Source organism: Xenopus laevis, chromosome 6L (genome assembly GCF_017654675.1).
Source record: "Xenopus laevis strain J_2021 chromosome 6L, Xenopus_laevis_v10.1, whole genome shotgun sequence".
In the NCBI taxonomy this organism is placed as follows: domain Eukaryota; kingdom Metazoa; phylum Chordata; class Amphibia; order Anura; family Pipidae; genus Xenopus; species Xenopus laevis.
Genome location: NC_054381.1, coordinates 11,323,349 through 11,461,116, shown reverse-complemented (window position 1 = coordinate 11,461,116; position 137,768 = coordinate 11,323,349). Strand labels below are relative to the sequence as shown.

At 39.3% G+C, this 137,768-nt stretch overlaps 7 protein-coding genes and 1 pseudogene across 12 annotated transcripts; 3 read left to right on the top strand and 5 right to left on the bottom strand.

Annotated features, from left to right (window-relative positions):
- Window positions 1-22,859: 22,859 nt before the first annotated feature.
- Window positions 22,860-37,786, bottom strand: LOC108718718 (ficolin-2). 5 transcript variants are annotated; one of them, XM_041565774.1, is made up of 10 exons: window positions 37,629-37,776; window positions 34,696-34,780; window positions 33,515-34,514; window positions 33,344-33,388; window positions 30,912-30,947; window positions 29,174-29,197; window positions 27,500-27,627; window positions 27,151-27,280; window positions 25,418-25,552; window positions 22,860-24,363 (listed from the first exon to the last, which is right to left on the bottom strand). In XM_041565774.1, the coding sequence occupies exons 5-10, from the start codon at window positions 30,931-30,933 to the stop codon at window positions 24,116-24,118; spliced, it is 687 nt and encodes a 228-aa protein (XP_041421708.1). In that variant the 5' UTR covers window positions 30,934-30,947; window positions 33,344-33,388; window positions 33,515-34,514; window positions 34,696-34,780; window positions 37,629-37,776; the 3' UTR covers window positions 22,860-24,115. The 5 variants fall into 5 exon arrangements, with proteins under 5 accessions (XP_041421708.1, XP_041421710.1, XP_018122586.1 ...); XM_041565776.1 differs by having other exon boundaries at window positions 33,515-33,592; XM_018267097.2 differs by lacking the exon at window positions 34,696-34,780 and having other exon boundaries at window positions 33,515-33,592; window positions 37,629-37,786.
- A 3,899-nt stretch (window positions 37,787-41,685) lies between these two features.
- LOC108718717 lies at window positions 41,686-54,990 on the top strand. 2 transcript variants are annotated; one of them, XM_041565772.1, is made up of 10 exons: window positions 41,686-41,789; window positions 42,181-42,285; window positions 44,432-44,501; window positions 46,073-46,176; window positions 47,510-47,613; window positions 52,683-52,800; window positions 52,932-53,312; window positions 53,541-53,877; window positions 54,202-54,288; window positions 54,664-54,990. In XM_041565772.1, the coding sequence occupies exons 4-10, from the start codon at window positions 46,155-46,157 to the stop codon at window positions 54,854-54,856; spliced, it is 1,242 nt and encodes a 413-aa protein (XP_041421706.1). In that variant the 5' UTR covers window positions 41,686-41,789; window positions 42,181-42,285; window positions 44,432-44,501; window positions 46,073-46,154; the 3' UTR covers window positions 54,857-54,990. The 2 variants fall into 2 exon arrangements, with proteins under 2 accessions (XP_041421706.1, XP_041421705.1); XM_041565771.1 differs by having other exon boundaries at window positions 41,751-42,285.
- A 3,604-nt stretch (window positions 54,991-58,594) lies between these two features.
- LOC121394527 (microtubule-associated protein RP/EB family member 1-like) lies at window positions 58,595-61,364 on the top strand. The gene is made up of 5 exons (XM_041565770.1): window positions 58,595-58,839; window positions 58,971-59,351; window positions 59,582-59,918; window positions 60,244-60,330; window positions 60,706-61,364. The coding sequence occupies exons 1-5, from the start codon at window positions 58,767-58,769 to the stop codon at window positions 60,896-60,898; spliced, it is 1,071 nt and encodes a 356-aa protein (XP_041421704.1). The 5' UTR covers window positions 58,595-58,766; the 3' UTR covers window positions 60,899-61,364.
- A 3,407-nt stretch (window positions 61,365-64,771) lies between these two features.
- On the top strand, window positions 64,772-66,589 carry LOC121394526. The gene is made up of 4 exons (XM_041565769.1): window positions 64,772-65,015; window positions 65,147-65,527; window positions 65,758-66,094; window positions 66,420-66,589. Exons 1-4 carry the CDS (start codon window positions 64,943-64,945, stop codon window positions 66,547-66,549), a joined length of 921 nt encoding a protein of 306 aa, XP_041421703.1. The 5' UTR covers window positions 64,772-64,942; the 3' UTR covers window positions 66,550-66,589.
- A 5,308-nt stretch (window positions 66,590-71,897) lies between these two features.
- On the bottom strand, window positions 71,898-80,847 carry LOC108718716 (ryncolin-1; the record flags this gene model as incomplete). Its single annotated transcript, XM_018267095.2, has 7 exons — window positions 71,898-72,915; window positions 75,262-75,396; window positions 76,070-76,199; window positions 76,442-76,569; window positions 78,494-78,529; window positions 79,487-79,531; window positions 80,736-80,847. Coding segments are annotated over 7 exons (828 nt in total), but the record flags the coding sequence as incomplete, so codon positions are not given.
- A 7,177-nt stretch (window positions 80,848-88,024) lies between these two features.
- On the bottom strand, window positions 88,025-96,753 carry LOC121394783 (annotated as a pseudogene).
- A 1,214-nt stretch (window positions 96,754-97,967) lies between these two features.
- Window positions 97,968-114,506, bottom strand: MGC84752 (protein). Its single transcript, NM_001092839.2, is given in 9 exon segments — window positions 97,968-98,420; window positions 100,917-101,051; window positions 101,754-101,883; window positions 102,938-103,065; window positions 105,333-105,368; window positions 106,327-106,362; window positions 107,289-107,333; window positions 108,118-108,219; window positions 114,403-114,506. Coding segments are annotated over 9 exon segments (921 nt in total). The 5' UTR covers window positions 114,467-114,506; the 3' UTR covers window positions 97,968-98,175.
- Window positions 114,507-118,315: 3,809 nt separating this feature from the next.
- On the bottom strand, window positions 118,316-130,193 carry LOC108718465 (ficolin-1). Its single transcript, XM_041565768.1, has 9 exons — window positions 129,927-130,193; window positions 129,134-129,205; window positions 128,680-128,724; window positions 127,525-127,560; window positions 127,120-127,155; window positions 124,545-124,672; window positions 123,318-123,447; window positions 121,148-121,282; window positions 118,316-119,084 (listed from the first exon to the last, which is right to left on the bottom strand). The coding sequence occupies exons 1-9, from the start codon at window positions 129,988-129,990 to the stop codon at window positions 118,840-118,842; spliced, it is 891 nt and encodes a 296-aa protein (XP_041421702.1). The 5' UTR covers window positions 129,991-130,193; the 3' UTR covers window positions 118,316-118,839.
- Window positions 130,194-137,768: the final 7,575 nt, after the last annotated feature.

Here is a 137,768-nt window from a genome sequence, read left to right as displayed (position 1 = left end):
TCTCCGTTTCACTTATGTCCTCTCTTTCCTTTCCATTTGATTTGCTTTTACTTTATGCCTCATCACATATTGACCTTATATTTTCAAATATTGACCTTATATTTGTCATTTCTCTCCTTATTCTCTTCTGTTCTCCCCACCTTCAGGTTTGGTATCTCCCATAGCTTTTTATCCCAATACCATCCCCATCAGCACCCCCTGTGACCTTCCATCCCACAAGCTCTGCCCTTCTCTTTGGGCTGTTGTCTTGTCCACTGGTCAATTCTACCATTTAATTCAACAACAGCTATTTCTTTTATCCCAGACATTAGCTGCTGGATTTGCCTCTCTTGGCCCAGTTTACAGCTGATCCATCTGTGTGTGGCATCAAGTGCTGATCATGGCTCAATCTGACCATCAAGTTCTGGCCAAGGATGTGATCTACATCCAACTCCTATGTATTGGGCTGTCACTTGGACTGATCATTGGCCTGACAGCTAGATGCTTGGCTCAGCTACATTTAGTCCAGCACTTGGAAGACAAAAGAACCATTTGATTGGTGACCTGGTCACACGATTGGGTCTTGATGGGTACGGCCAGCTTTCAAAAAGACAGGTCCATAAAACAATTACCTATTTATTAATGTAAATGCCAAACAGCAATGCTTTTCAACATACTGATAGTTCTATACTGTCATCAGATCAGGAAAAATCATAAACCCATAATGTATGATTTCTAAAATTAGCTTTTGTATTTTTTATGGTTTTGCTTATAAATGCATCCCCTTCCTGGTATTTAATATGTGGCCAAAACAGATAAATATACAATAAGATGTTTTTCTCTGTGTTTAACTAAAGGAATTTTCTACTGGCGCTTGATCAAAGGCAGAACTAGTTTCACCTCATTTCCCCATCAATCTACTGAGGAGAACCCTTTGTAATTCCCAAAATAACATGTTTTTGCTTTTCTACTGCATATTTTATTGCTACTTTTTGATCACAGTAGTGGATCTCTATTTCCCTCTATAATTATCATTCAATATGGAACTTCACCTAAATTTCATTTTTTTAAACACCAAATACAGACAGAATCACTTTTACAATTTAAATTCCTTGGGAGTCGAAAATGAATGCGTTTAGTACTGTAAGAATGAAAGGTTAACGGGAAAGGACACCTCTTCCCCAAAAAGCTCTAGTTGTTGTATAAGGAAAGAAACCGTTATTCTCAGCAACTTTCCAATACAGTATACATTTTTGAGACTGAAAATATGTAATTAAAGGAAATGTAAAAATTTAAAAAAATAAATGTATAACTGTTCTGGGTTCTCTTCTGAGCACCTTTGCAATGAATATAATTTATATATATATTACTTCTCGTCATTAGCGTTTATAGGTGGTAAATCCACCGATAATTATATATGGGGATTGCCCAGAGTTGCATTACAGAAGAAACTCTAATCTTATATTTCTAATTGGGGACCTCTGCACCTTAATATACAGGTATGGGACCTTTTATCCAGAATGCTCAGGACCTGGTGTTTTCTGGATAAGGGATATTTCTGTAATTTGGATCTCCTTTAAATTCACTTTTAGTATGATGTAGAGAGTGAAATTCATTTTTTATTATTTGTGGTTTTTTGAGTTATTTAGCTTTTTATTCAACAACTCTCCAATTAGCAAATTCAGCAATCTGGTTGCTAGGGCCCAAATTCCCCTAGCAACCATGCACTGATTTAAATAAGAGACTGGACTATGAATAGGGGTGGGGATGAATAGAAAGATGAGTAATAAAAAGTAGCAATAACAAACATTTGTAGCCTTACAGAGCATTTGTTTTTAGATGGGGCCGTGACCCCCCCATTTGAAAGCTGGAAAGAGTTAGAAGAAGATGGCATATCGAGCAAAACCCGAGCAAAACCCAAATAGTCCGATTTTTTCAGACTTTTTTTCCCAGAATCGCTAGATTTTTTGGGCGCTTTTGCCTGAAAACCCCGAATTTTTAGGATTATCGGGTTAATCCCAGCACAAACCACTATATCTTCAAATTAGGATAGTGGCCTCTCCCATTGATTTATATACCTCGACACAGGTCTGAGATGCAGGATTTTCGTATTTTTGCAGCATTGGGGTATAATAAATTTCAAAAGATTAGTTTTTTTTCCACAAAAATTCGAGCTTTTGTCCAAAAAGCCTGACCAGATAAATTTGAGGTTTAGTAAATAACCCCCTTGCTGTTGTCTGTTCCTGGTATCAACTGCCCAATAACACTTTCTTATTGGACGCTCCTGTCACTCATGTTGTTCTGCTGATACACAAGGATAACAACACACGCACCCACTGAGCTGCACCAATAAATACATTGAGCTTACGTGGGATGTACATTAAAGTTTAATGCAAAGCCAGACCCTTAATGCAAGACCCTTTATCCCAGATCCGTAGCACAGGCCACACAATAAAGAACACACGTATGTGCAGTTATCAACCCAGGGGCGATCCTGGCCCCTCCGCCGCCTGAGGCAGCAGCAGTTGCTGCTGCCCCCCTCCCCCAGAAATTCGCTCTTAAAGTACCAGGAGCAGCATTTTTGCCGCCCCTGGTACCTAGTGGGGCGCTGCCGCCTGAGGCGACAGCCTCAACTCGCCTCATTGGTCGAAGCACCCCTGTATCAACCTCTCGGCAAACATGCAGTACGTGAGCGGGAAAATCACATTGCACAACTATCCAGAGAACAGTGATTCATTCCACTGATTTATGGGATTAGTCATACCTCCCACCTGTCCTGTCTTTCGCAGGACAGTCCTGTTTTTGACAGCTCAGCCTAGCGGGTCCGGGTTGCGGATAAGGTACTTGCGTGTCGGTCACGGGTCCAAACGGGTAAGAATGCGGGTTGCAGGTCTGGATTGCAGGTTGCGGGTACGGGTTCCAAAAAATGGACCAATGCAGGACTCTAGCTCAGCCCACAGTCCCAGAAATGTAACTGAAATGTCCTGAGTCGCTGGCACCAGAAAAAGATAAAATGTTTCTGAAACTTAATAAAGCAAGAGGCAAAAGAGTCCAGAATACTCGGCACCTGCACTTAGATACATTTGTAATGTTTTAAGATAAGCAGGTCTCTTTGGAGAACAGAGACTTACAACCTGAAGGGCAATTCACCTCCATTAGCAAAACCTGTCCCTAAAGCCCCCCAGAAATGTGTTCAAACTTCCATAACCTGCCAAATTTTATAAAATGGACATTGTATTTAGGGGGTGTGGTCAAAAAAATTGCTGCGCGCAGAATTTTTGTCCCTCATTCTGCTTTTCAAATGTTGGGAGGTATGATTATTTGTGGCTTTCATAGAATTTCTCTGTTATGTGGCCCCGTGGCACAGTTGGTGGGACAGGCTGATTGTGCCGCAGTTATGGGGGTAACTCACTGCTTGCGGCAGGAATTCTCTTACTTCCTGACTCTTTACCTGGGTACATGGTATTTAGGACAGGGGAGAGAGTCTTAGGCTCCCCAACATGAACAGGTCCCACAGATAATCTGAACCATCCAAGGAACAAATGAAGATTACGCACAATTTGCACTGAAATGAAATGCAGTAAATTCAAACCTGCTAATTGCATTTTATACAAGGATAACCCTAAGGATAGGGGGGACCCACATAAATCCTGCAGTTACAGAGCCTGTCCCCCGATACCCTCTTGCCTTACTATTCACATTTCCCACACTTAAAGGGGCAGATTTATCAAGGTGGGAAATTAGAGCTCCCCCACTTTCTGTTCATTCTTATGGGATTATTAGAATCTTATTTGTTAAATGGTAAATGTCATCCATTGATAAATAGGCTTTTTAAACCCCCATAGGAATAAATAGAAAGCGAGTGAGTTTTTCTGTAGTGAGCTCAAACCTTCCCATTACAGCCACCTTTCCCTTTATACTATTTTGCATTATTATAAACAATATCCCCAATATTCCTATGACAGCGCTTTGCCTTAGCCCTGGGCCCCCCAGCAACACAGGGTCCTTTGGGCAGGAGATAACACAGAAAGGAGATTTGTTAAAGGGGAACTCCACAAAAATATAACTTGAGCTTTTTGAAAAGTAAACATAATTTCAAGCAACGTTGCAATATACATCAATTAAAAAATATTCTGATTTTTCATGATTTTCAATGGTTTGGAACAGTTCCCTAAGCCTAGCCCCCTGCTCTCCTGCTGATCTGTCTGACTACTTTGCTGAGCTGTCTGACTACTGTTACTTTGTATCAACAGCCATCTGTCCTCAGCCTGCATCCTCCAAACCCCACAATTCCCTGCACATGTGATTTCAATAAGGAAAGGAACATCCCAGTGCAATGCATTGTGGGTTATGTAGTTCCTGCATGCTGTCTGTAAGCTGTGGAGAAGTTGTGACAATTTGTAACATCAGTGTTTAGTCCCTCCTTCCCTGCCAGGATTTCAAATGATGCAGAAAGAGAAGAACTGTTAAACAGCTGGATTTCAGCATAGAAAATGGCATTTATTCATACTTTTTGAAGAAACAGGTAACTGTGATGACTATGAAGATTTGCATTCATCCAGGTCATGGTATATCTAGTATAGGTCAATCTAAGGTAACTGTGATGGGTATATTAGGGGTTTCTTTGTTATGTGGCCTCTTTATCAAATTTTGGTTTGGAAACCCAAGTATATACATCAAGGGTTACATGTGTTAAACTACAACTCCCAGCATTCCTATACCCCCACCTAGTGGCCAGATTGTAATGTAACATGGGATAATCCTTCCTTGGTTTTCCAGGCAGCAGCCCCAGACTAAAGCAGCTTTTATTTATTTCCAGATATCTATATAGTGCCAGCACATCTCTGCAGTGAATTACAGAGATTCATATCAGTCCCTGTCCCTGCGGAGCTGACAATCTAAGGTCCCTGTCACATTCACACACACTAGGGTTTTATTAGTAGCCAATTAACCTGCCTGTATGTGTTTGGAGTGTTGGAGGAAATGGGGGTACCTGGAGGAAAAATGTTACTCCTCACCCCAGCTGGGCCCTAGCATAATTATTGGGGCAAGGGTCTTCTTGCTGAACTGTAACTCTCACCACATTCACTCTCACAATAACAACTATAAATATTTAATCTGATTTCACAATGGGTATCACTCACACCATAGGTGCCTGCTCCTACCGTGTCTATACTAAGACATCCCTGAGTCTTACCCACTTGATTATTTCAACTTAATGAGTGTGGACCCCCCCACGCACACACACTAAGCTATTTTAGGGTCAGGTTTTATGTTTTATAACAGTTTTGCTAAACAAGGTGAATTGCACTTTAAGCTGAAAGTCTCAGTTCCCATAAGACACCTGCTTATCTTACATAGCTACAATTGTATCAAAATGCAGATGCTGAGTGTTCTGGGTAGTGATGGGCGAATTAGTCCCGTTTCGATTCGCCGGAAAATGTGCGAATGTCAATTCGCCAGCGTCAAAATTAACGGCAGCAACAATTCTGACACTGCGACAATCTGGCGTGCGCCTATTTTATCCAATTGCATTAAAGTCAATGGGTATGCAGTAATTGCAAACAATTTGCCGGGAATTTGCGTCTGTCGAATAAATTCGCCCATAACTAGTTCTGAGCTCTCTGCCAAGAGCCAATTATTTAATTAAATTTCAGAAAGTTTATTTTTCTGAGATCAAGAGATCAAGGAGAAACTTATTTAACTTTAATGAAAATCCGGGACTGCGGACTGAGCTGTCAATATCGGGACTGTCCTGTGAGAAACGGGACATTTTGGAGATATATCATAGCAATCAAAAGTTTCCCGGAGTTTTGGTCTAGATGAGGTCTTATGTTACCTGGCCCATTCCAGCATTATGATGAAAAACTAAGACAGAGAACGTGGAGGCACCAGTAGGGGGAATCATCAGACTGGATTTTAAAGGTTTTTAGTATGTTATAGAATGGATAATTCTAAGCAGCTTTTTAATTGGCCTTCATTTAGTTTTTGCATTATTGCCTTCTTCTTCTGACTTTTTTCAGCTTTCAAATGGGGTCACTGACCCCCATCTAAAAAAAAAAAAACAAATGCTCTATAAAAATACAACTTTATTTTTACTGTCTACTTTTTATCACTCTCCTATTCAGAATTTAAAGGTGAACAACCCCCTTTAAGTCATTATAAGGCAAAGGCATGCCTTTCAATGTTCCCAGGAAAACAGGATATTGGGAACCCTTTCAATCCATAAATCTTCTCTAAATAAGAACAACTGGGAGGCAAGTTCCACAAGGATCACAGGCGCCTTACACAGTCTTGACTAGGGCCAAACTTTATGGCTTTTTGTTGGACGACCTCCTCCTCTAAACTTCAACCCATTTTTCTGACTGCTTAGCTCTGCCATATACTATTCAAACAATACCAGAACATCTGCTTTACTGCTATGAGTGTGTCCTGTGTGCAGCTTCCCTTATTTCTCAAGTTATTAAGGCATTTGCCTGAAAGTGCTTTTCCCAGCCATTAACTGTCACTCTGACACTGCATTAAAGCGTTAGGTTAATAGTCACTGACAGTTAAGACAGCTGCTTAATGGCTGGAGTGATCTGAGATGCATACTGGAGAATGTAAGCCATTAATGAAAAAGAGTCTTTTAGAAGATAATACTGATTTTACAGCCCCCTAAGTTTGCTCATAGTCTGTACAGAGAGATCCCATAAAACTATGGCAGCATAGGTATTCCTCTGTACTAAGCACAATTCAGCCGGAACAGTCCCTAAGTTTGCTCATAGTCTGTACAGAGAGATCCCATAAAACTATGGCAGCATAGGTATTCCCTGTACTAAGCACAATTCAGCAGGAACAGTCCCCTAAGTTTGCTCATAGTCTGTACAGAGAGATCCCATAAAACTATGGCAGCATAGGTATTCCCCTGTACTAAGCACAATTCAGCAGGAACAGTCCCCTAAGTTTGCTCATAGTCTGTACAGAGACATACCATACAACAATGGCAGCATAGATATTCCCCTGTACTAAGCACAATTCAGCGGGAACAGTCCCTAAAGGTGGCCATACACGGGCCGATAAAAGCTGCCGACAGACCGAGTCGGCAGCTTATTGGCCCGTGTATGGGGGCCCCCGACGGGCTTCCCCGATCGAGATCTGGCCGAAAGTCGGGCAGATCTCGATCGGATGGGGTTAAAAATCCCGTTGGATCGCGGCCGCATCTGTTCGTTGATGCGGTCCCGCGATCCGACCGCCCGTTTGCGAACGTGAAGGATCCGATCGTTGGGCCCTAGGGCCCACGATCGGATCAGCCCGATATTGCCCACCTCAAGGTGGGCATATCGGAGGGAGATCCGCTCGTTTGGCGACATCGCCAAACGAGCGGATCTATCCGTGTATGGCCACCTTAAGTTTGCTCATAGTCTGTACAGAGAGATCCCATAAAACTATGCAGCATAGGTATTCCCCTGTACTAAGCACAATTCAGCAGGAACTGCCCCTTAAGTTTGCTCATAGTCTGTACAGAGAGATCCCATAAAACTATGGCAGCATAGGTATTCCTCTGTACTAAGCACAATTCAGCAGGAACAGCCCTCTTAATTTTGCTCATAGTCTGTACAGAGAGATCCCATACAACTATGGCAGCATAGGTATTCCCCTGTACTAAGCACAATTCAGCAGGAACAGTCCCTAAGTTTGCTCATAGTCTGTACAGAGAGATCCCATAAAACTATGGCAGCATAGGTATTCCCCTGTACTAAGCACAATTCAGCAAGAACAGCCCTCTTAATTTTGCTCATAGTCTGTACAGAGAGATACGATAAAACTATGGCAGCATAGGTATTCCTCTGTACTAAGCACAATTCAGCAGGAACAGCCCTCTTAATTTTGCTCATAGTCTGTACAGAGAGATCCCATAAAACTATGGCAGCATAAGTATTCCTCTGTACTAAGCACAATTCAGCAGGAACAGTCCCCTGAGGTTGCACAGTTGAGTGTTTTTATGATTTAGTCTTTTCCTATGCAACTGTTTACAGAAGAATAAACCTGCGGCCGGACATATCCACCTCTGTATGTTGGGTGACAAATGATGTACTGGCAAACAGCCGCCGGTCCCTACTCATGGAACACAATGTTGGGTCCCTATGAATAAATGATAAGTGCATTATATCACAGGAGAACACTTTGAAGCCATCAGTAAGGCACAGAAAGCAATGAGTTGTGACCCATATTAAATATTAAACTGAATAAGGAAACGTGACACTACACCGTGTTTTAGTAAAAAGGTAATAAAATGACGGCGTGCAATTAATCACACATTAAAGCTGTATACGAGGCTGCCGGCTGTTGTGACATTCAAAGGGTTAATATTTCAATTTCAGGCTTGGCGCATAAACAGAACAACAGAATAGAATATAGGATGTGTGTGTGGCGCTAATGGAGGTACAATTTCAGGGAGATGATAAATGCGCTGCTCGGGGTGAAGTGACGGATGAACCAACAGCCGAAATCTTTTATGTATGAGCTCTGGAAAATAGAGGTGAGTGTCGATAATTGGCTCATCTGCTTCTCTGCGCTGTTAAGGTGATATCTCCCCATCAGCACAAAATCCCAGTCCCAGCAACATTATTCCAGGAGGGACGTTTAACCCCCAGGCTTCCCATGTAAGTGAGCAGCCTTGTGCCTTTATATGGTCACAGAACAACCCCTCAGTGACTTCTAATATCCTTATAATTTACAGTAGGGGGTACATTATCCCGTATAATACATGAGTGATACTCAGAGTTCCCTGTATAACTCAGCCTGCAGCCTTGTGTCTTTATATGGTCACAGAACAACCCCTCACTGACTTCTAATATCCTTATCATTGGGTATATAGGGGGTACATTATCCCTTATAATACACGAGTGATACTCAGAGTTCCCTGTATAACTCAGCCTGCAGCCTTGTGTCTTTATATGGTCACAGAACCCCTCAGTGACTTCTAATATCCTTATCATTTACAGTAGGGGGTACATTATCCCTTATAATACACGAGTGATACTCAGAGTTCCCTGTATAACTCAGCCTGCAGCCTTGTGCCTTTATGTGGCCACAGAACCCCTCAGTGACTTCTAATATCCTTATCATTTACAGTAGGGGGTACATTATCCCTTTTAATACATGAGTGATACTCAGAGTTCCCTGTATAACTCAGCCTGCAGCCTTGTGCCTTTATATGGTCACAGAACCCCTCAGTGACTTCTAATATCCTTATCATTGACAACAGAGTGTAAATGATTCCCTATAAATTGTAATCCTTTATTTATATAGCAAGATATAATGATGTTAGTTATGGGACCTGTTATCCAGAATGCTCAGGACCTGGGAATTTCCAGATAAGGGATCTTTCTGTAATTTAGAATTCCATACATTAAAGGAACATTTCAGTGTAAAAATATAGACTGTGCAAAATAAAAAATGTTTCTAATATAGTTAGTTAGCCAAAAATGTAATATATAAAGACTGGAGTGACTCTCTCTCTCTCTCTCTCTCTCTCTCTCTCTCTCTCTCTCTCTCTCTCTCTCTCTCTCTCTCTCTCTCTCTCTCTCTATATACCCCTATTAGCTCTTCCATGTTTTTTTCTATTGTATATGAACTATTTGTACATATTACATATTTATTTATTTTTCTGATTTCATTGCTTCCCTTTTCCCCAGTAATCATGATAATTGTACTGAAATTATTAACATCCACTACTTGAGTCTTACACCATATGCCCCACTAGAGGTCAGTCTCAGGCCTGCAATGCACTTAGTAAGGAGTGTTGGACTGGAGAGGAGGCATGATGAGCTCCATTACCTGCCTACTTATTGCCCGTCTTCCTCATTGATCTTAGTACAGGTATGTGATCTGTTATCTGGAAACCCATTATCCAGAATTACGGAAAGGTAATCTCCAATAGACTCCAAATATTGAACATTTTTAAAAGTGATTTCCTTTTTCACAGTAATAATAAAACAGTAGCTTGTACTTGATCCCCAGCATTCTGGATAACAGGTCCCATACCTGTATTTTCTTTTTATTTTGTAATAATAAATCAATAGCTTGTACCTGATCCCAACTAAGATATAATTAATCCTTATTGGTGGTCTTATTGGGTTTAATTAATTTTAAATGATTTTGAGCAAACTAAGGTATGAAGATACAAATTATGGAAAGATCCATTTTTGGGAAACCCCCAAGTCTGGAGTTTTCTGGATAACAGGTCCCAGACCTGTAGTATGTTAATAGTGATAAGGGAGTACATAAGGCACTGGTCTGCATACACTAAAAAAAAGTTGGTGGGTCTCCGAGTGAGGAGCTGAAGAGATGTCAGAGAGTGAAGGTAAAATCATAGAAAGGAAGGGTGAGAGTACAATGAGACTTCACCTGTGTCAGAGGCAACAGGTGGCCACCCTAGTCCTGGTTTCTGCTACAGCCAATGGGGGCAGGGGGACTTGTTTACCCAGGGGTGTAATAATAGCGATAGCAGACCCAGGAGATGCTGAAGTTGGAAGGTAGAGGTGTCCTACAAAGTTTGCTATGGGTCCCAACGAGGCTGGATTTACATAGCAGGTGCCCCTAGGCCCAAATGCTGTTCGTCTCCCCTGTCCCCTCCCCTTTATTTGTCCAAATTTTCATCATCGGGGTAGGAACAATGGTGATTGGCACACAGAAAATTTTAAAAATTATTGTATCTCCTGCACATCCCCAGTGTTTCTGAACCAATGTAGGTGTGGTTGGGCCGTATGCCGCCCCCTAAGATCCTGCCGCCCTAGCCCAGGGCCTTGGTGGCCTTTCCACAAATCCAGGTCTGGGTCCCAATAACTTTTTATTACAGGTATGGGACCCGTTATGTGGAAACCCATTTTCCACAAAGCTCCTGAATTATGTAAAGTCTGTCTTCCATAGACTCCATTATAATCAAATAATCCAAATTATTAAAAATGATTTCCCTTTTCTCTGTAATAATATACGTGTATTTAATCCCAACTAAGATATAAATAAACCTTATTGGAGGCAAAACCAGTCTATTGGGTTTATTTAATGTTTACATGATTTTCTAGTAGAATTAAGGTATGAAGATCCAAATTAAGGAAAGATCCGTTATCTGGAAATCCCCAGGTCCTGAACATTCTGTACAACAGGTCCCATACCTGTACAATTTCAAAACCATGAAATATAAATAATGAAGACAAATCGAAACGTTGCTTAGAATTAGCCAATCTATAACATACTAGAAGTTAACTTAAAGGTGAATGACCCCTTTAACAATAGGGCAAATGGGGCACCTGGCCAGGGCACACTTATTTTGGGGCATACTGACTGTGCAATGTTTAATTTTTTTAATTGTCTGAAATTGAGGAAAGTCACCGGAAAACGTAAGAATGATTAAGAAAGCGCATACCTCCCAACATTTTGAAAATAAAAAGAGGGACAAAAAAAGTTGGCGAAGATTTTTTTGACCATGCCCATTTTTGTGGCCACAACCTCTAATTACCATGTTCATTTTACAAAATTTGGCAGGTTATGAAAGTCTGGTAACTCCTGACTTCTACGCAAGTTGGTTCCATTGCATGCTGGGTATTGTAGTCTTACATTAAACGTGGCAGTTGGCAAATTGTTAAAGAAAAACTACATTACCCAACATGCATTGAGAGACACAGGCTTGGCACTAGTGATGATCAGGTCCGGTGTTTCCTGACCCGCAACCGCCTGAGCCCGAATTCCTATTATAGACCCCCGCCGATGATGTCACAAAAGGGGCGGGGCAAGCAGGTGCACAGCTATAAAGCCAGAAGCTGGCAGTTGAAGAGTTGAAGGGAGAGCTCGACCCAGATCCGCCCGCAGAAGGGGGTGGGGTGTCGGCCCTGAACTGACTGACCCGTGGGTCCCATGGGTATCAGCCTGCACATCTAGGGTTGCCACCTTTATGTCTGGCTGAGACCGGGGGGGGGTCCGTGCCGTCAGTGGGCGTGTCTGTGTTGTCAGTGGTCGGGATATGACATCAGTGGGCAGACCCTTGACGATAGTGGGCGGGGCTATGACATGGCAATCAGCGATTGGTCGATCACAGTGTCAATCAAGGGAATCCCGCCCGGTTTTCCTTATTTGGAAAACCGGGCAGGAAGTATATACCAAGGCAGCCCCTCAAAATACCGGGCTGTCCGGGTCAAAACCGGACAAGTGGCAACCCTACGCACATCACTACTTGGCACATTAGGGCAAGAAAAAAACTTTTACAAACCAGCCAAAGGCCCAAAAAGTAGCCTAAATCTGTACCTTGATTAGTTTGTACTTTCAAAACCCGCCTGGGCTTTAAATTAGTAGCCCAATTTGGCTGGAAACGCGCCAACCCTGCAGCTGTCAGGTAGAATCAATCTTCAAATCACATGTCAGATTGCTGCCTGTAACTTAGAAGGCAGCCAATTACAGTGCAGAAAAAGGGCACAAGATTTTCTGTTCATGCCTCCAGATTGTGCTCTTTATTTGGCAGATAAGACATCCCTCCTCAGTCTATCAGTGCAGAGAATGCCCCTCCCACTCTCAGTCAATCAGTACAGAATGCCCCTCCCACTCTCAGGTTGTCAGTGCAGAGAATGCCCCTCCCACTCTCAGTCTAACAGTTCAGAGAATGCCCCTCTCACTCTCAGTCAATCAGTACAGAATGCCCCTCCCACTCTCAGGTTGTCAGTGCAGAGAATGCCCCTCCCACTCTCAGTCTAACAGTGCAGAATGCCCCTCCCACTCTCAGTCTAACAGTGCAGAATGCCCCTCCCACTCTCAGTCTGTCAGTGCAGAGAATGTCCCCCCCACTCTCAGTCTATCAGTACAGAATGCCCCCCCCACTCTCAGTCTATCAGTACAGAATGCCCCCCCACTCTCAGTCTATAAATGCAGTGAATGCCCCTCCCACCCTCAGTCTATCAGTGCAGAGAATGCCCCTCCCACCCTCAGTCTATCAGTGCAGAATGCCACCCCCCACTCTCAGTCTATCAGTACAGAATGCCCCTCCCACCCTCAGTCTATCAGTGCAGAATGCCCCTCCCACTCTCAGTCTATCAGTACAGAATGCCACCCCCCACTCTCAGTCTATCAGTACAGAATGCCACCCCCCACTCTCAGTCTATCAGTGCAGAATGCAGGCCAGCAGGTAAGAATGCCACAAATCTCCTTTTTGACCTGTTCTACCTGATGTTTATCTAAACTATCTGTTCACCTAATCCCTGTTCCCTTATCACAAGACTCTGGTTCTCTCCTCCTTTCTCCACTGTGTCCATTAACCCTTTCCTTGCCTTAGCAAAACATCTCCACTGTGAGTAAATGAGAATTTAGAAGTGAATTAACCCCACACTTCGTTTCAAAAACGCTTGATGTTAAAGTGCTGTGCAAAACTAGTGATTCTAAATGAATCGTAGTTCATTAATATTACACCTACTTTAAGCTTGATTACTCTTGATTTTCATCTAATAAAGTGTCCGTGCTCAAATCAGATCCATGCATCAGTGCGTACAATTCATTTGAATTAAAACGTCAGGAAAATCAATTAATAGAAGGTGGAGCTGTTCCCAACATCTGATTTCTATCTGTGTCCTGGGACCCCACAAAGAGGACAATGGCAGGACCCCTGGGAATGTGGTCACATTAATTACCTTCCCTCTCTGTATGTGAAATTGTCCCTAATAGAGGACAAATGTAAGGTGCCTTGGAATGAAGAAAAGGTCTAGGTAGAAGGTAGAATGAAGCACTGTCCACATTAATTATTTCAGCCACCTGTACATAAATTAGTAAAATAAGTATAACGCCTTTAGTTTAAAAAATATATAAATAAAAAAGATCTTGCCGGCCCGCGTTTCACATAACTCTTTCTCAAGGCAAATAAATTCATCGGAATGTCACATCAATATTTCTTACATACATAATATTTAATGCGCCCCTATAATTTAGGACAATGTCACTCAAAATCTCTCCATCCTGTCATTACAAAATCCCTCATGAGATCTATTTGGCTTGGGACCATATACAACAAATATCATAATAAGGATTAATTATATCTTAGTTGGGATCAAGTACAAGCTACTAGTACTATTATTACAGAGAAAAATTTGGATTATTTGTATAAAATAGAGTCTATTAGAGATGAGCATTCAGTAATTCTGAGCTTTCTGGATAACGGGTTTCCAAATAGTGGATCCCATACCTGTACATTCTCATTTATACCATTCTCATTTATACCATATACCGTATTTAATTTAAAAATCCAGTGACTTTCTCGTTTTAATTACTCTTGTTCCAAGTACCGTTTTCTTATTGCCGAATTGATTTTTTTAATTGCCCAAAATCTGATATCGGAGGGGTCCATTTTGTGAAATGATATGCCACTGCGGATAACGTTTTATCTGTTTTATTCACATTTATAATGGCTCTGCAATGCTGTTGTAGTTTCACTTTAAGCATTTGTGTGTCGTGCCCACATATCTTTTAAGACAAGAACATTCTAAACAATAAATGACCCCTTGGGTTTTACAAATAATGTAGTATTGTATGTAATTCGATTGTTTCCGCCCAAATCTGTCCTCAAACGTTGTGATATGTAAAATCTCATTACATATATTACATTCACCACAAGGAAAACATCCATGATTCCAGGTTATTAGTCGATGGGTTTGAAAATGGCTTTTTTATAGCATATCTCTTACATTTGGGTTTCTTTTATAGCATATAATGACTTTCACTTGTAGTACTGAGCATAAAGTCTCATCCTCAAGCAATAGTGACCAGTGTGTAATCAAAATATCTTGTAGTAGTATACAGGAGTTGCAATAGAGGGGTGTATATAACAGTATACAGGAGTTGCAATAGAGTGGTGTATATAGCAGTATACAGATATACAGTATATATAACAGTATACAGATGAGCAGAATTACAGAATTAAGCGGTATAAAGGAGTTACAATTGAGTGGTGTATATAGCAGTATACAGATGAATAGAATTACAGAATTAAGCGGTATACAAGAGTTGCAATAGAGTGGTGTATATAACAGTATACAAATAAATAGAATTACCAGGATTTAAGATATATACAGGAGTTGCAATAAAGTGGTGTGTATATAGCAGTATCCAGATGAATAGAATTACAGATTTAGGCAGGATACAAGAGTTGCAACAGAGTGGTGTATATAGCAGTATACAGATAAATAGAATTACAGAATTAAGTGGTATACAGGAGTTACAATAGAGTGGTGTATATAGCAGTATACAGATGAGCAGAATTACAGATTTAAGCAGGATGCAGGAGTTACAATAGAGTGGTGTATATAGCAGTATACAGATAAATAGAATAAGCAGGATTAAAGCTGTATACAGGAGTTACAATAGAGTGGTGTATATAGCAGTATACAGATGAATAGAATTACAGAGTTAAGCAGTATACAGGAGTTGCAATAAAGTGGTGTATATAGCAGTATACAGATGAATAAAATTAGCAGGATTTAAGCGGTATATAGGAGTTACGATAGAGTGGTGTATATAGCAGTATACAGATAAATAGAATTACCAGGATTTAAGCTGTATACAGGAGTTACAATAGAGTGGTGTATGTAGCAGTATACAAATTAATAGAATTACCAGGATTTAAGCAGTATACAGGAGTTGCAATAGAGTGGTGTATAATAGTATACAGGAGTTGCAATAGAGTGGTGTATATAGCAGTATACAGATGAGCAGAATTACAGAATTAAGCGGTATACAGGAGTTACAATAGAGGGGTGTATATAGCAGTATACAGATGAGCAGAATTACAGAATTAAGCGGTATACAGGAGTTACAATAGAGGGGTGTATATAGCAGTATACAGATAAATAGAATTACCAGGATTTAAGCTGTATACAGGAGTTGCAATAGAGTGGTGTATATAGCAGTATACAGATTAAGCGGTATATAGGAGTTACAATAGAGTGGTGTATATAGCAGTACACAGATGAGCAGAATTACAGAATTAAGCGGTATACAGGAGTTACAATAGAGGGGTGTATATAGCAGTATACATGTAACATGCTGTACCATTGATACTAAAATATTTTTTAGTACATATGACTAAATTAACCCTTAGGGAACACATCACTGATACAGAGAATAGGAGATGTGTAGTTGTACACTTAGGGGCCCATTCACTAAGTTCGAGTGAAGGAATAGAAGAAAAAATACTTCGAATTTCGAAGTGTTTTTTTGGCTACTTCGACCATCTAATGGGCTACTTCGACCTTCGACTACGACTTTGACTTCAAATCGAATGATTCGAACTAAAAATCGTTCTACTATTCGACCATTCGATAGTCGAAGTACTGTCCCTTTAAGAAAAAACTTCGACCCCCTAGTTCGCCACCTAAAAGCTACCAAAGTCAATGTTAGCCTATGGGGAAGGTCCCCATAGGCTTGGCTATCTTTTTTTGGTCGAAGGATAATCCTTCGATCGTTGGATTAAAATCCTTCGAATCGTTCGATTCAAAGGATTTAATCGTTCGATCGAACGATTATTCCTTTGATCGTTCGATCGAACTATTTGCGCAAAATCCTTCGACTTCGATATTCGAAGTCGAAGGATTTTAATTCGGCAGTCGAATATCGAGGGTTAATTAACCCTCGATATTCGACCCTTGGTACATCTGCCCCTTAGAGCAGAATAAACTAACTGATGTGCCACTATCTCTCACCTCCTCCGTATACCTCCACAGAGAAAATGTCCCACTGTTCTCGCCCATATATAATCTTCCTGGCGAAATAATTAACCTTTAAAAAAGAATGTAAAATTGTTCCGGGGGCTTTTTTAAGCAATTTTGCATTGCCTTATCTCATTCCTCTGCAACTGATTAAACTGCTCACTGGCACCCAGGCTATCTAGCACCCTGGCATGCTCATCTCTTTAACCCACAACATGGCTCTGGCAGCAGAGAATTGCAAGGAAAGTTGTAGGGGACGACAGATAGTTCTAGGGGGATGTTGTAGGGGGCAAGGGATGTCGGTTGCAAATTTTACCCCTGTCCTCTTTGGTGTTTAATTCTGAAGCTGATATTGCACCCTTTAAGATAAAAGGGGTGGTTCACCTTTGAGTTAATTTTTAGTATTATATAGAATGGCCAATTCAAACTTTTCAATTGGTCTTCATTATTTATTTTGTGTAGTGTTTTAATTTTGCCTTTTTCTTCTGACCCCATCTAAAAAAACAAATGCTCTGTAAGGCGACACATGTATTGTTATTGCTACTTTTTACCAGGGTCGATTGGGGGGCCCACTGGGACCGCTGTCCAGGGCCCCCTCCAGCCTCCCAGCCTGGCTACTGTGAAGCATGCCGGCGCGCACGCATTCAGGCACGCTTGGCGCTAGCGCACGCTGCCGCACTTTTTTTTTTTAAGATTTCAGAATCGAGAGAGGGGGTCTGGCCCGGCGGGGGCCCATGAGGGTCGGGGCCCACCAGGTTTTTTCCCGGTATACCGCCAGGCCAGTCCGACACTGCTTTTTACTACTCGTCTTTCTATTCAGACTTCTCCTATCCATATTCCAGTCTCTTATTCAAATCAAATGTGTGGTTGCTAGGGTAATTTGGACCCTAGCAACCAGATTACAGAGATTGCAAACTGGAGAGCTGCTGAATAAAAAGCTAAATAACTGAAAAACCACAAATAATAAAAAATGAAAACCAATTGCAAATTGTCTCAGAATATCACTCTCTACATCATATTAAAATTAACTCAAATGTTAACAACCCCTTTAAGTCTGTAGAGACAAATTGCCACAAGATGTTGCAATTTAATTAAATGAGTGATAGGGACACTGTGAGGGGTTATAATTTTTCGTGCCAGCAATTCCCCTTTCTAAGCATTTTAGCAGTGAGTTTACTCTGAGAATGCGGAAGCTTTTTGATGGATACTGATCACTATCAGTTTTGTACTGGAGATTAGAGATTATATACAGTAGATAAAGAAGTGAATACTAAATAGCATGAATAAAATTAACCACTGACATTTGTGAAGTGATAGTGTCCCTATCAGAGAATCTGTCACCAGAGCGGCCACACTGGCTTGCACTTGCCTGTGGTGAGCGGGTTTTAGATTTCTAGATCTTCTAGATCTAGATCTATTCACAAACTTTAGGGTCCGTTTACTAAAGTGCGTTAAAAATATTCGCACAATATATAGACAGAATTTTCGCCAAATATGTTATCGCCAGTTTACTAACCTGCGGTAAATATAAATTTGCGAATTTTCTTGCGCAAGAATAATTGTTCGCCAGTTATCGCATTCGCTGAAAATAACGCTACATACACATTAACGCATGGTTTACTAAACAGCGAAATGTGCTAAAGACAAAATTAACGCCAGAATATTCGCAAACCTTTACCGCCACCTATGTAGTGGCGTAAAAGTATATATTTTGCCAGAAAATTCTCAAGGTGCAGGAAATATCCCATAATACTGTTTTTTTTACCCATCATTCTTTGCTGACAGGAGACAGATCTGTAGCTATTGCTGACGGGATGTTTGGCTTCTGTTTCTATCTGGTGCAACAGCAGCAGTTTCAGCTCAGAGTCGTATTATTGGCAGCGGCATCACAGTCCAAGGTTTCGTCAGCCTCTACGCTTTTTTGGTTTCATTGTGATTGGCGACATTAAACTGTGCATTTCTATGAAACAAAGAGATTGACTGGTATGATTTCTTGTTCCTATGATTCTATTGGCAGAATGGTTTATATGATGCAGACTTGTTTGATTGGTGTCACTCTGGTGATGTTGTTGGATGGTATAATCATCAGTCAATAAAGTTTATGAGTTTTGAAGATGCATTTCTGGCCATAAATGTCAGAGTAAAAATTGCCATAATAACCGCCATAAAACAAGACTATTTTATAGCATAAATATTCGCAAAAACGTAATTTTTCGCCAGAAAATTCGCAACTCGCTAAAATTACCGCTAACGTAAGCTGGTTCCTTAACGTAGTTACCGCAAGTGATCGCAATGACTTCTGAGCGCATCGCTGTTTAGTAGACTTAGTCGCTGCGAATATTCTGGCGTAAAAATATTCTCAGCGATAACATGCGGAAATTTAAAGTCAGATTTACCGCACTTTAGTAAATGGACCCCACATAGTGTCTAATTTCCTGTTCAAACCAAAATTTTCACCTGAAAGTAACAAATAATTTTTCACTGTGAGGGCAGAGAGGCTGGGAATGTCTTTAATGCCTTTAATAGGGGATATCTTAGTTGTGCATATGTTTATGTACTATAAATATTATATATAGATATGTGTATACATTAAATATACACATGCCAAAATTCAGATGTTTATTTCATATATTCACTAATTAGCTCTTACAATACATGTGTATGTTCACTTCTTTATTGTTTGGCTGTTTCCCCAGTTATCATTATAATGACATCCAGCCCTGCTCAGCAGTATGTAAATAGCAGTAAGGAGCGAGCGACACAGTGGTGGGCCACACCGCAAAATCTTTTAGGGCCCCTAAAATTTGGCAAAGTAACCGCTTATCATTCAGTACCCCAAAGAGCCCCTTATACATCCAGCATTCTCAGGGTCTCCTTTATAGTTATGTTGCAAGGTTTAACAGGCATGTGCACCATGGACCTAGGGGCAAATTCACTAACATCCGAAAATTCGCCAGGGACGGCTTCGCTCACATCGCAACACTTTGCCAGGACAACACTAATTCACTAAAATCCAAATTTGCGTCCAGGGTGCCGAACGCTGGTGAAGTAGCGCTAGCGTTACTGCGGCAAGCAAAGCGAAGTTGCGCTAGCTTTGCCTAATTTGCATATGGCGGGAAGTTAACGTTGAATGGACGTATATGTTGCAGCAAATACATTACATTACACAAGTCCAGGATAACTTAATAAAAACCTTAATAAAATAAAATAGAGTTGTTATATTGCCCTACACATGAGCCCAGTGTATAGTTTAGGTGCTAAATGTTAGGAAATGTAGGGGGGAAGCTGAGTACCCCAGAAATAATTTACGCCTTTTTGCAGCCTATCACCCTGAAAAATTAAAAGTCGCCAGCGTTTTTTTATGAAAAATTTTTTGAGGAACTCATATCTACTCTATTGCACTTCGCCTGGTCTGAGGTGGCAAATAGTGATGGGCGAATTTATTCGCCAGGTGCGAATTCGCGCGATTCGCGCCGAGCAAATAAATTCGCGAAACGCCCGCGAAAATTCGCAGTAAAAATTCGGCGGCGTCAAAAAAATTTTTTTTTGAAAAACGGACGCCGGCGCCAAAAACGGGCGCCGGCATCGGAAAAACGGGTGCCGGCGTCAAAAACAAGACGCCGGCGCCGTTTCGTGAATTTTTCGCCATTTCGCGAAATTCGCGAATTTTTCGGCGAAGCGAAACTGCGCAAATTCGCCCATCACTAGTGGCAAAGGCAAGTCTGGCGCAACGTTCAGTAAATTTCGCTTTTTAGTGAATTGGCACAGTTACATCCATTCGCCAGAGCGCAACTTCGTCAGGCGTAAGGGAACGAAGTACCGCTAGAGTCTATCTCCTTCGCTAGTGAAGTTACGCCCGCGAAGTAACTAAATGACGTCACGCTGGCGAATCTTCGCTAGTGTTAGTCACTTCGCCCTTTAGTAAATCTGCCCCCTAGTCTCAGTAGGAGAGCAAGTGAAACGCGTGGGGGGAAGAAGAGGAAAGAAATTAGCAAATAAAACAGCAATAGGGGGAGAACAGAAATCAGAACAGGAGACTGAAGGAGTCACCATTAGAGAAAGAGAAAAAACTGAGAGAAATGGGTAAAAAGGGTGCAAGCACAATGGAATTGTGGGGGATCTTAGCCATGCATTTCATGCCCCTGTCCTGTCCTCTGCTATCCTGCTCTGTTGGTTCAGACGATATTGGAAGACATTGAGTGAAGTGTAACATAGGTTCTACAAGCTGCTCTTCTAGACTTGTTCCCTCACCCCCTAGCGGGGGATCAAGTGGAGCCGGGGCGCCGACCCCCGCGTGCTTCCTTCTGGATCAAGAAGGAAGCTGTATCTTCCCTTCTTGGACTCCTGGCATTCATATTTTGAATGTTTTCTCTTGGTACCTAATGCTATGTGGGAGATAAGATACTAGAAAGTGGAAGCTTTGAGCCAATTTTTAGGGATTTCATCAAAACCGTCCTTTTTCAGAAAGCATTGCGACTCAGTAGTTTGTAGTAAAAAAGACATGGTTAACCATTTTGGATTCCTCTGAATGCAAGAAATGCAGTAAATGTAATGATTATTCAGCATCTGAAGTGACTTCCAGGACAAGTTGTATGCACTAAACTTCATTTTGGGGTCTCTAAACGCTAAATACTTTGGTAATAATTGTTTTTTTTAGGAATGTCCCGAATCCACTGTTTGGGATTCGGGCGAATCCCTTAATCCTTGGTGAAAGATTTGGCCAAATACCGAACCGAATCCTAATTTGCATATGTAAATTGGGGCAGGAAAGGAAAAAGTGGAAAAAAATCTTCTTTTGCGATAAAAAGTCATGTGATTTCTCTAACCACCCCTAATTTACATATGCAAAATAGCATTCGTATTCGGTTCGGCCAGGCACAAGGATTCGGCTTAATCCGAATCCTGCTTAAAAAGGCTGAATCCCGAACCGAATCCTGGATTCGGTGCATCCCTAGTTTTTTTAAGAAGGGGTCAGTGATCCCCATTTGAAAGTTAGAAGGAGTCAGAAGAAGAAGGCAAATAATGTAAAAACTATTAAAATAAAATAATAATGAAGACCAGTTGAAAAGATGCTTAGAATTAGCCATTCTATTACATACAAAAAGTTAAGGTGAACCACCCCTTTAAGTAGGTAGTATTTCTCTTTCCATTGTTTCCAAAGGGCCATGGACTGTGTGCTGTGTTTGCTAGCTTGGTTTGGTCCAGTAGACATTTGTTCACATGTAAGGTTTGAGTCTATCAATACTACTAGTTCTGCTTTAATGGGAACTTCTGTAGATTTCCAATATTTTGGCATTAAAAGTCTGGTGGCAGTTATCAAATGTTTAGGTTTAATATGTTTAATAGCGCTAATGGTGGTGTTAGTACTACTTGTAGGTACGTAGTCTGTTCCAAGATTAATTTTGGATTTTTGGTCAAAACTCACAAATTTGAGTTGGGAATAATCCAAACTCGAATTCGAGATTTACGTAATTTGGATCTTCATACCTTAAGTCAACTAGAAAATTATGTAAACATGAAATAAACCCAATAGGCTGGTTTTGCTTTCAGTAAGGATTAATTACTGTATATGTTAGTTGGGATCAAGTACAGGTATAGAACCTGTTATCCAGAATGCTCTGGACCTGGGGTTTTCCGGATAACGGATAGTTCTGTAATTTACCTTACGTATGAAAATCATGTAAACATTAAATAAACCCAATAGGCTGGTTTTGCTTCCAATAAGGATTAATTATATCTTAGTTGGGATCAAGTACAAGCTACTGTTTTATTATTACAGAGAAAAAGGAAATCTTTTTTAAAAGTTTGAATTATTTGGATAAAATATGGGAGACGGCCTTTCCGTAATTCGGAGCTTTCTGGATAATGGGTTTCTGGATAACGGATACCATACCTGTACAAGGTACTGTTTTATTTTTACAGAGAAAAAGGAAACCATTTTTACTGGAGATGGCCTCTCCATAATTCGGAGCTTTCTCGAAAATGGGTTTCCGGATAAAGGATCCCATACCTGTATAATTAAACCAAACTAACATAGAGCTAGATTTATTATACCTTTGTCATAAGTTAAAATAATAAGATCACCAATTCATTTATTCTTTTAGAGGCAAGGCAAATAAACACATTCATCCCAATCTTCCCCCAACTTGCACAGAGATACCTGGTCAATTTATTTATTTTTTGAGGAGATGGAATACATTTTGTACAGCAGAGAGAAGCCAGGAGTACAGTACAATGGATCAGTTACAGTGTATAGATTAATAAGACAGCAGTGCTTTAGTGCTACGGGGTAAAGGTGAACCCTCAATGCAGTGGCAGAAGCTAATGATGCTCATTCAGACTCAATACCCAAAATACCGCTGGGGTTTTCCCATGGATTTGGCTGAAGCCTGGTCATTTGGCTCAGGTCGGGTTTTGGCTATTTCTTACCTGCTGCAATGCAAAGGTGAGGCAAATTGGCACCTGGACAGAAACCAAAGGTTCCAATCAGTGATTAGCTTTTTTCTGGTGCCAGAAGTATAATAAAAGCAGGAATGTTATAGCTTTCCTTGGGGTACTGTCCAGGTGCAAACGAGCCCAGTGTTAATGAATAAGCCCCACTTCATTTTCTTTTAAAGGGGTTGTTCACCTTTGAGTTACCTTTTAGTCTGATGTAGAGAGTGATATTCTGAGACAATTTGCAATTGGTTTTCATTTTTTATTATTTGTGGTTTTTGAGTTATTTAGCTTTTTATTCAGCAGCTCTTCAGTTTGCAATTTCAGCCATCTGGTTGCTAGGGTCCAAATTCCCCTAGCAACCATGCACTGATTTGTACGAGATAGAAATGAAATATGAATAGGAGAGGCCTGTATAGAAAGACAAGTATTAAAAAGTAGCAATAACAATAAATGTGTGGCCTTACAAAGCATTTGGTTTTTAGAGAGGGTCACTGACCCCCATTTGAAAGCTGGAAAAAACTTTGAAAAAGAAACAATGAAGATCAATTAAAATTTGCTTAGAACTGGTCATTAGTGATGAGCAAATTTATTTACCAGCCATGGATCCGCAGCGAAATTCAGAATTTCGCCATTTGAGAATTTTGTGAGAAAAATTGCAGCAAAAAAAACGCTCATAAGAAAAAACACCCATTGACTTTAACGCATTTGGAGAAAAAATTCACCATAAGAAAAATCGCCCATTGACTTTAATGCAATAGGAAAAAAAATCGCCATAAGAAAAAATGCCTATTGACGTTAAAGCATTAGGACAAAAAAAGTCGCCATAAGAAAAAATGGCCATTGTCGTTAATGCATAGGACAAAAAAAGTCGCCATAAGAAAAAACGTCCATTAACTTTAATGCATTTGGAGCAAGAAAAATAATCCCATGCCTCATTCATAAGCACAGAGTCTGATTCCTCTTCTTCTCCCATGTCCTTACACAGGCCTGATCTTCATTTCTGACCTCTTGAAGGAATAATAACTATAATCATTGGCAGATTGCCACGTGATACCAAAGGAATTGCCGCTCTGCTGCAGCTGATAGACGCCATTGAGATCTGACAAGAAACAGTCATTGAACCACCAGGCCCCAAACCCTTCAACGGCACAGTTAGTTAAGCTGCGATCATTGTCCCTGTCCTTGGTAGAAAAACTTGTTTGATTGTGGTAACTCAAGGAATCCCCTGAAAAAAAGAAATGTGTAAAATATTAATTATCCATTCAGTTAGAGATGCTGTAAGATATCACTCAGGTTACATTAAGGCCTTGTAATATGTTAAACTGGGGTTGCAGGAGACCTGAAGACATACCTTAAAGGAGAAGGAAACCCAGTGGGCAGAAAAACCCTTCCCCCCTCCCCTGTGTTGCTTCCCCTCCCTCCTCCCCCCCTGGCCTACCTGTCCCGCTGGGCAAATGCCCCTAACTTGTTACTTACCCTTCTGCTCAGGTCCAGTCTACAGAGTTCACAGACGCCATCTTCTTCCAAACGATCTTCTTCCTGCTTTGACTGGCGCATGCGCAGTAGGAGCATTTCGCCGGTACGGATCTACTGCGCATGCGCAAAAGTCACGAAGTGAAATCAGAAAACTTCATGACTTTTGGCGCATGCGCAGTAGATCCGTACCGGCGAAATGCTCCTACTGCGCATGCGCCAAAACGCCAGTCAAAGCAGGAAGAAGATCATGTGGAAGAAGATGGCGTCTGTGAACTCCGTGGACTGGACCTGCGCAGAACGGTAAGTAACAAGTTAGGGGCATTTGCCCAGCGGGAAAGGTAGGTCAGGGGGGAGGAGGGAGGGTGTTCAACACGGGGGAGGGGTTTTGCCCAGGGGGGTTTCCTTCTCCTTTAAAGGGGCAGTATATCCCGTTTTTTCGGCTTGAAATAATTAAGGCTTGTGCTAAACATATCTTTTGCCTTTTGATTTAATTAAAAATATCTAATGATTGTTGTTATTTATTGCACTAAACCTGAAGCTGAAATCACTAAGAAGCTCCTGTATAAACAAACCCCTTCCTTCCCCCCCAGCTGCAGCCTTTGTTAGGCTTTGGGATAAGGAACAGGTATTTATATAGCACCAGCATATTCTGAATTTCTTTATAGAGATTATAAATCATTCACGCCAGTCCCTATAACATGTATGCAAGCTTAAGTTAATTTTATCAGGAGCCAATAAACCTCTATGTATTTGGACTTAAGTACCTTTAATGAATGTTGTCAATTAGCACAATGACTACTTACCTGCATTACCACCAAGGAAGGCACCAAATGTTAACGTGTAATTGTCAGAGGCAGGTGAAATCTGGAAGGATGAGTACTTGGCATAATAGGCTGAATTGTTAAAGTCTCTCAAATCTACACGCAGATCCCATGTACCTATGATGGGAGAAAGGGGAAGGGTTCAGCTTCATTCCATCTTCCATGGGAGGCTACTGTAATCCAGTGCAGGGATTATACATTTGTTTTATGGCTACAAATTCTGAATTTTAGATATTAAACTTACAGTACCAGCCCAGAAGTTTAGTTGCCCTATACCAGTAATGATCCATATTTTCAAAGTTGTCTACAGCACTAACCCATTTTCTCTGTTAGGCCATAATCTAAGATTAGAAACTGCCTTATTTTTAATTCGTTATTATTTAGAATGCACTGGTTTCTGTGTTTCCTTGTTATATGAAAACAAATGAACCCCAATTAAATGTAGATTTACTATGTGGAATGGGGTGTCCGGGTGCACATACCCCAGACCTTCAGCTAAGCGTAGAAGTCACAAGACCTTGTAGAAAAAAGGCTGGCACAAACCGGACCTCAGTCATGAGTAAGTACCTGGTGTGGCACGAAATGCGTTAGGTTTGTATGTATAAAATGTAAAAAATGTGTTTGTCCGGTTTATGCCAACCTTTTGTGAAGTGACCGCAGCCCAGAGCATGTGTTGTGAATCAGCAGGGGTAGTGAATGAATCACTGATACCATATCTTGGGTTTTGGTTTCAGTGGGACAAGTTTAGGAAACTGATTCTAAAAACTGACAACGAGGGGATACAATGCCCAGAACATTATGTGAGGTATCCCAAAATGGGTAAAAATTTGATTTGCACCTAACTCTTGGGCAGAATACAGTAAAGCGTGGGAGGAATGGAATCCCGGGGATTGGGGGCATTGACTGGCGGCACACATACCAATGCTGATAGGCTGGATTTACTTCTGTGGAGTAAACTTAGAATTTTGAGGTGATCCTCCTTGATACAAAAATGTCAGTGCTACCTTTTTCTATTCCAACCATAGGTTGAAGGGACATCACAAAGGCGTTTGAGGCAAGCAAGATGCGAAGGGTTTAGATGCATTTCATGAGGTATGTAGGTTGATGTAATTGAGGAGAAGTTGTAAAGTAGATTGGCCTTTTGTTGGGCATTTTGGGGTATCTTCAGGACCTCAGTAGCAAGCACAATCGAGGGGGCTGCATGAGAATGATGTGGGGCTCATAACAGACATGCACATTTGTGTCCAAACCTCTTAAAGGAGGGGTCAGGGTTAAAGGGGTTTCTGCTTGGGATCATAGGTTGCAACAGTGCTTGAAGGAAAGTAGTCCTCCAAACTGATTCCAAAGGATGGAATGAACTCATATTTTAGGACTCTGCTGTTGTACTCTATACTTGTAAGCACATCAATAGATTTTGGGCAGTTGAGACTCCAAGATTAGCTAGTCTCATACACTGCACTCCCAAGTGCAATGGAAGGCAAAAACTAGAGAATGGTCACTATTACTACATTAATACTTGAACAACAGCTCTGTTGTATTGTATTTTCATAGGATCCATTTATTTATATAGCACCAAAAATGTATGCAGCACTTTACTGTAGGTTCAGCACCGATCAGAAATGTAAACAATCCATCAAAGGATTAAAATGATCCAAAGAATGATAGGACTAAGGGGCACAAGTACAGAATTACAGTAAAGTCAGTATAAGAATTACCTGCCGATGTTAAATTGCTGAGATTATCGTTCCCCAACCAGAAATCAGTCAGGCGGCTGCCAAACCCCTTCTTGTAGGAATCCCAGCCAAGGTAGAAGTCTACTGAGCCATCGTAGCGTCTTTGAAAAACCTACGCAAGATAAAGAAAGGTGCAAGTGATAAAGTCTCCAGCTGTCTAATAGGCCAATACCCTTCCCAAGTCTGTATATTTTTGGTCTTTATCCACAATAGTTATGAATGTGGGAATTTATTATTTTTGAATCCTAACATCATAACATTTTGGAGACCATGGGCGAAAATGGAAGCAAATTCCAGTGGAATGAGGATTTGGCAGATTGTTGGTACTTACTATCCAACCTCCCCCATCAGTGTCCATATCACACAGCACCTGCAGGGGCGCCATTCCATCCGGGTATATCGTGTACCAACCGCTCATTATCACCCCCTGATCCAGCAGCTCCTTGCAGTTCCTTCCAACTAAAACAATATAACAAAAGAATGTCAGATGAAACACCTAGCTGATAAAATGCAAGTAACAATATAAACCTTATATTAGAGCAAATGATAGAATACAAAGATAAAGGACAAATCCCTGTGACCCAGGCTCATTCATCCATGTTGTCCCATAACTTAAAGGGATTCTGTCATGATTATTATGATGTAGTTTTTATTTCTAAATTACACTGTTTACACTGCAAATAATTCACTCTACAATGTAAAATGTCATTCCTGAACCAGCCAGCGTATTTTTTAGTTGTAATATTGGTGTGTAGGTGCATCTCAGGTCATTTTGCCTGGTCATGTGCTTTCAGAAAGAGCCAGCACCTTAGGAAGCCAACTGCTTTCTGTCAGGCTGTTGTTTCTCCTACTCAACGTAAGTGAATGTGTCACAGTGGGACCTGGATTTTACTATTGAGTGCTGTTCTTAAATCTACCAGGCAGCTGTTATCTTGTGTTAGGGCAGAGACAGACTAGAAGATTCAGGAGATTAGTCGCCTGGCGACGAATCGCCTCTTCTTCGGGCGACTTATCTCCCTGAAGTGCCTCCCCGCCTGCTAGAATCTAAATGGCCGGCGGGATTTCACTCAGAGCGCTCCAAGTGCCATCCCGTCGGCAGTTTGGGGAGATTAGTTGCTCGAAAAAGAGGCGATTTGTTGCTGGGCGACTAAATCTCCCCGAGTCTTCTCGTCTGTCTCTGCCCTTAGGGAGCTGCTATGTCGTTAGCCAGTGCTGCACTATGGAACTGCCTTCTGACAGGCTGTTGTTTCTTCTACTCAATGTAACTAAAGTTGTCACAGAGGGACATGGATTTTTACTATTGAGTGCTGTTCTTATATCTATCAGGGAGCTGTTTTCTGTTTACCTTCCCATTGTTCTGCTAATGGGCTGCTGGGGAAGAAGGGAGGGCGGTGACATCACTCCAACTTGCAGTGCAGCAGTAAAAAGTCACTGAAGTTTATCAGAGCACAAGTCACGTGACTGGGGCAGCTGGGAAACTGACAATATTTCTAGCCCCATGTCAGATTTCAAAACTAAATATAAAAAAAATCTCTTTGTTTTTTTGAGAAATGGATTTCAGTGCAGAATTCTGCTGCAGCAGCACTTTAACTGATGCGTTTTTTTTTTCTTAAAAATGTTCCCATGACAGTATCCCTTTAACTTTTTCCCATTTAAATGCAGCTACCTAACTAATGTGATATGCTTGAGTACTTCCACTTTGCTCAGCGCATCCCAGTAATAACTGGTGCCCAAATGAAATGTACAGGTAGAACCAAGTATTTTCTGGAGCTGAGGGCAATGGGACATACTGTAGAAAACTGACCTAAAGGCACTTTATAATCTACCGATGGGAAATTGAAATATTATAATTTTTAAGTATTATATTTCTCATCTGTAACTATGGCCCTGGATTAATTTTTTTGAACAGCTAGTTAGAACATTCTTGACAATTTTACTTTTTTATTACTAATATTTTTGGTAAAAAAGGTTTCCCATTATTTCTAGCTGTAAAATTGTTACTCACCGTACAATACGTCACCAACTTCACCTGTTGACAAAAGAACATGATAAAGAATATTAGGGACAGCAGGACACCCAGAGGAAGATTGTCTCAATATTTTGTGGTAGCAAGACGGAAACTGAGTGTGTCATGGAAACCAATAATATGTAAAATACAGGTATAGGATCCGTTATCTGGAAACCTGTTATCCAAAAAGCTTTGAATTATGGAAAGGTCATCTCCCATAGACTCTATTTTATCAAAATAATCCAATTTTTTAAAAATGATTTCCTTTTTCTCTGTAATAATAAAACAGTAGCTTGTACTTGATCCCAAGTAAGATATAATTAATCCTTTTTGGAAGCAAAACCAGTCTATTGGGTTTATTTCATGTTTATATGATTTTCTAGTAGACACAGGGGCAGATTCACTAAGGGTCGAATTTCGAAGTAAAAAATACTTCGAAATTCGACCCTCGAATTGAAATCCTTCGACTTCGAATATCGAAGTCGAAGGATTTAGCGCTAAACGTTCGTTCGATCGATCGAAGGATTTTTCGTTCGATCGAACGATTAAATCCTTCGAATCGAATGATTCGAAGGATTTTAATCCAACGATCGAAGGAAAATCCTTCGATCAAAAAAAGTTTAGCAAGCCTATGGGGACCTTCCTAACATTGACTTCGGTAGGTTTTATCTGCCGAAGTAGGGGGTCGAAGTTTTTTTTAAAGGGAAAGTACTTTGACTATCGAATGGTCGAATAGTCGAACGATTTTTCGTTCGAATCGAAGTCGAAGGTCGTAGTCGAAGGTCGAAGTAGCCCATTCGATGGTCGAAGTACCCAAAAAATACTTCGAAATTCGAAGTATTTTTCATTCGAATCCTTCACTCGAGCTTAGTGAATCGGCCCCTTAATGTATGAAGATCCAAATTACAGAAAGATCAATTATCCAGAAAACCTTGGGTCCCAAGCATTCTGGATAACAGGTCCCATACCTGTATAAGGAGAGGGTGGTGTTGGTTCTTTTAGAAAATTCTACATTTCATCATATGAAACAAGCAACTGAACAAAATGGCATGTTAAAACTGGAAAGATGATACAGGTATGGGACCTGTTATCCAGGTTAGCTTTGAACCGAAGGATTTCCGGATAACGGATCTTTCCAAATTTGAATCTTCATACCTTAAGTCTACTAAAAAATCATTTAAACCCAATAGGCTGGTTTTGCTTCTAATAAGGATTACTTATATCTTAGTTGGGATTAAGTATAAACTACTGTTTTATTATTACAGAGAAAAGGGAAATTATTTTTAAAAAATGTGGAATATTTGGATAAAATGGAGTCTATGAGAGACATAATATGGAGATTTCTGCATAATGGGTTTCCGGATAACGGATCCCATACCAAAAAAAATCAGCAAGGTTAGTAAGGTTAATATCTAGCATTCACATCATTACAGGGTTTAATGTGTGTCACATTTGGGGTGCAGCTCTGGCCTGGCTAGGGAGGAGAGCTTTGAAGCTTTGCGAACGGAGCAGGTCGAGCGCAGGGGGGGGAGGAGAGGGTCTGGTGCGAGGGGTGCTGGGGGTTCAGCGTGGCCTACGGGTGCACAGTTTATAAATCTGGCCCTGCCTCCTCCTAAACTCTGGGCTTTACTCCAGCCATAATATCTCAGAGTATAAGGATTATGGAGAACCCCCAAAAAGCCACTAAAAAAGAATCAAGGTTTTTTATTGTAATAAGACCTCAAAAAAATATTACCTTTTGGACCTTGTGCTCCCATTTGCCCAGGATCACCTGTTTGAACAAATTTTGAAAAATGGATTAAAGAGGAAGTTTTAGTTTAAATCCACAAATATAATTTAAGCAACTCTGAAACTGTTTCTTGGCTTTGAATCAAATTCATTTTTTTATGACGGGTATCACCGTCTTACCTTTGCAGCCACTGGATAAATCTGTACTGAACTAACAACTAGGGTTATTGATGTCTACATGCGTCAATGATATTTTGCACAGACCCCAAGGATTCATTTACACTGATGATTTTGAAAGTAGTTTTTGGACGTCCTATTTTCTATGTAAATGACTGAAACACACATAAGATTATTTGGAGCTGTCATTGTCTCTTTTTGATATGCCTTTTTTATTTCCCATATCTGAATTAATTTCTTCCTTGTCCCCTTCAAATATTTTCATTCCTTTTATAATTTTTCTGCTCACATTTTTTACAATTCTATCTGCTTTCTCTCTATTTCTCCACTGCATTTTTCTTCTTCCCCATCTGTATTTTCTACTCTACTCTTGTTTGTTTCCTCTTTGTTTCTTCATTATCCTCTCCTATTCTGTAACTATCTTATTCTCTTATTTATTATGTTGTGTAAAAAACAGTGGTATAATACACCACACATTGCCAGGCTTTGTCGTGTAAAAAACAGCGTAAAATTTTTACACATTCAGCCAGAAGCAATGCAAATTCACCATTTATTTTACACTGTTTTGTCAGTGAATTTTGTTTGACTCAGCATAATAAATATGACCCACAGTCTATTCTTCTCCTCTGTTCTTCTGCCGTCTCAGTTCTTTCCTCTTTTCTCTTAAATTCTTTCTTTACAAAAGATTGAAAAAAAAAAAAGATTGCATATACTTTTTTTAAATTCTAGACTTGATTATGGGCCATATTTATAAAGCATCATACTAGCAAAATTTAAGTTTCCATGTGTTATAAAAAATTTTTTAATACAAACTAACTTCAACAGAAAAGTTTTCTTATCAAATGCCACTGTAAATATGCTGGTTATTTAAACTGAAAACTAGGGATGCACCGAATCCAGGATTCAGTGCATCCCTAGTTTCCATGCAAATTCGGATTCGGTTCGGCCAGGCAGAAGGATTAGGCCGAATTCAAATCCTGAAAAAAGGCCGAATCCCTCTGCCTGCCCGAACCAAATCCGAATTTGCATGGAAACTAGGGATGTACCCAATCCAGGATTCCGTTCGGGATTCTGCCTTTTTCAGGATTTGTATTCGGCCGAATCCTTCTGCCTGGAAATCACATGACTTTTTGTTACAAAACAAGGAAGTAAAACATGTTTTCCCCTTCCCATCCCTAATTTGCATATGCAAATTCAGATTCGGTTAGGTATTCGGCTGAATCGTTCGGGAAGGATTTGGGGGATCAGCCGAATCCAAAATAGTGGATTCGGTGCATCCCTACTGGAAACAGAGTTAGAATTAGAGACATTTAGGGAATTCAAACTCCTTGCTCTAATCCCTATAAGGGCAGAAGAACAGAGCCTGTGTCTGTGTTCTGTAAGCTGTTACCTAGCAACCAGCTGTTCAGGTGCAACAGGAAGTGACCCAGCTAGTGAGTGGCTGGCAGGAAAAGGAAGTCACAGATACTGGCAAAAGAAGAGAGCCTGGCATAGAGAGCCGCATGGTGGACAGAGGAAGAGGCCAGAGAGCTGCTGGTGGGCCCAGAGAGCTGAGAGGCTGCACCACAAGTATTCATTTGGATCAGACTGGCACAGGGAAGCCACATACTGTGCCTGGAGAGACACAGAGTGTTAAAGGAATCCAGACTGGAGGAGCAACCAGCAGGAGATTCCTATCTGAGCATCCAAAGGGGCTGGTAGTCGCATTGTATGTCTGACTGTGCTGGACAGAGTATCCTGTTTAAAGGGACAGTACCCTAAAGAGCGCTGAAGATAAACAGACTGTTTATTAAAGGACATTAAAGGACTTTGCCTTTTTAATTAGAGACAGATTGTGCTAGCAAGTTAATTAGTGAGGCCCTATTGCCACCGGTTAGGAGTGCTGTATGTACTAGTTGGCCATTTATTTTAGATAAACCATTATTCAGTTTAACCAATACTGTGTGTGTGTTATTACTGTATTCCTAGTAGGGCCACCCTTAGGTGGATTCCCGGATCCCACTAAGTGGAGGCACTGCGCTAGTAAGAACCAGGTAACCAGTCTCTCCCCATACCACTGCGAAGTGGCTCAGGTTTGTCCCGTGCCATCAGGTAATCGCTAAACGTAATCGTAACACCGACAAAGGGGTGTCGAAAGGGTTACAGACACTTTTACAAAAGCTAGGGAAAATTAAGCAAGAAGAGTTACTTATACGCGCCCACTACACATATACAAAGGGCAAATAAAACACTTTAAGATCAAATTTAATCCCTTGTACAAACCTTTTTCTCCATTTGTCCCATTGATACCAGGATCTCCTTTCAGTCCTGAAAGAAACACAATATAGTGTCAGTATAGGGAGAATGTTCTGATTCTGTACTTCCGGGGTGGGAATCCTGAAAAAAAGAGAGGTTTAAAGACAGAACATGGACTGGTTAAGGAGAGTCACTCACCTTGCAACCCGGGGATTCCAGTGTCTCCCTTTAGAAGCTGAGTACATGGAAGAATCTTGGGAATTGGCAGGGGGGAATCTGTGTACAAATTTATGGAACAGTAAGGTGAAAATTAGAATCATTGAATGATCAAGAGGAAATAATATTTGAGGTCAGGGACTAGTGGGCATAAAGTGCACTGTTTGGCCAAGTAACATGCCCAGAAATGACAAATGAAGGGGCTATGATTTGGGCAGGGGGGTTGTATATTACTTTGTTAAAGCATGCTGCCCCTTTTGTATTATAGATAACAGAAGAGAAAATATATATAGAGAGAGACAAAAAGTGTCTTGAAGTTCATTACAATATTAGGCAGGCTGGGTCCGGCAAGGCGCTGTGGGGAGGCGGGTAGGGACAGGGGGTTGAGGGGGGTAAATACATATACACACACACACATACTAGGGTTGCCACCTTTCATACTGGCAAGAAATGGGGCGGGACAATGAAAGATGCAGTTATGAGGCAAAAAGGGGAGGGTTATGATGCAAAGGGTGTAGTTATGATGCAAAGGGGTGAAGTTATGATGCAAAGGGGTGTAGTTATGATGTAGAAGGGACAAAGCTGGACTGGTGAGGTCAATCCAACAGGTGAGTTGGATGGGGGAGGAAGAAGAATAGATGGTTGACCTTGGAGCAGGAATTGGGGAGGGATTGCAACCCTAACACACACACAGACAAACCCTGCAAGTTAGGTAGGTTAGATACCATATACCATATAACATATTCATTGTTCTTCAAAATGCAAACACTCTGATATAAATAAACAAAATTCAGGATTTTTTTCTGCATTTTTTTATTATTTTTTATGAAACAAAGATACAAACATTTACAAAGGGGAATTTTACACACGAGAAAGTCTCTAGAAATTTTAAATGCATTCAATTAAACGCGTTGTCCTCGCGTTCTCACACGCAGTGTTCCATACAAAGTTCTTCAAAGATGTCCACAAATTTGCAGACATCCTAAGAAATGGGGGAAAATAGATATAAGGTTAGAATTCTGACCAAACTCTCACTGCTTTTGTAAAATTGGGAATACTAGACAGAGACGTATGTGTGTTTATGATTATTAATTAAAGCACGGTATATATAAATTAACAACTTCAAAAGTGAACCTGTGAAATACATATATAGATATAAGTACATCTTCAGCTAATTAGATGTGTCCTTGTGTTCCTACATGCATGGACATGGATTTTCTGAGATGTCTACCAATTTTTGTAGACAGCCTACAAAAAAAACACAAATTCAAGTTTAGACGTCCCCCCCAAACTTCCTATAAAAAGTAACAAAAACAAGTGAAATCTGTATCTGCAAAAGAAGAAGAGTGCCATTAAAACAAAGCAAACAATTTCCCCAAAACTACATGAGAGCTGAAGGTTTGAGGGCTGTATTCTAGGGGCACACCTTGTAGTTTTAAATTTGTAACACCCCTAAATAGGGACAAGATTTTGGAATGCATGCACATTTTTGGATATTTTTCAAGAGAAAAGAATAAGAAAAAATGTTTGATTTATTTCACCAAAAAACACTCAATTAGTAACGATAAGATATAACTGTCTGTGTGTGTGTGTGTGTGTGTGTGTGTGTGTGTGTGTGTGTGTGTGTGTGTGTGTGTGTGTATATATATATATATATATATATATATATATATATATATATATATATATATATAAATTCAAAGTCCTAACGCACACCATCCATTAGTAATTTCAAAAATAAATCAAGTACCTGGGTGCTACCTTAAAAAAGCTGCATTATCCATACTCCACAAAGAAAGGTGCACACCAGGATTTTTCATTTAAAACTTCATGTTTATTAAATAGATGAAAAAAAAGGAACCGGCCAACGTTTCGGTCTATCCCAAGGTCTTGATAAAGGTCTTAGAGATAGACCGAAACGTTGGCCGGTTCCTTTTTTGATCTTGAAGTTTTAACTGAAAAATCCTGGTGTGCACCTCTCTTTGTGGGGTGTATATATATATATATATATTTATATATAGATATATATATATATATATATATATATATATATATACTTACTGGTATTTTAAGTTATCATATGCAGAAATAAAAAGTACAGTTATGGGACCTGTTATCCAGAATGCTTGGGATCTGGGGTTTTCCAGATAAGCGATCTTTCTGTAATTTCAATCACGAAATCATGGGAGATGGCTTTCTTGTAATTCCTAGCTTTTTAGATAATGGGTTTCCAGATAACGAATGCCATACCTATACGTAAATGACAAAGTCCTGGGGGGAAAAATGTCCAAATAGTCGAAGGAATAGGTACAAATGATTCAAAAGCTCAGATAAATGTTCGTGGGGTGCAGTCGCCTTATTCTGTTGGTCCTAAGCAGGCAAAGATCTACAAATAATCTTACAGCACTCCCATCCTGTATAATTGTACCTGCACCTTTATTCAATATATTGCACTTACATTATAGCAGTGAATAAATCAGAAGTCGATGTATTCCCTGGAATCATTTTACATAATGGGAGAGACCCCTCTTTTTATATTTATTAATAAACAAATAATGATTAGCCAATCTCATAAGATTCGCTTTGCCTATGAGTTTGTCATTAGCTTCTGCCTTCTTAAACACCGCAACATTTTAATACAGGTATGGGATTCGTTATCAGGAGACCCGTTATCCAGAAATCTCGTACTTACGGAACAGCTGTCTCCCATAGACTCCAATAAAAGCAAATAATTCTAATTCTTGTACTTCATCCCAGCTAAGATATAATTAATCCTTATTGGAGGCAAAACAATCCTATTGGGGTTAATGTTTAAATTATATATTAGTAGACTTAAATTATGGAGATCCAAATGACAGAAAGACCCCTTATCCGGAAAACCCCAGGTCTGGATAACAGGTCCCATACCTGTACAAGCAGATTGTTGATGAGTTTATTTATGTTTTTTTCAACTATAGCTAGCCTTTAGAGCAGCAGTAGAGGAACACTAACCCACTGGTAAACTGAATATCCACATCCCACTTACCAAAGTTGGTCACACAGCCTCAATAAAATTCAACAAAATTACTCAAAACAATTAACATTGACAGCAGGATTCAGATTCGGCCATTAACAGCAGGATTCAGATTCAGCCATTAACAGCAGGGTTCAGATTCAGCCATTAACAGCAGGATTCAGATTCGACCATTAACAGCAGGATTCAGATTCGGCCATTAATAGCAGGATTCTGCCATTAAAAGCAGGATTCGGATTCTGCCATTAAAAGCAGGATTCGGATTCTGCCATTAACAGCAGGATTCAGCCATTAACAGCAGGATTCATATTGCCCATTATTACAGCAGGATTCGTCTATTAACAGCAGGATTCGGATTCTGCCATTAACAGCAGGATTTGGCCATTAACAGCAGGATTTGGATTCGGCCATTAACAGCAGGATTCGGCCATTAACAGCAGGATTTGGATTCGGCCATTAACAGCAGGATTCGGCCATTAACAGCAGGATTCGGATTGGGCCATTAGCAGCAGGATTCAAATTCTGCCATTAACAGCAGCATTGGGATTTGGCCATTAATAGCAGGATTCAGAGTCGGCCATTAACAGCAGTATTCAGATTCGGCCATTAACAGCAGGATTCAGATTCTGCCCTTTAACAGCAGGATTGCTGTAAAGTGAAAAAAATCACTTTACTTTTCATCACACAAACAAGGAAGTCAATTTTTTTCCATCTTTTTCTCTTTCCCTCTCATTTTCCTAATATGTAAATTAGGAAAATGAGGGAGAAGGAGAATAAAAAGGTGAAAACTATTTTGACTTCCTTGTTAGTGATGAAAAGTTCAGAATTCAGTTGAACCTTTCACACATAATTCAGGATTCAGCTGAATCCTAAAATAGTGGATTTGGTGCAATCCTGCTGACAATACAGTAAAATGACTAAATTTGCAACACTCGTATATTACTCGTATATTTTTAAGAAAAGTAACCACGCAGTGCTCACTCTGTTAGGCATATTGGCATTCAGATCCCAGCAACAGAGAATATAGATATTCTATCGGCAAAGTCAATGTATTATAGTACAACAAAGGTGCATACACCTTACCCGAGACCAAGGAAATGTACGGTATAAGGAAATCAGTAGCCAGAGAGCAGATCAAAGAAGTCCATGATGATACTGTATGTTCCTTCCACCCCAACAGACGTGTTGTGCGAAACTTCACCAGTAAAATGCAGGTTTATCTGCAATGCAAGGAATGTGACTTTACCTGTAAGTCCACTTTGGCTTTGGCATATCTACTTCGCTGCACCAATCACTTTGCTTCCCTGTTTAACTTGTATTATTATGTTAAATTTCCTGGTTTTATTAAGCAAATATGGGGCTCTTGTACATGCCCTGAGGAACAGCAGCCCCATGAGATTAACGATGCCCTGCTATTTTTACATCAAAATGCCTGTACAGGTATGGGCTCTGTTATCTGGAAACCTGTTATCCAGAAAGCTCAGAGTTATGCCAATTCCTGTAGACTTCATTTTATCCAAATAATCCAGATTTAAAAATTACACTTTTTCTGTGTAATCATAAAAAAAGTAGCTTGTACTTGATCCCAACTAAGATATAATTAATCCTTTTTGGAAGCAAAACCAGCATATTGGGTTTATTTAATGTTTACATGATTTTTAAGTAGACAGAGGGCAAATTTTTAAAGTTCAAGTTGTGTTTTCCATGGAAATTCGAGTTGTTGGTCAAAACTCGCATTTTTGGGTTAAAAATAAAAATGTAAGTATTTGAGGTGTTTTCAAAACTTGAATGTTTGACATATTTTTATACCCTGAACCTGGAAATAACTTGAATTCGAAAATACACCATCTAATACCTGTCAAGGTCATGTAGGAGTCAATGGCAGAAGTCTCTGGAACCATTTAATTCAAAGTTTCGGGACTTAAACTTGCAGAATCGAGTGTTTGCCATTTGAGTTTTTTTCTTAAATAAGATATTATTCGAGTTTCGAGTGCATTCGAGGTAAAAAAAACTTCTTAACACTAGACTTTGATAAATAACCCTCAAGGTTTTGAGATCCAAATTACAGAAGGATCCATTATCTGGAAAATCCAAGGTCCCAGGTCCTATACCTGTATATGCAAGATGTTGCTGCTTATCTAACAAGGGGGTGTTGTACCAGAGCAGGAGTGCACTGGCATTGTAAGGGTTAACAAATGGAAATGTTTGGGGGGTATATTTATCAAAAAGTAAAGTTAGAGATCACCAGAGTCCACTAAAGTGAAATTCCACCACTCTCCATTCATTTTTATGGGATTTTTAAAAGAGTATTTATCAATGGGTAAAAGTAAATGTTCATCATTTGATAAATACGCCTTTCAAAATCCCATAGAAATGAATGGAGAGTGGTGGAATTTCACTCTAGCAGACTGTGGCGATCTCACTTCACTCTTTGATAAATATAACCCTTTGTCTACGTTATTGATGTGCGGGTCGGGTTTTACACGCACTCGGCCCCAACCCACCCTCCGTGAACCGCGTGGCCGCGATTTCCGGGTTCCCTTCATAGACCCGTCCCGCGGATGACATCACAAAAATGGGAGGGGCAATAAGTCTCTAGTCTATAAAAAAAGGAAGTCGGAAGCTGGCAGACCAGCAGCGCAATGTGGCAGGCGGGGAGAGCATGAAGAAGAGCTCAACCCAGACCCGCCCACCACCCGCAACTGGAGGTGCGAGGTCAGCCCGAAATTGCCCGACTCGTGGGTTTCGGGCCGGCCCGCACATCACTAGTCTCAGTCCAACAGAGACCCTTAGTTAGACTTCCAGCAGGGGGCTAGCCATGAACCTAGAGCTACAGGGGGCAGTTATTAAAACAATATGGATTATCAGAATGGATCATTATTAGTTCACCCCCTTATAAACCACATATGGGTTATAAGGATATCACATGCTTCCTAATAATACCAAATAGCCTAGTCAGCCTACACCTACCAGTTAAGAGGGAAGGTTTATTTTGGAACTAGAACACAAGATACCCCTTGTGCTTGGTATCATTCTGATCGCCCATATATGGAGCTCGGCATGCTCTTATTTTCATTATTATATTGATTCAATTCATGCAGAACATGGGGGTATACTGCCCCTTTAACTGTGATGTGTTGAAATTAAAAGTATCTGTTCATTTGTTAAATGGTATGCACTTGTTTCATTTCTACAGTGGAGTTATGATCATATCACAGCCAGTTACTGTACCTACTTCTTCATTCAAAGAAGAACCATGGGAAGCCTGTTCGTTTAAAGCGCCCACTAGCTGCTGTAGATGAACTGGTAACCAGCTTCAAAGAACTCAGGGTATGTTTGTATTGAGGGGATGGATGTCTCATGTTAAAGAGGTGGTTCACCTTTTAAGTTAACTTTTAGTGTGTTATAGAATGGCCTAGTCTAAGAAACTTTTCAATTGGTCTTCTTTATTTTTTATTTTTATAGTATTTGAATTATTTGCCTTTTTCTACTTACACTTTCCAGCATTCAGATGGGGGTCACTGACCCCATTTAAAGAAACAAATGTCTGTAAGGCTGCACATTTAGGGGCAGATTTATTAAAATGTGAGTTTAGAGCTGAATACATAAAAACCTCACCCAAGTTTTCCAGGAAATTGTAGCATCTATGGCCACTTCTACGGCACACAATCGTACTGCCCGCTTCTCTCTACCTAATGAATATCAATGAAGCAGAGAGAAGCGTAAGCAACATAAAAGCACCATTATGGAACGCATATTAGGACATTGTCAGGGGAAATCCATCTCCTGTATGCGATCTCCTATGCTAGAGGAATGCAACGTCGCCTGCTTTATTCACTCACCCCTCCTCAAAGCAAATGTCACTCCTTGCTCCTCCCTTCTCAGCTGTCAGGTCCTGCTTCTCACTCCTCCCTCCTCAGCCATCCGACCTGGGTCCTCGCTCCTCACTTCTCCCTCAGCCATCCGACCTGGGTCCTAGCTTCTCCCTCCTCAGCCGTCAGCTGTAGCTCGAATTTGACTGCTGCAATTAGAAAATATAAAATGCCTATTGGCTAAAACAAATGGCAAGAACAAGTAAATATAATCAGGGCGCAGGGCTGAATATGCGCACCCTGAGGAGTGAGGAGCAAGAGAGAGAAGCTAGGGCCCAGGACAGATGGCTGAGGAGTGAGGAACGAGGACCCAGGACGCATGGCTGACGAGTGAGGAGCAAGAGCTGACGGCTGAGGACGGAGGAGCGAGGTGTGACATCAGCCTCAGAGGAAGGCTGAGTAAAAAAGCATGCCATGTCACATAGGACAGCGCATGCAGGACTACGATTTCCCCTGACGACGTCCTAAAATGCGTTCCGTACACCATAACACTTTATTGATGGAACAACCTGCTCTATTCCTTTCACTGCTGCCCTGGTTAGCGCTAAAGTTAACGCTGTGCTTAGCCTAAATGTGTCATATGAGCATCTGTAATTCTTGTGCAAACTGTTTTAATAAAAGACACTTGAATGAGCAGTTGCATGTATGTCCAGTTTAGCTTGCAGTTTATCCAGTTGTTTGCAAATTTGCAAACAATTTGCAAATTTTTAGGGACCCAAAGGGTTAAAGGGGTGATTCACCTGTAAGTTAACTTTTAGTATGTTATAGAATGGCCTATTCTAAAAAACTATTCAATTGGTCTTCATTATTTATTTTTTTACAGTTTATAGTCAGCTTTCAGATAGGGGTCACTAGCCCCATCTAATAAACACATGCTCTGTAAGGCTACACATTTATTGTTACTGCTACTTTTTAGTACGTATCGTGCTATTCAGGCCTCTCGTAGTCATATTTCAGTCTCTTATTCAACGCAATGCATGGTTGCTAGGGTAATTTGAACCCTAGCAACCAGATTGCTGAAACTGCAAACTGGAGAGCTGCTGAATAAAAAGCTAAATAACTCAAAAACCACAAGTAATAAAAAATGGAAACAAGTTGCAATTTATCATGGAATATCATTCTCTACATCATATTAAAAGTTAATTGAAAGGCGAAGCAACACCTTTAATAGCACCTAGAGGTTCAGTTCCCTTAGTTGCTGGGCAGAAGGGAATTTATTTAAATAAGTGCATTTGCAAATGGATGCTATTGGCTAGCAGGTTGGATGACCACTTCCTGCCTCACTTTGGTGTAGTGCTGGGAAAGCAGTGGCACTTCCTCTTTGCCTTCCACCTTAGGGAGAGGGTGGAAGTCTGCTTTGAGCTTGGGTCCAGTTAAGTCGGAGTACAGGGCCCTGTGTATGAGGCATTAGATAGTGTAAACTCTAGTAGTGTAAGTCAGTAAGGGCTGAGACAAAAAGAGCAGTTCTGAGCTCCGACATAGAAGTGTCCATTTTCCTGATACAGTATCTCTCCCAGACCACATTGCCTGTAGTGTAGGGATCCCAGTGGAGAGGGAATCAGGATTTCCCTGAGGTGATTCAGGCCACTATGGGGAATATGTCTCAGAGCAGAATTGAGATTCCCGCCAAGTCTTTCCGCAAGGGAGTATCAGCCGTTTAACGCTCTGCATGTGATGTTCCCTCAACCACTTGCCTCCAAGCAACTGTGCTGTGACTAAACCTTGTGGATGTTGAATAAACCCTTTTATTGTGTCTTTTGCAGGAACCTCTGGCGCCCCCTGGCCTTATTTTTCTGCATAGCGGCAAGTGAGCTGTAGTTGCACAACACCATTACTTTCCTCCTCCACTTTGCAAAGGCCCCCTCTGGGTAAGAGAGTTCAGTGGAACCCTTGTTCTGCTGCTACTAGTCTGGCAAGGCAGTTATTGAGCCAAAATAAGGATTAAACTTGATTCTGTGGTTTTATACTTTTTGATCAATTTATTTTTGTTTTATGTCTTGTTCCCTCCCCCAAAGAAAAATCAGTCTGTTAAAGGTAGGGATGTACCAAATCCAGGATTCTGTAAAGAATTCGGCAAATATTCTGCCTTATTTCAGCAGGATTCAGATTCAACAGTTTCCTTATGCCTGGCTGAACCGAATCCTAATCTGCATATGTAAATTAGGGGGAAATTGAAATGCTGTGACTTTTTGTCACAAAACACGTAAATAAAAAAAAATTCCCCATCCCTAGTTTGCATATGCAAATTCAGATTTGGTTCAGTATTCTGCCGAATCTTTCACGAAGGATTTGGGGATTCGGCCGAATCCCAAATAGTGGATTCTGTGCATCCCTAGTTAAAGGGGAAGTTCCCCTTTATGTTAACTTTTAGTATGTTATAGAATGGCCAATTCTAAGCAACATTTCAATTGGTCTTCATTATTTATTTCTTAGTTTTCGAACTGTCTTCTGAATCTTTCCAGCTTTCAAATAGGCTATATATTTTTTTTGTTTTGCTTCTTTTTGCTAATCATCTAATCCAGCCCTCATCTATAAATCAGTGCATGGTTGCTAGGGTAAGATGGACCCTAGCAACCAGATTGCTTTAACTGCAAACTGGAGAGCTGCTTAATAAAAAGCTAAATAAGTCAAAAACCACATATAATAAAAAATGAAAACCAATTGCAAATTGTCTCAGAATATCACCCTCTACGTCATACTAAAAGTTATCTCAAAGGTGAACAACCCCCTTTAAAGATACACAAACTAAAAATCCTGTGAGTACAGGAGAAGAGTCTGCAAATGTTATAAGTCCTGAAAGAAGATTAATCATGTTATTTTCTCTAAATATAATCGCAAGCATCATTGCAGTTGTATCTACTATAGCTTTTGCTGCTAGCAAGTTTTTGCTTAAAGGGGTGGTTCACCTTTAACTTAACTTTTAGTATGTTATAGAATTGCCAGTTCTAAGCATCTTTACAATTGGTCTTCTTTATTTATTTTGAATAGTTTTTAAATTATTTCCCTTCTTCTGGCCCTTTCCAGCTTTTAAATATGGGTCACTGACCCCATCTAAAAAACAAATACTCTGTAAGGCTACACATGTATTGTTGTTGCTATTTTCTTTCTATTCAGGCCTCTCCTATTCATATTCCGGTCTCTTATTCAAATCGGTGCATGGTTGCTAGGGGAATTTGGACCCTAGCAACCAGACTGCTGAAATTGCAAACTGGAGAGCTGCTGGATAAAAAGCTAAATAACTCAAAAACCACAAATAATAAAAAATGAAAACCAATTGCAAATTGTCTCAGAATATCCCTCTCTACATCACACTAAACGTTAATTCAAAGGTGAACAACCCCTTTAAGGCTGACAGTTGGTGGCTGATTGAAGAGTATGGTTGCTAAATTGCACCAGTGCAGTTATACATAGCATATACCGTACATGTTAATGTATTTTTTGCCATTTAAACATTAAGTTTCAGGGTGGTGTTTCAATGTTAAAATAATTCATTGTGTCCGGCTACTGGGTGCCATAAACTCAATGACAGATATAAATTTCTTTATACATAGCTGTCTTTCTTCATTAGAAAGGACAGGTATAGGATCTGTTATCCAGAAACCCGTTATCCAGAAAGCTCCAAATTACGGAAAGCCATAGACTCCATTTTATCCATATAATCAAAATGTTTAAAACTGATTTCCTTTTTCTGTGTAATAATAAAACAGGAGCTTGTACTTGATCCCAACTAAGATATAATTAATCCTTATTGGAAGCAAAACCAGACTATTGGGTTTATTTAATGTTCATATGATTTTCTAGTAGACTTAAGGTATGGAGATCCAAATTATGGAAAGATCTGTTATCCAGGTCCCCAGCATTCTGGATAACAGGTCCCATACCTGTATAAAAGTTCTAAATGTTTGAAAAAGTCTTTCCACTAGATGGTGCTACTATATAACAATACTTGAGCACCACTTCAGTTTCTAATGTATGTTTTCCCCCCACCCTTCTGTGTTTGTCTGATCTGACCAGGTGCCGCTCTGCGGAGATGGATTTAAACCAAGAACATATTGATAGTGCTCAGAAGACAAAAAGAGCAAAGGTTTGTGGAGGCCTTGAAAGAGGCCTTGATAAAATGATCACAATGTTTACACCTCACATAAGGAAAGGCTATACTTGAAAGGACCAAGAAAATTGAGAGTATTCTTTTTGCTTAAAGTGGTGGTTCACCTTTAAGCTAAATTTTAATATGGTATAGAATGGCCAGTCCTAAGCAACGTTTCGATTGGTCTTCATCATTTATTTTCCATATTTTTTTTTTTAAATTTATTTGCCATCTTCTAACTCTTTATGGCTCTCAAATAGGGGTCACTGACCCCATCTAAAACAAATACTCTGTAAGGCTACAAATGTATTGTTATTGCTACTTTTACTCATCTTTGTATTCAGTCCCTCTCTTATTTATATTCCAGTCTCTTATTTAAATGGTTTAATTTAAATGAGTGCATGGTTGCTAGGATAATTTGGACCCTAGTAACCAGATGGCTGAAATTGCAAACTGTAGAGCTGCTGAATAAAAAGCTAAATAACTCAACAACCACAAATAATAAAAAATTAAAACCAAGTATCTCAGAATATTACTCTCTACATCATACTAAAAGTTAACTCAAAAGGTGAACAACCACTTTAACATGATTTACAACTTGGCCAGGGATAACGTGAAGTAGAAATATTCACAGGGAGATATATAAAATATTTATGGTTACTACGCTGCTGTACCTACACACAAGGTTGTCCAAGCACCTGACCCAATCAGATAACTTTGCTAAAATACTGTCAACAAGAGTTTTTGTCCATGTTTGTGTCCAGCTTAATTTGTTGCTTGTAGATGCCATCTTGGTACAGGAGCATCCAACCTCTATATCCCCCATCTCTCACATCACTTGTTCCTCCCTAGTCATCGGCATCATCACTGAAGCACAATTGCATAGTGAACATGGTCAAGCCCTTCATGCTAAATAAAAAAGCTTTCCTAATCTATTAGGGATGGAATAATTTCAGTGTAATAAAATTACCTCCTATGTCCATCCATTATATATCAAATAGAGGCAAAACCTATACAGTTATGGGACCTGTTATCCAGAATGCTCGGGACCTGGGATTTTCCAGATAACAGATCTTTCTGTAATTTGAATCTTCATAAGTCTACTAGAAAATTATATAAACATTAAATAAACCCAATAGGCTGGTTTTGCCTCCAATAAGGATTAATTATATCTTAGTTGGGATCAAGTACAATCTACTGTTTTATTATTACACAGAAAAAAAGGAAATTATTTTTAAAAACCTGGATTATTTGGATAAAATTGAGTCTATAGGAGACAGCCTTTCCGTAATTCGGAGCTTTCTGGATAATGGGTTTCCGGATAATGGATCCCATACCTACAGTGTGTTGGTGTGTAAATCCAGATTTCTGCTTATTCATGTGGCAGTCATATCTGGCATCTGCGTGAGCTAAGTATCCATGCATACATAAAGGCTGATCATGCATAAGAATCTTTTTAGATTTATATGAAAGTGCTATTTTTTCGTTGCAAGCAGTCTGCTGTTATGGGAATGTTTTTGATTTGCTGCGGTGTGTAAATGATCTAATATTCCGTGTTTGCTTTTCAGGCCCATTACAATGTGACCGCCACAAATAATATGAATCCCGAGCAGTTGCCCAACCAGATTGTAAGGATGCTTCCATCCAAGAATGTGGACTATGTACAAAAAGGGTAAGTCAGGCGGGTGTTGTTATTATAAAATACAGTTTTCAGTGTTTCATCTCACATTTTAAAGCTTTTTTTTTTTAGAGCACACGTACCATATCTTGTACACGTCCTAGAATAAAATTCAACTATTATGGGTAGATTTCTTTCATGTTTATTTTGACATTAATATGCAAACTTCTAATAGGAAGCAAGGTTAATGTCTGCATGAGGTAGAGCAGCAAATCAGAAGCTGTAGGGGGTTATTTATCAAAATCCAAATTTATCTCATTATTTTGTAAAATATAATCCGACCAAATCCGCACGAAAAATCGTGAAAAAATTTTGATTTTTGCCTGAAAACCACAAAATCTTTGGATTTTTGCACAAAACCCATCGCAGAACAAGATATCTTAGGGACTTTTCCATTGACTTATTTACAACCTCGTTAGGTCTGAGATGCCGGATTTTCGGGTTTGGAACCTTAATTTGCATATGCAAATTAGGGGTGGGAAGGTGGAAAACATTTTTACTTCCTTGTTTTGTGACAAAAAGTTGCTGCGCGATTTCCCTCCCCATCCCTAATTTGCATATGCCGAATCCTGCTGAAAAAGGCCGAATACCGAACTAAATCCTGGATTCTGTGCATATAGACAGATAACTGATATAGCTGTATTAGAGAAGTTGTGAATACAAAATCAAGTGACAAATATGGAGCATTTGTCTCTATCCTCACACTTCTGCGTTACATTTTTTTTAAAAATTGTTTTACCAAGTTATGAATGTGTAAACCTCAACTCAGCAGGGAGGGGGGACTGTATAAATTAGAAGATAGGGGGTTGAGTTCTCCTTTAAGCATTTCTCTAATATATATTCATTAGCAAAAACAAGCAGTTTCAGGGTTAACTAACCACAAAAACGTGGCTCGGATGCATTAAAATCTCCTCAGTCTCTTTCACTAGGGATTGGCAACAGCACTCTACAGTCCTCCATTACGTCATGCACATTGTGGGCTAAGACTGCTTCAAGCACTTAAAGCACACACTCCAGTGTCGCATAACAGAATTTAATATATATATATATATATATATATATATATATATATATATATATATATATATATTTATATAATTTATGAACAGTTAACTTTCCTCACATGTTATGCTATTCAGACCTAAGGATGTCATTGTCTGCTGAGATGCTGACATGTGGTGGGAGTGAGTGAGGGAGAAGTAAGTGTGAGTAGTTTTTGTGCTATTGGTGAGTCTATGATTAAGGGAGTTCCTCCCAAAACGCGTCAGGTGATGTTTGTCTGTGACCTGTTGCAATAAACCACCCTATATTTTTTTTTTAAATGGAGTGCCACCTGCTTTATGCTTGGAGTGGGTGAATTTACAATCAGAATGCTGGTGGCTGAGCACCCGGGATGGAAGTGGAGCTACACGGAGGAATACAGCACGATGGGTGAGTTTGGAGCCGTTAACTTTATTGATTGCAGTTCTAATTAGAACCGCACTTACTTCATTTATCCCCTTCACTTTGAGTGCACATCTTGGAGCCTGTTCACAGCAGCTTCCCCATGAGAAGCAAATAAATATCCATTGACAGCACTTCGAAATTCTTTAAAACCGCCTTTAATAGTTTGCAGTTATTTGCACAGCAACACGATGCACCGATATTTATTTACTTTATTGACTGTGCAGTTTTCGTGCATTGACTTGGGTACAAAGGAATCTATGCAGGGTATTTTCTTGTAAATGCCGGGGGAGATCGCACAGCTAAATGATTTGTATCTGTGCACTAGGACAGGGGTCCCCAACCACCCGGCCGTGGACTGTGCCAAACTGGGCCGCCTCTGCTCCCAGCTGGAGCCTATAATTGCTGCAAAAACTATTAAAAAGGCCCTAATTACCTGCAATCGCAGCACTCTGACACACAATTGATATGAGAACAGCTATATGAATCCCAGCAAGCTTTCTACTGGTCACGATGAGGAACAAAGTACTGTTTGGGCACTTTCTTTGGTAAGCCTGAAATGCACCCATGCAGCTACATCCCTCAACCCCTCTCCCTATTCTAAAATAGAATAAGGCTAGAAATGCTGTCTTTTGTATACTAAACATAAACATGAAATTACTGCACCACAACACTAATCAAGCAAATGATTTATGCTTCAAAGTTTGCCACAGGGGGTCACCATCTTGTCACTTTGTTAAAAAATCTTTGCAAGACCAAGACTGTGCACATGCTCAGTGGGGTCTGGGCTGCTTAGGGATCGTCATAAATTATCAAAACAGCACAAGTCAAATAATATCTGCCAGAAGCTGATACAACAAGACTGATTAATAATCAGAATATACAGACTGCACTGGGTCCTGTGTTGTCATGTCATCTAATGTGGATTTTAACCAATCATTGAGTAGCAACTGCAGAGGATTCAAGTGTGTGTTTAGGAAGACAAGTTTCCAGGTCCTTCTCATAAATAGAGAGATATAAGTTAACGGTAGAATAAATTTGTGGTTTATTTTCATTACTTTGTAAATCTGAAACCCATGCTCAAACATACATATAATTTAATGAAAGGGGTAGTTCACCTTTAATTAACCTTTTAACTGCCAAGCACGTAGGTACTAAGTGCTGGCAGGTAAATGCTCTGACTGCCAAGTACCTACGTGTTCAGTAGTAAAGGGCTTCCTTTTCTCGCTAGTGTTTGCCGCTGTGCAGCGAGTTCTATGTGCCCCCAACCCCCTAGGCAACTAGCCAAGGGGGCTGCCACACAAGTCCTGCAATGTGATCCAACTTTGTCCCTCCTCGCACTGTACCTACTCGTTGCTCAGGACCTAATCTAATGTGATCTAGCGCTGCCCAATCACGTTCTGCTGCACAGGCTCTGCGATCCTGGACCCTCCAGCACTGCTAAGGACCCCTTCCCTTAGAAATGGTAAGTTTCTGTTGGATCACTTATTTTGTTATTTCATTGATTTGCCTAATTGTATTTAATTTTTGTGGTTTTGTTGCAGTTTTATGCTTGCATTGTTGTTCCTTACAGGGGTTTTTTTTTGTCGTTTCCACTTTGATCATTTAGAGAAGAAACACATTTTTAGCAATTTTGTATTTGTTAGAACGTACACTAAATATGTGGGTTTGAGGGGTCTTCTGTTAGGGGGGTCTTGCAACACGTAATACGCAGTCAGGGGCCTTTGTTCGCAGAAGGCGAGTCGGCAGCTGAGAAAATTTGTATGCACTATTTTTTGGGGGATTTAAGGATTAATTATATATTTGTTGGGATCAAGTACAAAATACTGTTTTATTACAGAGAAAAAGGAAATCGTTTTTAAAAGTTTGGATTATTTGGAAAAAATGGAGTCTATGGGAGACAGCCTTTACATAATCTGGAGCCTTCTAGATACGTTTCCAGATAACGGATCTCCTGTACTATGAAATAACATTGTAGGAGTAGGAAAGTATGATTCCAGTACGGAGAGTTTACAGCAGCAATGGTCAGCCTTTGGCCCTGGGCCCAACATCTCAGTGTCGGAAATGCAAATGTTGGCATGGAGCACACTATATATTTATTGTGCTTAAAGGGACAGTGTAATTCAAAGGGCGTAGACTGAGAATACTTTTTACCTATTCTTTTAATTAGGAAATACCTATGGTTTTTGTTACTTCTTGCATTAAACAGAACAAAATGTAAAAATGAACTAAATCCACTTTCTACAACATGGTTGTAGCTGTGGGTTGGGAGTAATTCCTTTTATAGAGAGGCTTCTCAAAAAGCAGAATGTGGCTTTAATTCCACAGTTATCAAACTGCATCAAAATTATACACTTCATAGATTAATAAATGTTATATATATCTGAAAGAGAGGACGTCACTTTCCTTGGGAATTTGGAGGGCAAACCACCCTTTCTCTCGAATTTTCAGGAAAAAGCACCCCTTCCTCGTAGATTTGTAGCACAAGCCGCCCTCCCCTAGGATGTTCGGGGGTAAGCCATCCTTTCTCAGCAACTTTGTAGGAATTTATGGGCTAACCCACTTCTCGCCTAATATAGGCGAGGACACACCTTTAATCAAAGTGTTTGAGGACAAACAATAAAAAGCAAAAATTCAAGAGACAATATATTGCTCCTAAGGGATTTGGGAAACAAGTCAATTCACATGTGGTTTTGTTTTTATCCATTTGTATTTGTTGTTTATTTGTTCCCCACTTATACACCAATGCAACAATATCCCACTTGCAGCCCAAAAAGTAAATTGGGCAACAGCTCCCAGCCCCCGTATTTAGCTCCAACAGAAATTTATAAGAGTAGCAGGAGCACATGTTTAACATATTGATGAACTATGATTTTGTTCAGGTAGGCGTTTTGATGGTGTTATCTAACAAATTATAGAAATAAATAAATAACAAATTAAGATTGTGCTCCATTATATCGTTGCTGGGCTAAACACTGGAAGAAAAGAGATAAAACAATTGCAAAATTGATATGTGGAAAAAGGCACCCTTAAGGGTGAAAATATAGATATTAGTCTGTGAAGAGTTCCATGGCCATGTAATGAAAGAAACTTCAGGCTGAGTTATACAGGGAACTCTGAGTATCACTCATGTATTATAAGGGATAATGTACCCCCTACTGTAAATGATAAGGATATTAGACGTCACTGAGGGGTTCTGTGTCCATATAAAGACACAAGGCTGCAGGCTGAGTTATACAGGGAACTCTGAGTATTACTCATTTATTACAAGGGATAATGTACCCCCTACTGTAAATGATAAGGATATTAGAAGTCACTGAGGGGTTGTTCTGTGACCATATAAAGACACAAGGCTGCAGGCTGAGTTATACAGGGAACTCTGAGTATCACTTATGTATTATAAGGGATAATGTACCCCCTACTGTAAATGATAAGGATATTAGAAGTCACTGAGGGGTTCTGTGACCATATAAAGGCACAAGGCTGCAGGCTGAGTTATACAGGGAACTCTGAGTATCACTTGTGTATTATAAGGGATAATGTACCCCCTACTGTAAATGATAAGGATATTAGAAGTCACTGAGGGGTTCTGTGACCATATAAAGGCACAAGGCTACAGGCTGAGTTATACAGGGAACTCTTAGTATCACTCATTTATTATACGTGATAATGTACCCCTACAATAAAATAAGTTTCTCAATAAAATAAAAGATTGTACCATGTGTAGTAACCTATAGCAACCAATCACAAACCAATGATTTATTGGTCACCTGCTTGAATATGAACATCTGTTTCCTTGCCATAGATACTACATAGATTACTAGACTTGGCTCCTACTTAATAAAGAGTGAGAATAGAGCTTACAGCAAATTATCAGAGGGAGATTTCACAACATTCAGTTGAGTTGTGTAGTGTTTTTATTGGAATTATAAGGGGCATATTAATTAAAGGTCAAGCTCTTATTTTACCCCTTAAAAACATGCCCCTAATTTAGCAAGCAGTGGGTGTGTGAATGGAGGGACCTTATATTGTAAATTCCACTGAAACAGGGACTGTAAAGATGTCTAATGTCAATGATGTGTAATGTCTGTAAAGTGTTGTGTAACATCAGCACTGTAAAAATAAAGGATAATAATTAAGTGTCAACTGAAATTGAAACTTATTCTGTTTTTTTTTTAACTCTAGCTTTAACCTAGCTTGTTTCTATAGTAACCAATATGGCCATTATGACATCATCAACACACCAGGTGTGGCTTTCATGCTCAAAATTATGTCACAAAGCGGTTGCTACAGTAACTGACAATGGCATTATGACATCATCAACAGAGTTTATATGTAGAGTGAGTTTCACATTCACAGCTCAGTTTGCTTTTAGAAGCTTACCATGTTACATCTGATTATCTTATTCTATCTATCTATTTTAAAAAGACTTATATTCTTTAATAATATTCTTGATATCGCTGAAAATATGAAAAACCACGTAGAGAAAAGAACTGTGAGTATAGAAAAAATGCAATTATCTACGGGGCAGGGGATACGGGATGCTATAGATTAAGGGGGTGATTTATCAACATTCAAAATCAAATTTCTTTGCCCCAAAATTCTAATTATTTTTTCAAAACCTCAAATGTTTCATATTTATTAAGTATTTATTAAGTACAAAAAAACTTGAAAAACTATCATGTAAAACGTTGGCATCTAAAAGCTTGTGATGTCATTGAGAAGTTAAAAGGAGTTGTTCTAGGCAAAATTCAAGCCATTTTTTAAATCGATATTCAAGCATGAACACAAGTTCAATAAAAATATGATAACCATTTAAATAAATACGTTTGTTAATGATGTTACAAGGTTACAATATTGTGTTGTTAGAGAAGCTGTTTGAGCAACTCTCCTATAAGGTATTATGTCGATTATATCGCCTTGTGGGATTAGTAAATGGGGTGGGTTATGATAAAATAATTGACATCGTTACATTGCAGCAAATGATTAACATATATGAAAAATATAATAATATTTGAAAGGTTCAATCATTAATTCTTTTTTGTATCTTTGTGCAGCAGAAGAACCATAAGAGTTTTGTGAGACCTTCCTGTGTATCAGTGATGTGTCCCAAGCCTTTTGTATTCATGATGCTGATGGTTATTGCACTACTACCTTCTTGCCAGCCTGCATCAGGTAATTATACAATTCTATTATTTTGCTCTGTCAGTATAAATGAATTCCCCTCTTTTCTTACCTCTCTATATCTAATTACCCTGTGACCATATTGTCTGTACTTTAAGAGTTTTTCGTTTTATTTCTTTCAGCTGTGAAACGGATCACATTATTCCGACACAAAATGACCCTTAAGGCGGACAGTCGGAATCTGATCCCATGTATGTTCTACCCAGACCATGCCATCGATCCAGCTGTTCTTCAGTTAGAATGGGGTAAAATTCCCGTAGGTGGGGGGGAGTACACCCCTTTAATCCACCTTTCCAACGGCAGAGTACAAACCTTCCATGACAACAGTAGGAAGTACCAGCTTTTTGTTTCTCTGGTGCCGAGTGGGAACTGTACATTGGTCATCGATGACACTGATACGTCGGACGGTGGAACTTATGAATTGTGGATGTCGGTGAATAAGGTTGTGTATAAGCCCGCTTCCAAGATCAAAATCGACATTTTGGATGACAAGAAACCTTCTTGTGAGTCTTTCAAACGTCATATTTTAAAATGAAGAAATGGGGAAATTGCTGCTGTTTTTAATGTGGGGCTTAAAGTGATCTCATTTAAATGTGCAATTTTAGTGTTGAATGTGTGGGACCTTCTCTTGCACGGGCATTAAAATGACTGGCACATACTACTTGCTGGTTATATCTGTCATTTCATGCCATTTCCACTCCTCACTCACCCATCTTTGTTTTTTTTTACAGCTCGGGCACTTTGGTCCGACATAATTAAAACACTGAAAGATAATTTGAAGGGAGAAGCAGAAACGACTACGAATACTCCAATTACTACAGATACTCCAATTACTACAACTACTACAAAAACCACTTCACAAACTCCAACTACTCCAACTTCTAGAACTACTCCAACACCTACTAGAGCTACTATAAAAGCGCCGACTACTACTACTACAACCAGTATAATGACTAGTACAGAGCCGGCAGTTGCAAACAGTGATGCTGTCGAGAGGGCGTTAGTTATATCGGTGATGGTGATTGGACCGATTCTTGTGATAACCTCAATCATATCAGGAGTTGGAATGTAAGTCAGCCACACAATTACCTGTAGATATTTTTAAAATTTAAATGAATCAATGATTCACTTTTCCAAAGAATTATAGATTCTTTAAAGGACATAGATACAAAAATATTATACTAATAATAACACCCCATTAAAGGAACAGTAACACCAAAAATATAAAAGTGTGAATTATATAAACTATAATAGCGTTATTGAAGCAAACACACCAGTTGTTCTAGTGCACAGTACATTATATTTTAATTACTTTGATACATTTTTTTTTTTTTGGCATCACCTATAAGAAGGCCTCCATGAGCTGTACACTTTTTTTTTGTCTTTTTACAGTTATATGTATGTGACACTGAGGAAGAAACGTTCATCTAGAGATGTAGAGAACCCAGAAGTGAGCACACTAGCAGCACAGCCCTCCAGGTATGTAAGCCAGAAATTTCCTCTTAGTTTCCTAAATCCATGACTTTGTGTAGACTTCTGTTTAACTTGGATACAAACAAAGGGTATTTAGTGCATCAGCTTAATCCAAAATGGCCAGTAAAGTTTAATGATAAACATAAGTGATAAGAGATTGTTGACAACAGATTCTTATTTTCAATAATATGTATATGGAATCATGGCATCTAATGTTTAACACTGCACCAATAAGACACATAAGAGATGAATAAAACACAGAGCCTATAAATGATTATATAGCCAAAGGCAGGGCTGGACACATTTATTATGCTTTTATATCTTTCATAAATAGAAAATTAGAATAGATAATAAAACGATGTTGTTATTTTGTTTATGTAGTACATGCACTGTTCAAATTGAGAATGAAACTCAATCTGATGGTGAAGAGGAGTGTGAAGAAGAAGAAGAAACTAATGATGAGGAGTGTGAAGAAGAAGAAACTAATGATGAGGAGTGTGAAGAAGAAGAAGAAACTAATGATGAGGAGGGTGATGAAGAAGAGACAGAGGAAGAAGAAACAGAAAATATCTGATAAACCTCCGTGATCTATTAAAGGAGACGGAGATGAAGAAAACAATAAAACTGATGAGAATGACAAGAAATAGGACTATTATGAGTCAACAGATGATAAGAACTGAGTGACACAATAAAGTCTTCCTGCTGCGTTTTCTTCATTTTTAATAATTTATTTTACTGTTAAGATTTTATGCATTTTTTTGAATGTATAAATCAACAAAACAAAATAAAAATTTGAACCTTTGCTCATGACATTCAGATATCTTTGTACTGGCAGCTGGTTTTAAAAAAAATCCTCTCCTATTTGCTTATATACTTAGGGGGTGATTTATCAATGTTTGAATTCAAATTTGTTTGCGCTATAACTTGTCAGTTTGAATTATCCTTTTAAAAATTAGTTTGTATGATATATATATTAAGTATGAAAAATTTACAGAGTTTGAATGTAAAACTTTGGCATCTAAAAGCTATTAAGTTAATGCAGAAGTCTATGGCATTTGTGTTTTTTTTGTGGTTCTGTGACCAAATAAAAATACAAATCTGCAAGATGAATTATACAGGGAACTCTGAGTATCACTCATGTTTTATAAGGGATAATGTACCCCCTACTGTAAATGATAAGGATATTAGAAGTCACTGAGGGGTTGTTCTGTGACCATATAAAGGCACAAGGCTGCAGGCTGAGTTTTACAGGGAACCCTGAGTATCACTCATGTATTATAAGGGACAATGTACCCCCTACTGTAAATAAGGATATTAGAAGTCACTGAGGGGTTCTGTAACCATATAAAGGCACAAGGCTACAGGCTGAGTTATACAGGGAACTCTTGACTATCACTCATGTATTATAAGGGATAATGTACCCCCTACTGTAAATGATAAGGATATTAGAAGTCACTGAGGGGTTCTGTGACCATATAAAGGCACAAGGCTGCAGGCTGAGTTATACAGGGAACTCTTGACTATCACTCATGTAGTATAAGGGATAATGTACCCCCTACTGTAAATGATAAGGATATTAGGGGGTCACTGAGGGGTTCTGTGACCATATAAAGGCACTGGATAACCATATACATTATATACTGAGAGTAGTAAGTACTGGGAAGCACACAAATTATAGATTTTAAAACATATAGTTCTATCATTGCTGTATAGCCAACAGGTCAATGACCCTCGATCATATACATTATAGATGCACGTTCTTCTGTCCAATTGTGCTGATCTTCATTCTCTGTTCTGTTTCTGTACTTTGCCTCTGGTTTTTGAAATGAGGCCTGGAGAATATACGACAGCACTGAACTTCCTCAGACATTGACATTTTCACATTTAAGGGGCCGTCACTAGGACCATGCGACCACTCATGGCGCCGCTTCCTCAAATCCAGCCCTGATAATTCAGTTACATTTTCTCTGACTGTATAACAATAATAATCCAGATAATGTTGTGGAACTAGCAGGTCCTAATGACAGAGCTTTGCCATAAATAGACCCACATAAGTCAGGTCTCTTTGTCCTAATAAGTGAATTCTTATTTTTAAACTGATTCATTACTACATTTATATTTGATAATTCTCAAACTTTTGTCAGCAAATCACACAGTCAAAGCAGGAACAGGAAGTGACGAGGGGAGGAAATGACATCTTGTACAGTACTGTACACCTTCAGTCACTAGCAACACAACAATATGCATGAAGTAAAAACATAAATATAGGAGAACTAGCACAACATGGACATGTTCTAAAAACTCCAGCACAATTAACTTTGAGAATGCAGAAGCTTTTGACTGAAACACAGCAGTTTAGTTGTGGATTAAATGATAGATTATATAGATATATACATGAACTCTAAATAGCAGGACCAAATCAAGGGAAGTGATAGTGACCTTTTAAGGGAGATTCAGCTAAACAAACAACCAGAAACTGGTGCCATTGTGCCAATGTTGACTTGCATTTTGCCTTTGGTGAGAGGGTTTTAGGTTGGAAATTGCAATAGAGCTTGTGTCTAATTTTCTTGTCAAACCAGAATTTTCACCTGAAGTAACTGCAATGATTCTTCACTGAGAGGGCATATAGGCTTGGAATCAGGGATGCACCAAATCCAGGATTCAGTTTGGGATCTGGCCAGGATTCGGCCTTTTTCAGCAGTATTCCGATTCGGCCGAATCCTTCTTGCCAGCTGAACCGAATCTGAATCCTAATTTGCATATTCAAATTAGGGTTGAGGTGAGAAATCGCTTGACTTTTTGTCACAAAACAAGGAAGTACACATTTTTTTCCCCTTCCCGCCCCTAATTTGCATATGACCATATAAAGGCACAAGCCTGCAGGCTGAGTTATACAGGGAACTCGTATTATAAGGGATAATGTACCCCCTACTGTAAATGATAAGGATATTACAAGTCACTGAGGGGTTGTTCTGTGACCATATAAAGGCACAAGGCTGCAGGCTGAGTTATACAGGGAACTCTGAGTATCACTCATGTATTATACGTGATAATGTACCCCTACATTAAAATAAAAGTTTCTCAATAAAATAAAAGTTTGTACCATGTGTAGTAACCCATAGCAACCAATCACAAACCGACGATGTATTGGTCACCTGCTTGAATATGAACATCTGTTTCCTTGCCATAGATACTACATAGATTACTAGACTTGGCTCCTGCTTAATAAAGAGTGAGAATAGAGTTTACTGCAAATTATCAGAGGGAGATTTCACAACATTCAATTGAGTTGTGTAGGGTTTTTATAGGATTTATAAGGGGCATATTAATTACTGGTCAAGCTCTTACTTTTACCCCTTTAAACATGCCCCTAATTTAGAAAATAGTGGGGGTTTGCATGGAGGGACCTTCTATTGTAAATTCCACTGAAGCAGGGACTGATTGCAATCATGTGTAATCTCTGTAAATTATTGTGTAACATCAGCGCTGTAAAAATAAAGGATAATAATTTAAAAAGTGAAGTGTAATTGAAACTAATCCTGTTTTTATTTTCTTCTTTAGCTCTACCGGTTCTCATTTAACTTCCTAGCTTGTTTCTATAGTAACCAATATGGCCATTATGACATCATCCACACACCAGGTGTGACCTTCATACTCAAAATTATGTCACAAAGCGGTTGCTACAGTAACTGACAATGGCATTATGACATCATCAACAGAGTTTATATGTAGAGTGAGTTTCACATTCACAGCTCAGTTTGCTTTTAGAAGCTTACCATGTTACATCTGATTATCTTATTCTATCTATCTATTTTAAAAAGACTTATATTCTTTAATAATATTCTTGATATTGCTGAAAATATGAAAAACAACATAGACAAAAGAACTGTGAGTATAGAAAAAATGCAATTATCTACGGGGCAGGGGATACGGGATTCTATAGATTAAGGGGGTGATTTATCAACATTCAAAATCAAATTTCTTTGCCCCAAAATTCTAATTATTTTTTCAAAACCTCTAATGTTTGATATTTATTAAGTACAAAAAAACTTGAAAAACTATCATGTAAAATGTTGGCATCTAAAAGCTTGCGATGTCATTGAGAAGTTAAAAGGAGTTGTTCTAAACAAAATTCAAGCAATTTTTTAATTCGATATTCGAGCATGAACACAAGTTCAATAAAAATATGATAACCATTTAAATAAATACGTTTGTTAATGATGTTACAAGGTTACAATATTGTGTTGTTAGAAAAGCCGTTTGAGCAACTCTCCTATAAGGTATTATGCCGATTATATTGCCTTGTGGGATTAGTAAATGGGGTGGGTTATGATAAAATAATTGACATCGTTACATTGCAGCAAATGATTAACATATATGAAAAATATAATAATATTTGAAAGGTTCAATCATTTATTCTTTTCTGTATCTTTGTGCAGGAGAAGAACCATAAGAGTTTTGTGAGACCTTCCTGTGTATCAGTGATGTGTCCCAAGCCTTTTGTATTCATGATGCTGATGGTTATTGCACTACTACCTTCTTGCCAGCCTGCATCAGGTAATTATACAATTCTATTATTTTGCTCTGTCAGTATAAATGAATTCCCCTCTTTTCTTACCTCTCTATATCTAATTACCCTGTGACCATATTGTCTGTACTTTAAGAGTTTTTCGTTTTATTTCTTTCAGCTGTGAAACGGATCACATTATTCCGACACAAAATGACACTTAAGGCGGACAGTCGGAATCTGATCCCATGTATGTTCTACCCAGACCATGCCATCGATCCAGCTGTTCTTCAGTTAGAATGGGGTAAAATTCCCGTAGGTGGGGGGGAGTACACCCCTTTAATCCACCTTTCCAACGGCAGAGTACAAACCTTCCATGACAACAGTAGGAAGTACCAGCTTTTTGTTTCTCTGGTGCCGAGTGGGAACTGTACATTGGTCATCGATGACACTGATACGTCGGACGGTGGAACTTATGAATTGTGGATGTCGGTGAATAAGGTTGTGTATAAGCCCGCTTCCAAGATCAAAATCGACATTTTGGATGACAAGAAACCTTCTTGTGAGTCTTTCAAACGTCATATTTTAAAATGAAGAAATGGGGAAATTGCTGCTGTTTTTAATGTGGGGCTTAAAGTGATCTCATTTAAATGTGCAATTTTAGTGTTGAATGTGTGGGACCTTCTCTTGCACGGGCATTAAAATGACTGGCACATACTACTTGCCGGTTATATCTGTCATTTCATGCCATTTCCACTCCTCACTCACCCATCTTTGTTTTTTTTTTTACAGCTCGGGCACTTTGGTCCGACATAATTAAAACACTGAAAGATAATTTGAAGGGAGAAGCAGAAACGACTACGAATACTCCAATTACTACAGATACTCCAATTACTACAACTACTACAAAAACGACTTCACAAACTCCAACTACTCCAACGGCTATAACTACTCCAACACCTACTAGAGCTACTATAAAAGCGCCGACTACTACTACTACAACCAGTATAATGACTAGTACAGAGCCGGCAGTTGCAAACAGTGATGCTGTCGAGAGGGCGTTAGTTATATCGGTGATGGTGATTGGACCGATTCTTGTGATAACCTCAATCATATCAGGAGTTGGAATGTAAGTCAGCCACACAATTACCTGTAGATATTTTTAAAATTTAAATGAATCAATGATTCACTTTTCCAAAGAATTATAGATTCTTTAAAGGACATAGATACAAAAATATTATACTAATAATAACACCCCATTAAAGGAACAGTAACACCAAAAAAATAAAAGTGTGAATTATATAAACTATAATAGTGTTATTGAAGCAAACACACCAGTTGTTCTAGTGCACAGTACATTATATTTTAATTACTTTGATACATTTTTTTTTTTTTTGGCATCACCCATAAGAAGGCCTCCATGAGCTGTACACTTTTTTTTTGTCTTTTTACAGTTATATGTATGTGACACTGAGGAAGAAACGTTCATCTAGAGATGTAGAGAACCCAGAAGTGAGCACACTAGCATCACAGCCCTCCAGGTATGTAAGCCAGAAATTTCCTCTTAGTTTCCTAAATCCATGAATTTGTGTAGACTTCTGTTTAACTTGGATACAAACAAAGGGTATTTAGTGCATCAGCTTAATCCAAAATGGCCAGTAAAGTTTAATGATAAACATAAGTGATAAGAGATTGTTAACAACAGATTCTTATTTTCAATAATATGTATATGGAATCATGGCATCTAATGTTTAACACTGCACCAATAAGACACATAAGACATGAATAAAACACAGAGCCTATAAATGATTATATAGCCAATGGCAGGGCTGGACACATTTATTATGCTTTTATATCTTTCATAAATAGAAAATTAGAATAGATAATAAAACGATGTTGTTATTTTGTTTATGTAGTACATGCACTGTTCAAATTGAGAATGAAACTCAATCTGATGGTGAAGAGGAGTGTGAAGAAGAAGAAGAAACTAATGATGAGGAGTGTGAAGAAGAAGAAACTAATGATGAGGAGTGTGAAGAAGAAGAAGAAACTAATGATGAGGAGGGTGATGAAGAAGAGACAGAGGAAGAAGAAACAGAAAATATCTGATAAACCTCCGTGATCTATTAAAGGAGACGGAGATGAAGAAAACAATAAAACTGATAAGAATGACAAGAAATAGGACTATTATGAGTCAACAGATGATAAGAACTGAGTGACACAATAAAGTCTTCCTGCTGCGTTTTCTTCATTTTTAATAATTTATTTTACTGTTAAGATTTTATGCATTTTTTTTGAATGTATAAATCAACAAAACAAAATAAAAATTTGAACCTTTGCTCATGACATTCAGATATCTTTGTACTGGCAGCTGGTTTTAAAAAAAATCCTCTCCTATTTGCTTATATACTTAGGGGGTGATTTATCAATGTTTGAATTCAAATTTGTTTGCGCTATAACTTGTCAGTTTGAATTATCCTTTTAAAAATTAGTTTGTATGATATATATATTAAGTATGAAAAATTTACAGAGTTTGAATGTAAAACTTTGGCATCTAAAAGCTATTAAGTTAATGCAGAAGTCTATGGCATTTGTGTTTTTTTTTGTGGTTCTGTGACCAAATAAAAATACAAATCTGCAAGATGAATTATACAGGGAACTCTGAGTATCACTCATGTTTTATAAGGGATAATGTACCCCCTACTGTAAATGATAAGGATATTAGAAGTCACTGAGGGGTTGTTCTGTGACCATATAAAGGCACAAGGCTGCAGGCTGAGTTATGCAGGGAACTCTGAGTATCACTCATGTTTTATAAGGGATAATGTACCCCCTACTGTAAATGATAAGGATATTAGAAGTCACTGAGGGGTTGTTCTGTGACCATATAAAGGCACAAGGCTGCAGGCTGAGTTTTACAGGGAACCCTGAGTATCACTTATGTATTATAAGGGACAATGTACCCCCTACTGTAAATAAGGATATTAGAAGTCACTGAGGGGTTCTGTAACCATATAAAGGCACAAGGCTACAGGCTGAGTTATACAGGGAACTCTTGACTATCACTCATGTATTATAAGGGATAATGTACCCCCTACTGTAAATGATAAGGATATTAGAAGTCACTGAGGGGTTCTGTGACCATATAAAGGCACAAGGCTGCAGGCTGAGTTATACAGGAACTCTTGACTATCACTCATGTAGTATAAGGGATAATGTACCCCCTACTGTAAATGATAAGGATATTAGGGGGTCACTGAGGGGTTCTGTGACCATATAAAGGCACTGGATAACCATATACATTATATACTGAGAGTAGTAAGTACTGGGAAGCACACAAATTATAGATTTTAAAACATATAGTTCTATCATTGCTGTATAGCCAACAGGTCAATGACCCTCGATCATATACATTATAGATGCACGTTCTTCTGTCCAATTGTGCTGATCTTCATTCTCTGTTCTGTTTCTGTACTTTGCCTCTGGTTTTTGAAACGAGGCCTGGAGAATATACGACAGCACTGAACTTCCTCAGACATTGACATTTTCACATTTAAGGGGCCGTCACTAGGACCATGCGACCACTCATGGCGCCGCTTCCTCAAATCCAGCCCTGATAATTCAGTTACATTTTCTCTGACTGTATAACAATAATAATCCAGATAATGTTGTGGAACTAGCAGGTCCTAATGACAGAGCTTTGCCATAAATAGACCCACATAAGTCAGGTCTCTTTGTCCTAATAAGTGAATTCTTATTTTTAAACTGATTCATTACTACATTTATATTTGATAATTCTCAAACTTTTGTCAGCAAATCACACAGTCAAAGCAGGAACAGGAAGTGACGAGGGGAGGAAATGACATCTTGTACAGTACTGTACACCTTCAGTCACTAGCAACACAACAATATGCATGAAGTAAAAACATAAATATAGGAGAACTAGCACAACATGGACATGTTCTAAAAACTCCAGCACAATTAACTTTGAGAATGCAGAAGCTTTTGACTGAAACACAGCAGTTTAGTTGTGGATTAAATGATAGATTATATAGATATATACATGAACTCTAAATAGCAGGACCAAATCAAGGGAAGTGATAGTGACCTTTTAAGGGAGATTCAGCTAAACAAACAACCAGAAACTGGTGCCATTGTGCCAATGTTGACTTGCATTTTGCCTTTGGTGAGAGGGTTTTAGGTTGGAAATTGCAATAGAGCTTGTGTCTAATTTTCTTGTCAAACCAGAATTTTCACCTGAAGTAACTGCAATGATTCTTCACTGAGAGGGCATATAGGCTTGGAATCAGGGATGCACCAAATCCAGGATTCAGTTTGGGATCTGGCCAGGATTCGGCCTTTTTCAGCAGTATTCCGATTCGGCCGAATCCTTCTTGCCAGCTGAACCGAATCTGAATCCTAATTTGCATATTCAAATTAGGGTTGAGGTGAGAAATTGCTTGACTTTTTGTCACAAAACAAGGAAGTACACATTTTTTTCCCCTTCCCGCCCCTAATTTGCATATGACCATATAAAGGCACAAGGCTGCAGGCTGAGTTATACAGGGAACTCGTATTATAAGGGATAATGTACCCCCTACTGTAAATGATAAGGATATTACAAGTCACTGAGGGGTTGTTCTGTGACCATATAAAGGCACAAGGCTGCAGGCTGAGTTATACAGGGAACTCTGAGTATCACTCATGTATTATACGTGATAATGTACCCCTACATTAAAATAAAAGTTTCTCAATAAAATAAAAGTTTGTACCATGTGTAGTAACCCATAGCAACCAATCACAAACCGACGATGTATTGGTCACCTGCTTGAATATGAACATCTGTTTCCTTGCCATAGATACTACATAAATTACTAGACTTGGCTCCTTCTTAATAAAGAGTGAGAATAGAGCTTACTGCAAATTATCAGAGGGAGATTTCACAACATTCAATTGAGTTGTGTAGGGTTTTTATAGGATTTATAAGGGGCATATTAATTACTGGTCAAGCTCTTACTTTTACCCCTTTAAACATGCCCCTAATTTAGAAAATAGTGGGGGTTTGCATGGAGGGACCTTCTATTGTAAATTCCACTGAAGCAGGAACTGATTGCAATCATGTGTAATCTCTTTAAATTATTGTGTAACATCAGCGCTGTAAAAATAAAGGATAATAATTTAAAAAGTGAAGTGTAATTGAAACTAATCCTGTTTTTATTTTCTTCTTTAGCTCTACCGGTTCTCATTTAACTTCCTAGCTTGTTTCTATAGTAACCAATATGGCCATTATGACATCATCCACACACCAGGTGTGACTTTCATACTCAAAATTATGTCACAAAGCGGTTGCTACAGTAACTGACAATGGCATTATGACATCATCAACAGAGTTTATATGTAGAGTGAGTTTCACATTCACAGCTCAGTTTGCTTTTAGAAGCTTACCATGTTACATCTGATTATCTTATTCTATCTATCTATTTTAAAAAGACTTATATTCTTTAATAATATTCTTGATATTGCTGAAAATATGAAAAACAACATAGACAAAAGAACTGTGAGTATAGAAAAAATGCAATTATCTACGGGGCAGGGGATACGGGATTCTATAGATTAAGGGGGTGATTTATCAACATTCAAAATCAAATTTCTTTGCCCCAAAATTCTAATTATTTTTTCAAAACCTCTAATGTTTGATATTTATTAAGTACAAAAAAACTTGAAAAACTATCATGTAAAATGTTGGCATCTAAAAGCTTGCGATGTCATTGAGAAGTTAAAAGGAGTTGTTCTAAACAAAATTCAAGCAATTTTTTAATTCGATATTCGAGCATGAACACAAGTTCAATAAAAATATGATAACCATTTAAATAAATACGTTTGTTAATGATGTTACAAGGTTACAATATTGTGTTGTTAGAAAAGCCGTTTGAGCAACTCTCCTATAAGGTATTATGTCGATTATATCGCCTTGTGGGATTATTAAATGGGGTGGGTTATGATAAAATAATTGACATCGTTACATTGCAGCAAATGATTAACATATATGAAAAATATAATAATATTTGAAAGGTTCAATCATTAATTCTTTTCTGTATCTTTGTGCAGGAGAAGAACCATAAGAGTTTTGTGAGACCTTCCTGTGTATCAGTGATGTGTCCCAAGCCTTTTGTATTCATGATGCTGATGGTTATTGCACTACTACCTTCTTGCCAGCCTGCATCAGGTAATTATACAATTCTATTATTTTGCTCTGTCAGTATAAATGAATTCCCCTCTTTTCTTACCTCTCTATATCTAATTACCCTGTGACCATATTGTCTGTACTTTAAGAGTTTTTCGTTTTATTTCTTTCAGCTGTGAAACGGATCACATTATTCCGACACAAAATGACACTTAAGGCGGACAGTCGGAATCTGATCCCATGTATGTTCTACCCAGACCATGCCATCGATCCAGCTGTTCTTCGATTAGAATGGGGTAAAATTCCCGTAGGTGGGGGGGAGTACACCCCTTTAATCCACCTTTCCAACGGCAGAGTACAAACCTTCCATGACAACAGTAGGAAGTACCAGCTTTTTGTTTCTCTGGTGCCGAGTGGGAACTGTACATTGATCATCGATGACACTGATACGTCGGACGGTGGAACTTATGAATTGTGGATGTCGGTGAATAAGGTTGTGTATAAGCCCGCTTCCAAGATCAAAATCGACATTTTGGATGACAAGAAACCTTCTTGTGAGTCTTTCAAACGTCATATTTTAAAATGAAGAAATGGGGAAATTGCTGCTGTTTTTAATGTGGGGCTTAAAGTGATCTCATTTAAATGTGCAATTTTAGTGTTGAATGTGTGGGACCTTCTCTTGCACGGGCATTAAAATGACTGGCACATACTACTTGCCGGTTATATCTGTCATTTCATGCCATTTCCACTCCTCACTCACCCATCTTTGTTTTTTTTTTTACAGCTCGGGCACTTTGGTCCGACATAATTAAAACACTGAAAGATAATTTGAAGGGAGAAGCAGAAACGACTACGAATACTCCAATTACTACAGATACTCCAATTACTACAACTACTACAAAAACGACTTCACAAACTCCAACTACTCCAACGGCTAGAACTACTCCAACACCTACTAGAGCTACTATAAAAGCGCCGACTACTACTACTACAACCAGTATAATGACTAGTACAGAGCCAGCAGTTGCAAACAGTGATGCTGTCGAGAGGGCGTTAGTTATATCGGTGATGGTGATTGGACCGATTCTTGTGATAACCTCAATCATATCAGGAGTTGGAATGTAAGTCAGCCACACAATTACCTGTAGATATTTTTAAAATTTAAATGAATCAATGATTCACTTTTCCAAAGAATTATAGATTCTTTAAAGGACATAGATACAAAAATATTATACTAATAATAACACCCCATTAAAGGAACAGTAACACCAAAAAAATAAAAGTGTGAATTATATAAACTATAATAGTGTTATTGAAGCAAACACACCAGTTGTTCTAGTGCACAGTACATTATATTTTAATTACTTTGATACATTTTTTTTTTTTTGGCATCACCTATAAGAAGGCCTCCATGAGCTGTACACTTTTTTTTTTGTCTTTTTACAGTTATATGTATGTGACACTGAGGAAGAAACGTTCATCTAGAGATGTAGAGAACCCAGAAGTGAGCACACTAGCATCACAGCCCTCCAGGTATGTAAGCCAGAAATTTCCTCTTAGTTTCCTAAATCCATGAATTTGTGTAGACTTCTGTTTAACTTGGATACAAACAAAGGGTATTTAGTGCATCAGCTTAATCCAAAATGGCCAGTAAAGTTTAATGATAAACATAAGTGATAAGAGATTGTTAACAACAGATTCTTATTTTCAATAATATGTATATGGAATCATGGCATCTAATGTTTAACACTGCACCAATAAGACACATAAGACATGAATAAAACACAGAGCCTATAAATGATTATATAGCCAATGGGAGGGCTGGACACATTTATTATGCTTTTATATCTTTCATAAATAGAAAATTAGAATAGATAATAAAACGATGTTGTTATTTTGTTTATGTAGTACATGCACTGTTCAAATTGAGAATGAAACTCAATCTGATGGCGAAGAGGAGTGTGAAGAAGAAGAAGAAACTAATGATGAGGAGTGTGAAGAAGAAGAAACTAATGATGAGGAGTGTGAAGAAGAAGAAGAAACTAATGATGAGGAGGGTGATGAAGAAGAGACAGAGGAAGAAGAAACAGAAAATATCTGATAAACCTCCGTGATCTATTAAAGGAGACGGAGATGAAGAAAACAATAAAACTGATGAGAATGACAAGAAATAGGACTATTATGAGTCAACAGATGATAAGAACTGAGTGACACAATAAAGTCTTCCTGCTGCATTTTCTTCATTTTTAATAATTTATTTTACTGTTAAGATTTTATGCATTTTTTTTGAATGTATAAATCAACAAAACAAAATAAAAATTTGAACCTTTGCTCATGACATTCAGATATCTTTGTACTGGCAGCTGGTTTTAAAAAAAAATCCTCTCCTATTTGCTTATATACTTAGGGGGTGATTTATCAATGTTTGAATTCAGATTTGTTTGCGCTATAACTTGTCAGTTTGAATTATCCTTTTAAAAATTAGTTTGTATGATATATATATTAAGTATGAAAAATTTACAGAGTTTGAATGTAAAACTTTGGCATCTAAAAGCTATTAAGTTAATGCAGAAGTCTATGGCATTTGTGTTTTTTTTGTGGTTCTGTGACCAAATAAAAATACAAATCTGCAAGATGAATTATACAGGGAACTCTGAGTATCACTCATGTTTTATAAGGGATAATGTACCCCCTACTGTAAATGATAAGGATATTAGAAGTCGCTGAGGGGTTGTTCTGTGACCATATAAAGGCACAAGGCTGCAGGCTGAGTTATACAGGGAACCCTGAGTATCACTCATGTATTATAAGGGATAATGTACCCCCTACTGTAAATGATAAGGATATTAGAAGTCACTGAGGGGTTGTTCTGTGACCATATAAAGGCACAAGGCTGCAGGCTGAGTTATACAGGGAACTCTGAGTATCACTCATGTATTATAAGGGATAATGTACCCCCTACTGTAAATGATAAGGATATTAGAAGTCACTGAGGGGTTCTGTGACCATATAAAGGCACAAGGCTGCAGGCTGAGTTATACAGGGAACTCTTGACTATCACTCATGTAGTATAAGGGATAATGTACCCCCTACTGTAAATGATAAGGATATTAGGGGGTCACTGAGGGGTTCTGTGATCATATAAAGGCACTGGATAACCATATACATTATATACTGAGAGTAGTAAGTACTGGGAAGCACACAAATTATAGATTTTAAAACATATAGTTCTATCATTGCTGTATAGCCAACAGGGCAATGACCCTCGATCATATACATTATAGATGCACATTCTTCTGTCCAATTGTGCTGATCTTCTGTTTCTGTACTTTGCCTCTGGTTTTTGAAATGAGGCCTGGAGAATATACGCCAGCACTGAACTTCCTCAGACATTGACATTTTCACATTTAAGGGGCCGTCACTAGGACCATGCGACCACTCATGGCGCCACTTCCTCAAATCCAGCCCTGATAATTCAGTTACATTTTCTCTGACTGTATAACAATAATAATCCAGATAATGTTGTGAAACTAGCAGGTCCTAATGACAGAGCTTTGCCATAAATAGACCCACATAAGTCAGGTCTCTTTGTCCTTAAAAGTGAATTTTTATTTTTAAACTTATTCATTACTACATTTATATTTGATAATTCTCAAACTTTTGTCAGCAAATCACACAGTCAAAGCAGGAACAGGAAGTGACGAGGGGAGGAAATGACATCTTGTACAGTACTGTACACCTTCAGTCACTAGCAACACAACAATATGCATGAAGTAAAAACATAAATATAGGAGAACTAGCACAACATGGACATGTTATATAAACTCCAGCACAATTAACTTTGAGAATGCAGAAGCTTTTGACTGAAACACAGCAGTTTAGTTGTGGATTAAATGATAGATTATATAGATATATACATGAACTCTAAATAGCAGGACCAAATCAAGGAAAGTGATAGTGACCTTTTAAGGGAGATTCAGCTTAACAAACAACCAGAAACTGGTGCCATTGTGCCAATGTTGACTTGCATTTTGCCTTTGGTGAGAGGGTTTTAGGTTGGAAATTGCAACAGAGCTTGTGTCTAATTTTCTTGTCAAACCAGAATTTTCACCTGAAGTAACTGAAACGATTCTTCACTGAGAGGGCAGATAGGCTTGGAATCAGGGATGCACTGAATCCAGGATTCAGTTTGGGATCTGGCTAGGATTCGGCCTTTTTCAGCAGTATTCCGATTCGGCCGAATCCTTCTTGCCATCTGAATCGAATCCTAATTTGCATATGCAAATTAGGGTTGAGGCATGAAATCGCTTGACTTTTTGTCACAAAACAAGGAAGTACAAAAAATGTTCCCCCTTCCCATCCCTAATTTGCATATGCAAATTAGGATTTGGGTTCGGTATTCGGCTAAATCTTTCCTGAAGGATTCGGGGGTTCGGCCGACTCCAAAATTGTTGATTCGGTGCATCCCTACTTGGAATGGTTTGTTAGGGGTGCGGTAATGGCCGGTTTCATGTCTTGAACAGGGAATGTCTTGTAAGATAATCAAACTATTCACTGTTACAGTTACTTTTGTAATATATGTTTATATGCCTGAATTTGAGCCGAGGGGTAAGTTTAAAGTTAGGGGCATTTCCCCAGGGGGCAGCTATGCTGGGGGGGAGGGTTTTTTTTTAAAAAGGTTCCATTTTCCTTTAAAACATTGTGAAAACAGGATAGAAATCCAACCAGTTGCATCTAAGTGATACAATAGCCTCGCCCCGATGTCATAACTCCACCGACATCATTGTGCCCACCTCTGATGGCATCATGCCTGTTCTTACATCACTGCCCCGCCCACAATACACAGATTAATTTGCGCGCATGCGAAAATCTGATTTTTGCCCAAAAATCAGGGAAAATCTGCAGAAATCAGATGAATTCTTCAGAGTGACCAGAGACCGGGGGATAGAGCTCAAAAACTGGTAACTCACAAAAAATGGGGGAGGGGGGTTCACAGCTCTGTAGCTAAGGGCAAGGGCCACCCGGACCCATAACCAGTGCACCGAATCTCTCATAAATGAGTAGAGGGCAAATAAGTCATGGCTGCTGTGTGCCTTTACTTTTCCTGGCAACACTTTCAAAGTCAACCTAGTTTTTCACTTACTTGCATGTATTATATAGACCAGCCCTGCTCACTGGTCTTAATCATATCTGCTCTCCATCTGCCATGTTCTCCTTTCCTCCTCTATATCCCCATGTGCCATTCTCTCCCTTATATGCAATTGTCCCACCTTCCCCACTCACATTTTGATGTTTTTCCCCTTTTCCTTTCACTCTACTACTTTTCTGTCTGAAGCACATTTGCTTCAGATCCTTTATCCCCATATATATTAGAGCAGGAAAGCCCTGTTTGGGGAAGAAAGGGGCCAGGGCTAAACTACAAAACTGCATCCTCTCTACTCCCAGCGCCCTAGGAATCTGCCTCATCCTATTTCCGGCCTTGTAAATCACACCACTTGTTCTTGAAAGCATAATCCCTGGTTTTGATAAGTCAACCATGCTTAGCGAATCACACCCTTGAGAAAAATGGACTAACTCATTTGGGGGTATATTTTATAATTTGGGGTTATATATAATTTAATCAATATATTGTATTTGGCATACAAATGAGGATGGTGCAAAGGTCCAGCGCCTGTTAGGGTTAGTCACCCCTGCTTAGTTACTGGCCCAGTTATATCCAAAGGAGAGCCAGGACTGACTACTGGACACCCTGGAAGAACTGCACTCCCTGGAAAAACCGTATGGATACACATGAATGGATTACAAATGTACTGGGATTCATGGACACAACACCAGGGATAACAGATAAGTGCGCACCAACGTAAAGTGTACACAACAAGCAGGGCTTAAGAATGGTTAATAACTGTATTACTTTGTTCTTTACTGATATTCTTTGTATTTGTTTGTTCATAGTTCTGATTTACATGTTCTAGTAAAACAGAGAGTTCCATATTCACTCTTATTATAAATACAACAAGTGTGTCATGTTTACTTTGTATCAGGCTGTTAAAGGAACCCATACCTTGCCAGGCTACCCAGAATTTAACAGCTAATTTGGTACAAAATATATATATATATATATATATATATATATATATATATATATATATATATATATATATATATATATATATATATATACTGTTTGCCTGTTCTTTTATTTAAGAAATACAATTTTTTTTGTTATTGATGTTTCAAATCAGGGAAGCCTCTGTATAATAAACTACTCTGTTTCTGAAAAGATGCTTGGTTGTAGCTGAGGATAGGTAGGGGCTTATTTATACAGAAGACTGCTTTTTTTTTAAGTTTGCACTATGGGATCAGGAAGTAGAATGTGGGGTTAGTTTCATTATGCCCTATTTGGTGTAAGAAATAAAAACCAGATATTTCCTGATTAAAACAATTAGCAAAAAGTATGTTCACCACAAACCATATTCATTGCACCAATGTTGAAATAAGGGTATACTGTCCCTTTACTTATACTGTCCCTTTACTTCTGTACATTATTTTTTTTAAAAAAAAGCCAACTCCAGTTGTATTGCATGTTCCAGAGTGATCCAACTGCATCAATCTTCATAGTTTAAAATATATTATATGAAGACCTAAAAGTTTCTTTCTTTTAAGAAAAGCACATCTTGCTCTGCTATTTGGGGCAGCAAATTTCCATGGGGGGACACTCCACCATTCCATAGGAATTTTAAGGGAAACAGCCATTTCTTTGGTTTTTGGGGAACAAGCCAACCTCTTTCAAAAATATGAAGGAAAACCCTCCATCTTAGATTTTTGAAGGATATTGGTCGCCAAGCCATCCTTCCTCAGCAATTTGGTGGATAGGACATCTTAAGCAATTCATTATCCAATAAGCAAATCAGGGGGCACTCTGGAAAAATTTGAAGAAGTTTATTGCAACATTGGGGCAACAGCATCGTCTTGCGCGTTTTGGGAAGCACTCCCTTAATCATAGGCTTACAGAGGGATATTTATCACTTCCTTCAATTGTTAGTTTCACAGTGACCTCTGCTGGGCTAAACATAGATCCATATTGATACAAATTCTAATCACGTTAATATTTATCCAAGTTTAGAAACCACCTATTTGTGTATTAAAAAAAGGTAAAAAACAGAAACACTCATAAATGACAAAGGGCTTATTATAAGCAGTTTCTCAACTATGGTTAAAATAATATTACCCATTTGGGAAGTTATCAATTTTACTGGAGAACTATAGAGAGGAAATGTATAATGGAACCATATAGGTTCCTTTAATTCCAACCTTGCTCTGGAATTTAGTTGAGAAGCCACCCATTGTCAGTGTTTGGGGACAAATGACAACTCTTTAAAAACTTCAGAAGACAAACTATAATTCCTCAGAGATATGGGATACAAGTCAACCTTGTTTAAAGTTATCACAGTTATTGCCTGTGGCTTTGTGTTGTGCCGTCTTTGTATCCAGTGTATTTATTCCCTGCTCATAAAAACCAGTGCAAAGGCTTCAAATATTCAGCCTAAAAGCACCCATAGTCAACACCAGTAGAAATGTACAAATAGTAGCAGGATTATGATATACGGTACAAGCTGTTGTTCGTAAAATGTATTATCTAGGTGTGTGGCCAAATTGCACAATATCCCACATGGCACCAAATCAGCTGTGAATGGGAAGCCTTATACAGGCCTCATTTTCATCTCAGTGAATTTAAAGGAATAATAAGATTTATAGGTGAGCCAGCAGATGGTATCTATATTATAGTCCTGTACGAGATGGTAAAATCCATTCAAGTTTGCATGATAGCATCTCTTGTACCACCAGGCTCCATGGTCGATGTCAGCGCAGCTAAGCTCATACACATCATTATCCCGGTCCTTTGTGGAGAATTTTGAGTTGTTGGAATAAATCATGGAGTCTCCTGACAGGGGAATAATGAAGAAACATGAATCATTTGCACATTAGACAGTTACTGTAAATGATAAGGATATTAGAAGTCACTGAAGGGTTGTTCACTGAAGGAATTATAAAGACACAAGGCTGCAGGCTGAGTTATACAGTATCACTCATGTATTATAAGGGATAATGTACCCCCTACTGTAAATGATAAGGATATTAGAAGTCACTGAGGGGTTCTGTGACCATATAAAGGCACAAGGCTGCAGGCTAAGTTATACAGGAAACTCTGAGTATCACTCATGTATTATAAGGGATAATGTACCCCCTACTGTAAATAAGGATATTAGAAGTCACTGAGGGGTTGTTCTGTGACCATATAAAGGCACAAGGCTGCAGGCTAAGTTATACAGGGAACTCTGAGTATCACTCATGTATTATAAGGGATAATGTACCCCCTACTGTAAATGATAAGGATATTAGAAGTCACTGAGGGGTTGTTCTGTGACCATATAAAGGCACAAGGCTGCAGGCTGAGTTATACAGGGAACTCTGAGTATCACTCATGTATTATAAGGGATAATGTACCCCCTACTGTAAATGATAAGGATATTGGAAGTCACTGAGGGGTTCTGTGACCATATAAAGGCACAAGGCTGCAGACTGAGTTATACAGGGAACTCTGAATATCACTCATATATTATAAGGGATAATGTACCCCTACTGTAAATGATAAGGATATTAGAAGTCACTGAGGGGTTCTGTGACCATATAAAGGCACAAGGCTGCAGGCTGAGTTATACAGGGAACTCTGAGTATCACTCATGTATTATAAGGGATAATGTACCCCCTACTGTAAATGATAAGGATATTAGAAGTCACTGAGGGGTTGTTCTGTGATCATATAAAGACACCAGGCTGCAGGCTGAGTTATACAGTATCACTCATGTATTATAAGGGATAACATACCCCTACTGCCAGCACAAGGTGCTTTATACAGGTCCAATTGTCCTTCTAAGAGCCTTATATCCTGATATTTTAATAGATGAACACAATTGTTTTTAATAATACACAAATTTAAATGCATCATGTGATACAAGTCACTTCAATAAGTTCAGATGATAAGCAGTTACTTAGCAGTTTTATAAAGACATCTATGGTCATAGGCTCAATTCCCATCTGCAGTTTTCAGCCAGCAGGAAAGCACCTGATCTTGGACATTTGGCCATCTGTCACTATTAATGACAGGGTGATATGGCTATTAATCAAAATGCCCCAAAGCATGTTTCTGGCAAAATTCCACCAGTCACTGCCAGTGAAAGGTCGATTAGTAAATAAAGTGACAGGCCATGATCAGGTGTTTCTCTCTTGGCTGAGAATGTGCCCATGTGCCATGATCCTAAAAGGTTATTTAGCATCTGGTTTAATATGTAAATGGAATCCAAGTGTCAGGATCAGGCAGTGCAGGAACAAGTGGAATCCAGTCCTGTCAATAAATTAATTTGCGGCAAAAGGCGCAAAGCATAATTTTCTTCGTCCGGCTTAAAGACAATGGGGCAAATTCACTCAAGGGTGAAGTGGCTGTCGCTAGCGGCAATTTGCCAGATATTTAATCCACAAGGACATCGCCAATTGACTAACAGGTGTATAGGACAATTCAAAAGAGACCGTCCCTAGCGTTCATTCTCACCCTATAGCCAGGTGACTTTTCACTCTGCGAATGGTGCTCGAAACAAAGATGCGAATTTTACTTCGCCACCTCAAACCTGGCGAACTGATTAAACAAAGCTACATCTGCCTCAGTCTTATGTCAGTGACATCATATCCTGAATTCCTGTATTTATTTCCAGACATTTGAGGGGCATGTAACATTTGTTTTAGGGTTTGCTCATGTCTTTATTTTGTTTCCTTGGACATTTGTAATAAAAAAGTGGCCACTTCGAGCATTTGCACCAACATCTCTAATAAAGACGTCCCTACAACTTTAATGTACCCGCCCTATTCAAATTGACCTAAATGTAAGCGTACTAACGAAGTTTCACTAGGCAGAAATGAGCGTTAGTGAAAATTCGCTATAGAATGCTCGCATAGCCAAAGCAGCGCTAGCATATAATCCCAGCATTCGGCAGCCGAGATGCAACTTTGCATTTTAGTGAATTAGCATATCTGTAACGAATTTGCGTCTGGCAAAGAGATCGCTGCTGAAAATTTGCCCTTTAGTTAATTTGCCCCAACAAGTGTTAGTCACTAAGCACAAACCACTAAAAAAATCTGTGCAAACTCAAATCCAGTAATTAAGAATAGCACTTGGGAAATTAAGGAAAGCATGGGTGTTAGAAGGTTATGAAATAATGCAAGTGACTCTTCTTACCTGCGTCACCAGCAACATATTTACCAATTATTAGTGTGTAATTGTCAGATTCTGGTAAAACCCTGAAAGATGAGTATTTAGCATAAAGGTGTACGTTATCGAAGTCTCTTAGATCAACTCTCATTTCCCACGTTCCTATGAAAAGAAAAAGACTGATTATTGAGGTGAATGCCCAGTAATGCAAATTAATGTTCTTATATTCATTTGCATTTTCCATTCAATTTTGCCTCCCCGGGGGAGACTGTCTCAGATTAATGGGGCACTGGCTCCTCCTGCATAAGGCCCGCCGGCCTAGTCTGACCCTTTATATGTGTAGGAGGTGAGCAATTGGGTTGATTATAACCACACTGTCCATGTACAGCGATCTTATTGGTTCCAAGTACAAAAATGTATCACCCAATCACAGAAGGGGATGCAATAAACAATGAGGGGTCTTTGAACTGTGTGGACGAGAATCATAATTTGCTGTTCAATATGGTTGCAAGGTGGGCATCTCTGGTGTAAATACTAAAATATCTAATAAGTCTAACAACCAGTTATCCAGAAAGCTCCAAATTACGCAAAGCCTGTCTCCCATAGACTCCATTTTATCCAAATAATCCAAAATTTCAAAGATGATTTCCTTTCTCTCTGTAATAATAAAACAGTAGCTTGTACTTGATCCAAACTAATATATAATTAATCCTTATTGGAAGCAAAACCAGCCTATAGGGTTGTTTTATTTTAAATGATTTTTAAAAAACTGAGTTTCTTCATTCTATATCAACCAAATAAGGATTGATTCTGTGCTCCAACAAATGAACTGTACCTGCTGATGTAAAATTGCTGAGATTATCGTTCCCCAACCAGAACTCAGACAGGCGACTGCCAAACCCCTTCTTGTAGGAATCCCAGCCAAGGTAGAAGTCTACTGAGCCATCGTAGCGTCTTTGGAAAACCTGCGCAAGATAAAGAAAGTTACATGTAATCTGGTCCTGGGCTCTGGTTTCTGGCTAAAAGGTCTTGTTATTTCATCTAATAAAGTTCACATTTTTAACGGATTGGTTTTATATTTGATATAGATGAAAAATAATGTAATGTCTGGTGGGAAATATAAAACATTTCTAGTGGCATATATGGTACCTGCTGAACGAAACAAGGTTATTTAAGAAAAACGATTAGGCAAATTGTTGGTACTTACCATCCACCCTCCCCCATCAGTGTCCATATCACACAGCACATGCAGGGGCGCCATGCCATCCGGGTATATCGTGTACCAACCGCTCATTATCACCCCCTGATCCAGCAGCTCCTTGCAGCTCCGTGCAGCTAAAACAATATAACAATGAAACGTCAGATAGAACCCCTATCTTAAAATATGCAAGTTATATAATGGAATAAATAAGGGGGTACCAAATACACTGAAACAGATAATCCTGGACAGGCAATTAATTACATTTATTATACACAGGACCCACTATTTTGCTTCTATTGCTACATCAAGACACCTTGGTGCTTTTTTGAGTCACAGCAATAAATACGGGGTTCACTTGCTGGGGGTTTTTAAGGAACATGATCACCTCCCTCATCAGATCTCATCCCAGTTGAACACGTATGGCAAATACTGGAATTGGGTTTTAAAAATGAAATCCTATTACCATAACAGAGCTCAACTGATGAAGCGATCTCATAAATATAGTTCCCTGTGACCCTTTTGTTGGTACACTCCCCAAATATAATTTTTATCTTCCTTCCTAAGTGCAAATAAATAGCAGTTGGTCATTTTTTAAAGTGACTAAGCCACTCTACATTTTCTCCCAGGGTCGGAGTGGGCCGACTGGCCCCATAAAAAAAAAATTAAACTGCGGCCCGGCTCAGCGGCATTCGCACATGCTTGGGGTCCCGGAAGTTTGGAACCCGGTGGGTCCCCAATGGTCCAGTCCGACCCTGTTTTCTCCGTTATGTTGACCCCTCCCAGTTCCATCGCCCATCCAATTGCTTTCAGTAGACACTGTGATAGTCTCTCCTGAAATAAGTAGGGTGCTATTATTAAATAGAGCTAAATAGAGTTAAGCAGGCAATTTAGCATTTGCACAGGGAAAATTATTCTGATAATTCCTTGGCCTGCTTAATGAACCTAACTGTGTAGCAAAAGAAAGCTGCACTCATCGGCCGAGTCAAAAGGAACTTCTCATTTGAACCAAGTTCCTCAGTAAGAGTGGAGCTGCTTTACAAGTAGCTCAGGGGATCCAATTTCAGCATATTTTGGAATAAATGGTGCCCAAAAGTAATGTACAGGCAGCTATGTTTTAGGCCCAGACAGCTGATCTGAAGCACCAATTATAATTTTCCAATTTATTTTCCCAGTTTCCAGTCTATCATCTCAGCCATATATGGTACTAGAATCCATTAGTCATTTGTTGAACAGTTATTTAGAACTTTTGTGTCAATTTTCTATTATTATTAGTTCGGTAAAAATGGTATCCCATTTCAAGGTGCATAATTTTATCACCAAACCCACTGCCTTTACTTTCTCCTGTTGATAAAAGCACAAGATAATAAGCATTAAGGGGCAGCAGGGTACCTAGAGAAAGACTGTCGAAGATTAGATTAGGACCAAGTAAAAAAAATGCAGTGAAGTCTTAGAGACCATAACAATTTAACACTCAGGGGGTTATTTATCAAAGGTTGAGTTTTAGAGGTTTGTAAGGTTTTTTTAATAACTCCAAATGAACTCACAACTCTAATGTTTTCTAATTGAAGAAAAAACTCGAATGGGAAAAACTTGAATCTGTGAATTCAGGGTGAACAAAAAACTCAAATTTAGCAAGTTTTCTGCTGGAAAAAAACTCAAATTAATTGAGTTTTCAAACATCATGAAGGCTATTAACATCTTCAAATGGCTCATGGGACCTCTGATTCAAGCTATTTCTAGCTTCGGGTATAATAAATATCGAAAAAACTCAAATTTCTTACAAAAACCTGCAATAATTCTAGGTTTTTTAAAAGACCCCTAAAAATTCAAGTTTTTATTTAACTGAAAACTTGTAATCTTCTGCCAAAGACTGCTGTTTACACATCCCTGCAAGTTGTGGTGCAAAATAGCACGTATTTCCTGAATTTGGACACAATTAATTAGGCTTTAGCCAAAAGTAGTTTGTAGCAAACCTCCCCCCCCCCCCAAAAAAAATTAACAACTTCAAAATCAAAAGTTTGGCTTTAAAAAGGATTTAAAAATAAATAAAAAAATCACCTTTTGGACTTTGTGCTCCTCTTTCACCAGGATCACCTGTTTTAACAAATTTTGGAGAATGGATTAAAGAGGAAAATTATATATAAATGCATGTTAGCAGGGGTGCTTCGCCAATGAGGCGAGTTGAGGCTGTCGCCTCAGGCGGCAGCGCCCCAATAGGTACCAGGGGCAGCAAAAATGCTGCTCCTGGTACTTTAAGAGCGAATTTCCGGGGGAGGGGGGGGCAGCAGCAACTGCTGCTGCCTCGGGCAGCGGAGGGGCCAGGATCGCCCCTGCATGTTAGCATAACATAATTTTTATTAAGCATCTCTTTACAGGTATCGCAGTTTAAGCAATACCCGTGCCTTACCCATTGGATAAATAGCCACGGAACTAAATATTAGGGTTACGGGTTCCTCCAGGCATCACTGATATCTTGCACAGGAATAAACCTGAGACCTCAAGCCATTTTAGTGCGCAGGCTCATTTACATTTGTTAAAATGACATCTTTTTTTAAAGGAACAGTTCAGTACAAAAATAAAAACTGGGTAAATAGATAGGCTGTGCAAAATAAAAAATGTATCTAATATAGTTAGTTAGGCTGGAGTGAGTGGATATCTAACATAATAGCCAGAACACTACTTCCTGCTTTTCAGCTCTCTTGCTTTCCACTGATTGGTTACCAGGCAGTAACCAATCAATGACTTGAGGGGGGGGGGAATACAAGTGTCATAACTATAATTATTGGGAGATGCAGGTTCTACTTTTAAAACCAGCCTGGGCTTTAAATTAGTAGCACCAACCTGGAAACCGTGAGGAAGATCCACCCCTTCTCACTCACTATACCAAAGTGTGACAGGACGTGGTCACACACCTCTTGACCAATAATACAACTATGCAAATTACATCTAGCTACGTGGGCATCTGCCCAGCAACTAGGGAGATCAGGAAGTGTAGGAATTTAAAGCCATAGGGACATTAAATTGAGATTTAATTGAATTCCTTGTACAAACCTTTTTCCCCCTTTGCCCCATTGATTCCAGGATCTCCTTTCAGCCCTGACAAGAAACGGAATAAATATTAAGTAGCAATCATTTGCTGAGCTGTCACATGAGAAAGATTCTTTATTCCCTGGATATGCACATGCACTCCAAGGGGCAGATTTATCAACGGTTGAGTGAACTTGAATGACCTCAAAACTCAGATGGAATGGTTTAAGAAAAAACTCAAACATCTACAATAAGAACGAATATTACCCGAAAACTTGAATAGAATTTGAACAGACCTCTAGTCGAGTTTTTTTCTTCAAATAAAATGTTGTCAGGAAGGCTATTAACATCTTCAAATGGGTCAACGGACCTCTGCCATTGACTTCTACATGAACTTGGCAGGTTTAGGGAGGTGACCTACTGAATTCGAGTTACTTCCAGGTATAATAAATCTCAAATTCAACTCAAAAATTTGAATTTCAAATTTTTCAAACCTTAATAAATCTGCCCCAAATATATTGGTATATTCAGAAACCCAGGAGCAGAAATACATTTCTGGTTTCAATTTCCAATAAAGACACTTTTGTCCCATTTGCTTTGTTAGTAATAATAAGCCAGTAGCATGTATTTGATGATAACTAGCTGGGTACAATCAGCACTGCACACAACAGAGCTGATTTATTAACATAGGGGGTTAATTAGAAGACTACTTGCTGATTGGTTGTTATGGGTTACTTCACTTGTGCAATGTAGCACCTGATTGGTTGTTATGGGGTACTTCACTTGTGCAATGTAGCACCTGATTGGTTGTTATGGGGTACTTCACTTGTGCAATGTAGCACCTGATTGGTTGTTATGGGGTACTTCACTTGTGCAATGTAGCACCTGATTGGTTGTTATGGGGTACTTCACTTGTGCAACGTAGCACCTGATTGGTTGTTATGGGGTACTTCTCTTGTGCAATGTAGCACCTGATTGGTTGTTATGGGGTACTTCACTTGTGCAATGTAGCACCTGATTGGTTGTTATGGGGTACTTCACTTGTGCAATGTAGCACCTGATTGGTTGTTATGGGGTACTTCACTTGTGCAATGTAGCACCTATGTTCGTAAACAGGCCAGCATCTGCATCATAAACGGTTTGATCAAACATGAGCAACGCTGGATTTGTCAGAATGACTGAGCCACTAATTATTTCATCTGCACTACTGGGGTGGTAATTCTGAAAATATGGTTCTGGGGATATTTTAAGACATTTTATATGAGGCACTCACCTTGTGGCCCGGGGATTCCAATATCTCCCTTTAGTAGCTGAGTACATGGACGTATCTGGTAATAGGGATCTGGAGTTGGATCTGTGCACAAATTTAAGCAACAAGATAAAAATTTGAATTAATAAATGTCACAATTTGGCAAGTGATAGCTAAATGATTATTTTTCTGGTCATGTTGGGTTCATAAGTGGGTATAAAGGGAAGGAGCCAGATATGATGTAGCACTTGCAGAATATCCTGGCAGGTGAAATGGCTGTTCCAAAAACCTGTTTTTTATACAGTAAATGAATGAATGAATGGTCATATCAGGAATGAAATTAAAACGAATGCTTAGGCCATATATATTGCATTATATAGGGAAAAGTAATACAGTGGACTGCAAGACACTGTGGTGGACTGAGACAGCCTATGGTGAAGTTAAACTCCTTAAATGAGTGCTTTAATGTAGAAAATGATCCCAGCAACAGGTATGATGTTAAAGTATCGTAAACACACACACTCATATACACACATAAACACACATGCACTAACCAACAATCACACACACACAGAGCTCAGCAAAGCCAACAATACTCAATATGTATCTGTAACTTACCTTTCTTGTCCAGAGACACCCAAATAATAAAACCTTGCTTAAAGGGGTGGTTCACCTTTAAGTTAACATTTAGTATGTTATAGAATGGTCAATTTGAAGCAATTTTTCAATTGGTCTTTACTTTAATATCTGCCTTTTTCTTCTAACTCTTTCCAGCTTTCAAATCTAAAAACAAATGCTCTGTAAGGCTAAACATTTATTTTTATTGCAACTTTTTATTACTCCTCTTTCTTTTCAGCCCCTCTCCTATTCATATCCCAGTCTCTTATTCAAATAAATCAGTGTGTGGTTGCTAGGGGAATTTGGATCCTAGCAACCAGATTGCTGAAATTGCAAACTGCAATAAAAAGTTAAATAACTCAGAAACCACAAATAATAAAAAATTAAACTCAATTGTAAATTGTCTCAGAATATCACTCTCTACATCATCCTAAAAGTTAAATCAAAGGCGAACAACCCCTTTAAACTATTTTAGACCAAAACTAGATGAATAAGCACATCCCACCCAGTTAGTGTGGTGTAGCTACTGTATCACCTAAATGTAAAACTTTTTAATCAGCGGCCATGGAAGATATTTACCAGGGGAGTAGCTGCTGAGCTGATGGGACCTGGAGACGGGGAACTGTTTAAACACACAAATTTGGACATGGCGCTGCTGGTTTTGACGCCTATGCTTTTGAAATCATAAAACACAATTCACAGAATGTTTTCTTCTCCCTTTTTTATTATTATTTTGGGAACATAAATACAAACATTGTCAAACATAAAAAAGCTTCCAGAACTTGTAATGAATCAATAACAATGTATGGGCGAATGTAAAATTGCAGCCCCAAAACTGGGGCGATGCCCAATAGAAAGCACGGCTGAAGATTTGGGGAGCTGAGATGTTCGTGCACACCTTGAGGTTTCTCACGATAAACAGCCCTTTGCTCCTGAAATACAGTGTATATATATATATATATAAAATACAAAAAGCTATGAATATCTTGTAAATTATATCCTTATAAACAGTGAGTTCTGATGTCATCAGTTATAAACGGTGAGTTCTGATGTCATTTCTGTCACATGACTCACTGAAACTTGTGTATTATAATAAATAAAGTACCCCCAGTTGCAAAATATGAGGATATTAGAAGTTACCTCGGAGGTCCATGACCTGTATGGTCATAAATCTCCTCGGTAACTTATAATATCCTTATATTTTACAAGAGGGGGTACTTTATTCACTATATATATATATATATATATATATATATATATATATATATATATATATATATATATATATATATATATATATATATATATATATATACTCCAGAAGTATTCATACTCACAAGACTTAAAAGTAAATAATATTTCTTTATTTCCGAGTCATAGACTGACGTTTCGGCCCAACCTACACTTTGAGAAAGGCTTTAGGTTGGGCCGAAACGTCAGTCTATAACTCGGAAATAAAGAAATATTATTTACTTTTAAGTCCTATGAGTGCGGATCATTCTGTAGGTATTGAGATTATTTGATGTTTCTGCACCCAGGCACATTTGAAGATTTTTATCAAGAGTGCTGGTATCAGAGAGAAATATATATATATGTCGTCCTTGTGTTCCTACATGCAGAATTCTTTATACAATTCTTCTGAATGAAGACATCCTGATGGATGAGAAAAGAGAAAGAAAAACAGATTCAGATTAAAACTTTCACCCAACTTTTCATGAAAAATGAGAAATAAGTCAAACATAAATAAAATAAAACACTACAAAACTGGAACTGGGATGATGGATACAGTCAATTACAACTGGAGATTTTGGGGCTGCGCTCAAAGTGCACTTCAGTCAAACGCCTGACCTGTAAAAAAAACAAAAAAAAACAAAGTTCATATTTCTTCAAAATAAATACCCTCATCTATTTTTAGATAAAGAAATGGGATCTGTTATCCATAAACCTGTTATTCTGCCTCCAGTAAGTCGTGGTAGAATTTGGATTGAACTTACATTTAGCAGCAGCTAACTCATAAGAACACAGCTTTTAGATGAGCTTTAATTCCTTGACCTTTATTGAAGAATTGATCCAAGAAATTGTAACCCAAAAGATGTTTCCTTGAGGTAAAAACAGAATGGCCTCACACCCTAGGCTGAACAAGGTATAAAATGGCTGCCACTCTGAAGGGAAGTAACAGCTGCTCATACTATGATCACATGACTCACTTGAATTAGTGACATGAGTTGGGCGAAGCGACAGTAGAAAGTTAAAACGACACGGCTCCGAATGAAGTAAACTAAACAGAATATATTTGAGCTATCAATATTATATGTAAAGAGCTATATGAGCCCAATGGGCGGCACACCTGTTATCCAGAAAACAGTAGCTTGTACTTGATCCCAACTAAGATATAATTAATCCTTATTGGCGGCAAAACAAACCTGTTGGGTTTAATTCATGGATGGATGTATTCAGGTATGGAGATCCAAATTACAGAAATTTAGGGATGCACCACAATTTTGGATTCGGCCAAACTCCCAAATCCTTCACGAAAGATTTGGCCGAATACCGAACCAAATCCTAATTTGCATATGCAAATTAGGGATGGGAAGGGGAATTTTTTTTTACTTCCTTGTTTCGTGATTAAAAGTAGCTCAATTTCCCTCCTGACCCTAATTTGCATATGCAAATTAGGACTCGGATTCGGTTCGGCTGAATGAAATGAATTCAGCTCATGTGTGCTTCAAAATCGGAAAACCGGCTCTTTGCAGCCCCAGGTACAAGATGTACCCTCTGCCAGGGCAAAATGGTATAGATCAATAAAAGCCGCAGCACTCCGTTATAATTGAAAAAAGTGAAAAACTTTATTCAAAGGAGAAATCAACCTGTTCTGAAATAAACTCGTACCCCCACCCCAGGTAGACCCCCCCTTCCTTCCCCCTTAGGCTAACTACCCCTCCAGGGAGATGCCCCATACACGATACTTACCCCTCGCCATAGATTCTTCCAGCGAAGTTCCACACGTCCATCTTCTGCGTCCTCTGTAAGATGACTGCGAGATTGGTATTTCTGCGCATGAGCAATTTGCCAGTTTGTGACAACTGGAATTACACGAAAATTGCCGATCTCTCAGTCAGCTTATCGAGGAGAAGATGGACGCGTGGAACTTCACTGGAAGAATCTGCGGCGAGGGGTAAGTATGGAGTAATTTTTATTTCTCATCTTTCTATTCAGGCCTCTCCTATTCATATTCCAGTCTCTTACTCAAATCAATGCATGGTTGCTAGGGGAATTTGGAACCAGATTGCTTAAAAGGCAAATTGAAGAGCTGATGAATAAAAAGCTAACTCAAAAACCTTAAATAATAAAAAATGAAAATCAATTGCAAATTATGTCAGAATTAGGGAAGCACTGAATCCAGGATTCAATTAGGGATTCAGCCAGGATTTGGCCTTTTTCAGCAGGATTCAGATTCGGCCCAATCCTTCTGCCTGGCCAAACTGAATACTAATTTACATATGCAAATTAGGGGCAGATCTGTGATCAGACTCCGCTAATCCACTGGCCTCACTGCCCAATGAGGCAAAAACATATAGGCGGTTATTTATCAAAAGTCGAGTTTTTTTTTATAGCTGAATAAACTTGAATGAACAACTTGAATGGTTTCTTATTTAAGAAAATGCTCAAATGGAAAAAACGAAATTCAGTGAGTTTGAGTTGCAAAGCCACAAAAACTCAAATGAATCGAGTTTTCAGAGAAAAAAACCTTGAATCGCTTGAACAGTAACTTACGTAACCCCCCCTCTGTATGTGACTTTTACGCCAGATTCAGTGGCGAATGAGCTGCCGGGGGGCTCTGAGGGGGTGCAGACCCTGGCAAAACCGCTCCCCCGGTAGTTACGCCACTGCAACTGTTCAAATTTTCTAGCAAAACCGTCAGAAAAAAACTCAAACATCATAAAGGCTAGTAACATCTTCAAATTGTTCAAGGGGCATCTATCATTGACTCCTACATGATCTCGACAGGTTTTAGATGGTGTATTTTCAGATTCAAGCTACTTCAAGAGTCGGGGTATAATACATTTTTTAAAAATTAGAGTTTTGTAACCAAAAAATGCAATTTTTGACCAAAGAAATTAACCTTTAGAACTCGAATTTTGGAAAACACAACTAGATCCTTAATAAATAACCCCCTTAATCAAGTACAACGCAAAACTGAAGACTGAATTTACCAGAATTCTCCAAATTACAGAAAGACCATCCCCCATACAGTCAATTCATAATAAAATACGTCTACGTTTTTCAAATTATTTCTTTTTTTCTCTGTAATAATAAAACAGTACCTTGTACTTGATCCCAACTGCAGATATAATTAATCCTTAGTGGAGGCAAAACAATCCGATAAATTACTTTTTAAATTATTTTTTAGTAGACTTATGGAATGGAGATACAAATTACAGAAAGATCTCTTAGTTGAAAAAACAGCCCCCATACCTGTTCTGCACTGTTTTAGGCTGATGGCCTTAGGACAAAAGAACAAAATAAAATGAAAACCAAAATAAAACGAAATTGAAATCTACAGTATGTGCCAAATTTCGATTTTGAAGGAATTATCCATTGTAAGAAGTAGGTTGGTTATCCAAATAATGGCATGTAGCAACATATATTTAGCATATAGTTATTCCACGCATGAACAACAAAGCGCTAATAGCACTAGAAAGGCACATACATATTACCTGAGACCAGAGCTATGTATAATGGGATCAGTAGCATGAGAGCTGTACAAAGACTTCATGGTAGACGTGCTCTCTCCTTTCACACAGATGATTTGTGAGACCAGTCTGTAAAATTCCGGTTTTTGTGCATTACAAGGAATGTCAATTCACCTGTCATTCCTCTTTGAAGGCATGCCCTCAATAACTGGACATTACTGCACAAATAACTTTGACTTCTTTGTGGAACTTTTTGTTACATTTCCTGGTTTTTAAGTTAAAACGTGTGTATTGGTGTACGAGTTGTTGTGGGGCCCGAGACTAAAGAAGAGAGCGAGGTCTGTGCATGGCTACTATGGTTTAAATATAGCAAGGGAAACCATTGTCCCGTTGTGACACTACTGGTGAAGAGTGTGGAGAAGGTTCTTCAGTCGCATCCTCGACATCAGAGCCATCGTGGGTCTTGGCGTATCTCTCAGCAGGGCCTTGTTTGTGCAAGAACAGGGCCATGGCTACCTGTTATTCTTTTGGCCTCCGCTTTTCCATTTTTGTATTGTGGGCTTTCCTGGATCTGATAAGTCCCCGAGGCGGTGGTTGTGGCAGCGGTACCTGCTATACCAGAGGGGTTAGAGTTGTATTTTACTCTCCTACTGGTAACTCCCTCTCAGTCCCAAATGATTATGTTCTCATGTCATACTGTCGAAAATCTATAAATTCTGTTCTATTCTGTAATTCCTTTGTTCAGGGTTTTGACTCTTTCTCAGTTGAGACTCCACGGAGCTCATGTCAAATAAACTTTGTATTTCTCCTCCGGTAACTGAATTTCCATGACGCTTGCTATACCCACTAATGGGAATAAACTTACCAAAATAAAATAGAATGAATACAAAGGAATTAGGGTGACATGGAAAACAAGTGTGAAGGGTTATGCTTATAAACACCAAATTATCTCTTATATGAGACAACCCACCCTTTGTCATAAATTTCCAAGAAAAGTCACCCTTCTCCAAGTCAATGGAAAGTCCCTCTTCTTCAAGAATTCATGGTGGAAGTCACTCTTCATCATTGTTTTGGAGGTCACCGTTCCTCTAGAATTTAGGAGAGAAGCCACCCTTCTGCACAGTTTTTGGGGACAATCAACACCTCTTCAGATATTCATAGAGACAATCTATCATTCCTCTGGAATATGGGAAACAAGTCAACCTTGCTCAGAAGCATCACTCCCTTTAGATGTGTTTTCATGTTATACCGTTTAATTGGTATTTTATTGGAACAGCTCACAGCACCCATTCCCAGCTCCAATCGTAATTTACAAGAGAGGCAGGGACACATGTTTAACATTCCTTAACTATGAATGTGTTGTGCCTCACGTGATGATCAGGTAGGACTCAGCAAGTTTGGAAGATGTCTCTGTGCTATGAATTTTAAAGTTGATTAGCAAGATGTTACCGAGTTGCATTAAGCTGGACACACACACAGCCACCAGATCAGCCAGTTAGCTCATTGGCAACTCATTGAGCGTAGGACTGGCCAGATATGGGATGACTTTGACATAGTTGGCCAGCTTAAATATATTGCAATATATGGACAAACAATCCCTGTTTTGTTTAAAGGGTAAGGCATTTTTCAGTAGCAGTATGCACAAAATGTCTCTGTCTTAAATATATTGATAATGGGTTGAGTGCAGAGGACTCTTGTATTTGACTATATGTGTTTTATGGTCACAGCCTCATTGCACCCCCGCCTAATGGTTTTAAAAATTAGTGGTGAGCACAACTTTCCCTTGTTTGTCATTGGCAACTCAGTTATTGCCCTAGAATGGACTAACCCAATACATATATTCTGATTGGTTGATGACCAGTCACTATGTACAGTATATGGATCAATGACCAACCAGGATTATGATATACAAACTGTCTACAGTAAAATGTATCATCTACGTGTATGTCCAAATTGCACAATTTCCCACATAGCGCCAAATCAGATGTGAATCAGAAGCCTTTAAACAGGCCTAATTTTCATCCCAGCGAGTTTGAAGGAATAATAACTTTTAGAGGTGAGCCAGCAGATGCTTTCTATATTATAGTTCTGCACAAGGTAGTACATTCCGATTTGCATAATAGCAACTCTTGTATCACCAGGCTCCATGGTCGCGATGTTAGCGAAATTGTAAGGTTCATACACGTCATTGTCCCTGTCCTTTGTGGTGAAATTGTCCTTTGTGTGAGTTGTTAGAATAAATCATGGATTCTCCTTATAGGGGAAAAATGGAGAAAACGTTAGCCAGGTGCTTAAGTGACACAAATGTAACTATGTGGGTTTTCCCAATCCCCTAACCAGCATATAATGTACCCCCTACTGTAAATGATAAGATAATGAAAGTTACTGAAGCCTTCTCACTAACATAATAAGATTGTACCATGTTTAGTAACCCATAGCAACCAATCACAAACCAATCATTTATTGGTCACCTGCTTCAACATACACATCTGTTTCCTTGCCATAGATTACTAGACTTAGCTCATACTAATCAAAGAGTGAGAATAGAGGTTTCACAACTTTCTATTCAGCTGCATAGGGGTTTTAAAGGCTGCAGGCTGAGTTATACAGGGAACTCTGAGTATCACTCATGTATTATAAGGGATAATGTACCCCCTACTGTAAATGATAAGGATATTAGAAGTCAGTGAGGGGTTGTTCTGTGACCATATAAAGGCACAAGGCTGCAGGCTGAGTTATACAGGGAACTCTGAGTATCACTCATGTATTATAAGGGATAATGTACCCCCGTAAATGATAAGGATATTAGAAGTCACTGAGGGGTTGTTCTGTGACCATATAAAGGCACAAGGCTGCAGGCTGAGTTATACAGGGAACTCTGAGTATCACTCATGTATTATAAGGGATAATGTACCCCCTACTGTAAATGATAAGGATATTAGAAGTCACTGAGTGGTTCTGTGTCCATATAAAGGCACAAGGCTGCAGGCTGAGTTATACAGGGAACTCTGAGTATCACTCGTGTATTATAAGGGATAATGTACCCCCTACTGTAAATGATAAGGATATTAGAAGTCACTGAGGGGTTCTGTGACCATTTAAAGGCACAAGGCTGCAGGCTGAGTTATACAGGGAACTCAGTATCACTCATGTATTATAAGGGATAATGTACCCCCTACTGTAAATGATAAGGATATTAGAAGTCACTGAGGGGTTCTGTGACCATATAAAGGCACAAGGCTGCAGGCTGAGTTATACAGGGAACTCTGAGTATCACTTATGTATTATAAGGGATAATGTACCCCCTACTGTAAATGATAAGGATATTAGAAGTCACTGAGGGGTTCTGTGACCATATAAAGGCTCAAGGCTGCAGGCTGAGTTATACAGGGAACTCTGAGTATCACTCATGTATTATAAGGGATAATGGCCATGGTTTAATTTCAATGAGTGGTTTTCAGCCAACAGAGAAGCACCTGATCATGGACGTCTGGCCTGTCATTTAGTTTAATGGGCTCCACCAATAACAGTTACAAGAAATGTTGTCAGTCAGAAAACAGAATGTGCATTTTATTTTACAGGAAGCACATTTTCTGGCCAAAATCTGCCAAAAGCATGAACTTAAATCACTGAGTTCAAACAGCTACATAGATCAATGTGAAGTGTGCCCCAGGCACCAGGAAGAGAGATGACTAAAATAAAAAACAAGATAAGTGGAGAAGAAAAGTAATTGAAGTGTGGCTCTTTCAGTGTTTAAAGGGTCATGCAAATGACCTTTCTTACCCTCATCTCCAGCAACATATTTGGCAATTATTAGTGTATAATTGTGAAACTCAGATAAAACCCTGAAATACAAGTATTTTTAATAAACATTTATGTTATTGAAGTCTCTCAGATCTACTCTCAGTTCCTATGTAACCAAACAGGTTGATTATTTGAAATGAATATAATGCAAGTTTAATACTCATTTCCATACATTAGTTTACTATTCCCTGGCATAATGGATCTATTTATCCCCAAGGACCCAGGGCAAATCAGAAGTAATCTCCTGGCCTTAAAACAAAGAAAGTTCATTTCAAGTTTCTTAAATGTATAGCAGCTAAATAAAATAGATTAACAAAAGATAAACTGTACCTGCTGATGAAAAATGACTGAGATTATCTTTCCCCAACCAGAATTCAGACAGTTGGCTGCCAAACCCGCAATTCCAACCAAGGTGGAAGTCTACCAGCCATCGTTGCGTCTTTGGAAAACCTAAGGCAAAGTAAGTGTATGTATATATTTATATATCACTACTTTTACAAACAGCACTGTATAGTTTTATAATATAGTAATAGTACAGACAGGGGAACAACATGTCTATAAGGAGGGACGTTCCATAGAGCTTAATTTACAGGGAGAGTAGAGTTTAGGGTTTGAATGGCATGAGGGAAAGTTCAGCTTGAATTCCAACTTGAATAAGAAGAATTCAGTAATGTTTTTACAGAGGTAAAGAGCAGCAAGAGAGAAAGGTTTTGCATGGCAGTGGATGGGGTAGCAACTTCCCCCACTCCCATGATTGTACCCCCAAACTGTGTCCAAAGCATATGACTGTCCCTCCTACCCTAGATCCAGCTCTCAGCACAGTGCAGTGTTTTCCCTGCATATCAGGTATCAGATGGTATAGCATGAAATTCAGTTCTACTGAAGGTAGGCCTATTGATATAATGCACTGAGAAGAGATCTGACAATGGCTGCTTGAGAATGCCAACTTACAATCTATCCTCCTGCATCTTTACAACTCACTTACTATCCATCCTCCTCCATCTGTACAACTCACTATCCATCCTCATCCATCTGTACAACTCACTTACTATCCATCCTAATCCATCTGTATCCATGTCACACAACACTCTCAGGGGCCTAATTCCGTCTGGGTATATAGTGTACCAGCCACTTATTGTTGTCCCCTGATTCAGCAGCTCCTTATAGTTCTTTGCAACTAAAATTCAATGAAAAGTGACAATATCAGATGAATGTTGTTCTACCATCTTCGTAATCTCCTCCTTCCATCTTGCACAGTCAAGCAGTTCCACCCACCAAACGTCTTCATTTTGTTGATGTATATTTGCACATTGTGCCCTTTGGTTCTCCTGCACTCATGGCTAGTGATGGGCAATTTGTCCCGTTTCACCGAAAAATTTGCGAATTTACAGTGAAACGGTGAAAAATTTGCGAAACGCATTGAAGTCAATGTCCAAAGACAGAGGGGGTCCCTAACTGTTTCATAATGAAGAATGTGTGCTGACCTAGTAATAATGTTATTATTATAGATAGGGGTAACTGCCATACTTCTAGCTATGTTACCCTCCCCTCTACTGCCAGATTGAACCAAGTTCATTGCAGTAGACCAGGGATATCCCCTCGAGACGAACCTAAAGGTCAACAAGAGTGAGATTTTAGCTGACTATTTGATATTGCTAAAGGCCAGTGTGAAGTTCAGTTATGAGGTTTCAGATATTTCTTACCATAGATGCTCCTTAGGGCAGTGATCCCCACCCAATGGCTGGTGTTGCTGAAGGCAATATGTATACATGATAACAAATTCAAAATAAAATTACTTTATTGTAATCGTTATTGAGACCTTACCTTTTGGCCCTTGTTCTCCCACAGCACCCGAGTCCCCTGTTCAGATAAGTATAACAAAAGCAAGATATAAGGTAATAACCTTTAGTAGTGACTGCCCTATCCATAATAGCAATATATTTATAACCTAAATGAAACCAAGGTCTAAAGCATTAGATCCAGCAATACCTGTATTGATTCAAAACTGGACTTGATTGGATTGTCCTCTCCCAGGGCATGAAAAACATATCCTATTGGGCTGCGTTTATTGTCTTAAATATGAGCTACTAATTGCTAATTATTTATATGGGATAGTGCAATAGTGCCCTGGCACCTAATGAAATCCAGTATCACAGTCAGACCTTTGACACCCTGTTATGATTTAAATTAGTGCAGTCAGCAGGAAGCATCCTTATAAAAATGACAAAAATAAACAATCAATGCATTATAAACTATTTAACTTTACACAAATGGGTTTCATTTATTATTAGTTTGAATGTAAAAGTTTGCATGGCTCACCAACCTTTTTACCCTTTTGCTCCATCCACTCCAAGGTCTCCTGCTGGCCCTAAAAAAATTGATACAGAGGAAACATTTATCACGTGTAACCCACTTCCCACAATCTAGATCTGTACATGTAACACATAGATAGGGGGAACCTGCCACCCCTCTAGCCATGTCACCCTCCCCTCTATTGCCAGATGTTCATTACAGTAGACCAGGGATATGCCCCTCCAGACCAACCTTACGGTCAAGAGTGATATTTCAGTTGCCTATTTGCTCTCAATGAGATTTCTAAATGACAGTGTGAAGTTGAGTTATGAGGTTTGGGATGAACACTTATTTCTTACTATAGATATTCCTTAGGGCAGTGATCTCCAACCAGTAGCTCGTGAGTAACATGTCGCTCCCCAACCTCTTGGATGTTGTTCCCAGTGGCCTCAAAGCAGGTGCTTATTTTTGAATTCCAGGCTTGGAGGCAAGTTTTGGTTGTATAAAAAAAAGTTGTACTGCCAAACAGACCCTCCTGTAGGCTGCCAGTCCACATAGGGGTTACCTAATAGCCAATTACAGCCCTTATTTAGCAATCCAGGAACATTCTTCATGTTTGTGTTGCTTCCCAACTCTTTTTACTTTTGAATGTGGCTCACGGTAAAAAAGGTTGGTGACTCCTGCTTTAGGGAATGGTGAGACTGGTTTTACCATGCATAATCTTGTTAGGGGGTTATGGAGGCCCTGACCACATTATGGACCCCAAAAAGCTGCGAACCAAGCCGATACCCACTGGGTTTAAAAGCACAGCTTGGGACAGCTTGGGATAGGTGACCATAAAAGCCCAGCTTCAGAGAATATAAAATAAAATATCCCTTTTTTCTTTTCAAGATCCTCCAGAGAGTCCAACTTGAAGATCAGATCAGTTAAACTAAATGGGTCCCTGCAAGGAGGTTCAACTAGCAAAAAAAAATCCCAGCCCTATCAATTATCTGCTTTGCCTTTAGGTAATGTGCATTTTTACCATTGTTCAAGGTGTAACGAGTTCTGCAACTGAATGGGAATGCAGTTTGGCAGGATCACGGTCCCTACTCCCTACATAAAATCTGGGGCAAGTTTTATCTGTATAAGGACAAAACATTAAAGATCTGCACCAATGGCACCGTGTTGATACTTCTAGGGTTTCCTTACCATGTTGTGGTCAGAGTCCAACCATAGTACCAGAGGAGCTTCAGATGGCTCCATAACCATTTGTCTCTATCTAACTGGTATTAGACTTGTTTATTTTATTTTGTGACCAACTACAGCATATCTCTAGTTCTAGATTCGAGGCCGGATTATCCTTTGTCTCTAACAACATTTTTGTACATCTACAATATAATTTACATATTTGCCCGGGGGACATGGCATCAAGTATACATTCCTGTGTAAAAGTAAGTACAGTGCCAATTTTGAACTTTGTCAACATACAGATATTTAATTTACATTTCAACCATGTTGATGGGTAAAAGTGATTTAAAGGGGTGGTTCATTTTTAACTTAACTTTTAGTATGTTACAGAATAGCCAATTCTTAGAGGTCCGTTTACTAAAGCGCGGTTAAAATATGCGCGCAAAAAGGTTTACTAACCTGCGGTAAAAATATATTTGCAAATTTTCTTGCGCAAGGATATGTGATCGCCAGTTATTGCATTTTGACAATAACGCTACGTACACATTTACGCCTGATTTACTAAACAGCGAAATGTGCAAAAGACTAAATTTATGCAAGAATATTCACAAAATTTTACTCCACTTATGTAGTGGCGTAAAAGTATTTTTTTCGCCAGAAAATTCTCAAGGGGCAGGAAATATCCCATAATACCTTTTTTTGTAACCCATCATTCTTTGCTGACAGGAGAGAGAGATCTGTAGCTATTGCTGACGGGATGTTTTGGCTTCTGCTTCTATCTGGTGCAACAGCAGCAGTTTCAGCGTAGAGTCTTATTATTGGCAGCGGCATCACAGTCAAGGATTCTACAGCCTCTACGCTTTTTGTTTTTTTGTGATTGGCTACATTAAACTGAGCATTTCTATGAAGCAAAGAGATTGACTGGTATGGTTTCTTGTTCATATGATTCTATTGGCAGAAGTATTTATATGATGCAGACATGTTTGATTGGTGTAATGGTGGCCATAGACACACAGATCCTATCGTACGAATCGAGGATTCGTACGATTTTCGGATCGTGTGTGGCGTGTGCCGACATCTTTCGTCCGGCGGAAATCGGTCGTTTGGTCGATCGGTCAGGTTTGATTTTGACCCGACTGAGCCCACCGGAGCCCATGGCACATCGTAATCGGATCGTTCGGCAATATGGTCGAATAATCAGATTACCCCCGATATAGTCATGCTTGTTAATGGCATATCGGGGAAAGATCCGCTCGTTTGGCGATGTTGCCAAACGAGCGGATCTTTGCGTCTATGGCCACCTTTACTCTGGTAATGTTGTTGGATGGTATAATCATCTTGAGTTTTGAAGATGCATTTCTGGCCATAAATGTCACAGTAAAAATTGCCATAATCATCGCCATAAAACAAGACATATATATATGTATATATATATAGCATAAATATTCGGAAAAACTTAATTTGTCGCGAGAATATTCGCAACTCTCTAAAATTACCGCTAACGTGAGCTGGTTCATTAACGTAGTTACCGCAAGTAATCACAATGACTTCTGAGTGCATCGCTGTTTAGTAAACTTAGTCGCTGCGAATATTCTGGCAGAAAAATATTTGCAGCGATAACATGTGGAAACTTAAAGTCAAATTTACCACACTTTAGTAAATGGACCCCTAAATAACCCTTTCATTGTTCTTTTTTTTATAGCTTTTTAATAATTTGCCTTCTTCTTCTGACTCTTTCCAAATTTCAAATGGGGGTCACTGACCCCATCTAAAAAACAAAAGCTCTGTAAGGCTACAAATGTATTGTTATTGCTACTTTTTATTACTCATCTTTCTGTTCAGGCCTATTAGCAGTCTTTTATTCAAATCAGTGCATGGTTGCTAGGGTAATTCAGACCTTAGCAACCATATTATTGAAATTGCAAACCGGAGAGCTGCTGAATAAAAAGCTAAATAAATCAAAAACTGCAAATAATAAAAATATGGACCATTTGTAAATTGTCTCCAGTGATCCAGTGGTGGTCAATAAAAGGGCAGCCAAGTTTGGGAGTTTTACTTTGAAAGCAGCAAGTAAGTTGCAGGTAAAACTTAGCCCCTTTGTAAAATGTATAATGAAGCAATTGAATTCTTAATGAATCAGATGAAAATTGAGCATAGGACTGGCCAGATATGGGATGACTTTGACATAGTTGGCCAGCTTAAATATATTGCAATATATGGAAAATAAATCCCTGATGAGTAGCTGAAGGCATAAAATGTTGCAGTGTCCTAAATTTATTGATAATGGGTTGAGTGTAGAGGACTTTAGTATTTGTCTATAAACATTCTGTAACATTCTGGCCGGAGACATGAGAATTTATTCACTCAGACAAAGAAATGACCCATTTTCAATATCTGGCCTCCGCTGTACACCCATTGGCTGGTGGATATTTTTATATTTCTCCCAGAATATTCCCAATACAACTGGGGCTCATTTTTCAGCACTGGGCAAATTTGCCCATGGGCAGTTACCTAGAGCAACCAATCAGTGATTAGCTTTTTGAGGCCAGCTGCAAGTAGAACAATGAATGCAGCAATTTGATTGGTTGCCATGGGTTACTGCCCATGGGCAAATTTGCCCAGTGTTAATAAATGACCCCCTAAATGTGTTTAGCCCAGAAATCTGTTTATTGTTCAGAGCGAAAGGGAAAGATATATTTTAGAACTGAGGAAGCTTCACTTAAGTGGATCAAGGCAAAGCACTGCGTATCTTGACAGCGCTATATAAATAAATGATGATGATGATGATGATCAAGGAACCAACTGATCTTACACAAACAGTAGTCTAAGTTACCCTTAAATAACAGACTAGAAGATCTCACGTGAGACTGGGACAATGCAGAGTGGAATCAGTAGGTCGGAGAAGGCCAAGGGCAGAAGTCACTATGAATGATGTTGAGTAGTGATGGGTGAATTTATCCCTTTTTTTGCAAAACGTGAATTTTGACACCGGCAACAATTCGCGGGCGTCAAAATTGACGCTGGCGACAATTCCGACGCCGGCGACTTTTTGTGAATGTGTTTACATAGTAATGTTGATACTGACACATTCAGTTTTTTGTCGCCGGCGTCAACTTGGATGCCGGCGACAATTAAATGGACGCGCATTGACTTTAATGTGCGTCCATTTAATTGTCGCCGGCATCCAAGTTGACGCAGGCATCGGAATTGTCGCCGGCGTCAAAAAACTGAATGTGTCAGTATCAACATTACTATGTAAACACATTTTACTATATATAGATGTTTTCATTTCGGCCCCAGGAAACTGTCACCAGGTTATTTGGTTTGTCAATTTTCCAGTGCCACAATCTGGGCAACTAAGGTATAAAATAGTAATATCACTACCATCTTGCCTTCCTGCCACCATCTTGTCCTGTTTTTTTCCATCTTGCCTTCCTCTCACCATCTTTCCCTCCTGTCCCCATCTTGACCTCCTGTCCCCAGCTATCCCTCCCATCATGCTATACTCTTTTATTCTTGCCTTACCTTCTCCTGTAGTGGCAATATTCTTGCCCTATTGTCACCATCTTGCCCTGCTGTCGTCATTTTGACCTTCCTTTGCCATCTAGCTCTACTGCCACCATACTTATCTATTGTTTCCACCGCTTGCCATCTTGACGTCATGTTGCCATCTGCCCTACTGTTGTCATTATGCCGTAGTGTCACCTGCTGTGTCCATCTTGTCCTGCTGTCTCCATCACTGTCACCATCTTGCGTTACTCTCACCCGCTTACCTTTATGTCTCCATCTTGCCATCTGTACCTCATGTTACCACCTGCCCTACTGTTGTCAGTGTGCCTTACTGTCACCTTGCCCTGTTTCACCTTTCCCTACTGATACCATCTTGCCCTGCTCTCTCCATCATTTTCACCATCTTTCTTTGTTTTTCCTTTTCCTTACATAGTTACATAGTTTAGTTTGGTTAAAAAAAGTCCATCAAGTTCAACCCCTCCAAATGATCCCCAGCGCACATATCTACACACACACACTCTTAATTAAAGGCATAAATCAGCATCACAACATCACCCGGCAGTGCATTCCACAACCTCACTGTCCTGACTGTAAAGAACCCCCTACGTTGCTTCATATAAAAGTTATTTTTTTCAAGTCTGAAGGGGAGGCCTCTGGTCCGATGATCCAGTTTATGGAAGAATAGATCTCTCACTGTCTATAATTACACTCACCATCTTGCCTTTCTGTCTCCATCTTGCCTTGCTAAACCTACACTCATCCCACTAACAGCTGCTGTTTTATGGTACCAAGAGCAGTTGCTTATATTTGAATGCCCCTCAATACAATCTGCAGTCTCTCAGCCTACACTTATGTTACTGCTTCCAAATCTCTGCTCGGTGACCCCCACTTCACACATATACACTGGCAATGGTGTACCTAGAACTTACTGGGCCCCATGGAGTAGGCCCCCCTTGGAAAAAAAGAACCCCACACTCTCTATGAACAGCACAGTGATCCCTCAGAACATTTCCATTACTGCCGGGGGGCTTGATTACCCAAAGGGCCCCTGCTGCCATGGAATAAGCCTCTGCCCACAGCCCAGAGATTGCTGAATAAAAAGCCCCTTATAGGGGACCCTGTTTATAACAAATGCCCTGTATAAATGAACCAGGTTAATCTCTGAATATACTGTATATCATATCATTTATTGATAAAGTTAGAGGGACTGAGGGTTCTTTTTCCCTAGTCCATTACATTTGGCACACATTTTTGATACAAGGAATGGGCACACAATGTACATCTCTCTATATATCTCCCTTTATATATTTCTTTCTTGAACAAAAGTGTATTTTCTTGTTCTATGTCTTCTCTGTATCTAGACTTTCTCTTGCTGATTACAGTTGCCGTATCTTCATTTCACTGGATTTGTAAGAGTAGAAGGTCTTGCCATCGCTCAGCCAGTTGATGCCAGTCTGACTGCTGTTCTGCACAAGACGGTACAACCCGTTCAGGTTGGACTGGAAACAGTTGGTATACCACCAACCTGCCTGGTTTGTAAGAGCGCAGTTGCCCCCTGACATGTCATTGTTCTGGTCATAGGTGCTAAACGACATGTTCATGTGAGACGTCAGGGAATCTCCTAAAAAAAAACAAAATGATCAAAATAATAATGGGTATGTATTTCCCAGGCAATTGTACTGTAGCTGTCAATACAACCATCCTTATCACTTTTCCTAGGGACTGGGCTGATATACAGAAGAATTTATACCTTGTATACAAGGGCATCCAAAGTTCCAAAAATCTCCATCCAAAGTATGATGTAGAGTGTGATATTCTGCAATTGGTTTTCCCTTTTTATTATTTGTGGCTTTTGACCCAGCAGAACAAAACAGAACATGTCAAAAAGTAGCCTTACGCATTTCGTACCTTGGCACTTAATCATCGCCTCTGATTAAGTGCCCACAAGGCACGAAACGCATAAGGCTACTTTTTGAGATGTTCTTTTTTTGTTAAATAAACTACTTTTTTATCTGCATCAAATTTTGGAGTGTGCCAGCCTACAACTGAACATAAATGTGCAAGATTGCCTCCCTGAGCTGAAGGTCTGGGGCTTGAGCACCTGGACCCTCTGTTAGTATTGGGAAGTGAACATTTCTATCCACAAAATCAATACTGGATATCCAATTTTTCCCTCCTCCCCTTCTTTATTATTATCACATAATCACTGTATTATCACATACGTGTCAGGTACATCACAGCATTTCAGAGGCAGCACCTAGTGACACCCTTGATGAGATAGTGCACCACACTGGATAGATGCACCCTTGGGATCTCTGTAACGTGACCTGAATCCTCACACAGGGGATCAGGGAACTCACTAAACCTAAATCCCTATTAGTCTATGTCCCTATACTACAGGCCTAAGAGGAGAGCTACCCCCTTGCTATACCTTATAGTTGGAGCACAGGCTGCTCTTGCTAAACTAGTTCTATCTGCCTCACATTCCTAGAACTAGGGTTTTCCAGACCCGCACCCGACCCTAACCCATCGACCAACTGCACTTCCAGGTTCTTTTGATAGACCAGCTCCGACTCGCCGCGCCAATGATGTCACATAAGCGGCGGGGCAAGCATGCGCGCGGCTATAAAGCCGGAAGTCGAAAGCCGGCATTTGAAGATGGCGGGTGGGGGTGAGCAGAAGAAGAGCTCAACCGTCACCAGCCCACCATCCACGAAGAGCAGTGCGAGGTTGATCCGAACCTGCGGTTATCGGGTCGGTCCGCACATCACTACCTCCTAACTGTCCTGTTTTCAGCGGGACAGTCCCGCTTTTGACAGCTCAACCCGCAGTCCCGCATTTGTACTAAAAAGTCCCAACTTTGTCTGCACTGAACAGCCAAAAAAAGAAACAAAGTTTATAACTTAATTGGCTTTTGGCAGAGAGCCCAAAAACAGCCACCAGGTGCAACTAAGATACTTTCTAATAATTTTTATAACTTGATTAATTTTTAATAACTTGAGATAAGCAAATAAGTAATTGTAACAATTTAGATAAGGAGGTCCCTTGGGAAAAGTTAGACTCACAGCTTAAAGGGCAATTCACCTTCATTAGCAAAATTGTAATAACCGGAAAAAAAACACAGAAATATGTTCAAATTTCATAACCTGCCAAATTTTGTAAAATGAACATGGTAATTAGGGGGTGTGCAGATATATGAAGTGGGAAGGAGCACACCAAAATGTCCAGGCAATGCCTTAATTCATATGCAGATTTATTGAGTGCACAAGCTTTCGGGGTCAGGTGCACCTGAGGAAGGGGTTCTGACCCCGAAAGCTTGTGCACTCAATAAATCTGCATATGAATTAAGGCATTGCCTGGACATTTTGGTGTGCTCCTTCCCACTTCATATATCTGTACAATATTTGGCTTGGAGGCTGCCAGGGATACGGATGCACCCAGCAAGCAAGTAAGTGGTGTGCGGCTAAACACTATTGTTGATCCAATTAGGGGGTGTGGCCACACAATTGGCGTGGTCAAAAAATTCACTTCGCTACGCGCGGCAAATCTTTTTGTCCCTCTTTTTATTTCCAAAATGTTGGGAGGTATGAATAAGCTATAGGGGATCGTTAACCCTATGGGTCCCTACATCATCATGCAAGAAAATCTAATGGTGGGCACTGAATACAGAGGTGGAGAGACAAAATGCTGAGGATTTTTATCAAGTTTCAAGTCAATGCAATACCAAGCTTTAATCTTTGTTGTCTCTAGGGATTCTGTTGGTCCAGACACAGGGCTACAATGTGTGACTGCTGTTTATTTATGAGTAGATATTGCAGGGAACCACTTTCTGGATAAAACTTGCATTTTATACTTGATAATGGGATACAATGGTAGCCATTATGAAATGCATGCTAGCCAGCATGGATTTTAGGATTTTAAACTGGGCATGTCAGTTTTTTAGTTACGTTTTTGGGGCTAGTATTATAAAAGGATGTTTTAGTAGTAATGGTGTGTGCCGCTTGCCTCTTCTTCTTTTCCTTCCCATTGTAACCAAAATTCCCATTATTTTTGTTGTTACTAGCCCTTTAAATTCAACTGACCAGCTGTCGTATGTCATTGTACCTCTGTCTCTTACCTATATTTCCTGCGCTGAAGTTGCTCACCAATAATGCATATTTATTTTCCTCTCCCAGAACTTGGAAGGAGGAATATTTGGCATAATACATGTTGTTGTCAAAGTCTCGGAGATCAATGCGCAGTTCCCACGTGCCTAAAGAAAAATACACTTGTATCAGAATTCCCAATTTTAGCCAATTTATATGAATACATGCTGAATTCTCAAGATATGTTAGAATTCTTTTTATCATATAACTTCTCTCCCACCTCTCTTGTAAGCAATGCTTCTCATGGTGGCAACGAATAGTAATACAGGTATAGGATCCCTAATCCCTATAGGTCTCCCATAGACATTTCCAAATTTTTAAAAATGATTTCCTTTTTCTCTGTAATAATAAAATAGTAGCTTGTACTTGATCCCAACTAAGATATAATTAATCCTTATTGGAAGCAAAACTAGCCAATTGGGTTTATTTGAATGTTTAAATGAATTTCTAGTAGACTTGGCATGAAGACCCAAATTACGGAAAGATCCGTTATCCGGAAAACCCCAGGTCCCGAGCACTCTGGATAACAGGTCTCATACCTGTACAGATTTTAGCTTGGAAGCTCCATTTAAGCTCCACTTTACCTTCTGTATCAATTAGTATTGGAATGCCATGTGTAATTGTGCTGTATACACTCTCCTATTGTATCAAGTTGAGGAATGTATTGTGTTTTATAAATATAAATTTACAATAATAAAAAAATAAATAATTTCCAAAAGTCCAAACACTCTCTTTGGGAACATGGTAAAACATACAGAAAAGGAATCATGCTCCAGCCCAGTACCAGCCCACTCCTCTCCCACCCTTACCTGATGATGTTAAATTGTGAAGAATATCATTCCCCAGCCAGAACTCATTCATTTCGCTCCCAAACCCCCTCTTGTAGGCATTCCAGCCAACATTGAAAGACACCGTGCCATCCCAACGTCTTTGGAAAACCTACAGGGAATAGATGAGATTGCAATTAAAACTAGGGGGGCTATTTATCATGCTGTGTAAAATTGGAGTGAAGAATTGCCGGTGATCTTTCCCAAGGCAACTAAAAAGCAATTCGATTTCAACAATTAGAAAACAAAGGCAAAGATCTGATTGATTGCAATAAGCAACATCACCAGTAATGCTTCACTTCACATTTTACACAACATGATAAATAGACCCCCTAGGATTCGTTCATAGGAATGAAAAGGTAACATAAGCAGGGAGTTTCAAGATTTCCAGCTCCAACAAACCCTTCTACCACACCTCTACCCCCTGAAGCACCTATTCTGGCAGCCTTGGGAACTAATCCTACACCACTTCTCTTCATTTAGTCTCACGACTGCCATCTCATTCCTAGAGCCAACTCTAAGGTGAGGTGTTTTCCTGGCTCTTTAACTTTACTAGCCCTTCTGCCTCACAGGCTTCCCAGTACTATCCAACCTCCTCCATTGAGCGGAGGCCAAGGAGGTCTAGAATTGGTAGTCCCATTTTCTAGGAATACCACCCAGAACAGGAGCTTCTCCCAGCCTCACAGGACATGTCCAACACTAAGGAATTTCTCAGTTGGGCAATGCCAAGATGATTATTTAATTCCCCTGCATGTTGTATGTTTTATATTGATTAATTCATAGAGATGCTCACATTTCTGTAATGAAGCATAACACCAGAGAGAGAGATGACCCAGAGGCTGATGAAGGGGACCATAGTACATTGAGCCCATTTAGGGCCCTGACAGATGTTACGAAGAACTGCATGGACATCCCAGGGACTAGAAATTCAGAACTAGGTTATTCTCTCACTAAAAATTCAGAACTAGGTTATTCTTTCACACCAAAGTTGTTTGCCAATGATTTACATTCTGTTGCTCAAGGATATGCCTGGTCTAGTCACAACTCAGATTTGGGGTCACTGTGCTCAGTTCATAACCATCAGTCTCATCAATTTGCAATCTTATTTTCTTTTTTATTTTCAGCCATAAGTTGCCCACCCTTGAGCAAAGATTATGTCTTCTTACCAGCCACCCTCCTCCATCTGTATGCATGTCACACAACACTCTCAGGGGTGACATTCCTACTGGGTTTATGATATTCCAGCCACTTAGAAATTCCCCTTGATTCAGCAGATCCTTACAGGACGTTCCATCTGGAAAATCAAATATAATTTTAGTGATGAAGGTACTGCCAAATGGTCATGGCATGGGGGTATAATGTCCATCTGTTACAATGGAACCAAGAAGCTTCCAGCTACAACACAGACATAGACAAGTTAACCTCATTGGCAAAGTTATTTATTCCACAATCTCACTTCTGCCCTCGATGACCTGTTTAATAGTGTTCCAACCCATCTATGTTCTTTGCTCTATTGTAGGTATTTGAACTAATCTTCCTTAGGTCCCAGTGACTCCAATATAAATACCATTTCAGCACCCAGCACCTACATATACAAAACTATTTGATTTCCTAACCAAACAAAAGCTATCTAAAATGTGACTTTGGTATGTATGCCCAAAGTAGTGTGCAAGGTGAAAAAAAAACAAAAACAAACAAGCTGCAAATAGCTGCAGGCCTCCAACTGCCATATAAATCAAACGCTGCCTGCTGGTATAGGTGGAAGGGAGGATGCCTCAATGCCTCCCCATACCACTCTGTTCCTTACAGGTCCTTCAGATCTGCAATGTATGGAACAGAAGGGCCATTGGGGCCCTGTTCTTAAAAGGTTATGGGAGATAGCTCATGGTACAAGTTGATCCAGGGACTGGTCCCATTGCCATTTTGGAGTCAGGAAGGAATTTTTTCCCCTCTGAGGCAAATTGGAGAGGCTTCATATGGTTTTTTTTTTGCCTTCCTCTGGATAAATTAGCAGTTAAGCAGGTTATATACAGACTTGAAAGTTTGAACTTGATGGATGTGTGTCTTTTTTTCCACCTAACTTACTATGTAACTGCCTGCTCTAAGGCACACACTAAGGACAGGGCTGAACTGCGCCTCTTGCTATTTCCATGGAGCGCCAGATTTTTGATCCTGCATTCTGCACAAAAAACAGCAAGCTCAGGGGGTGCAAGTGCTGCTAAATGAGCATTAAGAGGTCCACTCGTGTGCCCCTTAGTGCTCCTGCACTTGCATCCCCAGGCTTGTATATATGCCCTTTTTTTTGTCATCGGTTCCAGTTTATATTTTGCCTAAATGTCTTCTGCAAGGAGGAGGAAGCAGACCCTGCAGCTGCAGGGGGCTAAATGAGGCCCTAATTAATGAGCAATTTTAACATATGTTTGTAAAACAGGTCAACCTCTGGATATGTTGGGGGGGCTTAAAATTAATTTGCTATGGGGTCATTAAAGTCTAATTATGTCACAGGTATTCTGTTTCCCTGTATAAAACCTGGCCAAAAGAACTCCCTCTAAGATTTGAGATTTACTTTACATCAATCTTATCCTTAGACTAGAGTTTCTAGGTTAACAGAAGTGCAAGTGCTGTCAAGCCAAAATAAATGTGCGCATATTCACATCCAAAACCCAGTCCTAACACCCCTCCCTGTAGTTTATGAAGAAGAGGAAGCAAGTGCACCTGAGCCTATAAATTGCACTTTGCTAAGGGTTCATAATTACCCTTTTTATCTTACAAGTACAAAATCATCAAAAGCTAAAGTTCATATTTGTTTTAGAGACACAATTTTCAGGTGATGATTGTCACTAGGCCCAACTAAACATCTTGATATAGCAAATTTGGAACAAATTCTACCTGTTACTAAAAACAGATATGAAAGTTGGAATTCAGCTGGATTATAGTGATGGGCAAATTTCTCCCATTTAGCTTTGCCGAAAAATTCGCGAATTTCCAGCAAAATTTGCAAAAAATCATGAAATCTGAAAGTTCACGAAAAAAAAATTGAAATTGTGTTGTCACGAAAAAATCGAACCATTCGAATGGTTTCCCAAAAAATCGAGCAATTCTAATGTTTTCACTATAAAATTGAGCAATTCGAACGTTTTCATGGAAAAATCTAGCAATTCAAACGTTTTCACTAAAATCGAGCAATTCGAACGTTTTCACAAAAAATATAGCAATTTGAATGTTTTCACTACAAAAGCGAACAATTCGAACGTTTTCACGAAAAAATCAAATGTTTTCACAAAAAAATCTAGCAATTCGATAGTTTTTACACGAAAAAATGGAGCAATTCAAAGTTTTAATGAAAAAAATCAGAAATTGACGCCGGCAAATCTCGTGGGAGATTCACAAATCTATTCAACGGTGGCGAAATGCGGAAATTTGCTGCAAATTCGTGCCAGACGTATTTATTCGCCCATCACTAATTATTGGCAGTGTCTCTAAAAAATACTGTTCAGGCATCTCTTTTATCTTGTGCCTGTTGTCCCAGCCAGCAGTATTCCATTCACATTATATACTCACTGTACAATGAATATATCCCAGCTGCTCCTTGATCTCCTGTAGAAAAAGCACAGAGAATTAGTGCTCCAATATTTACTCATGTACTATACAAGACACTTTGGGGCTGATTTACCAGCGACTGTTTTTATTCTGCGTGGAACCAATAATATTTAAAGGAGAAGGAAAGCTCCAAGACAGTTTATTGCCAATAGATTAGCCACAATAGTGCAAGATAGAACACTATATTTATTCTGCAGAATGCTTTACCATGCCTGAGTAAACAGCTCTAGACACTGTCTCTGTTTGTTTACGATAGAAGCTGCCATATAAGCTTAGTGTGACATCACTTCCTGCCTGAGTCTCTCCCTGCTCACTAACAGCTCTGAGCTCAGATTACAGCAGGGATGGGAGGAGGGAGGGGGAGAGGAGCAAACGGAGAATGCTCAAGGCCATGCCCTAGAGGTTTAAGTTGAAAACAGGAAGTCTGATACAGATGCCCATGTGTACACAATAGAAGGAAAGAAATGTGGTGTTTCTTTTGACAGAGGACTCAGAGCAGCATTACTTTGAGGGTTTACTGGTGTATTTATATAGACCTTTCTGATAAAGCTTACTTTATTTTAGCCTTTCCTTCTCCTTTAAGAATAGGCCTTGGGCCTGCAATCCTGGAACAACCAAAAATTTGCTCATAGTCTGTACAGAGAGATCCCATAAAACTATGGCAGCATAGGTATTCCCCTGTACTAAGCACAATTCAGCAGGAACAGTCCCTAAGTTTGCTCATAGTCTGTACAAAGAGATCCCATAAAACTATGGCAACATAGGTATTCCCTGTACTAAGCACAATTCAGCAGGAACAGTCCCCTAAGTTGGCTCATAGTCTGTACAGAGAGATCCCATAAAACTATGGCAGCATAGGTATTCCCCTGTACTAAGCACAATTCAGCAGGAACAGCCTCCTAAGTTGGCTCATACCCTACTATAAAAACTGTGCATGTGACTCAGAAGGACTCACCTTTTTCCCCTTGTAAACCCATTGGGCCAGTGTCTCCTGTAAATAAATAAGAAATATTTATATGAAAACATATTCCAATTGTGTTTTGGTGATTTATAAATCAAATGAATTCTGGAACATTGGCAGCCTCCTCAGTGTTGTTTACACACGACTTCCAGCACTACAACTTAATTAATGATGACAGTTGCAAGCAATTTACATACTGGCCAGTCCAACGTCACACCTCCAGGAAGTTTCCCAAAATTCTTTCCCACCCCTTGAACCTATTATACAGGGTGAATATCAGACCCGAACTGAGATTTTTTTTTTCAGATTACCCATGGGAGATTTTTCCTCATTCAACTGAATATGTCCCATAATCAGAACTGACAAGTTACATATCCAAGTGACTCCGGAAAGGGGAATGGGTTAATGGAGTCATAGGAACTGGATTTGGAATGTTTGTGCTGTTTTACAGCTCATCTAATATTTATAATTTTCATGAAAATTTAGTTCTGCTGGAAGCCTGGCACCCGACTCCTTTGACTTAAAGGGGTCATTCACCTTTATGTTAACTTTTAGTATCATGTAGAGAGGGATATTCTAAGACAATTTGCAATTGGTTTTAATTTTTTATTATTTGTGGTTTTTTGTATTATTTAGCTTTTTATTCAGCAGCTCTCCAGTTTGCAATTTCAGCCATCTGGTTGCTAGGGTTCATATTACCCTAGCAACCATGCACTGATTTGAATAAAAAACCTAATAATTATAATAATTCCTAAACAGCAGTCCAAGGCCCACTGAGCATGTTCAGTGCCACCGACAAGATCCAAGATGGCGACCTACTGTGGACAATTTTGAAGGGTTGGATCATTGCAGTTTTAGGGCTGCTGAACCTCTAGGCTGGTACAGTACATTCAGAATATAAAATGCTCTGCCTCTGTCTGTAATTTATAAACATGTACAGGTAATTTGGAACCTACCTTTTTCACCTTTTGTTCCATTTATTCCTGGGGTCCCTGAAGGCCCTAAGAACAAGACAAAAAAGTACATATTGTTATTTGAAAATACTGAGTAAAAATCACAACGTTCCTCCATTGTGAAGGTACAAATGATCATACGACCATGTTAACTAATAGCAGCGTTAGAGTTCAGGCACAGGAAGTATAAAACGCACTTTTCTAATACTGCCCTTTTACTTTCTTTGTATTATACATATTATTATATCACTTTATTATCATCTTTTTCTGGTTTGATCTTCTATATAATGTTTTGTTGATTTTGGTTTAGGTTTATTTCATTTTTTTTTTAATTGTCGTTTCCTTGTGATTTGTGTGTGAATATACTGCAAACCCATCAGTTGAAGCTTGCATGTAAATTAGTCTTCTAATAGGCAATTTGTCTTTACTGATTGTGATTGGTTGATATATGTGGTGTTTTTTGACAACCCCTATATAAACATTGTACAGGGCCATTTAGCCTATGAGGAAGTGCCCCAACAGGCATGAAACGCGTTAGGTAATGTCCTAATATGTCCTAATAAACTTTTTGTACTTTTTTACTTACTGGTTTACTAATTTTTGGAGAAACTCACATTCTTGGGTATGTTGCCCCCCTGTCTGGGCAATAAACATTAGGGCACTGGGTGGAACAGATCTATACAGGTGTCACTTTTAAAGCTAAAGTCGTTAAGACAAAGAGCAGGATGTAAAAATGTTACATTTCCCCTTTAGTGCAATATCAGCTTGCTCCATGTGGCTCTCCCTGCACAACCCAGAGCTCTTTTACATTGGTACCAGATTCCTTACTCACCAGTTGGCCCCATGGGACCGGGGTCGCCTTTTTGCCCCACTGTATCCAGTCCTGCACACACAGTAAAAGGGAAGCCCGTCCCGGCAGGTTCAAGCTGTGAAACTAAAACACCAAGGAGAACATTACAATGTACAAATGCTCTTTGCAAATAAGAAGATATAAAAAAAGAAACTAAAACAAATACTGATGTAATGTAAAGGCTTTAATCATTTTTATATTAATAGACCACTAGGTTGAGCTTAGTGGAGGGAATAGAACAGTATTAGTAAAGGGACACCTCAATCTGGTACAGGTATCATATACTTTATTCAAGACCCCATAGAGCTCTCCCATAGACTCTTTAATAAAACAGTAACTTGAACTTGATCCAAACTAAACTGCATACATCCACATAGGTGGTAGTCCTACTTGGTTTATTTAGTGTTTTAGTGATTTTTAGCTGATTTATGGCTTGGAGAGCCAAATTACGCAAAGGTCCGTTATTCAGAAAACCACAGATCCTAAGCATTATGGATAATAGATCCAATACCTAAATTAAGCTTTCTCTCCTGTACATGTACTTTTTCCTGCAAGATGACCCAGTAACGTAAGTTGGGGAAAAAATTATACATTCATCTCTTATTATAGGGAATAGTGTACCCACTAATGTAAATGATAAGGATATTGTAAGTCATAGAGGGGTTCTGTGACCATATAAAGGCACAAGTCTGGGGTTCTGTTATACAGGGAACCCTAAGTATCACTCATGTATTATAAGAGATAATGTACCCACTATTGTATATAATAAGGATATTAAGGGGCCGATTCACAAAGGGACGAATATCGAGGGTTAATTAACCCTCGATATTCGACTGGGAATTAAAATCCTTCGACTTCGAATATCGAAGTCGAAGGATTTTAGCGCAAATAGTGCGATCGAACGATCTAAGGAATAATCCTTAGATCGAACGATAAAATCCTTCGAACCGAACGATTTGAAGGATTTAAATCCAACGATCGAAGGAATATCCTTCGATCAAAAAAAGTTAGCCAAGCCTATGGGGACCTTCCCCATAGGCTAACATTGAGTTCGGTAGCTTTTAGGTGGCGAACTAGGGGGTCGAAGTTTCGATTTGAAGTCGTAGTCGTAGTCGAAGGTTGTAGTAGCCCATTCGATGGTCAAAGTAGCCCAAAAAACACTTTGAAATTCGAAGTTTTTTTACTTCGAATCCTTCACTCGAAGTTAGTGAATCTGCCCCTTAAAGTCACAGAGGGGTTATGTGACTATATAAAGGCACAAGGCACAAGGCTGAGTTATACAGGGAACCCTGAGTATCACTCATGTATTATAAGGGATTATGTACCCCCTACTGTAAATGATAAGGATATTAGAAGTCACTGAGGGGGTTCTGTGACCATATAAAGGCACAAGGCTGCAGGCTGAGTTATACAGGGAACTCTGAGTATCACTCATGTATTATAAGGGATAATGTACCCCCTACTGTAAATGATAAGGATATTAGAAGTCACTGAGGGGGTTCTGTGACCATATAAAGGCACAAGGCTGTAGGCTGAGTTATACAGGGAACTCTGAGTATCACTCATGTATTATAAGGGATAATGTACCCCCTACTGTAAATGATAAGGATATTAGAAGTCACTGAGGGGTTGTTCTGTGACCATATAAAGGTACAAGGCTGCAGGCTGAGTTATACAGTGATCTCTGAGTATCACTCATGTATTATAAGGGATAATGTACCCCCTTTTGTATATGATAAGGATATTAGAAGTCACAAAGTGGTTCTGTGACCATATAAAGGCACAAGGCTGCAGACTGCAAATGTATTACCCAATAGTTCATACTATTGTTGCGTCATCAACTGTTTCAACCACACATACCACAAGTGCAAACCCTCTAAATAAAGTCTCTAGGACATAATATTATTATGGTTCTATAGAGCAGCATTTCCATGACGTATTTTATCTGACAAATCAAATGTCATAATCATATTGGAGTTAGAGGGGAACCAGCTATTTAAACAGAAATGCTAGGATTGCATTACATTGCTTTTGGTGGAGAGCTGGCTCCTGTTATAATCATTACTCCACTCATTACTAAGCTGCTAATGCATATTAACATGAGAATTTAACAGTCTCGCAGGAATGGATGGCACAACATTACAGATCCAAAAATAGGGGCATAATTGTGCCAAATAATACCCAGTATATATAAGAGAGTTTGGTTGGCTCTAATGCATGAGAATATGGCATTGATCACTCCAGCACAACATTTATTCCAAATTTTGCACCATTAAAATCACTCCCAAATGAAGGGCATTTGAGTGCCCCTGTCCTGCTGTAATTTCTGTCCTGGTGGAAACTGCACCCAAAGGTGGACAATGAAATGCATAAATATATTCATCTGCAAAATGTAGACACCAGTTTTGCACTGGAGTCTTGGTGAAAAAAAACATTACAATAGTGCTCATTAAAGGTGGCCATAGACGTAAAGATCTGCTCGTTTGGCGACATCACCAAACGAGAGGATCTTTCCCCGATATGCCATTAATGTGCATGGCTATATTGGGGGTAATCTGACCGTTCGGCCGAACGATCCGATTACGATGCGCAATGGGCTCGGGATTGGTCGGGTCGAAATCAAACCTGTCGGATTGACCAAACGACCGATCTCCCCCGGACGAAAGAAGTCAACACTCACCACACACGATCCAAAATCGTACGAATCCTCGATTAGTAAGATAGGATCTGTGCGTCTATGGCCAGCTTTAGTCCTGCTTTAAAGGAACAGTAACGTCAAAAAATAAAAGTGTTTTAAAGTAATGAAAATATAATGTAGTGTTGCCCTGCACTGGTAAAACTGTTGTGTTTGCTTAAGAAACTCTACTATTGTTTATATAAATAAGCTGCTGTGTAGCCATGGGGGCAGCCATTCAAAGGAGAAAAAGCTCAAGTTACACAGCAGATAGCAGATAAGCTCTGTCTGTCTAATGGTGTTATCTATTATCCATTCGTTAACCTGTGCCATATAGCCGTTTTTCAATCTCCACCATTGCTCTACAGCAGCTTGTTTACATGAACTATAGTAGTGTTTCTGAAGCAGATCAGTTTTACCAGTGCAGGGCAACACTACATGATATTTTCATTACTTTTAAACACTTACATTTTTTGGTGTTACTGTTCCTTTAAATACTAGTTCTAGAGTGGTAATTGTGACACATAAGGAACATCCACACGCCATTGCAAGGGGCAATGAACAAAGTACAAAGAATCAGACATGACACAGTAAATGACACTTGTGATTGAAGCCAGAGGCAAGAACCAGTGAGTAACCCAACCAGTCTGGGAACAACATGACTTTTTTACATTTATCTTTGTACAAGAAAAATCTTAATTTTTCCCCTTAAGATATGTACAGGTATGGGACCTATTATCAGAATGTTTGGCACCCAGGGGTTTTCCAGTTCCAGATAACAGATCTTTCTGTATTTTTTTGGATCTTCATACCTCAAGTCATATAAACATTAAATAAACTCAATAGGCTGGTTTTGCTTCTAATAAGGATTAATTATATCTTAGTTGGGATCAAGTACAAGTTACTGTTTTATTATTACAGAGAAAAAGGAAATCATTTTTAAAATTCATTTTTTAAAAAAATGGAGTTTATGGGAGACGGCTTTTGTGTAATTCTGAGCTTTCTAGATATCAGGTTTCCGGATAACGGATCCCATACCAGTACTTAGAATTGGGGTCCTCCATTTGGCCTACGAAAGCAAATGCAAGTTAGAAGCCGCTACTGCTTTCTGGCAGGGGCATTTTTGCGCAGGGTTTTTTATCATAATGACATTTTACTGATCATTTATAGAAAATATACTTGAAGGAGAAATTAAGCTCTCAATTAACTTTAGGGATGACAACATAATCCATGCAATTTGCTGTTGATGATATGGATTGCGATTTTTGAATATGTTTTTTTCCCTGACTATCTTCAGTTAAAACTATTTTTTTCTGAGATGTTAAAAAATGTTTTGCATTTTGTTCTAAATAAATTTTGCTTTGGTCTTTACCTCTTTTTTTCTGCAGATCTACATGAAGTTTTACTGGCTCCCTGGTTTCTAGGTTCAGTGACACCAGCAACTGGGCATTTTAAAAGAGAACTAAACCCTAAAAACCAATATAGCTAAAAATGCTATATATACTATACTGTATCATATAGTGAACTTATTGCACGAGGCTAAAGTTTGAGCTTGTCAATAGCAGCAATGATCCAGGACTTCAAACTTGTCACAGGGGGTCACCATCTTGGAAAGTGTCTGTGACACTCACATGCTCAGTGGGCTCTGATTGGCTGTTGAGAAGCTAAGCTTAGGGCTCGTCACTAATTATCCAGCAGAAAATGAGCTTCCCCTGTAATATAAGCTGATGCTACAGGTTTGCTGATTATTAAATTCTGATGCTAATTGCACTGGTTTCTGTGCTGCCATGTAGTAATTATGTGTATTAATTACTAATCAGCCTTATATTGTGACATTTCTATTCTATGTGTACTGTATATTGTGAGTGGCTCCCTAAGCTCAGTAAGTGACAGCAGCACAGAGCATGTGCAGTGAATCAGCAGAAAAGAAGATGGGGAGCTACTGGGGCATCTTTGGAGACATAGATCTTTACTGCTAAAGGGCTGTGGTTGCCTTGGGCTGATACTGAAGCACAAAACATAATGTACAACATTTCTAGCTACTTCTTTAGTTAGGCTTTAGTTCTCCTTTAAGGATGGTTATACAAACATAAACAATAAAAATGTTCATTACCGATAATCTTCCAATAGATCCGTGCGTTGAACCCATTTTTAAAGCCCAGATTGACCCAGAACCACATCTCGCATTCTTACATACTTTTTTGCTAGTAACCTACTCTGCTGCAGAAATCTACCCCCAAAATAAGTCTGCTTTCTTGTTCCTAGGCCACTGTCCTTAGCAACTGGGGGAAAATGATGATCAAATTACTTTTATCCGGTGAGAAGAGGATGATTCTACTCGTGGGGGATATGTTTCAGTGCGGTGGGCAGTAGGCACTGCACTAAACACTTTTACTGTGTCCTACTTGCACAGACCCTCTAGTTTCCTTCCCAGTTCCATCACTTATTAGTTTTTCAGCAACATGGGGCAAAATGCAAAAAGCCTTAGTGTATTATCATTATAAGAATAACCTATTGCATCCCAGTATGTGTCTCACAGTACAGAGTACAGCTTTTACTGCCAATGGATGTGCCTTAAAGAGATACTGACACCAGAAATGATGCCTTTTTTACATCTATCATAATATTGGCTTTGCATGCTACTTGTAATTTTGCCATAAAGTATTTGTCCAATGCTTTTACATTACCCATCTCACTCCCCGTGCTCGTCTATGAGGGGGCTGCCATATTTGTGGAGCAGGAGTCCGTTAGCATTAGAAACTTTGACAGACTGAGATGGGACAGTCAGGTTGGCAAAACAGTCAGGTTTAGGAACGTTAAGTAATAATTACTTACAAAAGCAGACCAATCAGCAAAAAACGATCAACGTGACATACATGTAACTTTTAAAGTAGATTAATATTTCGAAAAGAAAATTTTTAGTGTCAGTATCACTTTAAGGGGTGCTCCTACTGCTCCAGCACTTGCACCTGTACCCCAGGCTGTATTAGTAGCTTAGTAGGGTGCCTCTTCCCTTCCCAATCAGTCTGTGTACAGATCCTGTACTGTGTATGTACCTGGAAAAAATGGATACAAAGGGGTCCCCCCCAAGCTACCAAGCCTATATGGTAAATACAGCCCTGCCTGTACAAGTAATACAGATATATGAGCCCTAAGGAGTAACGTCCTGCTAAAGTAAGCCATGCTTATATAAAGGCTATACAGGTAGGGGATCCCTTATGCAGAATGCTGGGGACATGGAGTTTTCTGGATAAGGGGTCTTTCTGTAATTTGGATCTCCATACCGTAAGTCTATTAAAATTTCATTTAAACATTATTTAAACTCAGTAGGATTGTTGTGGCTCCAAAAAGGATTCATTATATCTCAGTTTGGATCAAGTACAAGATCCTGTTTTATTATTACAGAAAAAGCATTATGGAAATGTGAATTATTTGATTAAAAGGAAATCTATGGGAGATGGCTATTCCGTAATTCAGAGCTTTCTGGATAACGGGTTTCCGGATAACGGATCCTATACCTGTATTTTCAAGTCAAAATCAAATCTCTGTTCCCATGTTTTAGCCCCTATTACCAATATAATAATAAAGCATACCTGCCACGGTGGCATAACTGAGAATGTTCAGCAGGCAAAATCCTGTAACAAGTGCCACCGGCATGATAGATCTATATTCCCAGCTCCGTGCCTTCCTTCATTCGTGATTGTATAGACTGGCAATGGACATGCTGTACAGGAAGCAGCCCTAAAGTCTCCAACAGCTTCACCTGTAGCTCAGTTCAGCCCAAGTCCCCACCCTCGGTGGCATTCTAACTGGACGTGTTCTGCAGTAACCTGAGCCAGAGATACCAGAGCCCTTGTCATTTTAAGGAAAATACAGATACAGAAATATTCCATTAATGCAGGCGATTGACAGGCAGTCATGCGGAAGAGTAAAAGCACAACAGAAGTATGCAAAACAGGCTGTGCTGTGCAGCCTTTATTTTATTATATATATTATATATATATATATATATATATATATATATATATATATATATATATATATATATATATATATATATATATATATATATACTGTATATAAACCATAGAATTCTTAATGAATCAGATGAAAATTGAGCATAGGACTGGCCAGATATGGGATGACTGTGACGTAGTTGGCCAGCTTAAATATATTGTAATATATGGACAAACAATCCCTGTTTTGTTTAAAGGGTAAGGCATTTTTCAGTAGCAGTATGCACAAAATGTCTCTGTCTTAAATATATTGATAATGGGTTGAGTGCAGAGGACTCTTGTATTTGACTATATGTATTTTGTGGTCACACCCTCATTGCACCCCCGCCTAATGATTTTAAAAACTAGTGGTGAGCACAACTTTCCCTTGTTTGTTATAGTTCTACAGGAGCAGTGACCAGCTCCATGTTGTAGCTCCCACCCTCTCCAACTATAGTCAGGTGATCCCACTGGTGTCTAATAAAAGGGCAGCCAAGTTTGGTAGTTTTACTTTGAAAGCAGCTAGTAAGTTGCAGGTAAAACGTATTCGTCCATTTTATAAAATGTATAATTAAACCATAGAATTCTTAATGAATCAGATGAAAATTGAGCATAGGACTGGCCAGATATGGGATGACTTTGACGTAGTCGGCCAGCTTAAATATATTGCAATATATGGACAAACAATCCCTGTTTTGTTTAAAGGGTAAGGCATTTTTCAGTAGCAGTAGCACAAAATGTCTCTGTTTTAAATATATTGATAATGGGTTGAGTGCAGAGGAATCTTGTATTTGTCTATATATATATATATATATATATATATATATATATATATATATATATATATATATATATATATATATATATATATATATATATATATACACTAAACAAGGTAGCCCCAGCACTCTCAATATATAACCCCCTGAAAAAATATTCTTGCACAACTGAACTGTAACTTAGAAAGTTCAGTTGTGCAAGAATATTTTTTCAGGGGGTTATTTATTGAAAGTGCTGGGGCTACCTTGTTTAGTATGTAAATTAAGCCTTGCCCACGTGCACCCAATAAGAAAGGTGAGGAGCGGCATTTCAGCTTGTTTATTTAAAAATTATATGTATGTGTATATTTATATGTATGTGTGTATATATATATATATATATATATATATATATATATATATATATATATATATATATATATATATATATATATATATATATATATATATATATATATAGTAAACTACTAAGCTTTCAGCAGCACCTGGGCTATAGCACCCATTGTGCATAGCTAGCTAAGGGAGACGCATACTTAAAGGAGATACATTGCATAACTAAAAATCCCCCAAGTCTGGTAGGCAATAATGAATAGTACATGGTGCTAGTTTTAGTTTGGGCTAAAAATGTTATGATATCTAAAAAAAAAGTCCCCTTTATTGGAGCTTACTATAGATCTGCTGCAGCCCTGTCCGTGTTTCAAATGAGGGGTGGGCGTGTCCTAATGGTCCCTGCCAGAAGCACATTAGGAGGGGAACAGCCAATCACAGCCCTGCAGTCACACAAGCAAAGACAGGTTTCAGTTTCCTATCAGGTCAGCCTAGGTGCTGATTGGTTCCTGTCCTACAGTTCCTTTCCCTGCACAGCCTGGGAAAGGAGGCAGCACAAAGTGGAACAGATGGGTGGGGCTAGTAGGATTTTTAAATAAAATCATCTCGAAGCACTATGTCTTTTTAAAGCACATTCCCTCGGTATTTAAAAGACTATAATGAACTGGCACATTCTTGTTTTTCACACAATTTGTTTCCTTTAAGATATATTTTAAGATAAAGCACAAAGGTATTGATACTTTAAGAATAGTTCCTTTTAAAGCTGCTTTTTGGACAAAGCCATAGAACAACAAAACATCCAGTATTGTTAAGGGCACCATTGTTCATAGCAGAGTATAGAAGGTAGTATTCTAAGGCAATATGAAGCTACTTTCTGTGAAATGTTTTATGTTTTTGGTTCTGCATCTCTCTGTCACGAAAGCTACTGTCTGATTGCTACAGTTTAATTACCCCAGAAACCAGATAGCAGCTGAGAAGTCAAAATGAAAGATGAAAAAAAGGGACTTGAATGGATAAGTTATATAAGAATTAGGGACCCCATAGATTAGACACCGTTTCGTAGGAAAAGGCTGTGAGTTGGGGGAGAATAGGAAAGTGAATAATGAAAAAAAGACAAAGAAAATATAAAAGGAATTCCAACTAAAACTTGCTAAGAATCTAAATCATCTTTCCCTTTAAGTGGTGACATATTGATGACTCCATACACATCTATATTCTGAAAATGTTTCATTAAGACTGAATTAACTAAGGTTCATTTGCTAATCGCAGAGGCACAAGTACTAGAGCTAGGGATGCACCCAATCCTGGATTCAGTTCGAATTTGGATTCAGCCGAATCCATGAGCCTGGCTGAAGCGAATCCCAACCGTATACAAGTGTAAAAAATCTGATTGCACCCATGCAATTTGCTTCTGCTGCCTAACCCCAGTTCTACAGACTATCAACATACCTCCCAACATTTGAAAATCAGAAAGAGGGACAAAAAATGTAAACATTTTGCTAATGAAGTTGAGTTGCCCTTTAAGCTGTAAGTCTCAGTTCTCCCAAGAGACCTGCTTATCTTAAAGGGGTGGTTCACCTTTAAGTTCACTTTCAGTTATAGAATGGCCAATTCCAAGCAACTTTTCAATTGGTCTTTATTATTTATTTTGTATATTTAATTATTTGCCTTCTTCTTCTGACTCTTTCCAGCTTTCAAATGGGGGCACTGACCCCATCTAAAAAAAAACAAATGCTCTGTAAGGCTACATGTTTATTGTTATTGTGACTTTATATTACTTATATTACTATGCAGACCCTCCCCTAATTATATGCTAGTCGCTAATTCAAATTCAAATTCAAAGCATGGTTGGACCCTAGCAACTGGATTTCTGAAATTGCAAACTGGAGAGCTGCTGAATAAAAAGCTAAATAACTGAAAAAACACAAATAATAAAAAATAAAAAAACAATTGCAAATTGTCTCAGAATATCACTCTCTACATCATACTGAAAGATAATTTAAACGTGAACCACTCCTTTAAATAGTTACAATTCTATCTGTGCTTTTCTTAAATTGTTACAAATGTATGTAAGTGCTGGTGCAGTGTATTCTGGCCTCTCTGCCTCTTGTTTTAGAAACTTTGTACCTTTTTCTGGCGTCAGTGCAGGAGATAAAACAGAAACTTGGGACATTTCAGTAACAATCCTGGACTGCGGGCTGAGCTGCCTAAATCAGGACTGTCCCGCGAAAAACATGACAATTGGGTGGTATGTGTCAAGCAACAGACTTAACACAATTAGCGGGGCCTCATAAAGTCTTTTTCCCCCACTGCATCTAAATCTGCTTTTGTCAAGCACTAGTGATAGTGGCCCTCAGATGACCAAGAGAAGCAATTCACAAAGAAACAAATAAATGACACAATAATTCATTTCTGGATTTGTATTTATTAATACTGGTGGGAGCTGCGTGCAAACAACCAATAAAACATTACCCCACAGCAGACCATTTATTTTGGATTATAATGGAATATTGCCTTGGCTTTCTGGAACAATAATTTAAGGACAAATCACCTAGAAAGGAAGAATTTCCTTTGTATTACTAAGTCATCCACATCATTTTAAAAGAACATATTTCCCTAAAATTAATATTATCAACATTCCTTTATAAGAGTCCAATGACATAAAAGGACATGCCTTACTGGAATATGTGCATAGCTCTGTTATAAAATAACATATAGCCATCGAAGGGATTTTATAGACCAGGGCTATCTATCTGGTGGCCCATGTGCTGGATGTTGGTCTCATTGGATGACATCATATTCATGTATAATCTGGCCCTCATACATGCAGTATAGTGAATAAGTGCCCACCATATGGGAACAGCAGGATGTCACTGATATAGACACATAGAACATGGTTATACACAGTATTGTGCTCCCCTGTACTGTATTATAAAGGCCTAATTTTCATTTCAGTGAATTTTAAGGACTCAAAGCTGTGGCCAAGTCCAAGCCAACAGATCCCGTCCCAGCTGTAGCTCTGTATCAGATAAAACAAGCCATTGAGGTTTGAGCTGTAGCAGTTGGTGTACCACCAGCCACCTTTGTGATCCCTGGCGCAGTTAGATGGCACCAAATCATTGTCCCGGTCCATGGTGGTGAACTGAACGTTGTTGTGAGGAGTAATGGAGTCTCCTGTGGGAGGGATGAAGGAGGAATCTTTAAAGGAGTATCCCAAAAAAAAACATACCATATCCTATCTGAAACATCTCCAGTTTGCCTCAGAGGGGAAAAAATTCTTCGCCAACTCCAAAGGGACCCACCCCTCCATTCATTTTGTACTCAATTCAGCATTTTCACCCATACTAAAAAGGATTCAACCCTCCTCACACTAATACTAATCAGCCTTACATACAATGACCTCTAGTATTTGGACACTTAAGACCCCCATACACGGGCCGATAAAATCTGCAGCTTATTGGCCCGTGTGTGGGTCCATCTGAAGGGCTTCCCCAAAGTTGGGCAGATCTCGACCAGCCAGGTTAAAAAATTCCATCGGATTGCGCCACATCTGTGTGTTTATGCGGTCCCGCGATCCAACCGCCCATATCGGATGCATTATGATCCGATCGTTGGGCCCTAGGGCATACTATCGGATCAGCCCAATATCGCCAAACGAGCAGATCTCTACGTCTATGGCCACCTTAAGGCTGACCAAATACTCATTTCATTAAAACCATTGTTCCATGGCAAAGAATAAAGCTCTTTAGGCAGTGTATAAAGGGACGGTGACTGTCCTGAACCCTGGTGGACCTTCGACTGTTGGTAGGAGCAGTGGGAATAATGGTAGGCAAGATTGCCGCAGTAGAGCAAGATGGCGTCAGTGTGGATCAGTGTTGCCCAACCTGCTGGTCTTTAGTTTTGTTCTCCGACCACCTGTCTCTATTCCATAGGAAATTTAGCAATTGTATATACACAAAAAGTCGTCATTCCCCAGACCTGTTAAACAAGTTGAGCAATTGAGAGTAGCCAATCTGCAGGCTGCTTGCCAGTAATACTTTAGGTTACTCTCCCCTTGGTTTGTTATACTGCTATATTACACATTTCTCTGGTATTTTGACTTCTTCCAAAGCTTCCGGCTTAACACAGTTAGTTCCCTGAAAGCCTGATCCGTTCACATCTTTGCTGTCTTTCTCTTATCCTACTGTTTGCCCTTGCTTTGTTTTAGAGCAGTGCAGTCCATTTGCCCTGGACTCCCAGTACCAAAGGGGCCTCTTGGGATAAAGAACCACGTAGATAAAAGTACAACAGGCTTATTATATTGTGCCATAATTGTTAAACAATGTAAATCCTGATGAGTTATGATGATGGAAGAGGGGTGTGTCTTTTAGGGTTGCCACCTTTGTGCAGGGCCGGATTTACATAATGGGTGCCCCTAGGCCCACTGCTGTTCGTCACCTCTGTCCCCTCCCCTTTATTCGTGCAAATTTTCACCTGGACTGGAGCAATGGGGATTGGCGCATGGGAAATTCAAAAAATGATTGTATCTCCAGCGCATCCCCAGTGTTTTTGAACCAATGTGGGTGTGGTTGGACACCATGCCGCCCCCTAAAATCCTGCCGCCCTAGGCCCGGGCCTAGGTGGCCTTTCCGCAAATCCGGGCCTGCCTTTGTGCAGCTCACGATCCGGGCAGGGGGTGGGCCGTGACGTTACCGGGGCTGGTCAGTATTGTGGGAGGGGCATGCTACGTCACGTGGGCAGGACTGTGACGATCAGCGACTGGCTGGTCGACATGTCAATCAGGCACAATCAGGGGAGATCCTGCCAGCTCTTCCTTGTTTGGACTGTCTTGACCCGGGCAGCTCTTCTGAAAACCGGGCTGTCCAGGTCAAATCCTTGTTAATCTTACATTAACATGCGCTAGGGTCAGCAGGTAAGTAGAAGTCACTCAATGGCATTAACTATATGGTAAAAAGTAAAGCCATTTATCAAGGTTTAATATTAATACAATGCAATGTTTGAAGAGACAACACAGTGACTGCCACTCAATCAGGACTGCGGGCAACTGTCATACAACCAACAATGGTGCAAGAAATTGTGTTGTCTTCAGAAAGCCTCAGATTGAATAAACTGTCCATGACTCCTGTTTGATGGTTAAAACATGGAAATAATCCTTACAAGTGGCAGCCCTGTACTACTATGATCAGTGAGCTATCAATCTTATCATTATCCATACATAATGCAAAATGATCACTTACCTGCGTTTGAATCAATAAGGCTCCCCACTATTAATGTATAATTGTCAGACTCGGGTAGAATCCTGAAGGACAAGTATGTAGCATGATAGGCTGTGTTAGAGAAGTCCCTCATGTCCACTCTCAGTTCCCAAATGCCTATCAATAAAAGTATCCTGTTAATTTCTTGTTTCTTGTTTTTAGCAGGTGTTATTAGTGACAATGAATGGTTCCTATATACCTGTGCTCTTACGGTCTCCCAAACCGCAGAGCAAGGGCCAAGGTTCCGATCATGGCTCACGCTTCTGCCTATAACAATCACCTTTCTCTTTGGGAGGAGCCCTCTGCTACTTGGATGATGCCAGGTCTTAAAGGGGTTGTTCACCTTTACATTCAATTTCAGTATGATGTAGAGAGTGATTTTCTGAGACAATTTGCAATTGGTCTTCATTTTTTATTATTTGTGGTTTTAGAATTATTTAGCACTTTGTTCAGTTGCTCTTTAGCTAGAAATTTCAGTGGCTGGTTGCTAGGGTCCAAATTACCCTACAGCATTTTAAAGAGACTGACCACGTATATGAGGAGGCCCAGGTGCTCTACCCCGAGCCTTCAGCAAGAGGGAGCGGACATCACAGTATTGTTTGTAGGGTAGGCACTCCATCAGCAAATCCTCCAGGCAGTTGTAGTAAAAAGGTCTTTATTGAAGTACAAGTATAGATAACAGCCTTACAACACTTAATCATAGGCTCAATGATTAGATGTTGTGAGAACACGAAACGCATAAGGCTGTTATCCATACTTGTACTTCAATAAACAACTGACTGGAGGATTTGCTTATGGAGTACCTACCCTACAAACAATACCGTGATGTCCAAATTACCCTAGCAACCAGGTAGCGGTGTGAATGGGAAACTGGAATATAAATAGGAGAGGATCTTAACAAAAATAACGATACCAAAATAACTGTAGCCTCACAGAGCAACAGTTTATGGGCTACTGGGGTCAGTGACCCTCATTTGAAAGCTGGAAGGAGCTAGAAGACGAAAGCAAACAATGTAAAAGATACAAAAAATAAAACATATAGACCAATTGAAAAGTTGCTAAGAAATGGCTTATCTATAATATACTAAAAGTTATTTTGAAGGTGAACTACCCCTTTAAAGCGAGAGAACCAAGGCGCAAGTGTAAACAGGAGGATCGGGGAAGAAGCAGAATATAGTCAGGCTGGGGTCAGAATTGAGAGAATAGCAAGGTACCAAATCAATCAATATACAGGCAACAGGGTCAGGTTCAGGCACAGGTCAATACACAGAAATAAATACAGAAACACCCAGGAGATATACAAGACAGAACCTACGTTCTAGACCACAAGGTACTGTAACAGTTCTTTAGCCCAGGCCACAAATAGAAGTAAAACTATGTTAGAAGAAGCATCAGTCTATGGAAATCAAGTCTCAATATTCCAATAGGGGCCATTAAAGGGGAAGCAAAGTCTAAAATAGAATAAGGCTAGAAATGCTGTATTTTGTATACTAAATATAAACATGAACTTACTGCACCACAAGCCTAATCAAACAAATGATTTATGCTTTCAAAGTTGGCTACAGGGGTCACCATCTTGTAGCTTTGTTATACATCTTTGCAAGACTAAGACTGTGCACATGCTCAGTGTGGTCTGGGCTGCTTAGGGATCGTCATAAACAAAGCTGCTTGAGTTCTGCATGGCTGGGAAGTAAGGTGGGGGCTCCCCCTGCTGTTCATAAGTATGATTGTTTCCCAGCTCAGCAGTTAGGGACCGTCTGACAATTTCTATCCACAGCAGTAAATGAAGGGAGAATTTCACTGCACAAAGTCAGGTTTCTTATAAAAACAGTACACATTTTTTAATTAAAGTATAGTGGAGATAGGTTTCTTTTTCATTAAAGAAAGTAAAAATGGGATTTTATTTTTTTGCCTTTACGTGCCCTTTAAGTACCTAGTTACCCACTTATTGAATTTCAATAGTGGAAGAGCCCAGAGAGGAGAGTTGGATGTTGTTGTTGGAGCTAATTTGCCATTAAAGTCTTTTTTTGGTACTTGTGACCCCAGGCATGACTAAATACAAAGAATTCACACCTATAAAACCAGTGACCCAACAAAAAAAAGAGTTGTTTTAAGGAAATAAAAACAATAACTGTGGGTGGGGGGGGGGTACCTGTTGATGTTAAATTATGTAGATTATCATTCCCCAGCCAGAATTCAGTCAATTGGCTTCCAAATCCATTTTTGTAGGAATCCCAGTTGCGGTAGAAATCTATTGACCCGTCATATCGTCTCTGAAAAACCTGCATAAGATATAATAGGGATGTCTAATGTACCCTCAAATTTGTTCTTAGTACAGTTTTATGGCTGTTCCTGTTGAATTGTGCTTAGTACAGGGAATACCTATGCTGCCATAGTTTAATGGGATCTCTCTGTACAGACTATGAGCAAACTTAGGGGACTGTTCCTGCTGAATTGTGCTTAGTACAGGGAATACTTATGCTGCCATAGTTTTATGGGATCTCTCTGTACAGGCTATGAGCAAATTTAGGGGACTGTTCCTGCTGAATTGTGCTTAGTACAGGGAATACTTATGCTGCCATAGTTTTATGGGATCTCTCTGTACAGACTATGAGCAAATTTAGGGGGCTGTTCCTGCTGAATTGTGCTTAGTACAGGGAATACTTATGCTGCCATAGTTTTATGGGATCTCTCTGTACAGGCTATGAGCAAACTTAGGGACTGTTCCTGCTGAATTGTGCTTAGTACAGGGAATACCTATGCTGCCATTGTTTTATGGGATCTCTCTGTACAGACTATGAGCCAATTTAGGGATTATTCCTGCTGAATTGTGCTTAGTACAGGGGAATACCTATGCTGCCATAGTTTTATGGGATCTCTCTGTACAGACTATGAGCAAATTTAGGGACTGTTCCTGCTGAATTGTGCTTAGTACAGGGAATACCTATGCTGCCATAGTTTTATGGGATCTCTCTGTACAGACTATGAGCAAACTTAGGGACTGTTCCTGCTGAATTGTGCTTAGGACAGGGGAATACCTATGCTGCCATAGTTTTATGGGATGTCTCTGTACAGACTATGAGCAAACTTAGGGGGCTGTTCCTGCTGAATTGTGCTTAGTACAGAGGAATACCTATGCTGCCATAGTTTTATGGGATCTCTCTGTACAGACTATGAGCAAACTTAGGGACTGTTCCTTCTGAATTGTGCTTAGTACAGGGAATACCTATGCTGCCATAGTTTTATGGGATCTCTCTGTACAGACTATGAGCAAACTTAGGGGCTGTTCCTGCTGAACTGCCAGCATACCCCATTCCTCTGCACCCTTTCCATACTATTTTAAAATTATGATTGGTGATGATGGGTTTTTATTACTTACTATCCACCCTCCTCCGTCAGTATCCATGTCACACAGAACCTTCATCGGCGGTGCTCCATCTGGGTATATATTGTACCACCCGCTCACTAGCACCCCCTGGTCCAGCAGCTCCAAGCAGTCCTTTGCAGCTAAAATGAAATTAAAAAACAGCAGAAGAATGACGCTCTATACAAATTTAGGGTAATGGCATGTAATTGGGCCTTTAGATTATAAAATCCACTGGGACATGGACTAATGGATAATCTCTGTAAAGCAATCCGGAAATGTGTCAGCACTATATAAATATATATATATATATATATATATACCAAAAAATTATTAATAATAGTAACAGGTGGATGGGTCAGGTTCTGCCCCAAACCTTCCTTGGGTTACTATACAGTGGTTACCCAGGCAAGGGGTCCAACTCTCAGCTACTCCCGGTAGGCACAATATATTTATGGGATGGAGGAAGGGATTACCACTCTGGTATAAACACACATTATTCATTCTTAATCAAATAATTTTGGGCCCCATTGGTTCTTTAAAACAGATTTATTGAACTACACTTCTCAATGGTCAATCACATATTCAAGGTGCCTGCTCAGATGTTACACTCCACAAACAAGTAGTGGCAGCAGGTCATTTACACAAATGTGTTACTCATGGATACTGTCTGATCCTTTATTAGTCAGCTTTTTCATTTGAGATACCTGGCCTGCCTTTGGTGCACAATCCCCATTGAAGGTGAATCTCACAGCTGGTCTCAAGCTCCAAGGATCTCTCTATCCCTGAGCCTGACCACTTGAGTCCCTAACCTGTCGGCCTTGTCACCGCAGGGCCCTAACCCTTCACTAAACTCCTCGTTGGAGCCTTAGCTGTTCACTAACTTACCACAAAGGCTCGGGCCTAGAGCGGAAGAATAATAGGGGGGCATGCCACCCAGCTGCTTACTGGGGAGCGCAGCTCCAGTGCAGGCGTGCATGTGCACTCGCACCGGAGGGGGGGTATACAGGCGGGCAGGCCCGGACTGGCAATCTGTGGGTTCTGGCAAATGCCAGAGGGGCTGCTATAAGGTCCCATAGAAAGTCAGTATTTAGTGGGCTGGTGGGGGCTGTTTGGGCCTCTGTGTGGGCTGATTGGGCCTCTGTGTACCTGAAATGCCAGGGCCTATTTTAATTCTCAGTCCGGACCTGCGGGCGGGTGATAGGACGTCAGGGCCGCCCGCCCACTAAATTCTGCCCTGCCAATCTGTCACTTCTATAGTGACCTATTACAGTTTCTGCACACTTGCTCCTATACTGAGGCCTACCTCCACCTCAGGCTCTCCCATCCACACACCACCTCCTCCAGTGAGTGGGTGCACCAGAAAGCATACCTCCCAACATTTTGGAAGTAAAAAGAGGGACAAAAATATTTTTCGCACATAGCGCAGCAACATTTTTTGACTACGCCACTTTCTGTGGCCACACCCCCTAATTTCCTTGTTCATCTTACAAAATTTGGCAGGTTATGAAAGTTTGAAAATAATTCTCCTTATCTAAACTGTTTTTTTGTGTCTTAAAATTAATTAAAATTAAAAGTTAGAAACTTTGTTTCTTTTTCTGGCTGTTCAGTGCAGAGAAAATAGGGACTGCAGGTTGATCTGTCAAAAGAGGGACTGTCCCTCCGAAAAAGGGACAGTCGGGAGGTTTGAGAAAGAGGCAGAACACATGGGAAAATCCCTTTTTATAACTTCTGGTATGAGATCTATTATACAGAAACCAGTTATCCAGAAAGCTCTGAAATACAGCAATGCTAATCTTATTTTTTGATTGATTTGCTTTTTTTGGTATCTGTAATAATAATTAACTGCACTTGACAGTAACTAAGCCATGTTAAGGTGGGTATCTAAGGGGCCGATTCACTAAGCTCGAGTGAAGGATTCGAATGAAAAATACTTCGAATTTCGAAGTATTTTTGGGGTACTTCGACCATCGAATGGGCTACTTCGACCTTCGACTACGATCTTCGACTTCGATTCGAACGATTTGAACTAAAAATCGTTCGACTATTCGACCATTCGATAGTCGAAGTACTTTCCCTTTAAAAAAAACTTCGACCCCCTACTTCGGCAGCTAAAAGCTACCGAAGTCAATGTTAGCCTATTGGGAAGGTCCCCATAGGCTTGCTAACCTTTTTTTGATCGAAGGATTTTCGTTCGATCGTTGGATTTAAATCCTTCGAATCGTTCGATTCGAAGGATTTAATCGTTCGATCGAACGAAAAATCCTTCGATCGTTCGATCGCAGGATTTGCGCTAAAACCTTCGACTTCGATATTCGAAGTCGAAGGATTTCAATTCGAGGGTCGAATTTCGAAGTATTTTTTACTTCGAAATTCGACCCTTAGTGAATCTGCCCCTTAGTATTTAAATGTGTTTCTTGTATTAGCCAGATTATTGTTGAGATCCGAACAGGCCGTACAAAAATCTGAAATGTTCAGGCCAAAACCGAACATGTGGCAACCCTACCTCGGGCGTAGGAAAACCTTACACTCCTACATAATTAATAAGTTATGACACACAGGGAGATTGTGATAAAAATCTTGTACTCACCATATGAATCAGAAGGTCCCTTTTCTCCCAGCTCTCCTATTAACAAAAGTACACAGTAAAAGCATTAATAAACTGCAATGGAAACCCCAAACTTTAAATGGTAAGTACAAGGCTATATTTTCTATATAGGCACCCAGAGTAGCAGCTTCTAGGGGTCAGTACCTATATACAAAAAAAATATCACAACGTTATTTAATCTCTACCGGCCTGCCACCAGATGCTTATGGGTAAATCCCATAGTAGAGCTGAGGGGGAGGGAGTACCCCAATTTATATGATTGCCATTTGGCACAGAAGCATGGACAGTCCTGTTCATGCCCAAATCAGCTATATTACTGGGCAGCTAGGCCTATGCCAATAGCACCACTGGCTTTGAAAATTGTTTTAACAAGAATTTAGACCTTACCCTTTGGTCCTTGAGTGCCCAAGTCACCAGTGTCTCCTGTTCCAAGAAATATGAGAAGAGAGATTAAGCTTCTGTAGTCAGCAACATGGCAGTGTGAGTGGATAAACCATTGGGTTACAATTTAGCTATTTATGGTTAAGTGAGCATTGTGTCCATATTGGTACAGGTTCAGTTTGTAATTGCTTCTCATGCATGCAAGGGTTCCCTCTAGTGATGGGCAAATCTGTCGCTTCGACGAAAAATTTGAAAAACAGGGAAAAAATTTGCAAAACTGTGCAAAATTTGCGAAACACATTGGGGTAAATTTATCAAAGAGTGAAGTTCCGCCACTAGAGTGAAATTCCGCAGCTCTCAATTCATTTCTATGGGATTTTGAAAGGCGTATTTATCAATGGGTGAAAGTGAAAGTTCACCCTTTGATAAATACGCCTATAAAAATCCCATAGAAATTAATGGAGAGTGGCGGAATTTCACTCTAGTGGCAGAACTTCACTATTAACTTCACTCTTTGCTAAATATACCCCATTGAAGTCAATGGCCATCAAAATAATTTTGACATGCACAATTTTGACATGCACAATTTTGACGCGAGCGACAATTTTTATATGCGCGACTATTTTGTCCAGATGCTTCGAATTTTTCACCTGTGAATTTCCCTGCAGTTTTGCTAATTTATGCATGTCAAATTTATTCGTCCATCACTAGTTCCCTCTCATTAAAATAGCCTTAATTGTAATAAAGCCTTCTGGGACAAAAATATATTGTAATAATGTTATTTCACTGTGAATTTCCCTTTTAAGAGTATTAGATCCTACAAGACCCAGAAATAAACTGGCCTAATGGAAGCAATAGTAGGTCTTCTTTGGCACTGCTGGTTCTTGCTCTAGAAACAATGTAGCTTGGGCCTGCTCTCCAGCAACCAAGACTCTATTTCCCACATTGCCTTGCGTGCTTCTTCACAGGTCCCTTTATCAGATGACTTCTGCTACATTGCTTCAATAGTCAAAACCAACAGTGCAGAGAATAGTAATGGACAGATGTCAGAAGCAAAACATGTATAAATATTGGTGCTTTTAAAGCAGATGTATGTTGATAATGGGTGTTATGGTTTCCTGTCATTCTGCAAAAAAAAACAAATGTTATACATTTAACAACCTTTTTGTCCATTGGCTCCATCAGCACCAGGACCCCCGGTCGATCCTGAAACATAAATAGAACACTCAGGGTTACTATATTTTTTTTTTTTTTGCCATTTTCCCGCATCAACAATAAGTTACATCAGAGAGAATTTGAAAAAAACCATAACAGACAGTCATCCCAATTTTAATCCCCCCCTCACTTGGTCACCTGCAATAACAGCCCAACAGTGTCAGTTATTTGTGCTAGGGGGGCCCATGAAGTATAGGTGGCCCTAATTAATAAGTAATTTTAATATACTGTATATTGGTAAAACAGGACATTGCCCCGTAGGGAAACAGTTGGGTGCAGCTAGGAGTGTGGAATGTCAGCACCTACCAGCCTTTTTATATTATTTTATCTTTCTTTCCTATTAATGGTCCCCTACTGGCAACCCGCACTGCTTGTCATTGATCCCTATGAAGGCACCGACCTTGTGCTCCTGGGATTCCTCCGTCTCCCTTTAGCAGGTCGGTACAAGGGTTAACCTGGGTGAGCTCAGCATCTAGGTACAGATTTAAGGAGTAATAACAGCAGTAAATATATAATGAAAAAAATATCAATTGAATTAGAAAAAATGCACTTGCTAATAAGTTACTGTAGCAGGATAAGACAAAAGCACCTGATAAGACAAGAGCACCTGAGGAAGGATCACCCAATCCGAAACATGTCGTGCAATTTTCAAATAAAGTAATTACTGACTACAGAAATCAGTTCTCCAGAGTGCTATCTGCAACTTGTGAAAGTTTGGAAGGCTTCTCGGTGCCTTACTCTGGAGTTGTTGCTTATTTAATAACTAAGGATCAATTCATCCACAAAGTGTGCATATGGATAAGACAAAAGCAATCATCAATAATTAGCACCTCTTGGAATATTAAAGGGGTTGTTCAACTCGTAATTAACTTTTGGTCTGATGTAGAGAGTGAGATTCTTTCTGCAATTGGTTTTCATTTTTTATTATTTGTGGTTTTTGAGTTATTTGGCTTTTTATTCAGCAGCTCTGCAGTTTGCATTTTCAGCAATCTGGTTGCTGGGGTCCAATTACCCTAGCAACCATGCATTGATTTGAATAGGAGACTGGAATATGAATAGGAGAGGCCTGAATAGAAAGATGAGTAATAAGAAGTAGCAATAATAATACATTTATGGTCAGTGACCCCCATTTGAAAGCTGGAAAGTGTCAAAAGCAGACGACAGGGGCCCAGCAGGGTCTGTACTGGACTCACCTGAAATTCCGGCTATATACAGAGAAATCACGATCCAGAGAACTGAACGGACAGACTTCTCCATGACAGATATATGACAGTCTCTGTCTCCCAAACTTGTAATATCCCTCTACAGACCTCCTCTTCCTCATCTCATCATCTTGTTCATTCCGATTTTGAGCAATTTGAAACCGTTTGCCTATATTTAGTATGACGTTTTTCCTCTTTCATAACCTTGTTGCTTTTTCATGGGCCATATGAAGTATGGAGGAAGGTCTGTGCTCCTCAATGTTCCCCTATGTACTTTAAATTAGCAGCTACACACCCACGACATGTCATGCTCCAGCAATTATTTACTTACCTTGTATTCCACTCTGGGAACTGTCATCATACAGTGTTGTTTCAACACTGAGATTTAAAGATAAGTAATACCAACCATTGCATTGACTTGAATAAGAGACGGGAATATGAACAGGAGAGGCCTGAATAGAAAGATAAGTAATAAAAAGTAGTAATAGCAATAAATTGGTAGCCTTACAGAGCATTTGATTTTTAGATGGGTCGGTGACCCCCATTTGAAAGCTGGAAAGAGTCAGAAAAAAAGGCAAATAATTATAAAAGTATAAAAAAAATGAAGACCAACTGAAAAGTTGCTTAGATGTAGCCATACTACAACATACTAAAATGAAATTAAAGGTGATCCACCCTTTTAAATCTCTACAGTGCACTAAATATGGGTGCACCCTCTTGTGGTGAAAGAGATTATTACAGGGTGATGAATCCAGCAGCAGATTCATTGATGATGTGCGCAGCTCATAACGGGTCACTATAATTCTAAATCTAAACAGTGGTTTGAATGGCAGGCTGGAAATTAATTAGGAGAGTGCCTGACTAGACAAATAAGTAATAGAAAATAACAACAATAATACTTTTTTCTCTCCCTCACAATCTCCTTTTCAGGTAATTTGGGGGTGCCAGAATTCAAACCTTTTCCCGCAGGATTTAGATTCAGCCAAATTTAAATGCTTGGTTAAACTGAATCTGAATGATGTGACTTTTGTCCATGTTCTTTTTAACCGTTCCTTACCCTCATTTACATATGCAAATTAAGCTTCAGGTTTGGTTTGGGATTCAATGAAAGATACAGAATTCTGCTCTATGTCAGAGGGCTATTAGCCTTTTGTAGCCAGTCATACTTCTGTACTCCATACCTGGCCACAAGCAAGATGAACTTGTTCTGTATGGCAGCCCCATAGACCATAACACCTATGCTAATATATAATGTTTTTGTAACCCCATCTAGGGTCCCTACATTACATTTTGCGCTCTTTCGTTTAAACTTTAACTAAAGCTTTCTTCTCATGACCTTATCTGTCCAAGTTAATATTTTCAACATTTAAATATTGCATTTCTACTGTATATATTGTATTAATGGTCAGTGCAAATTAATACAAATAATAAAAAAGTGCCTTCCATGATTTGTTCCCCTATTATTGCTATAATAAGGAAAATACGTAATTTTAAAAGAAAATATTGTATTTTTACTGTATATATTGCATTAATGGTCACTGCAAATTAATAAGATTTTTTCCCCCCTATTATTGATATAAGAATGAAAAATAAGTAATTTTAGAAGACAAGATTCCTGGGACACTGGTTCACAGGGATGTAAATCTTGGGATCAATGGAATGTGGGGTGATTTAAGTGGCTTTGTCTTCTGCGTTTCCAAGGGACTGTTGCACCAGCTGTTTCAGGTGATTGTTGCAGTTTGTATGTTGTAATACACTGCAGCATTATGGAATGTACATTATAAAGGAAAGTCAAGGGACTTTCTCTGACCAATAGCGAAGATGATCTTTTAAATGGGTGGTTCACCTTTAAGTTAACTTTTAGTATGTTATAGAATGGGCAATTCTATGCAACTTTTCAATTGGTCTTCATTTTTTTTATTTCTAATAGTTTTTAAATGATTTGCCTTCTTCTTCTGACTCTTTCCTGCTTTCAAATGGGGGTCACTGACCCCATCTAAAAAGAAATGCACATTTTTTTGTTATTGGTACTTTTACTCATCTTTCTATTCAGGCCCTCTCCAGTTAAAGTTTCTTATTCAAATCAGTGCATGGTTGCTAGGGGAATTTGGACCCTAGCAACCAGACTGCTGAAAGTACAAACTGGAGAGCTGCTGAATAAAAAGTTAAATAATTCAAAAACTACAAATAATAGAAAATGAAAACCGATTGCAAATTGTCTCAGAATATCACTCTCTACATCATAGCAAACGTTAACTCAAAGGTGCACAACCCCTTTAATTCATTTTAGGAATTTTATCGTGCCACCAATAATTAATGATTTCAGTACATTTCTGGTTTAGGGCAGACACATCACAATTGACCGAAAACATATTTTTAGTGACACAAACAGATGAATTCATCCCCATATCTCTTTCTCCTGTTTGACTGTAAGCTCTGTTGAGCAGGGCCTTGGTTCCCCCCTGTATTGATTGCCATTTCCGGAGAGTTATATAGGCAGGTGCTGGGAGTCCTGGGAATCTATAGGAGATGTGCCAATAATTATAGTGAAAGAGCCTATGGGATAGTGAGTAAGAGATACTCGTACAATAGTAAGACCCTGTTTATTGTGTTTTCTGCTGTGCAATATCATTTATGGCTGATGTGCTGTAAGAAGTCTCTGGGAAATGAGAGTGGCACCATAGATACAACTGTCAGGAAAATTCTTAGTGAAATTTTGTTTATTAAACTGAATGAGGTGAACCGCAAGAAAGAGAATGTGAATCTATGGGTTAATTTGGATTTTTCTTGGTCCAATTAATTTTCTTATGATGTTCCTTAAAGGGATACAGTCATGGGAAAACATGTTTTTTTCAAAACGCATCCGTTAATAGTGGTGCTCCAGCAGAATTCGCCACTGAAATCCATTTCTCAAAAGAGCAAACAGATTTTGTTGTATTCAATTTTGAAATCTGACATGGGGCTAGACATATTGTCAATTTCCCAGCTGCCTCCAGTCATGTGACTTGTGCTCTGATAAACTTCAATCACTCTTTACTGCTGTACTGCAAGTTGGAGTGATATCACCCCTCCCCCCCAGCAGCCTAACAACAGAACAATGGGAAGGTAATGAGATAGCAGCTCCCTAACACAAGATAACAGCTGCCTGGTAGATCTAAAAATAGCCCTTCATAGTAAAAGCCAAGTCCCACTGAGACTGATTCAGTACATTAAGTAGGAGAAATAACAGCCTGCCAGAAAGTAATTCCATCCTAAAGTGCAGGCACAAGTCACATGACTGGGGCAGATGGGAAACTGATAAAATGTCTAGCCCCATGTCAGATTTCAAAATTGAATACTTCTTCTTGTGACAGTCGTACTGTATGAAGTCTGAACTTATTGTAAATATGAATATTTTCTTAATAACAAATTCCCTCCTGTAGTAAAAGGTATAGTAGGCTCACCAGGGTTTGGAAGAAAAGGTGCAGGCTGCTGCAGAGGTAGAAGAGCCATCCTTGTCGCCATTTGTTATGTTTTGGGTTGCCTAGGATGAGTAGAGTATAACAGTGCTTTATTAGCAGAGTCATGCAGCCATTACACAACAGTAAGCTTTCACTTTTAAGCTACCAGGAAGTATGCACAGGATAAGTCTGAGCACAGTGACATCTACAGACCATTTGTATAAACACCACAATTCGTACAGCGAGACTGATGCGCAAATCTCATCTGGTTTCTGCCTCTGCTCTTCTGTGTGTTTATGATCAGCCACAGTCTGTGACAGTGAGACGGGTTTCAGGAATATACGTAATACAACCCAGCCTGTATAGGACTAATGAAGTTCAAGGTTCCCAAGCTAATTATAGCCCCACTAAATATCACTGCTCTCGGTCTCTCTCTGGATCCTCTGCTGGGACAGTTCCAGTCTAAACTGAATCCCAAAACAGTTTGCGAGTTTGTCCTGTCACCCCCTTAGTGACTCAGGGATCAGATGTGCCAAGGAGACCTTCCTATAGGGCTGGGTGCTGTCATTTGCTATTTACACCATCCTGAGCAATGGCACGTTGTGACTTAATCATATCATTAACACTGTGTCTTTAGATATTTATACCACAAAAAAAGCCAAGAATATCCTGTTGAACATATTCTTATAAACAGCGCTGAGTGATGTCATCAGTGATGTCACTCGACTCACTGAGGGGTGTAAAAATATATATTTATAATTAAAAATAGAAGACATTCCATAACCTTGGAGTTCTATGACATGAATCTAAGTACTCAGCCTTTATCTAGCCTCTGTGATTTCTAATATTCTTCTAATTTACAATATGAACATTATACACTATATAGTATGTGTGTGTGTGATGTTTCTAAGCCCATGTATTTAATTAGAGACTTACACCAGAAATTAAGTGCCCACTGAAAAATCTTTTAGCCTGGGCTCAGAGGTGCTCACTGCTCTGAAATGATGCCAAGTGCCTGCCCCTAAGCACACCATAATAAAGACGTCAGAATTCACCTGGGGAAGTTTTAGTAATTAAGAAGTGTGTACACAATATATAAACATTTAGGATAAGGATTAAGAAGAGGTCTGACCATTTCTAAAAGGTCCTTTAAAAGGGTTGTTCACTTTTGAGTTAACTTTTAGAATGATGTAGATATTTTGAGACAATTTGCAATTGGTTTTCATTTTTTATTATTTGTGGTTTTTGAATTATTTAGCTTTTTATTCAACAACTCTCCAATTTGAAATTTCAGCAATCTAGTTGCTAGGGTCCAAATTACCCTGGCAACCATGCACTGATTTGAATAAAAGACTGGAATACAAATAGGAGAGGCCTGGATAAAAAGATGAGTAATAACAAGTAGCAATAACAATAGATTTGTAGCCTTACAAAGCATTTGTTTTTCAGATGGGGTCAGTGACACCCCCATTTGAAAGCTGGAAAGAGTCAGAAGAAAAAGGCAAATAATTAAAAAGCTATAGCAAATAAACAATGAAGACCAATTGAAAATCTCTAGTATAAGTAATACTAAAACTGAAAAGTTGCATAGAATTGGCCATCCTACAACTTACTAAAAGTAAACTTAAAGGTGAATCACCCCTTTAATGTGGCTGATGGTGGGCTCACTGTCCTAATGCAGATGTAAAGGTTTGGGGCAGACAGGGTGAGTAACTAGATGATTTACTACTATAAAACAGTATGGTCAAGGTGGATTGGAGACTCATTTATTAATAATCTGAGATCAAGTGACCCAAATATCTAATACTGGACCCAGAAGCCTCATGCACAGCACCAGCACAGAATGAATTTGCAAGGCATGTCTGTTATGAATCATTAATAGCTGGAAGCAGCACCCTAAAGTTATTCAGTGACCTGTCCCATTAAAGATTGTCTAGTTGGACTTCAGGGGTAAGAATCCCTTTAACCCAAGGTGCTGGGTTACCAAAATACTTCTGTGTAACATAACACATTAGAGTATTGTAATAAGATACAGAACTGCATGCACAAGTGCCTATATATATATATATATATATATATATATATATATATATATATAGGCAAGTGGCACAAGCTGGTAAGGGTTCCAAAGTTATTCAAAGTTATTCCAATGATTTTGGGGAGGTGATGTGACTTTCTCTGATAATTGTAGAAGAGAACTATGTTTGGACATTCTAGGAGATTATGAGCATGACAAGGGCACAATGTATTGTGGAGGAGATGATGTAACAGGTAATGAACATATAACACAATTTATGGTGTGGGTTTCACAGGGCTTCCCATGTGCCATGGAAAGGGGGCATAATAGGCCACAGTTACTACTTTATACAAGGAAATTTAAGTTAACTTTTACTATATTATAGAATGGCAAATTCGAAGTAACTTTTCAATTGGTCTTCATTATTTATATTCTATAGATTTTGAATATTTGCCTTCTTCTTCTGACTCTTTCCAGCTTTTACATGGGGGTCACTGACCCCATCTAAAAACAGATGCCCTATAAAGTTACACATGTATTGTTATTACTACTTGTTATTACCCCTCTTTCTATTCAGGCTTCTCCTATTTATATTCCAGTCTCTTATTCAAATCAATATATGGTTACTAGGGGAATTTGGACCAGACTACTGAAATTGCAAACTGGAGAGCTGCTGAATAAAAAGCTGAATTACTCAAAAAAACGCAAACAATTAAAAATTAAAACCAGTTGCAAATTGGTTCCGAATATCACTCGCTACATCAGACTAAAAGTAAACACCCCTTTGAAAAGGGAAAAACCTCAAGTCAGTGTAAAGTTGCTTTGAGATGACTGACGCATTGCCAGGGACAGTGTTAGGGAGGTCAATCTAGTAGTGACAGTTTTGCTATGTATTAACACACAGTCAGTCTGGGTGGTGGTCTGAGGCTTAGAATAGGGACAGAGCAAAGCCCATTGACTCATCAGGAGCCATGCACACTTTTCTCCCCCTCTCAACCTCAATCATTAAATGCTTTATAATTTATTATTACCGGTAATCTATTAAAAACAGCAATGAAAAAAATTATAAAAAGTGCAGCAAATAGCACCGGCGATTGCAAGTCCCCAACATTAGATCCGGGGCACTCTAATACTAACAAAAACATGAAAAATACATCAACTTATTAGTGCAAATACATTAAGGCAGTGGCGTAACTAGATGTTACTGGGTCCCACAGCAAATTCATTTTAGGGCTCCAACATATCCAGAGGTTGTCCTGTTTCACCAATAAAATAATATAATAATAATATATATTATATATAATAATATAATCATATGAAATTGCTCATTTTTTGGGCTTCATGGGACCCCTATACCTCCTAGCCCCCCCATTTAGGGTCACTCCACACCGTTTGAGCATATAGAAGCACATAAAGATCACAGACACCAATGTCATAAATAAATAATCTGCCATTTTAAAGTGCTTGAATTAGGGATGCACCGAATCCAGGTTCGGGATTCAACCTTTTTCAGTAGGATTCGGTCGAATCCTTCTGCCCGGCGAACTGAATCCGAATCATAATTTGCATATCTAAATTAGGGGCGGGGAGGGAAATCGTGTGAGTTTTTGTCACAAAACAAGGAAGTAAAAAATGTTTTCTCCTTCCCACCCCTAATTTGCAAATGCAAGATTCAGTTCCGGATTCGGCCGAATCCAAAATAGTGGATTCGGTGCATCCCTAGCTTGAATGACTGAAATAAAATCTTTTGTTTATTTGTGTAACTTGCTTACAAACACTCAAAGAAACAACTGTAAGGGGGAGATTAGTAACCCAGCGACAAATTGCCTCTTCTCCAGGAAACTAATCTCCCCTAAATGCCTTCCCGCCGGCTAGAATGTAAATCTCTGGCAGGATGACACTCAGAACGCTTCATTTTCTGAGGTTGCCCAAATTTGCCTCACGAGGAACCTCTGGCGACTTTGGAAAGCCAAATCAATCCGAGTGCTATCCCACCTGGGATTTACATTCTAGTCGGTGGGAAGGCAGTTTGGGGAGATTAGTCGCCCGAAGAAGAGGAGATTCGTCAATGGGAGACTAATCTCCCCCAGTAGCAGCGTGTGCCACTGCCCTAAGAGATTGTGTTTCAACAGGGCTGTTATGTTTTGTAGCCCAGAAATGGGTACGGTGTAACAATATTTTATTAACAGCTTCAGTCAGTCAATACACCGCAGAAGAACACTTAGCAGTATAGAAAGTACAATGTAATGTAATAAAGCTTAAGTATTGTACAGAGTGACATTACAGGCCACTGGTACAAACACCACAAGGGCTAGATGGGGCGGGCATTGCATGGAGGGAAATGATGGGGCTCTGATTGGCTGATGCCTGCAAGTT

Coding starts and splice junctions, on each gene's coding strand:
- LOC108718718 (XM_018267097.2), bottom strand. CDS start 30,933: ATGGGAGCACAAGGTCCAAAAG. Junction 29,198..30,911: donor GGGAGCACAAGGTCCAAAAG/GTAATATTTTTT, acceptor TTTTGTCAACAG/GTGAAGTTGGTGACGTATTG. Junction 24,364..25,417: donor CTTCCTTGGTGGTAATGCAG/GTAAGTAGTCAT, acceptor TCTTTTTTTCAG/GGGATTCCTTGAGTTACCAC.
- LOC108718717 (XM_041565772.1), top strand. CDS start 46,155: ATGTGGACTATGTACAAAAAGG. Junction 52,801..52,931: donor TTCTTGCCAGCCTGCATCAG/GTAATTATACAA, acceptor TATTTCTTTCAG/CTGTGAAACGGATCACATTA. Junction 53,878..54,201: donor ATCATATCAGGAGTTGGAAT/GTAAGTCAGCCA, acceptor GTCTTTTTACAG/TTATATGTATGTGACACTGA.
- LOC121394527 (XM_041565770.1), top strand. CDS start 58,767: ATGTGTCCCAAGCCTTTTGTATTCATGATGCTGATGGTTATTGCACTA. Junction 58,840..58,970: donor TTCTTGCCAGCCTGCATCAG/GTAATTATACAA, acceptor TATTTCTTTCAG/CTGTGAAACGGATCACATTA. Junction 59,352..59,581: donor GGATGACAAGAAACCTTCTT/GTGAGTCTTTCA, acceptor TTTTTTTTACAG/CTCGGGCACTTTGGTCCGAC.
- LOC121394526 (XM_041565769.1), top strand. CDS start 64,943: ATGTGTCCCAAGCCTTTTGTATTCATGATGCTGATGGTTATTGCACTA. Junction 65,528..65,757: donor GGATGACAAGAAACCTTCTT/GTGAGTCTTTCA, acceptor TTTTTTTTACAG/CTCGGGCACTTTGGTCCGAC. Junction 66,095..66,419: donor ATCATATCAGGAGTTGGAAT/GTAAGTCAGCCA, acceptor GTCTTTTTACAG/TTATATGTATGTGACACTGA.
- LOC108718465 (XM_041565768.1), bottom strand. CDS start 129,990: ATGGAGAAGTCTGTCCGTTCAGTTCTCTGGATCGTGATTTCTCTGTAT. Junction 127,561..128,679: donor TGGAGCCAATGGACAAAAAG/GTTGTTAAATGT, acceptor TTCTTGGAACAG/GAGACACTGGTGACTTGGGC. Junction 127,156..127,524: donor GGGCACTCAAGGACCAAAGG/GTAAGGTCTAAA, acceptor TTTTGTTAATAG/GAGAGCTGGGAGAAAAGGGA.